This window comes from Natrix helvetica (assembly GCF_964273705.1).
Source record: "Natrix helvetica genome assembly, chromosome: 7".
In the NCBI taxonomy this organism is placed as follows: domain Eukaryota; kingdom Metazoa; phylum Chordata; class Lepidosauria; order Squamata; family Natricidae; genus Natrix; species Natrix helvetica.
This window is the reverse complement of record NC_138558.1, coordinates 8,787,114-8,909,914: the sequence shown is the minus strand read 5'-3', so window position 1 is coordinate 8,909,914 and position 122,801 is coordinate 8,787,114. Positions and strand designations below refer to the sequence as shown.

Sequence of the window (122,801 nt, the reverse complement as noted above, 5' to 3'; positions counted from 1 at the left end):
ACTGTGGGGGTAAGACACCTCTAATACTCCTCGGGGCAGTGATGGGTTGCAGGTGGTACACCCCAGTACAGTTGTACCAGAGCCTGCCTGGAGCACCGGATACTGTTCCCGTACGGTGCTCTGGAGGGCCCGCCCGAGCTGCTTACCGGTCTTTTAAGTCTTTGGCGCTTCTGCACACGTGTACGGCACATATAGCTCCTGTGCAACGCTCCGCTGAGGACATGTGGATGCCGCCGGGCCCACCCACCCACCCATCTGCCCGAGCTCCTTACCAATCTTTTAAGTCTTTGCCGCTTCCGTGCACGGCGCATATAGCACCTTTACCTTTACTTCGATTTTTATACCGCCCCCTCTCCCCAAAGGGACCTGCGTGACACTCTGCCGAGCAGCTGGACTGTCACGGAGGCGCTAAGATGGACACCGATGGACTGTTGACACCGATCCAGAACCCACCACTGCCTCGGGGGGGGGGGTGTTCTGTTAAGATACGGCCTGTTGTGCCTTAAAATGGCCTCTACTGTGCAGCACTGTGGAGTAGCCATGGTAACTGCTTCACAATATTCCACAAGGGGGCTCCCTCTGATAAGGGGAAAATCCAACATTATAAATTGGAAGGAGGGTTGGGATAAATCAATACCTGGGCAGAGCTGGGTTATCAGTTAGTTATTCCTAAATTGCAAACATTACAATGCGCACAAGTCCTTTTGTCTGCTGCTGACTTCAAAGACGCATGCATGAGCACAGACCCATACATAAGCATATATGCATGTATGAGACTTTAATGATTGGCAGACTGTGAGTATGTAGCTTATTTGGGGTTTGTCCTTGCTACTGACATCTACTCAAGAGCCAGAACAGCATTTAGATGTAAAATGTTGTGCACTTTATGGATTCAAACTAACACATTCCCACACACTGGGAGACTAATGGAATTTGCAAATCCCCTATTAACAAATTTTGCAAAATACTGTGTTTCTCCTCTTTTCTTAGAGGCGTAACTTGCAAACTGTATCCCATGTATGCAGTTATTGGAAAAGAGACAAACGAAATCCTTCCTGGAGTTCAAAAGAAAGTTGAGAGAGATTTATCTGGGAAGACAGCTGGACATTATCTGGCAAGCACTGCGGTGTTGTGAGATTTCTGTTGGCTTCAAAACAGGAGTTATATTTCAATATTTTACATTGACGACATTTAACCCCCGTAGGAATTGTACAAAACTCTCCCACCAATTTGGAGGGAGGGAACCAACAGAAGGGATCCTGTCTGTGGAACATGTGAAAATGGGTAATATTTTGGCAAAAAAGGGTTTTGATGAACTGCAGAGTCATCAAAACAAAGATTATAATCTATGCTCAATAGAGAAAATATTGGGATAAATGTCAAGCTTACTTTTTTTTTTCCTTTTTGAAAACTAAATGGCTAGTTGCTGAATGTTAAAAGTGGCCACATTTTTTTTCCTCAAAAAGAGCATTAAGCTTATAGTGTGCTCCTGGGGACTGGGGGGGCAAAATTGAGCAACAAATGGCCTGTTTTTCGCTCATTTCTGCCTTCCCCAGCCGCCAGGAGCTCTCTGAAAGCCTTCTACAGGCTCTGCACGGCCATTTTGGTGAAGGGGCGGAGTTTCAGGAGGCCATAAATGCTGTGTTCAGTGTATAAGACGCACCCAGATTTTCAGCATCTTTTTTGAGAGAAAAAGGTGTGTCTTATACTCCAAAAAATACGGTATATAGTGCAGGAGTCATCAACCTGCGACTCTGGAGCCGCATGTGGCTCTTTCATCCCTCTGCTGCGGCTCCCGATCACCGGTCAGGGAGAGGAAAAAGGACGCCATGCTAGGAGACTTTATGGTGGGAGAAGCGGACTTCCTCTCGGCTTCAGAATTGAACGGGGGGCTTCTGCTTAGGACCTTCGTGGCTCTTTTGAGTGTTTAAGGTTGCCAACCCCTGGCATAGCGCAATATTAATGCAATATCAGGGTTTTTTAATTCAATTGTATAGAATGTGAAGGATGTGTACTTGTGTTTTGTTCTTTATGCATAATGGACACTGAAGACGGCATTTAATTTCGTTGTACGAGGTGCCATAAAGTAAACTAAAGATATAATCAATATTTCTGTGGATTGAGAAACACACAACTAAAACAGAAACCAGAGGGGCACGAGGGCTTCCACGATTAATCAAAACTGCACACAAAGTTTTTCATTTTTAATAAAACGTTCTGCAATTACATCTTTTTTTTTACAAACGGAGAATGGTTTGCACTGAAACATTAGTGTCAGCGCAGGCAGGCTCTCCAGACATGCTGAGCCTGTAATATTACTACCATATTTTTCGGAGTACAAGACGGACCTTTTTCCCTCAAAAAAGAGGATGAAAATCTGGGTGCGTCTTATACACTGAATATAGCATTTTTTTTACCTCCAGAAACGCTGCGCCCTTCACCAAAATGGCCGTGCATAGCCTTTAGGACAGTGTTTTTCAACCTTGGCGACTTTAAGTCCTGTAGACTTCAACTCCCAGAATCCCCCAGCCAGCATAGCTGGCTGGGGAATTCTGGGAGTTGAAGTCCACAGGACTTAAAGTCACCAAGGTTGAAAAACACTGCTTTAGGAGGCTTCCAGAGAGCTCTTGAGGGGCTGGAGAGGGCAAAAATGAGCGAAAAATGAGCAGTTTTTTGCTCATTCCCCTCCCCTCCACCGGAGCACTCTACAAGCCTCCTAAAGGCTATTTATGCCCTTTTTTGAAAAAAAAAGTGACATACGGGCCGTTTTGGGGGGGTCTACAGAGTGCAAAAACTTTTTTTTTAAAGAAAATTGCCTCTTCAAAATCTTGGTGCATCTTATACTCGGGTGTCTTATACTCCAAAAAATACGGTAATTCTTAGATATTTCTAGGCCCCAAATTTTGGGGACTGATGATCTAACAGCACTAAGGAGCTTCATTTTGGGAGACAATTCAGTGATCTCCAGAATTGGCGCAAACTTCCCATTCAGGACCAGAAGTTGAGGGAAACTCTGGATGAAGCTACAAGACCTGCCCTTTACAATTTTTATAACAAGGGAAATGACATTTATGCAGCCTTCTCATCCTCCAGTTCTTGCTTTTCTTCTTCGTTGAGCCTTTCAGCTTCTTCCGAGTTCTGTCCCAAAGGTGCTTCGGGGAGAAATTGTTCAACTTTCACATCTAAGGCTTCGCTGGTTGAACTTCGAATGCTCATACTTGTTACAAAAGAACCTTAAATTAAAAAGAGAGAGAGAGAGAGAGAGAGAGAGAGAGAGAGAGAGAGAGAGAGAGAGAGAGAGAGAGAGAGAGAGAGAGAGAGAGAGAAAGTGCAAGCGAGAGGGAGAAGAAAGAACTTATTTTGATAGAATGATCTAACACGGACAACAATGATTGTGCAGAATCTTTGAAAAGTAGTGCTTAAAATGGCAACTCTAAGTAAGAAAATAGAATAACGGAAGGAACCTTGGAAGTCTAGTCCAACCCCCTGCCTAGGCAGGAAACCCTATACGGTTTCAGACAGATGGCTATCCAACATCTTCTTAAAGACTTCCAGTGTTGGGGCATTCACAACTTCTGGAGGCAACTTCTGTTCCACTGATTAATTGTTCTAACTGTCAGGAAATTTCTCCTTAGTTCTAAGTTGCTTCTCTCCCTGATTAGTTTCCACCCATTGCTTCTTGTTCTACCCTCAGGTGCTTTGGAGAATAGTTTGACTCCCTCTTCTTTGTGGCAACCCCTGAGATATTGGAACACTGCTATCATGTCTCCCCTAGTCCTTCTTTTCATTAAACTAGACATACCCAGTTCCTGCAACCGTTCTTCCTATGTTTTAGTCTCCAGTCCCCTAATCATCTTTGTTGCTCTTCTCTGCACTCTTTCTAGAGTCTCCACATCTTTTCTACATCGTGGTGACCAAAACTGAATACAGGATTCCAAGTGTGGCCTTACCAAGGCATTATAAAGTGGCATTCACCCTTCACGTGATCTTGATTCTATCCCTCTGTTGATGCAGCCTAGAACTGTGTTGGCTTTTTTGGCAGCTGCTGCACACGGCTGGCTCCTATTTAAATGGTTCTCCACTAGGACTCCAAGATCCCTCTCACAGTTACTTACTATTGAGTGAGGTACCACATATACTGTACCTGTGCTTCTCATATGTCAGTGGAAGAGATTTAAGCAGGTGCATACATGGATCTTCCCAGGCTACTTACAATCCAGATTTGTGGCAGTGTCCCCTACCAGTCAAATAATCACATTTTTGAGGCCCAGCAACTGGCCCTCATTTATATTGTCCCACAGCCACGTGACCATGATTTACAACTTAAAGCAACAACAACTAGAAACCAGAATTTACTTCCAGTTTCTGACTAGAAATGCCCATTGGCTAAAATATATTTGCTAAACCACCGCTTTGTTCACTTAACAACCTCCAGTGATTCAATAACAACTGTGACCAGAAAGGTCATTAAATGGGAAGAACTCCCTTAGCAACTGCCTTGGTTAGCAACAGACATCTGAGGCTCAATTGTGATTATAAATCAAGGACTACCTATATGTTTTTTTCCTCCAGACTCTGCAAAAATAATAATAATAATAATAATCGACAAACCATTCTAATCCCTGTGTGTCCCGGGAGTTGTCCTTGGAGGAGAAAAACAGCTTAACTGATACCCTCAAAAGAGCTGGAACACTCGAAGTCCTTGAAAACAGTCACAAATTGTTCTGACGCCAACATAAAAAATGATGCGGTGTGCCCTGACCTTAAAACAAAATTCTCAGAACCCCAAACATTTTACTTGGAGTTCAAAACATATGATAAGGGTTCTACAAGGCCCTTCCAAACATTTCCAAGATAGGAACTTCCTGCACAAATGTTTCCCATCCTGGCAGGGAGAAAACATTTTTTTTTCTAACTGAGTAATTCTGCAGGAAACAAAAATGGGATTTTTCAGCATAAATAATTTGGCCGCTTTAAAGCAGAAGGTTCTTCTCAAAACTCCCAAAACAACTTCTTTAAAAGAATGCAAAGGTTTGGTGGTTTGTTTGTTTTTTTAGAAATTTCCCTCTGAAGGGAGGGAGGAAGGAAGATGGCTTGCAGATGTGAAGCAAAATAATTAGCAATAGCGTTATTAAGCAATTTTGCGCTGACATTTTCCCTGTTACTGTTTTTATTGTTTAGCATGACAACGCATATTATTATTATTATTTTACTGCTTTCTCCTTGCAGCTAGCAAAATGGTACATCCCTCCAACTTATATTCATTTGGGCAATATCACTAGCTATCAGCATCGATTAAGAAATTTTAAACAAGAATAGCTCACCATGTTTCGAAGCTTTGTGGTTGCAAATGTCCTTAATAATACTGTCCAGATTGGCAAGAATCTGATCATTAGGCATGTCCAGCTGAAAAAGGGAGTGCAAAAAAGAAAAGAAAAAGTAAACAATAAATGCTGTCAGCGTTTATAAAAATTGTGGGGAATCAGGTAAATATTTTATCAATGCATTTTCTCATCAATTAAAGGCTGCAAGTGCTATTAATATCATTAGTGTCTTTAGCCCAGTAATACCCTGGGTATGTTCTAATTTTCATTCAAATGCAATCCCTGTAAATTATGTAGAGAGCAGTATTTCTCAATTTTGGAAACTTTTAAGGTGTGTGGGCTTCAACTCCCAGAATTCTCCAACCAAAGGGAAGTTAGACAACTGTCTTGGTTGTTGTTGTGGTTAGTTGCAAAGTCATGTCTGACCCCTATGGACAACGTTCTTCCAGGCCTTCCTGTCCTCTACCATCCTCTGGAGTCCATTGAAGCTCACGCCGATTGCTTCAGTGACTCCATCCAGCCACCTCATTCTCTGTGGTCCCCTTCTTCTTCTGCCCTCCATCTTTCCCAGCATGAGGCTCTTCTCCAGTGAGTCCTTCCTTCTCATTAGGGGGCCAAAGTATTTGAGTTTCCTCTTCAGGATCCAGCCTTCTAAAGAGCAGCCAGGGTTGATCTCCTCTAGGACTGACTGGTTGGATCGCCTTGCAGTCCAAGGGACTCAATGCAGGAGTCTTCTCCACCAACCAAAGGGAAGTTGGACGTCTGTCTTGGTTAGCTATGGAAATTTTGGGCTCAATTAAGTAAGTTGAGGACTACCAGTAAAGATTTATTTAATGGCCAGAACCTTAACCATTTTACCAACCCAGAATAAGAAATGGCAACTTGCTCAGGAGCAAATAATAATAGCAAAAATAAATAAATAACAAAACATCAGGATTTGCAAATTGAAGTTGAGCAACTATGGAGGAAGAAATCAATGGTTGTACCAACAGTAATAGGAGCTTCAAAATACCTGTTTTTTGGACTTTTTCTGGGCCATTTTTAATCCAAAAACAGCCCCCAAGACAGCCTTTTTTCGGCCCGTTTTTAGGTGCTCTGGCGCTGCGAAGACCAGCTGCTCGGCGCACATATGCGCACCAGAAACTAGAGAGCAGCTGGCTACGGTGCACGTGCCCACAGAGAGGGCTCTACGTGCCAACTCTGGCATGCATGCTATAGGTTTGCCATCACGGCACTAGCTACTATGTTCTGCTGAAGGACCCGTTTCAAAAAAGCAAAAATGGAAATGGGAAGAAACAAAATAGTGCGCTGGTGCTTATTTTCGTGTCTGCCTCGAAAAGCGTACCATTGCAAACGGGGTTTGGATGTGGTTGTCGTCGGTCACTGCATATTCATGGCAGACTTTGAAGAAATTAAGCGTCTCGGGGATGTTGTAAGTAATAGTACCTGTTTCAAAAAAAGAAGAAAAGAAAATCCCACAAAGTAGAGTTAAATTCATCTTACATACTGTATTTTTTCGGAGTATAAGACGCACCTTTTTTCCTCAAAGAAGAGGCTGAAAATCTGGGTGTGTTTTATACACCGAATACAGCATTTTTTTTTTCTTCCCAAAGCCCCAACCCTTCACCAAAATGGCTGTGCATATCATTTTGGAAGCTTTCAGAGAGCTCCTGGGGGCAGGGGAGAGCAAGAATGAGGGGAAAACGGGCCATTTTTTGCCCCCCCCAGCCCCCAGCAGCACTCTATAAGCCTCCATAAGGCTGCATGCAATTTTTTTGACAAAAAACGGGCTTGTTTTTGTGCAAAACAAAAATGAGCATTTTTTGCTCGTTTTTGCCCCCCACCCCCACCCGGAGCACACTACAAGCCCCCCCAAGGCTATTCGTGCCTTTTTTTTGGAAAAAAAACGGGTCTGTTTTCGTTTTTGGGAGGTTTGCAGAGTGCAAAAACTTTTATTTCCCTTTGGAAAGCTCTTTAACTGATTGATGAGAATTAGATTGATCAAGTGGTATGCCAGCAGAAACACCTACCTATCTACTGTATTTCTCTCTCTCTATCCCTTCACCTACCTACACTCCCTCCCTCCCTCCCTCCTGTATTTCTCTCTCTCTCTATCCCTTTATCTACCTATCTACTCTCTCTCTCCCTACCTATTTACTGTATTTCTCTCTCTCTCTATCCCTTTATCTACCTACCTAACTATTCTCTCTCCTTACCTATCTACTGTATTTCTCTCTCTTTCTATTTCTCTCTCTATCCCTCTACCTACTTACCTACCTACACTCTCTCTATCTCTATTTCTCTCACTCTCTCTCTATTCCTTTATCTACTTACCTACCTACACACTCTCTCTCTCTACCTACCTACTGTATTTCTCTATCTCTCTATCCCTCTATCTACCTACCTACTTTTTTTAAAAAAAATTGCCTCTTCAAAACCTTGGTGCGTCTTATACTCAGGTGCCTCTTATACAGTATCCGACATCCAGCTTGGGAGCAAACTACCTACCTACCTACCTACCTACCTACCTACCTACCTACCTACCTACCTAACTAGTCTCTCTCTCTCCCTATCTATTTACTGTATTTCTCTCTATATATATTTATATCTCTCTCTATCCCTCTACCTACCAACCTACCTACTCTATTTCTCTCTCTATCTCTCTATTTCTTTCTCTCTCTATCCCTTTATCTACCTACCTACCTAACTACTCTCTCCCTCTCTCTCTACCTACCTACTGTATTTCTCTCTCTTTCTCTCCCCTTCTATCCATCTACCTACCTACCTACTTTTTTTTAAAAAAAATTGCCTCTTCAAAACCTTGGTGCGTCTTACACTCTGGTGCATCTTATACTCCAAAAATACGGTATCTGACATGCAGCTTGAGAGCAAACTAGCTATCCTGCCATTTCCCTTTCCAACTGGGAAAAATGACAGAGGACGATAGGCCAAGCACAATCTAAAAGAATATGAAGAATCCCCTGGACACAACAAAGCTTCACGATCACTGCTTAAAACAGTGAACCTAGGAGGTCTTCTAGTCCAACCCTCTGCTCAAGCTGGAGATCCTATGCCATTCCAGACAAGTGGGTGGCCAGTCTTTTCTTAAAAGCCATCAATGATGGAGCATACACAACTTCTGAAGGTAAGCCCTTCCACTGGTTAATTGTTCTTACTGCTACCCTGTTTCCCCTGAAAATAAGACCTCCCCGGATAATAAGCCCAATCAGGCTTTTGAGCGCATGCGCTGAAATAAGCCCTCCCCCCAAAGTAAGCCCTCCCTGAAAATATTGCAACACAGCAGCAGCCATGAGGTGACCACACTCGCTGCCTCCTGCACCTCAAAAATAATAAGGCCTCCCCGAAAATAAGGCCAAGCACTTATTTGGGGGGGTCAAAAGAAAATAAGACCCTGCCTTATTTTCGGGGAAACACAGTAGGAAAATTGTCTTTCATTCTAGGTTGCTTTGTGGCAGCCCCTCAGATATTGGAAGACTGCGATCATGTCACCCCTAGTCCTTCTTTTCACTAGACTACTCATACCATGTAAGTTTAATATGTTCCTAATATCAATAACAAAAAAACAAGGAAATGTCAAATCATTGTTTACTGATTGGTAGTTGGTATGTATGAACTGTTGAAGTCACTTCTGTAAGGAAGGTATTATGAAAAAAATGTCCTTTATAGTTCAATCCTATATAAACCTGTTTCATCTAATGCAGAGGTGCCCAACCTGTTGGCCGGTACTTCAAGGAACTTTGTTTTTAGATATGACTAGCCGATAACCCGTCGTTGCCTGGGTGTTTATTTGTAAGGGGAGAATTTCTGGACCAAACGTAATTTCTAATGTTGGATTTACCCCCTTACCAGAGAGAGACACCTTGTGGAGTACTGTGAAGCCATTATCATGGCATGGCACTGCGCTGTATAGTAGAAGCCATTTTACGGCAGTACGGTAGAAGCCATTTTAAGGTACAACAGGCTGTATCTTAACAGAACACTCCCCCCCCCGAGGGGTGCTAGGGGTGTCTTACCCCCACAGTATTTGATTCCAGAGAGTAAGTCATCTGTGCATCAAGTTTGGTTGAAATTACTCGAGGCGTTCCAGAGTTATGCTGGAATGTAACACACACTTTTTATATATATAGATAATAGCATCAGGATTTTTTACATGCATAAAAGTAGAAAGATTTGATACCTTTGATTATTTTCTTCTCCCTTCTAACTCAGTTATTAGTTATTATTATTTTTATCTCTCTACTTTAAAAATTTAATTAATAAATATCCTTTTCTTACCATTTTTGATGGAAGGGTACTTTTGTTTCAGAAAATTCCTTAAATGGGTAATTTTTGTTGTTATGTCAGGCACGGCGATATAAAAATCTGCCACAATTTCCTCATTTAAAATCTGAAAGTCCACAAATAAAAAGATTGGTCAAGCTTTACCATTTTGTCACTTATATGTGCAAACAGAAGTGCCTATTAAAAATATGATTTTTTTTTTCAAATCCTCTTTGCGACAAATGAAGCATGAGCAAACAGATAAAATGTACAGTAGTTTAGTTTTTTTTCTTAAATACAACACAATCTCTTTGCAACCCTTAAAATTTGAAGGAACAGAATTATCTGAGCTAAAATTAAAAATAATGATCTTTCGGCTCATTCTCCACATCTGTGGATTGCACACCAGTGTTCACCACCACCTGATATCCTCAAAGGTGCGCCAGGTACAGGCGGGATTTTCGGAAGCTGCAGAAGCCATATGAGAATGGGGTACGCTCTCGTGTGGCCTCAAGAAGTTGTGCGAGAGAGCCAGACTGGAGCCTCCAAAAATAGCGTGAAGGAATTATGTAGCAATTCAGAGACACTAACACAGATACCGTGCTATGGCTTGAGTCAAAATTGTGAGAGGTGCTGCAAAGCCTAAGAATAAAACTGCCCTGTTCAGTGTTAAGACCTTCAAAAACCAGAGGATTACGTTTTGGACACAGAAGTTAAATTCTTAAGTCTCTCAGCAGCTGTTGGCGTTTCTTTTTTTATTTTCCCGAAAGAATAACTTATATTTATGGCTTACCGTATTTTTCAAAGTATAAGATGAACCCTTTTCCCCTCAAAAAAGAGGCTGAAAATCTGGGTGCATCTTATACACTGAATACAGCCTTTTTGGACTCTCAAAACTCTGCCCCTTTCACCAATATGGCCGTGCATAGCCCTTAGGAGGCTTCCAGAGTGCTCTGTGGGCTGGGGAGGGCAAAAATGACTGGAAAATGGGCCGTTTTTGGCTCAATTCCCCCCCCCCCCCAGCCTCCAGGAGCACTCTACAAGCCCCCTAAAGGCTATGCATGCCCTTTTTTTGTCAAAAAACGGGCCCGTTTTTACAAAAAACAGGCCGTTTTTGGGAGGTCTGCAGTGTGCAAAAACTTTTTTTTTTTTTGTAATTTGCCTCTTCAAAATCTTGGTATGTCTTATTCTCGGTTGCATCTTATTCTCTGAAAAATACGGTGCATCCCTTGTCAAATGCATGCAGAATATCAGGGGAATTTCCTAAGAAGCCAAAGGGGAAAAAAATCCAAATAAGATTTCTAAAAGTCAAAACAAATAGATTTTCGGTGATTTATAGGGGTCTTAGATCCCCATCTAGAACTCAATGAAACAAAATCATTCTTGGCTGCAAATAGGGAGAAATAATGTTAATGGCTGAAACCAGCAGCTGTAGAACTCAAACGTTCATTTCAGCAGAATTTAATGCTTTCCAGATGCCAAGCTTTTGACACATCTGCAGTTTTCTGGACAGAGCCCACCCAGGGTCTTGCCTATGGTAGAAGGGATGAGCCAGTCCTAACCTCTGACCCCGGAAAAACTTAGAAAGAACTAACCGAGCTGATTTCAACTGTGATTTTTAAAAAAAGGTATACGTATTTTCAAATACCGGCTTAACTAACTCGGCTCCTCCTACTATGGTCGCTCCATTTTCTGTTGCTAGCTCTGCTTCTTTTGGGTCCTGGAAGGAAAATAAAAATGATTTAGTTAGAAGACGCCGGGAAGGCTCGACTGACAATCGCAACGGAGCGCAAAATTTCTGTCGCTAAGTGAGACAGTTACGTGCGTTTTGTACCATTTTACCACTTTTCTTGCTAAAAGTTGTTCAAGCGGATCCCTGCCATTGTTAAGTTAGCAACAGGGTTGTTTAAGCGCATCTGGCTTCCCCATTGACTTTGCTCGTGGGGTCGCAAAAAGGGGAGTCCCGTGACCCCTGGGACATAAGTACATGCTACTGTATTTATCGGAGTATAAGACACACCTTTTCCCCCCTTAAAAGAGGGTGAAAATTTGGGTGTGTCTTATACACCGAATGTAGCCCCACCCACCAGGGATGGGTTCCTGCCAGTTCTAACCTCTTCTATAGAAGAGGTTCCAGAAATCTACTGTGCCGTTTAGAACCGGTTCCAGCTCCCTCCCACCGCCCGTCCGCACCACACTTGCCCCACCTGCCACTCACTGATTGGCTGCTTCACCAATCGTCCCGCCCGCCTCTTAGAGTCCTATTTAAACCTTAAAGTGTTAAAGCTGTCAAGTTTGAAGACCCCTGGGGTTTTTTTCCTAATGGGCTAGGGGTGCAAGGGTCTTGTAACTTGACAGATTTAAGACTTGCGTGCTTCGAATGCCAGAGTTTCTGAGCCAACATTTTGGTTGCTAAGCAAGAGCGTTGTTAAGTGAGTTTCACCACATTTTACAAGATGGCCACGCCCACCCAGTCACATGACTGCCAGGCCACTCCCACTCAGCCACATGACTGGCAAGCCATCCCACCCAGTCACATAGCCGGCAAGCCACTCCCACAAAGCAGGCCACACCTACATAAGAGGTTCTAAAAAAATTTGAAACCCAACACTGCCACTCACCTACTGTCCCCCACCCTTTGGCCCCTTCTCCCCCAGCAATTTACGGGGAAAATGGGGCTTGCGGAGGCGGCAATAGGCTATGGCAAGCCCTGCAGCCTGAAACAACTGATCATCGGGAGGCCCCTGCTGAAAATGAAAGTGAAAGTGAAACTTGCTCTTTGCTGCAAGGAGGCAAATTGCTGGGAGGGAGAGGCAGATTTTTTCCCCCTTCTAATCAGGCTAAACTGAAACAGGCTGTTTGCTGCAAGGAGGTAAGTCAATAACTATCAATGCCTATAGAATGTTCAAATTATTACTTATTTTTTAAAGGCTGCTTTATTCTTGTTCTAGACAACTTAGCAAAATGAAGAAGCTTTTTAAAATAAATGCTGGATCTGAAGAGGCCCAGTGCTATCGCATCTTCTTTTAAATATTAGAGAATAACATATTCTTCCAGAAAGCCACATCAATTTTAACAGCATCTGTATAGTATAGTCTGAAATGTAACACCACAAACAGTGTATATCGTCTGTACTGTTTGCTGTTTGGTGCAAGGAGGCAAATTGCTGGGAGGCAGAGGCAGGTTTTTCCCCCCTTGTTTTCCTCCCCAAAAGCTAGGTGCGTCTTATACTCCGAAAAATATGGTAGTAGCCAAGCGCCTGAATTTTGATCATGTGACAAGGGGATGCTGCGACAGTTGTTAAGTTGGAAAAACAGTTCTGTCTCTTTTTTTTCAGTACCATTGCAACTTTGAATGTCAGTAAAAGAACTGTTGTAAATCAAGGAATGCCTGTACTAAATATTTCTTTGCCTATTAGCACCCACAAACCCAATGGGGAAATAGGCAGGGAAGGTTGCAAGTTACTCTTTTAACGGTCCCAGCCTTCATACATTTGCATCGGTACCAACCATCGCCTCCTGGCCTCCCTGTACGCTCGCAAGCCCTCCCCCAGTCTCCCCCCACCTCCACCCCTCCACACTCCTTACTTGGGAATCTCTCCACTTCTCACTGAATAACTTGTGTGCCTTGTGGTTACGATAACAACCGGGGGCTGCCGAAATTGCAGCTAAGCACTGCGGCCACGCGACATCATGCCTTACAACCACAGCAATCCCAGTCCCAATTGCTGTCATAACCCGAGGACTACCTTAATTCCATCCTCCCTAGGGATTTCATTTGCTCTAAGGCAGGGGTGTCAAACTCGATTACATTGTGGGACGCATCAGGGTTGTTTGACCTCGGGTGGGGATGGGGGGCGTGTGACCAGCTCCACGTCACTTCTGTGATCAAATGCCACTTTTGCTGGTAGTTTGTTTTGCTAGCACTCTGCCAGCGAAAACGGAGCTCATAACGGCTACTCCATATTTGGCTGCAGCAGCATCTTGCAGCGCTCTGCCAGTGAAAACAGATCCGCCCTGGAGACAGCGAAGGATGGATCCGCGGTGCCTCTGCCAGTGAAAACAGGGCTTGGGAGGGCCACGCACTCTGTTTTCAGGTGCAACGTCCTCCTGCAGCGCTCCGCCGGCGAAAATGGAGGTCACACATGGCTCTTACGGGCTCAGTTTTCACTGTCAGAGCACTGCAGGAGGCCATTGTGCTTGAAAACAGAGTGTGCGGTCCTCCCGAGCTCTGTTTTCACTGGCAGAGGCACTGCGGGTTCATCCTTCGCTGTCTCCAGGGCGGATCCACAGGCCAGATCTAACTACCCAGGGAGCCAGATTTGGCCCGAGGGCCTTGAGTTTGACATCCCTGCTCTAAGAATTTCTATCACCCATATCTAAGGATACATTCAGGCAAACTAGGTATTTCATGGCCCGAGGGCCACATCCTGTCCTTGGGTGGTCCCAGCCCAGCCCATGGCATTGGGGGTAGGGGGTGGGACATCAGCAGCAGTGGGATGGGACATTGGCAGCATGGGGTGAGGCAATAGTACGGTGTCATTGGAGAGAGCGGAGCTGTGTCGGCGGTGGGTGAGTGGGTCAGTAGGCAGTGTTGGCATCGGGGGTGGTAACAACATTAGGGCCAGTGGGACAGCATCAGGGGCATCAGACAGCGGCAGCCCTACATAACAGTCCCAGTTTCTCATCTGACCCCCTCGGGGAAAATTAATTGCCCACCCCTGTATGAAGGGATACCCAAGATCACTTTTCGGTTTTCACTAAAGTGCTTTTCTTGCTGTTCACACATTAAAATCAAATAAATTGAGTCTCTACACATAAAGTACATTTCTGACACCTTAAGCAAACCTCATCCACTATCCCTCATGTCTCGTGGGAACAGAGGGACCTTGTATGGCCAATGTAACATGCATGTGACTGAAGTAGTTTTGGCTCAATGCTCAACAGCTCACCTGTGTGAATAGTAAAATCTTGGGGATGGCATCTGTGAAGCGGTAAGGCAACAAAAGAGTACTAATAAATGGTCCCATAGTTTTCTGGAAGTATAAAAGAAAAAAAAAATCCACATTATCTGATTCAGCAGAACAAATACGTATTTGATACATGAGACATTTTATATACAGTAATACAGCCTTTATTGTCATTGTACAATATGTGTATATGTATTGGTCTTTTTGTTTATACAACTTTTTCTTTTTTAATGTTTTGTTTTGGGGATTTTTTTTTACTCTTTTTGGATTTTTTATTTTATTTTGTATTTTAACTTTGTTTTGAATAAACTATCTCTTATACGTATGTATGTATGTATGTATGTATGTATGTATGTATGTATGTATGTTGCAGAGCAACTCTGGAACACCTCGAGCAATTTCAACCAAACTTGGTACACAGATGACTTACCCTCTGGAAACAAATACTGAGGGGGGGTAAGAGAACCTTTTGTGTGTGTTCCAGCATAACTCTGAAATGCCTGGCCCGTTAAGGAGAGCGAGCATGGAGTCCTAGAGCAGCAATTGTTTGTGATGTCATGGGAGGGAGAAGGGAGAGTCTGGGTCGTTAAGGAGAGCGAGTGCAACATCCTAGAGCAGCAATTGTTTGTGATGTCATGGGAGGGAGAGAGTCTGAGTCGTTAAGGAGAGTGAGTGCGACGTCCTAGAGCGGCAATTATTTGTGATGTCAGTTCTTTCACGGCTGCCTCTGGAAAGCCAGCCCTCCACTGACCAATGGTGAAGCGCCTGATGGATTTGGGGCGAAGTGCCAGAATCGTAGATAGAGCGGGAAAGAGGAGCGCTGTCAGCGTTCCAAATACCATGCAAAAGTAAATCAGAGTCCAAAACAGAATCATCCTTAAAGTTCCAATTTAATAATACAGGCATGTTGGCATTATGCTATGAACTCTGATTTACTTTTGCATGGTATTTGGAACGCTGACATTATTTCAACTCTCACATACATATTTTTTACTTTCATAGGGGTACTGAATCCCAGTTCTGACCCAATCCTGGGCAGGATGAAATTTCAGTGAAGATGGAGGATGGGGAGAAGATCAAATGAATGGAGATCTCAGCCGCTCTCACACAGCCATTCTTTGATGGGCCTTCAAGACCAATTCGGATGCCTAAATGTGAGTGAAATCAAACCCCTCGGCCCCCCAGGACCACCCAGGTGGAGCCTGGCAAAGCCCACATTATCCTTTCCCAGCAGAGAAACTGCTGCGCAGTGGAGTGGAGGCCTTGGTCTCTGATTGATTTCATACATGGCATTTAGAACGCTGACAAGCGCATGGGACGGGGAAGGGAGAGGGATGATGGGCATGGGAGTAGGGGGGAGAAAGGCCCCTCTCAATGGCTCCGTCAGATAAACACTTTGACGTCTATAAATACCCGGGAGACATCAGCTAGTATATATATATATACACTAGCTGATGGAATTATTTTATAGATAGATAGATAGGTTGATAGGTAAAGAGATAGATAGATAGATAGACAGACAGACAGACACACACACACACACACACACACACACAGATATAGATAAAATAATTCCAGCTACCAACAAGGCTGTAAAAAGAGAATGCTACATACAAGCCAATACCTTCTTCTCCGATGCCATATCCAAGGTGATGTGTGCGTACAATTCCTGGGTGGGAGGTGTAAAATCCAGTGTTTGAAATTTCTTCAAAAGCTCCAAAGCTGCTTCTGTGTCATAAACCTGTTTTTGATAACACCAGGTCAAATAAACATCATCCTTTGGTTCAAGTGGTAAAGGCAATTTATAACGGTCTTCCTTTTCCTTAGGCTCCGATGCCTTTTTTTTTTCCTGAGAGGCTCTTCTATATTTTCTAGGTAACCTTGAAGGAAATAAAAATAGATTGTTTTATGCAGCTCGGCCAAATGAATACTCACGGTAATCTTTTTTTTAAAATGGCATATAGACCATCTTAGAGATGAGCATTGCCTTAACGCACACCAAAATTAAGAAGAAAACGCAACATATATTGCTCTAGAAATCTGCTTAATTTGAGAAAACTATTTGCTATGTATCAAAAGAAACACAGGTGACTAGTTATCATTATTTTCAATTATGAGACATAGAGGAAAAAGAGAAGGAAAGACAAGACATTAAATATAAATTAAAAAGATTTTCACATTCGTGGATTAGGAAACTAGAAAACATTAAACAAGGTTCCAGATGAGCTGCTTTCATTTCTAGTTTAATAAGCTCAGCTCTTTTTCATGACAAACCTGGAACTACAGTAGAAATTTAAATTAAATTAACAATTTAATTGTTCCCTAAAAAATATAGATTATGCCTTTAATATGAGTAGAAAATGAATTAAATTATTAAATTTTAAACTTTGATTATCCGTTCTGGATGATCATCAGAATTAATACAATCTGACTCCCTTAATATTTTTAACTATAACTAGTACTCCATGGAGCCAGCTTCTGAATATAATTAAAAGCACATCTACTATGTTTTCAAAGTACACAACATTATATTTATAAATGCTTACATAAGAAGCAAATGTGTTTCACAATTGCCTGTATACTGTAGAAAAACAGTGTCATAATCATTGAATTTGACAAATATTAGATAGTATAGTGGATAGTGTACAGTACTTTATTAACAATAGATTGCATATCTGAACTCAGATACTAATGAGTTTGAAGTTTGTCTGGCCTCGCCATATTTCTATTTATGATACTATGTTAAGGGTAGTGCCCAACTTAACAACCACACGGAATTGGAACATCAGTTGCACCCAATTTTATGACCTTTTAGCTGCGATCATTAAGCAAACCACCATTGTTGTTAACACGATTGTTAAATGAATCTTTCCCCAATAAGTTTGCTTATCAGAAGTCAGGGGAAAATCACAAATGGCAATCATGCGATCCCAGGACTACCTGTTTGTATATGCATGTTTGTTTGTTTGCTTGTGTATAAATATTTATGTTAACTATTCAAATTAATTCCACTTATTTACTTACTTTGCAGCATACTTTCTACTGGGAACCAGTAAGTTGGTAAAACAAGGAACCACTGCACAATACTGAACAATTCTAGAGGGAATATGACTAGGACTCTGAGCAAAAACTGTGGAAAGACAAAAAGAATAACAATCCAAAAATGAACTCTACTGCTAGTCTTGTCACTTAACTGCATAGGTTGGTATGGCTTTTCTACACAAAAAGATCTATAGACAACACAGCTTCGATATTTGCAAGTATTGCAACATGATTTGGCAGAACTAACTAGACTTTCCCGTTCTCAAATGTAAAAATATATTTTGAATAACTGCTGGATGGTGGTTGTTTTTTTAATTAAAAATGACAACGGTTTACCTTTGCTTCATCTGCAGCCAAATGAGACACCGAAGAAATCAGCTTTCAATTTAGAATTGCTCTCAGAACTGGCTGTATTTTATATATGAGCATAACCTAAAATGTCTGTTTCTTCAGAAGTACTCATGGATGTTTTCTTTAGAATTATTCACTCTTAGCCAGACTCTGTAATTTTTGATTGGGGAGAGGGGAGGGGAGGCTAACCAGCTCTGGGTATATCTGGAATTCTTTTTTAAAAAAAACAAACAAACCAGGATTTGGAGAAATTTGCTGTATTTTAGATTTCACACCAATTTCATCAACTTCCTTCCTTCAAAATAGTTTATTTACTTCCATGCTTTTTACCAATAATGGCCCAAAGATACCCCTAAAAAGAGACTCTGTGAACAATTGACACACCTGATTTATAATTAATCCAAAAACAATTTAGCTTCTCATTCAATGAAAGAAAAATCCTTTGTCTGGGGATATTTATTATTTAAACTGTATATTTGTTAATCACCCTTGCCAACAAAAGTGCATATAGTCAAAGCTATGGTTTTCCCAGTTGCAATGGATGGCTGTGAAAGTTGGACCATAAGGAAGGCTGAGTGCCAAAGAATTGAGGCCTTTGAACTATGGTGCTAGAGAAGACTCCTGCGAGTCCCTTGGACTGCAAGGTGATCTAACAGGTCAGTCCTAGAGGAGATCAATCCTGACTGCTCTTTAGAAGGCCAGATCCTGAGGAGGAAACTCAAGTACTTTGGCCACCTAATGAGAAGGAAGATGGACTCACTGGAGAAGAGCCTAATGCTGGGAAAGATGGAGGGCAAAAGAAGAATAGGACAACAGAGAATGAGGTGGCTGGATGGAGTCACCGAAACAGTCGGGCTCAGCTTAAATGGACTCACTCCGGGTGGTAGAGGCCTGGAGGAATGTTGTCCATAGGGTCGTGATGGATCGGACACAACTTCGCAACTAGCAAGCAACCATAATTACGTGTAAGCTGCCCCAAATCATCTTATAGGAAGGTAAAAATTTAATAAATAAATATTATATTGCACATTGTTATATTACAATATATACATTTACATAATTTATAATCATATAAATTATGGTGGTAGGTTCAGCCAGCTATTAATTAGATCCATGAATGTGCTAAAACTTTCAGGGAGATATGTATTTGTAGAATATTTATCATGTAAACCTTATTAACACTATTAGATATTACGATCTTTTTCATGAAAACCCCTATTGTCAGAAAATTAAAAAAATGAAAAGAATGATTTTTGCAAACATCTTTAATATTTGGCAAGTGATTAAGAAATGCTGCTCTACAGCAACAGCCCCATTCTCCCCCCCCCACTAGAATTCAAATATTTTCTTTATTTGAAATACAAAACATTGACAGCACGTAAAAGTACTTAGCTATCCTCCAAGTCATTTATTTATCCTCATATAGTGAGAATAAACCAATGTACCAATAGGCTAACTTTTTTCATTTCATGTCTAAGTTAGAGTTAATTGTATCAGTAATGTAAGGTAGGTTATTTAGTTCATCTTCATAAATAATGTCTTCCACGTTACTCAACTCCTATCCTAAGCCATGTTTAGAAAATGAACATAGAGGAACAGAAGACTCAGGGACTATAAATGGAAACTTCAGTGCATTTAACCATTCTTTTTTTAACTCGGTATCAACCTAGTTACCTGCGGGATCGCATCCTGCCCCATACATCCCTACGACCAATCCGCTCACACAGAGAGGGACTTCTCCGGGTGCCGTCCGCTAAACAGTGTCGGGGGGCGACACCCAGGAGCAGGGCCTTCTCTGTGATGGGCCCAGCCCTGTGGAATGACCTCCCCCTTGACATCAGGACTACTTCCGATCTCCGCTCCTTCCGTGTAAAGCTCAAGACACACCTCTTTCAATTATCTGGCCTGGCTCAACCGTAGTTTACCCTATTCCTCCTGACAGTCCTTTTTAAATTGTAATTTTATTATGGGGTATTTTAAATGGCTAATTTTATTATTATCATCATGATGTATCTAACTGTTACCTCCTCCGTGTATGTATATGTATGTGTATGTGTGCTTGTGCATGTTTATATGTATTATGTTATGTTTTTTATTGTACGCCGCCCCAAATCCCTTGTGGAGAGGGAGCGGCTAACAAATTAAATTATTATTATTATTATTATTATTATTATTATTATTCATGTTGATCCAATTCACATTAACATTATTATCTATCACATTAATCCAATTATATAGTCTTGTTACATTGTTAAAATATACCCTCAAAGAAAAAAAACCTAAGATCTGTCAACTTCTAATCTATTTTTATTCATTCTTTTATGTATTTTAACAATTCCAATGTAAACGGGAGATTTTAAATTTGCAAAGCCATCAGTTGTCCTGTCGTGCAACATACCATAGGAGATGCAAAGAATTAAAGAATTGAAAGTCTAAGTTGCAATTCTTAGTAAACTTCATATCGGATGAATTTTTTTAAAAAAAAAAACCTCTGGGAATTAAATATTGTACATTTTGAGGTACATGCTAGGTACAGTTTATTTAATTTACACAGCCATATCAGCACCAAAACCTGTGATACAATACTTACAGGAATGAAACTACCATAAACAACCATAAGAAAATATCCTGCTTCATTTGAATATCCTGGCAAGAAACCATAGCCCCATGCTAAACCCACCGTTCTGTTGGGAGTCGGGAGGGGAGGAGGCATATCCATATAATACATAATTATTATGAATGTAAAATCCCGAGATGAGACATTTTGGAGAGAAATTAAGCTGGGAATGAGGAAAAGGGGCTTCTGTGGATTTGATCCACCTCGGATCGACACTCTCACCTCTCTGCAAGCAGCATCGTACTACGGGCAGCGCCATCTTGGCCAGCAAAAAAAGCGCAGAGGTGCTTTACCAAAAGCGTTCCGGGCGGCCACGCGGAGTCGGCAAGAAAGGTTCCGCCTCAGGGGGAAGGAAAAAAAAGGAACAGCGAGGTGGACAGCGAATTGTTGCATTAACGGGGCGCGCAAGCAAAGGGTATTCTGGTGCTTGTTTGCTTGGGACTAAAGGCTTATAACAACAGAGTAACAGAGTTGGAAGGGACCTAGAAGGTCTTCTAACCCAACTCCCTGCTCAAGCAGGAAATCATGGCTTATTAGGAAACACACCTTGCAGTCCTGCCAGTTTCAACTCCCTGTGGTTTGTAAACCATTCTTTATGAACCAACAGCAGTTTATTGATTGAACCATGGTTAAATCGTGGTTTAGTGTATGTAAACTCATCGGCTTTTGCAGCGGGTATTGTTTTATAATCGATACATTTGTTAATGCTAATATGCTTTTCCATCTATCCATTATTGTAAAGAACATTATAACATGAAAATATTAAGTTATTGTCCAGGAATTACGTTTCATATTGTTTTCAACATTATTACAGGCATCCTAACGTTTACCAATGGTAATTGGTACTGGAAATTCTGTCAGGAAACAATGTAGTCATAAGGAACAAGGTCATATGACTCTTGAGGCACATCAGCTCTGGCTGGTCTAGTTGCTATTGTTAAATCCCACTATTTTTAAAAATGTTTTTTTTAATCTTGCTTTTTTTTTTTTTTTTTTTACAAATAACTCAAGGTGGCAAGCCTATTCAACACACTTCTTCCTCCTATTGGGTGTGGGAAGAAACAACTATCATTACAGATCATTAACAGGGTCAGCTCTCAGACCCTTCATGCTAGAATGTTGGTTTGGATAGAGAGGTCACCAATGTGAGATCTGCAGAGGCAGCATAAGTAGAAGAGACCTATCATTTTACCGGAGTGGCTTAATGGGATTCTTTCAATGTCTTTTGTCGACAAGGAACACATTGGCCAGGTAATAAAAGACAATCTTAAAGTAGTAATTGCAGAAGTAAATCTTGATCTTTACTCCCTCAAGAGTCATGTATTTGCTTTTTTCCTCAGACGGGCTGGGAGAAGGTATAATACAGCAGGATATTATGTTATCAGAGACAGCCCAATAGATTGAAATCTAGCAAATGGGCCCATGATGCCTGCGGAGGCAGACAGTTGATGATGATTCTGTTGCAGCTTGTAGCAGAAAACCTATGATTTATTAAGAGTTAGGAGTCACCCTGTCTGAAAGCAGCCTTGTCAGGTATCCTGAGATGAAGAAATGAATCACTAAGCTCCTGATTTTGTGAAATATATGGACCACTAGTTTATTCCTAGTCAAGAAGTCGAGAGATCCAATCAGTTCAAATGTCTTCTCTGGCGCTTGACACAACCACATGAGGTTGCACTGGCATGCACACTGTCCAAACTGCCCAAGAAGCTGCTTACACAGTTCTACAAAGGAATTATTGAATCTGTCATCTGCACCTCCATAACTGTCCGGTTTGGCTCTGCAACCCAACAAGACAGACACGGACTTCAGAGGATAATCAGAACTGCAGAAAAAAACAATGGCTACCAACCTGCCTTCCACTGAGGACCTGTACACTGCACGAGTTAAAAAGAGGGCCGTGAAAATATTTACAGACACCCACATCCTGGATATAAATTGTTCCAACTCGTACCCTCAAAACGACTCTATAGAGCACTACACATCAAGACAACTAGACACAAGAAGAGTTTTTTCTTGAACACCTTCACTCTGCTAAACAAATAATTCCCTCAACACCGTCAAACTATTTACTAAGTCTGCATTACTATTACTATTAATCTTCTCATCGGTCCTATCACCCATCTCCTCCCACGTATGACTGTAACTGTTGCTTGTATCCTTACGATTTATACTGATTGTTTCCTAGTACGATTTGATTTCTTATTTGTACCCTATGATTATCATTAAGTATTGTACCTTATAATTTGTGATGAATGTATCTTTTCTTTTATGCACACTGAGAGCATATGCACTCAATGTGCATATTCCTTGTGTGTCCAATCATACTTGGCCAATAAAGAATTCTATTCTATGTGTCATGGATGTTGAATTTCTGGCATGGATTTCCTTAACAACAGCAACCTGAAGTGCTGGAATTTCCATTGCTAAGCAGTGCAGCCATGCGACGCCGCTGAGCTACAGGAATTCTGGTCTCTCGCTGTTAAGTGAGGACTACATGTATTGCAAAATGTGGAACTCTAGGACAAAAAAATAAAATTACACAATTGGAATTCATGACAATTGTTTGACAATACAATAACTGCAATGTTAGTTTTTTTAAAATTATTATTTATGATGACTGCTACGCCATTTCTTTGTATGGGACAAAACACCTTTTATTCTGGTATGGATAGAAGAATGTGGTGACCCAATACAATTTCTCAAACCATTAGCACACCTACTTCCCTTCTTTGACATATAATCTTGCAGATTTCAGATCTGATACAACTTATTGCCACAGGCTTCATTTGTCACCTACAGTATCACTGTGGGCTGCAGAAGTTGTGCACAAAAATAGTCAGACTATAAATAATGACCCAAGATTGAAAAATTAATGCAAGAAAAGGTTTAAATTCATTTTGGAGGAGGAAAAGGGTGATCTGAGCAATATATTATTTGGAAGAAACAAATTACAGTGTGGATCCGATCAGGTTTCACGTAAGCCAAGATTCCCTCAAAATATGCCTGCAGAATCTGGAAGGTCAAAAAGAAATCCAGCCCAGTGTGAGTCATTTCCTGCTTTAATAATTATCTTAATTATAAGTGTTCAGATTTCACAGGTTACAATTATTTAGGACAGTTGCAATGATATCAGAATACAATTGTCAAACTCTGCTTGGTTTTGAATAAATTATCCGGCACTGCTTCAAATCAGGTTCAAGATGATTTTGGAGTAGGTTTTTCCAGTTTTCAGGTATCTTTTGACAGCACCTTATTACCATTTGTTACAATCTGTGAATATTATACATAGAAAACTGCCAGTGTAGCATGAACTACAACAGAACAACAGAATTGGGAGGACCATAGAGGTCTCTTCTTGGAAACCTCAAATCAAGTGGCTGTCCAATCTCTTCTTGGAAACCTCAAGTGTACCCACAACTTCTGAAGGCAAGTCATTCCCCTTATTAATTGTTCTAACTATATTTTATTTAGCCAATTACAAAAAGGCAAAACTATGTCTTAAAAGGCTGACCATCTATATTTCAACAGTAGGACTAAAGAGGGGCATTTAAGTCATGCAGATGTGGTTGAATTAAATAAATAAATCTGTTTCTTTTCTACCAGAGTTGAAGACTAAGAAACAAAGCCAACGGGGTTATTATAGGCATAAAATAGAAGATGGGGATCACCAATGCTTTGACAATTGTTGGATTCCAGACAGAAGAAGCAATTAGAAAAATATGATGGAAATGAAGAGATTACTCCTTGACTTAGCAATCACAATTGTGTCCACAATTTCTGGCATTTAAATGAACTTGGCCCCATTTTAAAATCTTTCTTAACAACCACAGTTAAGTTAATCACTGCAGTTGTTAAGTTAGTGACACGGTTATGAAGTGACAAGTGGCTTGTCTTTGTCAAATTGCAAAAGGGGATCACATGACCCCTGGATACTGCAATGGTCATAAATATGAGTCAGTTGCCCAGCATCTGAATTTTGATCACATGACCACAAGTATGCTGTAACGGTTGAAAGTGTGAAAAATGGTCGTAAGTCATTTTTTTCAATGCCATTGTAACTTTGAACGGTCACTTAATGAACTGTTTTAAGTCGAGGACTACCCGCATCGGATATTGACTGAAAGAATTCAAACTTGCTTGGGATAAACGCGTCTATCATCTGACAAAAATGTAAAAAAATTAAATAAGAAATAAAGATACAACAAAAATAATGAAAAAATAATAAATGAAAAAGAAAACAAAAAATTCTCAAAAGTGCAGAGTTAATGGACCACTCCTTCCTTTTCTGTATCAATTTTGTAAGTTTCTATAATTTTGGGAGTTCTAAAATAGAAATAGGCAAACGTATGGCCCTTGCTCAAATTCCTTCAAAATCCCAGTGTAACTAGGATTATTCTATCTGCCTCTTTCCTGCATTGCATTACTTAGACCAGGGGTGTCCAAACTTGGGAACTTTAAGACTTGTGGGCTTCAACTCCCAGAATTCCCCAGCCAGCCTAAATTCATGCTGGCTGGGGAATTCTGGGAGTTGAAGTCCACAAGTCTTAAAGTTCCCAAGTTTGGACACCCCTGACTTAGACAAAAGGGGGTATCAAAAAACACCCCCAATTACTTTTGGCTCGTCTACATCTTCCAGGCAGCATTCAACAGCTTATCTCTGGAAAGATTCTCCACTTCTGATCCTATAGAAAGGAGTATAATTCAACCAGAAATGTAGAGAGTCATGTAAAAGTTGAGGCCTTAAATAAAATACTTGTAGATGAAAGAAGAGTAAGGAAACACCTAATAAGGCCATCTTTCCCAACCTTGGGAAGTTCCATGAGTCTGGACTTCCAACTCCCAGAATTCTCATCAATGGTCATGCTGGATGAAAAATTCTGGATTTGAGGTCCATGTTTGGAAATTCCTAAGGTTGGAAAACTTTGTAATAAGGCAAGGGAGCTTGGGAAGGGATCTTCTAGGCCTCAATCCAGATGTGGACAACCATGCTTCCACATCAGCCTCGGTCATTTCTCCCTTCTATTTTCCCACCATCTGCAGTCTCATTTCCTTTTAGCAGCTGGTTTTTCATAGAACAGTTGAGAATAGGACAGGTAAGCTTCAGAACCCAAATATATAATTTCGATTCGGTATACAGGTTGTCCTCTGCTTACAACAGTTCATTTAGTGACCGTTTAAATTCACAACCACATTGAAAAAAGTAGACCGTTTTTCACACTTATAACCATTGCTCAATTTGGGCTTAACTGGGGTTGTAAATTGAGGACTACTTGTACTTTGCTCCAATTCTTCCTTCGCGACCTCCTTGCACTGTCCTTACTTATAACCTCCCAACACTCCTTTAGAATACAGGTAGTCCTCAACCTACGACCATAATTGAGCCCAAAATTTATGTTGCTAAGTAAGACATTTGTTCAGTGAGTTTTGCCCCATTTTACGACTTTTCTTGTCCCAGTTGTTAAGTGAATCACTGCAGTTAATAACCCAGTTGTTAAGTGAATCTGGCTTCCCCATTGACTTTGCCGGGGACACAAGATGTGTTCGCTTGGGATTTTACCTCATAAATATGAGTCGGTTGCTAAGCATCCAAATCTTGGTCACGTGACTACGAAGATGCTGCAATTGGTCATTAAGTGTGAAAATTGGTCATAAGTTGCCTTTTCAGTGACGTAACTTCGGTCACTAAATGAACTGTTGTTAAATTGAGGACTACCTCTACAGAATAAGAGTTGGAAGGGACTTCGGAGGTCTTCTAGTCCAACCTCCTTGCTCAAGCAGGAGACCCTGTATCAATGAGGGCGAACCTTTTCAGGATCAAGTGCCCAAACTGGAACGTGCATGCATGCACCGGAAACTCGAAGACCAGCTGGCTGATGCACATGTATGCACCAGGCAGCTGGTCTTCGGGTTTCCGGCATGCGGATGCACACCAACCAGCTGGTCTTCACATGTGCCAGAGCACTGGAAACCAGTTGGCTGGCATATATATGCCTATTTTTTGGCCATTTATGGCTGTTTTTCGGGCAGTTTCACACTATTTTTCAGGGCTGTTTACAATACAATATAATAGCAAAGTTGGAAGGGACCTTGGAGGTCTTCTAGTCCAACCCCCTGCCTAGGCAGGAAACCCTATACCGTTTCAGACAGATGGCTATCCAACATCTTCTTAAAGACTTCCAGTGTTGGAGCATTGGCAACTTCTGCAGGCAAGCTGTTCCACTGATTAATTGTTCTAACTGTCAGGAAATTTCTCCTCTGTTCTAAGTTGCTTCTCTCCTTGATTAGTTTCCACCCATTGCTTCTTGTTCTACCCTTGGCTGCCTTGGAGAATAGTTTGACTCCCTTTTCTTTATCCCCTGAGATATTGGAAGACTGCTATCATGTCTCCCCTAGTCCTTCTTTCTCTTAAGCTAAACATACCCAGTTCTTGCAACCATTCTTCATGTTTTAGTCTCCAGTCTCCTAATCATCTTTGTTGCTCTTCTCTGCGCTCTTTCTAGAGTCTCCGCATCTTTTCTACATCATGGTGACCAAAACTGAATGCAGTATTCCAAGTGTGGCCTTACCAAGGCCTTATAAAGTAGTATTAACTCTTCACGTGATCTTGATTCTATCCCTCTGTTGATGCAGCCTAGGACTGTGTTGGCTTTTTTGGCAGCTGCTGCACACGGCTGGCTCCTATTTAAATGGTTGTCCACTAGGATTCCAAGATCCCTTTCACAGTTACTACTATTGAGCAAGGTACCTATACTGTACCTGTGCATTCCATTTTTGTTGCCTAAATGTAGAACCTTACTCTTTTCACCATTGAATTTCATTTTATTAGATAGTGCCCAATGTTCAAGTTTGTCAAGATCCTTCTATAATAATAATAAATAATAATAAATTTGAATTTATTAGCCGCTCCCTCTCCACACAGGACTCGGGGCGGCGTACAATAAAACAAATAAAACATAAAACATATGTGCAAACACATAAACATCCAAATACACACATATACAAAGACATACATGCACGGAGGAGGTAACAAATTACATCACATGAATGTTAAAAATCAGACATTAAAATACCCCATTAATAATACCACAATTTAAAATTCAAAAGGACTGTCAGGAGGAATAAGAAAAAATTACGGTTGAGCCAGGCCAGATAATTGAAAGAGGTTCTGTATCTTAAGCCTGTCTTCTGGAGTGTTGGCTATTCCTGCCAGCTTGGTGTCATCTGCAAATTTGATGAGTTCCCCATTTATTCCCTCATCCAAATCATTGATGAAGATGTTGAAGAGTACTGGGCCTAAAACAGAGCCTTGGGGTTCTCCACTGCATACTTCCCTCCATGCAGATTTTCAAAAAACGGCCGAAAAGGCCTGTTTTGGGGGGGTTTTCTGGCGCTGCAAAGACCAGCTGGCCAGCGCACTTGTCCACAGAGAGGGCTCTGTGTGCCACCTCAGGCAGGTGTGCCATAGCTTCGCCATCAGCGCCCTATACCATTCAAGCCCAATGGCTCTCCAGTGGCTCTTCTTAAAAACCTCCAGGGATGGAACCCCAACCCCAACATCTGCGGTCCAGCCTTGCCCTTCCCCTCCTGCCCCCTTTTCACCCTCAGCCCCGCCACCCTTAACCCCAGCACTCCTCTCCTCTCTGCTCAGGCTGCCCAACTAGCCCCCCCCCCCACACCCAACCGCGGGGGGCGAAGAAAGCGCGGGAAGGAGGAAGAGGAGGAGGGTGCGCACGAGGGACCCGCCGCGCGCCCCTCGGAACTGGCCGGGCTGAGAATCGCGCACGCGCGCTCCCTCACGAAAGAGAGCGCGGTCTAAGAGGCGCGCACGCCCCTCTGCCCCTCCCCCCTCCCAGTTTGCCCTCGCCTTTCCACCGCGTGCGGGGGGGGGGGGAAGGAGGGAGGAGGAAAGCGCGCGAGGGGGCCTTCGAGAGTGGTGGGGAGGGCGAAGAGGGGAGGGAACGCGCGCGCCATGGCGCGAAATGGGCCTGCGCGAGGCGCGGGAGGAGATGAGGAGGAGGGCGGCGGCGAGGCGGGAAAGAGAGGCGCCGCCGCAGGAGGAGGAGGAGACGGCGGCGTCTGAAGCCCTCCTACTTCTTCACGCCGCGGCGTCGAGGCAGGCCAGGCTCCACCTCCGCCAGTAATCCCCGCGCTGCCGCCGCTGCCGCTACTGCTGCTGCTGGCGAGGCCTGAGGAGAAGAAGGAGGAGGAGGAGGAGGGAAAGACGGGCCGGGAGGGTCTCCGCCTGCCCGCTTCACCGCCAACCTCCCCCCTTCTCCGCCGCCGCGTCAGGCCCGTGGCTTCTTCGAGCCCGCCCTGCGCTCGCCCCGGCCCGGCCGCTGCCTCCTGCATGTCTTTCTCGCCCTCAGCCCCGCCGCCTGAGCAGCCGCCTCAGCCCCGTCGACAGACGCCCCGGGGGCTGGATGCAGGTGAGCGGCAGGCGGGCGACGGGGCCTGGTCTGCGGCGAAGGAGGAGGCCGAACCGGCCTTGCTAAGGCAACCCAGGCGTGAGAAGGGAGATCAGCGCGTGTTAGACACGCCGGGCGTGTGGGGGAACACGCCGCCCGAGCACGCGGGGAGGTTGCGTGTCAGCCGAAGTCTTGCGTGTGCAGGCCTGTGTGTGTGTGTGTGTATTTCGTGCTGGTGTGTATCTTTACAACTTTTCTGCCTTTTCGTGATTGCGTTTTGCTCCGCAACTTTCCCCTTTTCGGTGTTTCCACGCGCGCGTTGGACGTGGAGAGGCGCCTTTCGCTGGGGAGAAAAAACGAGACACTTGGCTTTATCATCTATCTATCTATCTATCTATCTATCTATCTATCTATCTATCTATCTATCTATCTATTACTATTACTATTACTATTACTATTACTATTACTATTACTATTACTATTACTCACCCTTAAAAGTTACTCAGGCTGCACATGCGAACCAGGAATTGCTTTGGAAAGCTCCCTGGTTTCACTAAATTTCACTTTTGCTCCATAATGTGGTTTTGTTTTTTCCCCTTCCCTCCAGTTGCCGTTGCGAGCCTTTCCCTGTAACAGGATGGAAAAAACAAGGTCATAACTTCTTTCGAATAGATAATCTGGGCGAAACTTTAGGTCTTAGGGGGTTGTGAGTGTAGCGGGGTTGTTAAAGGATGTTTCCTTACATGGGATCTGGGTTTCGACGTCTGCTTCATATTGCATGACATTTGTCAACACGTGACTTGTTTTCAACCAAAGCTGTGTAAGATAGAAGGAAACAGTGCTCACCTCTCTTAAGACTTTGTGTAAGTGTGACATGTAAATATATCCACTACAATGTGGTGTTCCTGGTTTTTATTTATATAGGCTTTTATATCTTTAAAGATTCGTAGTTAATGTTTAGAGTGTTTGTATTCAATGGGAAAACAACAACAACTGAATAATGTGGAATATCCTGTTCACTCCAGAGGAAGAATTTTGTGTGGGCACCTGTATTTTCTTCCGTATGCCTGTGGACTGAAACAAGTTGTGTAAAGGGTGACTGTGTGCACACATTTATCTTAAAGTGTTAAGCCAGATGTACAAATCCTGGATGATGGGGCAGCTGTTTTGTGTATATATGTAAACCATTGCTTTTCTGTCCAGGGTAAACAAGTTCTACGTATTCAGTCGGTTTTGTCTGTCCTTGTTTTTGATTGAGTAAGTGTATGTAATGTGTGTATGTGTTATCTCCTTGCCTTTGTAAGAGCAGCATTTCAACTAGTCATTTTTTAAATTTTGCTGACAGTTGCATTCACGTGGCAAATAAATTTAGTAATAAATTTATAAATAATAAATAATCACTCGTGAATAAGTTAGCATGCAAATACAGGTCCTTGACTTACAACCATTTAGGGGGCCATTCAAAGTTACTGAAAGGCACTGAAAAAAGTGACTTTTTTTCACACTTAACGGCTGCTGTAGCAGCCCCATGGGTTATGTTAACAAAATTCAGACACTTGAGAACTGACATGTATTTATGATGGTTGCAGACACCCAAGTTACATGATCACCATTTGCGACCTTCTGACAAGCAAAGTCAGTGGGAAAACCAGATTCACTAAACAACCACGTTAATAACAACTGCAGTGATTCACTTAAGAACTGTGATAAGAAAGGCCATAAAATGGGGCAAAACCCACTTAACAACTGTCTTTCTTAGCAATAGAAATTTTGGGCTCAGTTGTGGTTGTAAGTCAAGGACTACCTGTATTTAGGATGGAGGATAGACTATTAAATAAGAATGTGATTTCTTGACGGGTTTGTCAAAACTAGGAGCTTTTGTCTCCTTAATTGTCTATTGTTACACATTTTTAATGGCAGCAAGTAAAATGAATTTTAACCTTTTGCGTTTGCTTGCACTGAATGGTTTTCTTTCTATTGTTCATTATTGTATTGTCAATTGTCCAATTAGAATGTCAAAACAATCTCAGGTATGTTCTGTGATACTTTCAGAATTGGCCTATTGGGAAATTTCAGTAGTGTTCTTTAGGCTTTCTGGATGAATGGCAATTCAACTGCTTACATTTCAAGTTCAATTCCAATTTCATTTATTTATTTAATAACAACTCAAGCCAAAGAACATATATAATACTTCTTTCTCCCTCTATTTTCTCCACAACCACCCTATGAGCTGAGATGGGCTGAGAGAAAGTGACTGGTCCAAAGACATCCAGCTGGCTTTCATGCCTAAAGCAGGATTAGAACTCGTGCTTTCCCACTTTCTACCTGGTGTCTTAACCACTAAACCAAACTGCAGTTCAGTTTTTAAATTTTCCATAACCCCAGTGAAATTTCCTATGTAAACAAGTAAGAACTTAATAATATAGCAGACACAACTAAATGCACATATTGCTCATAAAAAAACTTAAATAGTTTTCAAGGACTAATCATTTTAACCTGCATTGTGCCTTGCTCTTGACAAATTCAAGTGACACATTTACTTTATAAAAGATTGCTATTTGGAGTTGATTTAGGAAAGGTTTTATTAAAAATAACATTGGGAGAAAAGTAACTGGTCCTCCAATTGAAATCTAACTGTCAAATAAATGAAGAACAATTTGTTTTTCTGAAATCATTAACTATTGATTTCTAAAAGCCCTCTTTGGGGGAACTTTATCCTGTGAAATTAACAATAAAGTATTAATCTTATTTTTTTTTTAAAGTAGAGTAATAATGGCTGAAAGACTTTTAACTATATGTCCAAAATACAGGTGGTCCTTGATTTACAACAGTTCATTTGAAATTACAAAGGCAATGACTGTTTTTCACACTTAACGACTGCTGCAGCATCTCCATAGTTACATGATCAAAATTCAGGCACTTGGCAACTGACTCATATTTATGACGGCTGCAGTGTCCTGGGGTCATGTGACTATCTTTTGCCATTTTCTGATAAGCAAAGTCAATGGGGAAGCCAGATTCACTTAACAACTGTGTTACTAACATAACAACTGCAGTGATTCTCTTAATAACTGTGGCAAGAAAGATCATAAAATGGAGCAAAACTCATTTAATACACTTAGCAGCAGAAAATTTGGGATCAATTATGGTTGTAAGTTGAGGAGTACTTTAACCTAAAATACACTTTACTATTTCTGTATGGGTTGTTTAATTGAGAGACACTGTTTTGGTTGATTAGTTTTATTACAGTAAAACTTTAAAATAATCTGACAATAATAGTGGGATCTTGGCATACATTATACAAGATTTTCTGCTCTCGAATCCTTTGACATACTAAGAATATACAACAGATGTTTTTGAGCAATTGGTGTTTTTCATAGAATAAGGGTTGCAGACATTCAGGCTGCACATTAACTGCATTTCTTATATTAACTTATTTTTTTTCAATTCTTTTATTTGATTTGGAAATAAATAAGCATTTACTAAATAATCGACTTATTTGCGCATGTTAAGTTTCAAAATTAAATCTAATGTTCAGTTTACTCAATTCTCTAGGTTTTTTTTTAGTGCATCATCATTCAAGGTTGCTCTAATCCAGGGGTGTCCAAACTTGGGAACTTTAAGACTTGTGGACTTCAACTCCCAGAATTCCCCAGCCAGAATTCTGGGAGTTGAAGTCCACAAGTCTTAAAGTTCCCAAGTTTGGACACCCCTGCTCTAATCAGTACAGTACATGCATCAACAGAAAATCATAGATTTCAACTTCTTTTGTTTTGTACTCTTGGTGAGTTTTTTTTTTCTCTTAGGCAAAAATGTGTTTAACTTTATGTTTTTAAGATAATGGCTCGATGTCCCACAGTACATCATAACTAACCCTGTGGTATAGATAGTCTGTTTTGTATTCTTCAACTTTAGGGAGAAGTTAGAGATAGGGAATCCTTTGTCCTTGCAGTGTGTATGATAAGCCTGTTTGGCTGACAACTAGAGCTTTTTTTTTAACATACATTTCCATGACAAGGAAAGCTTCATTGACCCATACTTCATTTTAGGTCTTATTTATAATTTTTAATGGCTTTTAAAGATGAATTATATGTCAAACCTGTTCTTTTATATTTGATGTGGCTGACTTGCTGTGCTTAACTTTGTAGCATTAGTACATTATTATCTCTCTATAAAAATTAAATAATGACTTTGAATGGTATCCTTGGTTACTGGAGCAAGAAAAGTGGACACTGTGGTCAGTTTCTCCACAAACATGGCACGGAATAGAGTGTAGTGTAAAATCTATGAAATTATTTAGTCTGTTATTACTTGATTCATTTTCTAACTCATCCTTCCAGAGTAAATCTGTTATAAAAAAATACACTTCTGAGTCACTAGTTTGTTGCATCAGTATTGCATAATGCTCAGTTTTTAGTTTAATTTAGTTTACTTTATTGTCATTGCACCTCATACAATGAAATTAAATGCCCTTTTTAAAGTGCAACCTAAAGACTCTTAGTCTTAGACATATTAGCATTTTAAAGCAATTCTGCAATATTCATTACAAATAGACCTCAACTTACAGCAGTTCGTTTAGTGACCTTTTTGAAATTACAATGGCAATGAAAAAAGTGACTTATGACCATTTTTCACATTTATGACTGTTGCAGCATCCCTATGGTCAGGTGATTGGAATGTAGATGCTTGGTAACTGATTAATATTTATGATGGTTACAGTATCCTGTGGCTATGGGATCACTTTTTGTGAGCTTCTGACAAGCAAAGTCAATGGGGAAGCCAGATTCACTTAACAGCCGTGTTACTAATCAGAACAAAATTCACTTAACTGTTTTGTTTAGTAACAGAAATGTTGGGCTCACTTGTGGGCTATAAGGTTAAAGGTTATAAATCTTTATAATGTTTAGAGCGATTCTTTTTTGTTTCTTTAACTGCTTCATTCAATCTATAGATTACAGTATAAATTCCCAATAGCAGCCAATAAATTATTTGAAGCATTTGGGTGGTAAATATTCCACAATACTTGATGAAAAGGAGTCTGATCTTATCTGGGTTCCTTAGATAACTTGGTTTAAACTAATTGACTTTGCCACGTTTACCTCCTTTAAAATGCTTCTCTAAATTATTTTAAAAAGAGATCCAAGAAGTTTGGTTAGTTTGCTTAATGTCTGTTTTGGGCACATTGGTAGCAGTCATAATAAAAATAAGCACATAGACTTGCTGGCTAGCCTTGATGAAGGATGAAGGACAGTCTGCAATCTTGCTTCACCAATCTAGATTTTTTAAAGGGTGTCAGCAGGCAGATGGATGAAGTTGATTATCAATTTTGGATGTCTGGCTTTTCAAAAAAGCCTTTGACACAATTCCTCATCAAAGACTTTGAGTAAATAACCTCCATTCTTCATATTTGGTATGAGGTCATTACCATAAAATGCAGTGCTCAATTTTTGTCACACTTAAAAGACATACATTTGATCTGGAAAATTCAATTACTTGATTCATTGGGTTCCTTTTTTTCCAGAAGTCTGAAACTCATACAGGGGCTTTTTGGCAAACGTGAGACGATAATCAATGTTCTAGCTGAACATGACTTCCATCTTCCTGTTTGCTCATGAATGCCATTTTTACCCAGTGATTTTCTTATGACAGGCCCATTAATGCTGACTTTGATTGAGGTAAAAGAGGCCCGGAGAGCTCTGAATGTTGTTCTGATATTCTTTGTGACTTACTGAATAATTTTATGCTGCACTCACGTTTGAAAGTTGTCCCCAATCTTCTCCATTTCAAGGCTGTGTCTCTAAATATAAATCAGTGAAGACTCAGGAGTTTTGCAAATGATTTTATAATCTTTTATGGGCTCAAAAGCATGAATTATTTTCTAACAGAGGTGTTCAACCTTTAGAACTGTTATTTCCCAATCTTGGCAAATTTTCTTGGTGTATGGACTTCAATTCTCAGTACTCTCATTAATGCCAATGCTATGGAATTTGGGGGTTTGAAGTTCCTATACCTAAAAATGGCTGAAGTGGGGAAATACTGCTCCATATTAAGAAATTTACAAGAGTAAAAGTTTGAAATTTATAGAGTTCGATTTTTAGGCTAGATATATGAATACTTCATTAAAATAAGTTCCTTCTTTACCATTATTAGAAAAATAATGGTAAAGAAGACTAGAAAAGTTTCAACTGAATAAATATTAACCAAATAGCAAACGCAATTCCGTTTAAATATAACATCAAGCACTTTTTGTGGTGGGTGGGGACCCAATTTACTTCACACACAACATTAAAATGTTGCACTGGCATTGGAGAAATTCAGATTCAACCTGAATTGAAAGCCATGAAAACTCACTGGGTGACTTTGGGCCAATTGCTTTCTATCAGTTCAATGTACTGTATCTCACAGGATTGCTGTTGTGAGTTAAAATAGGAAGAAGGATGCTGTGTCTTCTAACCTGGGCTCCTGAACAAAAGATGTTCCATCATTTACATAAAAAAGATAATACGCTGATTGGGGTCTGAAGATGCCTTTAACCATTGGCGGCATGTCTATATAATTTGCAATCTTGAATATTTAGGCCAGTTAACCCTGGAGAATGCCAAATCAATAGTAAAAAGAGAACCAGGGACATTGATTTGGTGCCTTCTTCACCAAGTCATATAGTTGCACAAAACTTTAATAGATATGTTTTATTATTGTCCTATTTTTTCATTAGCAATAACAAATTATTGTGTCATACTATTTCTTTCTTTTTTACTGCAAAAGCTGGTCAAAGGCAATAATAAAGATTTAATGTAAAAATGATTTGGTTTGATCATTAGGAAAAGGACTGAAAACTATCAACAGTTATGCCTTTGTACAGATTGATTGCCATGCCTTCATCTGGAATATTGTTTATCTAGTTGTGGTAGCAACATTTGAAAAACATTTGTGCTGGAAAAGTACCAAAAAGTTCAACTTAAGTAACCATGGGGCTCAAACACTTTCCATACTAGAAAAGGCTAGAATATTTAAAAGTGTCTAGGTTGAAAAAAAGGGGAAGATCCGACCCAAATGTATAAAATCATGCATGGTACAGAGAAGGTGGACAGACAGCAGTTTTTCTTATTAGGAAACCATTAGGATCAGAAGTAATGAAGCTGAAAGGACCAACAATGTAAAAGCAGGAGATGCCAACCTTGGCAACTTTAAGACTTGTAGACTTCAATCCCCAAAATTCCCCAATGAGCCATGCTCTTCAATTCTGAGAGTTGAGGTCCACAAGTCTTAAATGTTGCCACAGTTGGACACCTGTGCACACTATGAGTACACATAGTCCTCCACTTACGACCACAAGTGAGCCCAAAATCTATATTACTAAGTGAGACATTTGTTGTGTGTTTTGTCCCATTTTACGAGCAGTCTTGCCACATTTGTTAAGTGAATCACTGCAGTTATTAAATTAGTAACACAGCTGTTAAGTGAATTTAGTTTCCTCCCATTGACTTGCTTGTCAGAAGGCCGCAAAAGGGGTTCAGATGATTCTGGGACACTGAAGCTGTCATAAATGTGAGTCCGTTGTCAAGCATCCAAATGTAAATCACATGACCTGCATGCTGCAACAGTCACAACTGTGAAAAATGGTCATAAGTCACTATTTTCAGTTCTGTTGTAACTTTGAATAATCACTAAGGAACCTGTTGTCAGTTGAGGACTACCTGTATCTGATTTTCCACCATAAGACACAAATGCTACACTAGGATGGGTCTTTGCCAGATCTAGAAGAGTTATTCTTACGTTCTTAGCAGGAAATATCTTTAATGGAACAGTCTTGCTATAAATAAAGACATCACGCCACTTCCCACTTCAGATATAGCATAGTTGCATTGCAACATCAGGATTATTACAAAGGAAGCACCTGCTTCTACTACAATACTAAAAGTATAAGAGTGGGAGCGAATTAGAAATGCTTCTTATAAGATATAGGAAATGTTAAATGTGTAAGGTTTTTGTTTCTGTGTATTGTAATCAATTGGCACAAGTGCTATTTGGAGTTAACAAATGACAATTTTGTGGTAAATGAATTTATGTAATTTTCAACCCTCCTGAATAAAATTATTAATAATTTATTTAAGTTAGGTAAAAGAGTGGGAGTAGTTATTTTAATCTATATAGCAAAGAACATAAAGACAGAAGCTTGCAACTTTGTAGAAATCTCGAAAAACGGTAAAATCTTACTTAAAATTGTATTTCTGATGAGCAGAATAAATGTATTCTATTGTATAATATTTGAAATCTGGGTTTTATTTTTATAGTTAAAGGTCACTTCTCATTGATTTTAGATCAGTATTTGTGTTTTATTGAGGCACATTTCATTTTGAGCTCATATGAGTTAAATTGTTTTGAGATAATCGCTTTAAGCTAGAACTAATATGCCATAAAAGAATCAATAAAAAGTCCAATGGTGTTTTTTCAAAAGGCAACTGGATGTTTTATTATTTATTTATTTAATTAGATTTCTAGACCGCCCCCTCTCCCCGAAGGGACTGTTGATTTTCCTGGAAGATGTTTCGCTTCTCATCCAAGAAGCTTCTTCAGTTCTGATTTTTCTTGGATGAGACACAGTTGTTTTTTCCTTAAGTAATACAGGTAGTCCTTGATTTATGACTGGTCGCTTAGCTACCTTTGAAGTTAGAAATAGCCCTCCAGAAGGTACTTACAACCCACTCCTGATGGTCACACACATGATTGCTTTGCATTTACAACCATTTGTAGCGTCTGGGGATCTACTTCAAGAGTAGAGCTGTAGAAAATCATATTGAGTGCTATAAACTGTTACATTGACCTATCATGGCAATAATGTGTTAGTACAGGTAGTCCTCGACTTACAACAGTTCATTTAATCACCGTTCAAAGTTACAACAGCACTGAAAAAAGTGACTTATGACTGTTTTTCACACAACCTTTGCAGCATCCCCGTGGTCACATGATCAAAATTCAGGTGCTTGGCAACTGGTTCATATTATGACCCTTGAACCATCCTTGTGTGTGTGTGTGTGATCCTCTTTTGCAATCTTCTGACAAGCAGAGTCAATGGGGAAACCAGATTGATTTAACTAGATTACTAACTTATCAACTACAGTGATTCACTTAACCGTGGTAAGAAAGTTCGTAAAATGGGGCAAAACTCACTTAACAAATTTCTCACTTAACAACATAAATTTTGGACTCAATTGTGGTTGTAAGTTGTAAGAGGACTACCTGTATATCCCTTTCTTCTTGACTGCCTCTATTGTGACCGAGAAGGATGGTTGGATTTATTACGAAGTATCACTCGAAGATGGATCCAACAATTCCACCTTATTTAGACTAACACGAACGTCCAAGCTTCCCAAAATTTGAGATGGAGGCAATTTCAGAGAAGCATGTTAGATGCTCCTCCCATCAGTTCTACAAGTTGCAAGTTTTAATAGGTCAACTACAATGCAGATTAGTAGGAATCGAAGCGCTTTGGGCTGAAGGGAGGAGTTTGTTTGATAGGACATGAAGAAGCTTTTTAAGGTCCTGCCTTTTCAACTTTCGATTTTACTTTTTCCAGTAGAAGCAATCCTTTCCTGTTGGATCCATCTTCGAGTGAAAAGTACTTTTCAGCTGGGTTGGTATGGCACGGAGGTTAGTTTGGGCAATCATCCTTTACTGTGTAGGGGCATCAAGATAGTGAAAATTATAGGCAAAACAAAAGGAATATTTGAAATCCTTTTGTGGTTTTTGTATGCTGTTTCATCTTTATAAAATACTTACAAAAAATTGAGTTTTACCAATTGGATTAATTTCAGGAACCAGAGTTGATTATGTGACTAGTATGAACTTTTAAAATTTAGACACACATTTCATAATGTTTGAATCCTTTAAAAAAGATGCTTTGTTTATTAAATTTGTTTGCTTTGAGGCATTTTTTTTTGTCATGTACACTTTTAACTTTTCAGTTCATCCGATGAATTTCTTAGTATGAGTTGTTTTTAAGCTAGATGATATTCTATAGTGCAATAAAAAATCTTGCTCTAACTGAAATTGAATGTCAAAAGAAGTTTTGAATTATAAATTTGTGTCTGATCATTGCTGTTACGTATAATTCTAAAGCTGGGTTTCTGAGGTATGGCAGAATTTGGAATGGAGAATATTTTCTCAGAAATACCATTATTCACAGATCACAAAATACCTTCCAATAGCCTGATTAGAAATGACAATAGTTGTTAATGGCAATATTGTAAAAAATGGGTTTTTGATTAAGGAAATGTATTAAGAGTTTGTTGCAATTGGAGCTTTCTGTCTTGTGACTGAAGGTATAAAATACAAGGCTCTTTCCTTATTCAGAAATCGCTTTAAAAGCTTGCTTGAATATAGCATTGCTTTTCTCAACATAGCTGAGATGTTTGGCACTGTGAGATTTTGGGATGTTGGAGAAAGAGTTTTTGCAAAGCAAGCCAAAACCTGTTTATACGGAGGCTACTTGGATCGGGTCCAAGTTCTATGTGGATCTGTGACAGTGTAGAATGAATTATTATTACACACTTGTGTGAAAGTATCATATGATCCTCCCTTAAGTTGCTTTGCCATCTGCTTTAGAGTGTAATAAAATTAAATTTCTTTTTTTTCTTCTTTTTTTGGTTCTATAATCTTTTTAAAGGGGAAGGAAAATTGAAATGGTGCATTTTGCAGATTTTCACTACGGCAGATTAACTGAATGGAGTCTTGTTTGTGTGGACATCATTTTGCTTCTCAGAATAAACTGCGTTTCAAGTGCCCTGTTCATTCCAAGAAATCTGAGTAAATGAAAAACAAATGAAAGAGCCGCTCAATTTTGTTGCTGTATAGATTCAGTAGCTTCTACTTGGGTTAAGTAAAAAGAGGTTATAAAGTCATCAATTGAAGGTATTTGATGAATAAGTTGTTGAGCAATTGTACGTAAGACTTATTATAGGCATCAATTCATGTAGCAACCTAAACCTATCCTTATTTAATTAAGTCAACACAACAGATACATTGTAGAAACTCTATTCTATAGTATATTAAAATAGTCATCTAATCTGTGCTTTTAAAGAACAGTTTGCAGCTGAGAAGCTTTTTTTGACCCAGGAAAAGCCTTGCATCACTTGGTGACCTGACACTGAATTAGCAGAAGTATTTAATGTCTTTGGAACAGAAGGCATCTCATATGTGGGCACAAAACCTTGATTTATAGACCAGCCAACTGCCAGCTAATTACCCCTATTGCTTTTCTGCTCTCCGTCTGATATGTGGATTAACAGTTCACTGTGTGATCTTTTTTGTAATCCCGTCCAGATTTCATGTTGTAAAAATCTGCTTACTGAAGCTGTTAACCTTGAGTAAAGTTGAAGCAATCCTTTCAAAGTACTGAGAGCTTAAAAAGGGGGGGAGGGAGGAAATTTGATGTCTGGGAAAAGTCCCAGGGGGTTTATAAATGCCTTTTCCGCTCACAAACCAAAACAAACAGGATAGAACTAAATGGCCACAACACAGAATTAATGCATGCCAGATTAATAATTGGAATAGCTGAGTGTGGAAGTAGATGACAAGGCAAGTCTTTCCAGTAGTTCATTTATTTAGATTAGTTGCGTTCACCCTGGCTTTTTGGATGTTGTCAAACTCTATTTTCTGCTATGCTTCACCATTTATTATGCTGTTTAGGGTTGCTTGGGGTTCTAGCTCCATAGCAACTGGATAGTCACAATTTCTCCTTCCTACACAGCATATATATTACCATATATAATTATACGTATTTCCCATTCCCCCCCCCCCCCCAAATGTAACTATGCAGTTACTACACTGCATTTCTTATAGGTTTGATGTTTGATCAAGTTGGCCAGGTAGATAATAAGGGAAATTAGTGTTCCCATAGGTAGCCAAGACCTATGCCATGTAGAATTTTATAGGCAATAACCAGGCCTTGATTCTACATGGCACCCAATGCAGCTTGGGAAGCAGAAATGTTACATAGGCAAAGGGAAGGTATGTCCATTGCTGTCTGCGCTCCTTCATTCTGGATCAGTTGAAATTTCTGGGTGGTCTTCAAGGGCAGCCCCATGCAGATAAGAAAGATTGTGGAGTATAAGCCTGATTCTGTCATAATCAAGCTTCTGGGAACATTGTTTTCTCCAAGGAAGTGCAAAAACTTTAAGGAAAATGTCCGTTGATACACAAACGCTATACGTTGACTAGTCCTAAACTCTTATGCATTATAAATGAGATGTGTTTTTCATAGTCTGTCACACTAATGTGCATTATAGCCTAAGCATGAATAACAACGGTTTGTGCCATAGATTTAAAACAATGCTATCCAGAATTTCAAAGTTGGCCTTTTTTGGTGAACGCAAGCAGATGCTGACATTGTACAGATAGAAGAGAATATTTGTAGTTCATGGTTGAACTGTGGGGTCCTTGGTGCTCTCAGCAGAACATCTGCAAGATAACCAAGCTCAGAGCACCAAGGACCCCACACATGCTGATAATAAGGTTGGCTGGAGATTGCATAAAACATAAACAGGATTGTGGGCTGAAGTTCACATCTCTATCTTACTGACCTAAGAGTTGTGCTAGAGGCATCTCAAGGCCAGTACAATGCGTAGCATATTTCCTTAAGATAAATCATTACAGCTAGCTCTAAAATCAGGTAGGTCTCCAAACTGTGGCAGAACGAAGATAAGCTTCTAATACATTTTAGTCTTAGCTGATGTCAAGTTGCTCTTTGATGAAATGTATTCTTCACTGAGAAGTGAATTATAGTATATTTCCTCCCTTCCATTGAGTCCCTGTCTAGTGGTTGAGAAGTTACATACCAGAATAGCTCACATCCACAGTAACTTCTGACTGTTTACTGGAAGGTTACATAACACTGACCCAACAGGCTACATGGGCTTGTTTCTCCCCCCTAAAAAAAAGAACTATTTCTATATTGTTTATTATATTTGCTATAAATTGTTCAAGGTGGGCTTTCCACAAACATTGGGGAAAGAAGAGAAAAAGTGTTTTAGCCACTGGAATATAAGGCTACCTATCTATGATGTAGGAACAGACTGGCTACCCAGCCGGTTTCCCACATATTTTATTAATGTTTTAATTACAAGGTTTTGAACCTCCCTCATTTTCTAATGTAAAATGAAGGATGCAGAGCCTACTTATATTACAAATTCAATCCTTTATGTAAATATCAAATGTATGGCACAGCCTTAGGACTTCTTCATTTATACATACAGTTTGAAATCTACAAATAGAAGCTACTGCACCATAGTTTTATTTGGAAGAGATACCACTGTGTCATTACAATTTTAAAAGTTTACATCAAGAGTAGAGAATAAAAATTAACATGTGGCCTAGCATAAAATTACTTTAAAAGGATATTTCAATACATAGTCAAAGCTTGTTTGAAAAATGCAAGATGAAAACTTAGGAAGAAATTATTTAAGTCTTTAAGAACAGAATTCAATAATTAATTTTTTGGCAGCTTTTTCCATAGCTGAGCCTACTCTCTGGAAAAACCTCTTCCCAGTGGGCTCCAGTTTTCTAATAAGCATTGGAGCTACTCTCTAAAAGATCTCGTCCCTGGAAATATTCAATTCTTTGCTCGCCCATCTCAGTCAATGACTCTGTTGCCTATATAAAGCTAATATAATATGTATTTGCTGTTCGGTTTATATCTTTGTAGTTTCTGGTCTCCATGTCACTTTAGACATCAATCCCTTTCACCCCAGTTGTTAGGATGAGGAAAGTTGTAGTCTAGTAACAACTGGGGATCTAAGGTTGGAATAGTTCCAATGGTTGTGTGCTGTAGCAATTAGAAATTTCCAAGTGGTCTTTAAAGGCAAGATGTCTTTGTGCATTGTAACAAAGTGGCCTTTAAAGACACCTTGCCTTTAAAGATCACTTTCGTAACTGCTGGTTAAGAGCAAGATGAAGAAATCAGGTGGAGCTCTTAAAAACAGTAAAACTCCAGATCCAAATGCTTGTGCATCTGAATTTAGTAGAAATCTGGTTTCACAGAAAACAATTATCCAGGCCATGTGAGGTGGAAAGCCGCCTTAGACCTTCTACCCCAAATCATTTAATTTGAAAATCTTGGATTGACTAATTTTTTTTCTATGCAGAGTGTATGCATTTCACATTGAGATGGTGTCCTTTCTGTAAGCCATCAAAAATCTAATTACAATGGTGCAGCTAGTCCTTGACTTATGACTGTCATTCAGAACTCAATTATGTATGTAAGTTGTTCTGGTCGTTAAGCAGGTCAACACATCATATCTGTAATCACACCCAAGTTTATATCCTTTTTAGTGACAGTCATTAAGTGCCATAGTGTAGCCATTGTCCACAGTGGGTAAATGCTGGTTTCTTGCAAGCAAAAAAAAAAGTTGTAAATTGTGATTACATGACTGCTGTAAATGGTCATAAATACATCGTCTGTTGCCAAGTGCCCTAAATGACCATGTAACCACTTAAGACTAGTCCTCAAACTTTTTAAACAGCGGGGTGATTCACGGTCCCTCAGACTGTTGGGGGGGGGGCGGACCGGCTGGGTGGGCGTGGCTAGACAATCATGTGACTGGGTGAGCGTGGCCAATTTAGCAGTCCATTTTGCCTTTGTCCTTGCTGCACTTGCCCCTTCCCTACTCACCCACCAGCATCCTGAAAGGCTGTTTTTAAAGCATTTTTGAAGACTTTTAAAGCACTACTTTACAAGCTGGAGCAGAGCTGGTTTTCAAGCCACCAGCAGCCCCTCCCCTACTCACCCACCGGCCCTGGATCACGTGGCTGCACTGGCGAGAGCACCCCTCGGTCAGCTGGTCCTTCCCAGCATCCTTTGGCCTTATCTTCGTCAGCGGCAGTGTGATCAGAAGTGCAGCTCAACCAGTGAAATAGCTAACCAGAAGTGCAGCTGGAGTGGATGCTCACTGGAAGATGATTAAGGCCAATGGTGAGGGGTGGGGCTGAATCCCACCACTCCACGGACAGGATACTTCGCATTGGCAGGCCGTATCCGGCCCGTGGGCTGTAGTTTGAGGATCAGTACTTAAGATTGTCACAGCATCCCTATGGTGATGTGATGAAAATTCAGATGCTTGAGAGCTGACTCATATTTATGACGGTTGTAGTGTCCCAGGGTCACGTGATTCTCTTTTGCAACCTTTTGACAAGCATAATCAATGGGGAAACTAGATTCATTTAACAGCCTTGTTCCTAACTTAACAACTGCGGTGATTCGCTTAACAACGGTGGCCAGAAAGGTCATAGGATGAGACAAAACTCACTTCATAACTGCCTGGCTTAGGAACATAATTTTAGGCTCCATTAATCGAGGACTACCTTTAAAATGTTACCAGCTCATGGATTAAAGCGCACAGTGACATTTGTGGCCAAGCGTTAAGGATGGATAGCACAAGATAATTATGCTAGGCTCGGTTGCAGGAATGGTTTTATGTGTTCGTTTGTAAAGTTCACATTTGGGTGTTGTTCCTCTGAAGTTGTATGGAAAAGAGGATTTGACTGTAGTGATTATGGTTAGATCCAGAATGGTGGCTATTTTAAGAAAACAATCCACCCACTCCCTTTGTCCTTGATACAATTTGCTTCATTTGGAAATGCAACTCTTTGGCAGCTTGTGATTTCAAGGATGCCCTTGTAAATCTATAGCCTGGAGTATAGCTTTGTCTTCACTGTGTACAAATGCCAGTTGCTAAGGTACATATTTTGTGCTCATGTAGTTTTGTGTGTCAGCCAAATAGGGCCACTGTGCATAAAATTCTTTGAAAACTTCATGTTGGAATGTAGTAAGCATATATTGTTCACTAAGGCAAAGAGCAATTTACCATTTGAAATATATTTAAAAACAACAACAACAACAACACATAGCAGCAGTATATCCTAATTCTGAATGGAGCCTCACGATGCACAGCTGTTTGGAGCAGAAGAATTTACATGAGCTCAATCCAGCTATTGAGTTATAGAAATTATAGATAAATTTCATTTGCTTAAGGAGATCTATGTCTACAGTCGCATGTGCATGTCTATACAGGTAGTCCTCAAATGGTCATTTAGTGACCATTTGAAGTTACATTGGCACTGAAAACACTTACTTATGACCTGTTTTCACACTAACGACCATTACAGCATTCCCATGGTCACGTGATAAAAATTCAGACTGTTGCCAACTGACTCATATTCATGACGGTTGCAGTGTCCCGGGGTCACGCAATCACCTTTTGCGACCTTCTGACAAGCAAAGTCAAGGTGGAAACCAGATTCATTAAACAATCATGCTGCTAACTTATCAATTGCAGTGATTCACTTAACCACTGTGGCAAAAATGTCATAAAATGGGGCAAAATCCACTTAACAAATGTCTCACTTAGCAACAGAAATGTTGGGCTCAATTGTGGTCGTACGTCAAGGATGATCTGGATCTGATCCAGGATTAGGGCTCTTGAGAAGAACACATTTGTTGGCTGAGACTTCTAGAAGCTGACAATCTCTAGATTTCCTTGCCACAGACAAGTGTTAAATCAAGCAAATGATTCCTGATTTTGAATTTTAAAATTCCAAATTTCAGGTTTATTTCTTTTTCCTAGTTTCTTTTCCAACTTAAATGCAGGGAAAAAATAGAAGTTTCCTCTTCTAAAAGTCCACATTGTTCTAAACATAAATACCAGCTTTTGCCATTGTTATGCTAAGGAACAGTGTAATTAATTATGTGCTATATTTCATAATTGAAAGCCTTAATTTACCCTAAGTATTAATTTAGACCACTTCTGTGTGGCAAAATAAAAATTAAAAGTCTCTAAGGAAAAAGTGGTTAGTATTTCTAGGAAATTAGTGTTTCTATTTTGAGAAAAAAAGCTTAATGACTCTAATTAAATTGCCACAGAATGGCATTTCTATAGAGATGGCAGATTTTTGAGAAAGTAAATTACCCATAAAAGTTACTTGTAATAAATTTATCATTTTTGGTTCACATTACTCATCTTTTTGGCATGAGATAATAGCTTTTAAATTTGTTTGTAGGAGCATGGTTAGATACACAGTACAATAATACATACTTAGAGGAAGGTATTGAGCAAACTTTTCGCTTATTCTATTTTTACTTCAGAAGTACTTACTTAGTTAGATATGATAGTAGTATTTCCATGTGAAGCATAATCAGTGGATAGGTAATATGTATAAAATTATACCCATTCATTATTTATTAAAATGGTTTCTATATCATTTTTCTGTGCACTTAAGCTTCAGAGTGACATACTGTTTTTAAAATGCAGTAACAGTAATATCCTACAGAAGAGCATACACAGTGATATCATAATATAAAGGGAAAATATTTTAAATTAAAAAATCCAGTAGGAGCTACCAGATATAGGACATTCGTTGACACTTAGATTGCAATGGTCTCTCTTCCAAAATACTGTTTTGAACTGGTCACCAATGTCTCCCTTTTTTTAATAAGTCCACCATCACCCTAAATTTATTCTTTGCCATTGGGGTATTTCTAGACACCTTCAGACCTGCCTGCTCCAAAATGAATCTTGTCTTGAACCATAAGATGGTGGCAGCAAATGAATTTGGTAAATAAATAAAATCTGTCTGACAGCGAAAGATAGAAACTATAGCTTGTTGAGGGTCTTACTACCAAAGGAATTTCATCTGCTGGTACCCAGGACAGGACTTCCTCAGTGGTGGCCCTCTCTTTTATAGAACCGTTTGCTTTTACATAAAGATTGCTTCTTCCCTGCTGGGATTCAGAAGAGCCAATAAAAACATGGCTAATCGATAAGACCTTAATGCCATTGTTAGGTTGAGCAGTTCTTTCATTATAGCATAATTTCAGACTTCTGCTTTTGCTCTTTGTTTTTCATGCAGTCTCTTTTTCGCAAGCTTTTCAAAGCCAGTCCAGAATGGATGGCACAGTACAGGTAATCCCCGACTTACTAACACAATTGAGCCCCAAATTTCTGTTGCCAAGTGAGACAGATGTGTAATTGAATTTTGCCACGTTTTACAACCTTTCTTGCCACAGTTGTTAAGAGAATTGCTGCAGTGGTTAAATTAGTAACACAGTTGTTAAGTGAATCTGGCTTCCTCATTGAAGGTTGCCAAAGGTGATCACACGGCTTCATAACACTGCAACTGTCATAAATACGAGTCAGTTGACAAGCGTCCGAATTTTGACCATATGACCTGTTGCTGTAACAGTCATAAATGTAAAAGAAAAAAGATCATAAGTCACTTTTTTCAGTGCTGCTTCAACTTAATGGTCACTCAATGTACTGCTGTAAGTCGAGGGTCACCTGTAGTAATAAATACAACATTTTAAGACTCTAGAGAGTGGCTCCCATTATGGCTAGCTTAATTTTCACTGCAGAATTTTGCAGCAAGCAAGCCTTTCATGACATACTGTATACACACCAGTTATCTTCCATGCTTATGAATCATTAAATGATGAGACGTGTGTTGTTATAACTTACAAGCTGTAGTAACGAGACACTGTTTCTTTCAGACTAACAGGGATGCCAAAGGAAAAATATGATCCTCCAGATCCTCGCAGAATATATACTATCATGTCAGCAGAAGAGGTAGCCAATGGGAAGAAGTCCCACTGGGCAGAGTTGGAAATCTCGGGTAAGGAATCCAATAAATGACCAGATCGAAAGAAAGTAGAACAACGTACTCCCTGTGATCTGGACTCTTATGCTCCTATTAAATCTCTTTATGGGATCGTGTATGTATTTAGCAGATCCTTTTTATACAGGTAGCCCTTGACTTGTGACCATTATTTATTTATTTATTTATTTATTTATTTATTTATTTATTTATTTATTTATTTATTTATTATTTATTTATTTAAACTTATTAGTCGCCCCCTCTCCCCACAGGGACTCGGGGCGACATACACATAATTCAGGAGTGTCAAACTTGATTTCATTGAGGGACGCATCAGGGTTGTGCTTGACCTGTGGGTGGCGTGGCCAGCTCAACATCACTCGTGTCAGAGGCGCCTGTGGTGGCCCGAGCACTCTGCCAGCGAAAACGGGCTCCCGAGCTCTGTTTTCAGCTGCGACAGCCTCCTGCAACCCTCTGCCAGTGAAAACGGAGCTCATGAGGGGCACACGCAGCCCTCCTGAGCTCTGTTTTCACCGGCAGAGGCACCGTGGGCTGGTCCTTCGCTGTTTCCAGGGAAGATCTAAGCACGCCACGAGCCTGATCCAGCTTGCGGGCCTTGAGTTTGACACCCCTGTCATAATTGAATTGGGAGTTACGGTCGAAAATCATGCAGGTCATCCTGTGATTGACCTGATTTTATTACTTTTTTTTGCAGTGGTCATTAAGTGAATTGCCATGGTCATTGAGCAAATCCGCAGTCATTAAAACATGCTGTGGCTGTTAAAAGAACCCATTGTGTATTTTTTTGTTGGAAACTGGAAATAAATACAGTCGTGACTGTGGGATACTGCAGATAGGCATAAAGGTTGGCTGGTAGCCGAGCACCCAAAATGCAAACGTGACTTGGGTGATGGCAGCCACCAGAACTTCAAATCCAGGTCATAAGTACCTTTTCTTTGGTCCATCAGCATTTCAAAGCGACTAGTTGTAAATCTAGGACTGCCTCTATTGACGGCAAGCAGGGTTTCCTTTATCCCGTATTTGTGACTTTCATTTTTTCCTACTCAGGAAATGTATCCTTGTTAAATACTTATTTTAATCCAAATGCACAGAGAAGAATTAAAAAATAATGTGGTTTTTTTTTTTTTTTGTAGAAGAGGCAATTGTTAATATTTAATTCTTTGGTCTTGACATCTATCTTCGCCTGGAAGAAATACAGTTTTTGCCTCTTCTGTTAACTAATAGAAAATTCTGATTCAGAATAATTCTTAATTGTTTATATATATCTTACTGGTTCCCAAACCTGCTGAGACGGATTTTCAACAGATGTTCCAACAAATCTTAAAGGGACAGGAGGACATAAAAAGTGAATTAAAGGAGATGAGAGAGCAGCTTAAACAGAACCAAGACCAGACGAGTAAAAACACACAGAGACTGGATCTTTTGGAGGGAGGGACGGCTGAGATGAGGGGGGAGATAAAAGGGGTGCAGAAGGGGAACCAAGAAATTGAGATCCACCAAATGAAAACAGAATTTGAAAGAATGTCCTTTTTCCTTAGGTTCCAAAATGTAGTTGAGGCAGATGATGAAGATCTAAGGGACATTATGACAAACATTTTGGCTGAATATATCCAAAAAGAAAAACAACAGATGGGGTGGGAATTGGATCTGGTTTATAGAGTAAATTCAGCATATGCTAGAACACATAATGTACCCAGGGAGGTACATATTAAATTTCTCAGAAAGACTACAAGAGATGAGATTCTGAGTGCACAAAGGGGGCAAGTGTTGAAATATCAAGATAGAGAAATAACCATTCTGAAACAGATCCCCAAGAAAGTGAGAGAGAAAAGAAAAAACTATACGCATTTAGCGAAGAAGTTATACCAGAAGGGGGTGTGGTTCAGATGGTTGATGCCTGAAGGTATGTTAATATTCTGGGAGGACACAAGAGTGAGAATTAATACAACCATAGAGGCCCAGGCCTTTTTGGAAAAAAATAAAGCACTCCTAGATAAACCTGATGATCCTACACCAGACATACAAGACACGGGAGGGGCCGGAGCCCTGCTGCCGGGGGGAGAAGGGGCAATACCAAGAAAACTCAGATCACAAAAATGAATAAGGAAATCGGCTTGATATAAATTGATTGAAATTGCTATCTGAATTTATATGCTGACAAATTACCATTATGTAATATTGAATTATTTGTGTAAATGAATACTATGAGTACGGGGGGTGGGGACACCTTTCACACATTGTAACTGCCAAAATTTGTAATCCATTCCAATACCCCTTTCCTTTTTATTTTATTTTTAAAAAAACCAATAAAATTTTGCTTAAAAAAAAAGTATATTCGTTGAGCTTGTAGAAGAAAACTCTTAACTCTCTCTACCTGTTTCTGATTTTAGGTAGAGTGCGCAATTTAAGTCCATCACTTTGGTCACTAACACACTTGACTGCTCTCCACCTCAATGACAACTATTTAACTCGCATTCCACCTGATATTGCCAAGCTTCATAATTTGGTTTATCTGGATCTCTCATCCAACAAACTCCGAAGTTTACCAGCAGAACTAGGAAACATGGTTTCTCTCAGGTGAGGAGTCTCGAATTCTCTTCCTAACTAACTTCAAATCTAAAAGCGTCTTTACTGATGTTGTTTTCGCTACTGTAGTGAAACAAACAAAATGTTAAAAAAATTATGATATTTATGTAGTTATTTACCAAGCACATCTAAATTATATTGAAGTAACCAAAATATCTTTACAATCCCCAAGGCATGTCACAACTTTTGAGCATCCCGAATGTTTGGAGATTGAAAGTTGAAAAATTTGACGCAAGAATTGTTGTACTTTTCTTTTACATACTTTTGGGTGGGGTAGTAATATTTTTAAATTTGTGCTCTGGCATAAGATGGGCAAGAGCATTGGAGGATTCAAATTTTGGATAAGTGTCGTTACATATGGTAGAAAACTCAACATGGGACTCTTATTTTGGATAATAGTTTCTCTTCTAATGTGCCATTCTGGCATTTTTATGTACTTTGGGATGAGCCTAATAACTGCAAAACTAATTGTTCAAAATCTTTAAGAATTTCTAAGCGTCCAAGTCAGGATGTTTATGATCTTGAAAAACAAGCTCGGCTACTGTTCTAGAGTCAGAGGTATTTTTTACATTCTAAAAAACTGGACAATAATTCAAAACTAATGTTTTGTCCTACTTTATCTGATCCTTTATTTCAGATTGTTTAGTCAGAAGCCCATAGCCTTGGTTACATTTGTGGGCTTCCTTCAGCTTTTGATTGATCCATTGTGATAGCAACTCGTAAATAGAAGTTGTTATTTTGTTTGTACACCTTACGATCCAGCACTCACTATACACCTTTTTCCTCAGAAATGGTTGGTTTAGAGGTAGGCTGAATATACTAACACAGATGCTCTGATATGTTTTCCACCTCACTACTTAGAAAAGTATCCCAATGAATGCAAATGTGTAAAACCTCTTTTAAATTGTCTTTATTAAATAATTTGCTCTGGTTTTAGGGAATTGCTTTTAAACAACAATTTGTTACGAGTTTTGCCTTATGAACTTGGACGGCTCTTCCAGCTACAAAACCTAGGTCTGAAAGGTAAGGGGTAGTAAGAAATATATTTTTGTGTGCTTAAGTGGACACTTCATCACTGGAGGTTTTAAAGAAGGGACTAGAAAGTCAGTTGTCTGAAATAGTATAGGTTCTCCTGCTTCAGCAGGGGGCTGGACTAGAAGACCTCCAAGGTCCCATTCTGTTCTATTCTATTCTACTCTATTCCCCTTTTGTCTGACCTTTCTCCATAGTGAAAGGAGGAATATCCAGGATGGGTTAACTCCGTCCTCGTTGATTGGACTGAGTCCAATAAGCTCTTTAGACCACGCCCTAGTCACCAGGTAATACCCAGTTATCGACTCAGTCCCCAACTGGACAGCTGTTTTCCTTGAAACATTGCTAGAAAAAAAGAAAGACTGATTTAAAGTGCAACTTGCTATTCCTCAGAAGTGTGAGTACTTTGGCGGCCAGCAAAATCCTCGGCGGGGGTAGCGCCTATCGCTATTAGCCTGCGAAGGCGGCGGATAGATTTGGCCACTAGGAATAATCCTGCAGCCAATTAAAAGGCATTTTAAAAACTCGTGAGAAAGAGAAAGAAGCCTCACGAGGCGCTGGCTCGCCGCTCCTTGAAACAGCGGCAAGGGAAAACCCCCGAAACAGCGCTGGAGCTCTCCGTCGCTCCCCTCAAGGGTTGAGCGATGAACTGCGGTACGTGATCATCACAGAGCGCCCACGTTTATCCTAAAATAACGGAGGGGGCCGGTGGAGGCGGAGAACGAGCACTGAAGGCAGGGGGAGAAAGAGAGATATTTCCACCTGCAGAGAGGCGCACGGCAGCCCACGGGCACAAGCCACTGTTCAAGCATGCCGGAGGAACGGAGCTTTGAATTTTGGTGTGAACTGCCATTTTGAACACGTGATCCAAGATGGCAGCCACCATGAACACAGGACACCGGCAGGAGCCAGGTCCTCATGCCTACAGCCAGCCTCACCGGAGGAGTGGAGGAGCCCTCACCAGCTCCAGCTAGCGAAGGTACTGCTAAGGGAGGGGGCGGCAAGGCAAAAAGAAAAAAAAGGCACCTTGCCCCCAAGGCGCCTAAGAAGCTGAGCTGTCCCAAACTTACCAAACCAGGCTCCAAATATGAGAAGCAGAGGCATAAAGCTTTAGAACAAATATGCCACAAGGCCAACAGCAGAAAGGCCCCGCAGGGGCTGGGGTCGGATGTGAGGCTACTGGAGCATTCCTCCCCCAGCAGAGCTATGGAAGAGGATCCCTCCCTTCAAGTGAGGATTCCCTTTGACATCTCGGGGATCTGGGGCGCCCCGCAGGGATGGCAATCCCCTCTACTCACCACGGGCCCTTCGCCACAACCTCTCCCTCCTCCACTTGCGGGTATGGGAGCCGGACAGGTACCCATCTCAGGGGTACCTAATTTTCAGGACATGATGATGAGGACGTTTCAGCAGTGTATGGCCGCCGCTTTACAACAGCCCCAAATGCAGCCTCACGTAGCACCCTTACCCGTGGTTCCTGAGGGGCTGGAGGCCCAGGGGGGGCAGACCCCGGTGACTCCCCATTTTCGTCTCAGGAGGACAGTGATTCAGAATCTGAGGAAGGGGAGCTCAGAGAGGATAGACTCTGAGGACGAGGGCTTGCCTCCCTCGAAGCCCTCCTGCTCTGGACTGTTCCAGCCCTCCCTATACAAATCCTTGCCGTTCAAGGCAAAGACAGCTGCTAAGCTTGACAACAGACCTTCAGAACCGCCAGCTCAAAGCTTCTCGGCTGAGACCATATTTGAGGAGCAGATTGTGGAGGCCGACACGGTACCCACACCCAAGTCTTTCCTTGATCTGATAAGAAGGCAATGGGCTTCTCCTACCTCAGGGCTGATGCCAACCTCCACAGACAAAGCCTTTTTCAACGTGGACAAAGACATGGCTCAGGTGCTGTCCCAGCCCACCATCGACGCACCAGTCACAGCGCTGCATACACCTATGAACTTGCCCGGAGAACCAGAGGACGCTCTGAAACCGGAGGATAAGAAGGCAGACTTCACCTTGCAGAGGAGCCATCAGGCTGCAGCCTGGCCAGTGAAGGCAGCCACCACCGCTTCCTTTTTCAATCGGTCTTCACTATTGTGGCTACAGGATCTCCAACAGCGGATCCCGATAGCGGATGTCAGGGCCCACCAAGACATCAACAAACTGGTGGCAGCCATCCAATTCTCTTTGGACGCGACCCTGGCAGCAGCCAGATTTGCATCCAGGGCGATCACCGCCTCTGTAGCATCCCGCAGGTTGCTTTGGCTTCGGCAGTGGCAAGCGGACATACGTCACAAGTGGCGCCAGGCGTCAGCGCCCTTCACGGGGGGACCCCTCTTTGGCGCAGCTCTGGACCCCTTCTTGATAGAGAACAAGGACAAGCGGAAGGTGCTTCCCACCGTGCAGAGAAAGAACGGCTTCAGAGCAACTCCCTACTCCAGACGCACCACCGTCAGTGGTTAGGACTATGGGTCTTCTTTCCGAGGCCAGGACTCATTCAGGAGGTCAGATTTTGGGTATTCAGGGTTTTGCCAGTACCGGGGAGGCTACCCCTCCCCCCAGGCAGAGATACCCAGCAGAGGGGCAGGCAGCAGAAGCGGCCCTTTGGAGAGGGCGGCAGCGGGTGCTCCTTCCGCAAGAACTAACCCTAGGCCCAGCTCACCTCTGATCGGGGACCGCTTGTCGTATTTCGCCGACGCTGGGACCGGTCTACCTCCGATGTGTGGGTTCAGTCCACCATCCGTTCTGGTCTCTCTCAGGTTTCTCTCCAACCCCCCAAGTTTCTTCCGGACACTACCACGATAGGCAGGTGGTTGCGAACCTGCATCACAACCGCGTGCCAGGCACGAGGGCTACAAACTCCGCGGGCCATTACGGCGCATTCTACGCAAAGCATGGCCACATCAGCAGCCTGGGCCTCGCAGGCCTCATTGACCAAGATCTGTAGGGCGGCCACATGGTCTTCTCCCTCACCATTCATGAGGAACTACAAATTGGACTCCTTCGCTTCGGCGGAGGCAGCCTTCGGACGTAGGGTACGGCAGGCAGTACACAGAGTGAGAGAGGCATCTCACCAGGCATAGGGTTGAGCATAGGTTGGATTTCAAGGTATACTCCAAGTGTTAACCCTCCCTAGGGACGTGTGGGCTTTGGTACGTCCCACCCTGGATACTCCTCCCCTCACTATGGAGAAAGGGCGTTGGTACTTACCTGATACGCCTCTTCTCATAGTGGGGGAGGAGTATCCAGCCCCTCCCTGAGTACGACGGTCTTGGAAACGTTTTCTTTTTGTTGTACATCTGGAGTGAAAGAAATACATGAGTAAATAAAGGTTTGAAACTACATCATTGTCTTAAGAGTGGATGACATATCGAATCTGATAGAGTTCTTCGTCGAAACTGGGTATTACCTGGTGACTTGGGCGTGGTCTAAAGAGCTTATTGGACTCAGCCCAATCAACGAGGACGAAGTTAACCCATCCTGGATACTCCTCCCCTCACTATGAGAAGAGGCGTATCATGTAAGTACCAACGTCCTTTTTCCTCCTACGTTAACCTCTTGGAGGCAATATGGGTTGTCCTCGACTTAACAACTGCAATTGAGCCCAAAATTCCCATTTGCTAAGCAAGAGAGTTGTTAAGTGAGTTTTGCCCCATTTTATGACCTTTCTCTCCATAGTTGTTAAGTGGATCCTTGCAGTTGTTAAATCAGTAACAGAGTTGTTAATTGAATCTGACTTTGTTTGTCAGAAGGTGGCAAAAGGTGATCCCCCTGGTAAATACATACCAGTGCCATTGTTACTTTGAACGTTTGCTGAACGGATGCTTGTAATAAGTCGAGGACTACCTTTATATATTGTATATATACTACATATCCTTAGCCTGATTCTTTATTTCTAACCTTTCTATATTTCTAACATCATCTCCCATCCTGCCTAGCCAAATCTGGGGAATTATGTCAGTTGAAATCAAATTAGAAGGGCTTCCTTTAGCAGTCAATTAATAAACTTGATATCAGTCTTGAGGTGTTTTTGGGTTGTTTGGAGCCTTTTATTTCGATATGATTTACTTCTGCTGTTTTTCCGTATAGAATTTTTGCACTAACCGCTACAAATCTATATTGTTGCCCAAACCTCAACATGTATCCATACAGTTTCCAGTAATCAAGGTTAACTCTAGAAACACTTGTGTTAATCACATTTAGAGAGAGTTAGCAGAGCAGGCAGTTATTCTCCTGTTAGAAACAAGATCAGCCAGGTAGATTTTCCTTAAAAGAGCAAATCCTGTTGGCAAATTGAATGCCTCTTCGAAGCCCACAAGCATTCTTTGCTTTTGTTTCCAAGTTACATGTTTTATTGTACCGATAAAGTTTTTGACCTGTTTATCAGCCCTAAAAAAAGAGTCTAAGCCAAGAGGAATGTCTTCAAGGACAGAGCTGCCTTTGAATTATACTTTGAAAACTCCAGTTGCAGATAAAGATAGGAAAACATTGAACTCTGTGGTTTTTCATTAATCTAGGTAAGGTGACTTCTGCCCATATTATTTTAGTTTCAGCCCTGTGATTTTTTAAAAAAGTTCCAAATACTTCGGCCAAATATTAAGAAAATAAATTTCATGAAGGACAAAAAGCAGAAAGGCTCTGTTTTGGAAGACAGAGCCAGATAAATAGAGTTTGAGATAAACTCTTCATTTAACGGGGCGATGGCAAAATATTTTTCCAACTGTCCTTCTGATTGTGTACCAAAACTGATTTCACAATAACTCCTGCTTTCCTCCCAGTACTACTTTATAATGCCTTATTAAGACCATACTTGCATCCAGTTTTGGTCACCACAATATAAAAAAGATGTTGAAACTCTGGAAAGAGTGCAGAGAAGAACAACAAAGATGAATAGGGGCCTGAAGCCTAAAACATATGAAGAACGGTTTCAGGAATTGGGTATGTCTAGTCTGATGAAAAGAAAGACTAGGGGTGACATGATAACAGTGTTTCAATATTTGAGGGGCTGCCACAAAGAGGAGGGGGGCAACCTATTCTCCGAAGCACCTGAAGGCAGGACAAAAAGCCATGGATGGAAACTAATCAAGGAGAGAAGCAACCTAGAACTGAGGAGAAATTTCCTGACAGAACAATTAATCAGTGGAACAGCTTGCCTCCAGAAGTTGTGAATGCTCCAACACTGGAAGTTTTAAAGAAGAGACTGGACAACCATTTGTCTGAAATAGGTCAGGGTTTCCTGCCTTAGCAGGGGGTGGACTAGAAGACCTCTAAAGTACCTTCCGAATCTGTTATTCTGTTGGTTTACTTGTGTCTTTATGAAGCATTTCCCCTGGGAATGAAAATGTTACCATTTTACAGTAGATGTTACAGGATTGTTATAGTAATGTTATTTCATTCAAACAGAGAATATTGTGGAAGCCGTTTTTTTAAAAAAAATCTTGCTTTGATTCCAGGCAATCCTTTATCGCAAGATATTCTCAGCCTCTACCAGGACCCAGATGGGACACGTAAATTGTTGAACTACATGCTTGACAATCTAGCAGGTAACAATTCTTTTTTAAAGGATGATATCAGCAATCTTTCCTATTTGCGATATATAAGCTTTGTTAGGGGAATAATTTTATATTCAGAGTCCTCCTGAAAGGATATGCATGCTCTCTGAACACACTATTTTATACTGAATGCTCTTGCTAAGAAGAACTGGCTACTTGGTACATGATTATGACATTAAATTCCAGTTCTTCAAGGGATTTGGCTTGTAAACCTCATTAACATTCAGTCTCTCATCATTGTTTCAGTTCATCCAGAGCAGCTGCCTCCAAGGCCATGGATTACATTAAAAGAGCGAGACCAAATTCTGCCCTCAGGTATTACTTCAGCCATCTTTGATTGGCAAGCTGTATTCTCTCTCTGCTCCAACTAAGGCATTGTTGTGCTTACAGAAGAGCCCTTATACTTTTTTTTTAAGTATCTTAAGTTGCAGAAGGTACCTTGAACCTCTTAAAATAAGGATCGAGGAGTGAAAATAAGAATGTCCTTAGACCACGCTCCATTTAAGCGTTAATGTTAAAAGCTAAACAGAGAAATAATATTTAAATGCGTAGCCCCACTCCGGGAGTGCTTAAGCTTAATGGGACCCCCAAGAAACCCAGACCTGAGTTTGTGCTACGGCAGAACAAGAAGATAAAAGGAGAGAAGCTTCATCCATAGCATAGTAAGGCCACACTTGGAATCCTGCATTCAGTTCTGGTCGCCACGATGTAGAAAAAATGTGGAGACTCTAGAAAGAGTGCAGAGAAGAGCAACAAAGAGGATTAGGGGACTGGAGACTAAAACATTTGAAGAACGGTTGCAGGAACTGGGTATGTCTAGTTTAATGGAAAGAAGGACTAGGGGAGACATGATAGCAGTGTTCCAATATCTCAGGGGCTGCCACAAAGAAGAGGGAGTCATACTATTCTCCAAGGCACCTGAGGGTAGAACAAGAAGCAATGGGTGGAAACTAATCAAGGAGAGAAGCAACTTAGAACTGAGGAGAAACTTCCTGACAGTTAGAACAATTAATCAGTGGAACAGCTTGCCTCCAGAAGTTGTGAATGCCCCAACACTGGAAGTCTTTAAGAAGATGTTGGATAGCCATTTGTCTGAAATGGTATAGGGTTTCCTGCCTAGGCAGGGGGTTGGACTAGAAGACCTCCAAGGTCCCTTCCAACTCTACTATTGTATTGAATTGTATGTTTCGGTAGTCCTCAGTGAATGATCGTTCATTCAGCAACTGCTTGAAGTTATAAGATGAATAATTGCTGTTTACAACCTCAAAGTTACGGCCATTGCAGCATCTCCACAGTCAAAAAGGTGGGTGCTTGGTAGTCTCCCCACATTTGTGATTGCAGTGTGTACTTCTCTACCTGCCTTTTCTCCCCTCTATCTCTGCCCTTCTGGAAACCCTGCAATCTGATGCCATGGGCTTTACCACCCCAGCTGACCATTGCCATTTTCCTGCCACTGCTGATGAGGCCTGCTTAACAGGGCTGTGGACCTGAATGCAGGACAGCAAGGGCAGCTGAGCACAGGATGGCCAAACATTAGAGATGAGGAACAGATAGGCGGGGTGGGGCAGTGTGTTGAAGCAGAAGCAAGCACGGCAAGGCAGGAAAAGCATGAAGTCCTTGCCCTAACGACCGCAGCCAGGACTACCTAGACATCACCGGCAAGTGGTGTTGCATGATTTTCCATCACATCACTTAGCAATAGAGATTTCATTCCCAATTAGAGTCGTTAAACCATGACTACCTCACTGCTATAACTTGGGGAAGGCTAGATGCATCAGCCTTCATTTTATCTGGTTGGTTTTGTGCATTGCACCGAGCCCTAATGTGATCTGCTTCATTTTAGAATGGCGTAAAGACAAGGACTGCTTATTTAAGACACCAAAGTTAACCCAGGTGACAGCGAGGCTGCTAAAGAGTGCCTAATAGCTGTGGATTCAGAAATTATAGAGATTTATCCGTTGGCCCCAGCCTGTAATGCATTTCAGCAATCAACCTTTGGTTCCTAGTGCAGCATTTAATTAATACTCTAGAACAGGGGTTGGCAACCTTAAACACTCAAAGAGCCACAAAGGTCCTAACTGGAAGCCCCCTGTTCAATTCTGGAGCCACCCAGAAGTCTGGTTCCGCCACCATAGAGTTTCCTCCTAACACGGCGCCCTTTTTCCTCTACCTGTTCTAACCGAAAACCCTTATCAATTGTGGAGCTGACGGGAAAACCAGTGTCTCCTCCTGGCACGCTGTGCTTTCCCCCCTCCCAACCGGAAGCTTCTCTCGAAATTGTGGTGACAACAAAGAGCCACAGCAGAGGGATGAAAGAGCCCTATGCAGCTCCAGAGCCGTGGATTGCTGACCCCCTACTCTAGAACAGTGATGGCTAACCTTCTTGCCATCACATGCCAAAAGTGGGGGGAGTGTGGGGGGCACACTCATAATTCTATGCGCCCTCCCCCGTGCATGCGCGTGCGAGCCCCCACCCTCCCCCTACGTTTGGCGCTCGATGGCACGGTGGACCCGTTTTTCATCCTCCAGAGGCTTTCTAGGAGCCTGGAGAGGGCGAAAACGGCCTCCCCCGTCCTCCGGAGGCCAGAAACCGGAAACAGCCTCCGTTTTTCCAGGGGAAAATAGCCAAACATGAAGGCCAAAATCAGCTGGCCAGCGCACGCATATGCACTGGAGCTGACAGGGCAATGCCTCGTGTGCCCTGTGAAATGGCTCTGCGTGCCACCTGGGGCACGTTTGCCATAGATTCGCCATCATGGCTCTAGAAAGCCCTGCAATACAAAAGAAAAAAGGATTCATCATGCTTACATCTATTTGCATTTTATTATTTATTTTCCTTTTATTTATTTTTATAAATAACTCAAGGAGGCTAACACACCTAATACTCCTTTCTCCTCTTATTTTCCCCACAACAACAACAACAACCCTGTGAGGTGGGTTGGGCTGACCGAGAGAGTATGACGTCACCCAGCCGGCTTTCAGGCCTAAGGCGGGACTGGAAGTCGCCATATCCTAGTTTCCAGCCTGGTGCTTTAACCACCACGCCGAACTAACATGTAAAATGTTGTTTTATTTTAAAGAATGTTGTACTCTTGCTTTCTTTGAAAATTGGCAGCTCTCGGTCCCTGTGCTGATATCCGTAGTGCTGAATATGGTGGTCCTTCTGTCAAAATAAATCCTTGACCCAGGTCATCGTTCATCATTGTTCTTAATCATTGGCTTTCTTTTCTCCAGCTTCGTTTACTGTCATGTGCTACAATGTATTGTGTGATAAATACGCTACCCGACAGCTCTACGGCTACTGTCCTTCCTGGGCTTTAAACTGGGAATATAGAAAAAAGGGAATCATGGAAGAAATTGTGAACTGGGATGCAGATATCATTAGTCTTCAGGTAATTGTAACTAAAATAAGTCTATTCTAATGTAGTGTTTGACTCTCAAATACCTGTTTACAGATATAAAATTGTTTCTCAGAGGAAAGGGACAACACTCCTTTGTGAGGGGAGGTTGGACCGAGAGAGGAGAAGGGCATCTTCACCCAGTGGACTGCTATGATTAAAGATGGATTTGAACCTGGGTGTCCTCAGCCATTTGTCTGAAATGGTATAGGGCAGTGATGGCAAACCTTTTTTGGCTCGCGTGCCACAAGTGGGGGGGAGGGCAGGGGGGTCGAGTACGGGCATGCCGCACCCATAATGGAACGTGTGACCCCCCCCAGTGCGCATGCGCGCACAACGCGCGACACCCCCCCATTTTTACATGCTTTTTTCGCGCTCCCCAGGCTCCAGAGGCTTTATAGGAGCCTGGAGAGGGTGAAAAGAGCCTCCCCCGACCCCCCGGAGGCCCTCCGGAGGCTTCAGGGACCGTCCGGAGGCTTCCCTGGAGCCTTCGGAGCGCTTAAAACCACCCTCCGAGCAAACTGGAAGTCACTTCCGGTTTGCTCGGAGGGTGGTTTTAAGCGTTCCGAAGGCTTCGGGGACGGTCCGTGAAGCCTCAGGGGGGCGGGGGAGGCTCTTTTCGCCCTCCCCAGGCTCCTATAAAGCCTCTGGAGCCTGGGGAAGGTGAAAAATAGCTTTTAAAAAGGTGAACTCAGCTGGCCAGCGCGCGCATGTGCGCTGGCCAGCTGACAGGGCAGTGCCTCGTGTGTCCTGACAAATGGCTCCGCGTGCCACTTGTGGCACGCGTGCCATAGGTTCGCCATCACGGGTATAGGGTCTCCTGCTTGAGCCTGTTGGACTAGAAGACCTCCAAGGTCCCTTCCAACTTCGTTATTCTGTTCTGTTCTGTTCAGTTGTTCTCTATCGCCTTAAGTATTACAATACACTGACTTTTGGTGGGTCTAGACCAGGGTGTCAAGCTGGATTTCTTCGAGAGCCAGATCAACATTGTAGTTCTCTTCCGTGGGCCAGCCAGGGAGGCTTGGGGTGGGGGGGAGATGTGAGATGGAGGTTTGACCGGCAGTGCTGCAGGACGCCGTCCAGGCAAAAAACTGGGCATTGGGATAGTTCCCCACCCCTCCGGCTTCCCGTTTTGGCTGCCAGAAGGACCACAGACTATCCTTTGCTATTTCCAGGCCAGCCCCGTGGGTCAGATTTAAGCACCCCGTGGGCTGGATCCGGCCCGTGCGCCTTGAATTTGACACCCCTGGCCTAGACGGTTTCCTTGGATGCTTTTCAAACTTTTAAGATGTGTGGACATGCTGGCTGAAAATTCTGGGAGGTGATGCTTATCCACCTTGCCTAAGAGCACATGTGTACGTGCTTGCCCACTTCTCGGTCAAGAGGGAGTGCATGTCCACGCTCGCCTGCCTGGTTCGAATTGGCTCAAGGTCCGGTAGTGGGCTGCAGCCTGGGGGTTGGGGACCCCTGCGCCGGTCGTTGCCAACTGTAGGGGGCGATACATATCTCCACTTCACGGGCCATTGAGCAAGGGCTGTAAGAGCATGACCTCCCAGAGTGCCCTTACCTTGCCTAAGGTGGAACTAGAACTCACCGTCTCCTGGCATCTTAACCACTTGTGAGCATCTTTGGAGCATCATGGTGGCCATTTGTTGGGTTCCTTCTTCTATTGAGGTTTTTGGAAATATCGTTGAAGGACAGGAGGGAAAATAGCTACCGAGGCATCAATCAGATAAGTGTCAGAGATTATCTCACACGAGAACGCACAGGAAGTGAGGGAGGCGCATTCACACTTGTAAGATTCTGTTACAGGTAGTGCTCGACTACAGAGGGAACCAGAACTTAAGTGAGTCACCACATGACCAGACTTTATTTTATGACCGTGGTGGTTAATTCATTCAGTGGCTCTGCCTTCAAAGGTTCTTTGTGTCGTTGCTATGAGTAACAAGAGGTTGTCCTTTCTGTAGTCCCAAAGGTGCTTTTTTTTTCCCAAGAGGCAACTGGACTTCCTTGTTTTGCTTTGAAGATGTTTCGCTTCTCATCCAAGAAGCTTCTTCATCTTTGACTGGATGGTAGGGAAATGCTGAAGAAGCTTCTTGGATGAGAAGCGAAATGTCTTCAGAGTAAAAACAGAAAGTCCAGCTGCCTCTTTAAAAAAAGCCCCTTGGGGACAACCATGACCTGGGATGACTGGGAATCTCCATAGACCAGGGGTGTCCAAACTTGGGAACTTTAAGACTTGTGGACTTCAACTCCCAGAATTCTGGGGAATTCTGGGAGTTGAAGTCCACAAGTCTTAAAGTTCCCAAGTTTGGACACCCCTGCCATATACATTCCTTTCTGTAGATTCTCTGCATTCCAGCGTAAAGGTTTGAGAAACAAGTAGAAGCCAAAAGTCGTTGCTTTTTTTTTTTTTTTGCACTGTTTTCTCTTGGGCACTAGTAACCCTGCCGTATTCACTTCCAGGAAGTAGAAACTGAGCAATACTTCACCCTCTTTCTGCCAGCATTAAAAGAGCGTGGATATGACGGATTTTTTTCTCCAAAGTCACGTGCCAAAATCATGTCTGAGCATGAGCGGAAACATGTGGACGGTTGTGCAATATTCTTCAAAACCGAAAAGTAAGAGATTCATTTCTTCGTGTTGTGGCTCGAGTGTGCAAACATCCCTGTTCGTTCCCAAATCGGCATGTGTTCTGGCCACACAGGCTGCAGTTCTGAAATCACCACATCCATATAAAAAACATGCAGAAGGAACGCTTAGAATTCTTGCTAGTCGTTTTTATTTATTTTTTTATTTCTTACAAATAACAGCACTTTTTCCAGACTTTCATCAAAATGTAAAATACAGGAATACAAAGGAAAATGAAAAACAATGGAAAAATAGAAGAGGATTTGGTTTGTTCTTAGGTTTGGTCTTATAGAAATCTATATATATATAAAAGTATGCGTGTTCCAGCATAACTCTGGAACGCCTGGAGCAATTTCAACCAAACTTGGTACACAGATTACTTACTCTCTGGAAACAAATATTGTGGGGGTAAGACACCCCTAACGCCCCTCAGGGTGTGTGTTCTGTTAAGATGCAGCCTGTTGTGCCTTAAAATGGCTTCTACTGTACTCCCATAAAATGGCTTCTATTGTACAGCACACTGGAGTTGCCATAGTAACAGCTTCACAGTACTCCACAAGGGGGTTCTCTCTGGTAAGGGGGAAAATCCAATATTAGAAATTACATTTGGTCTGGACATTTCCCCCCTATAAATAAATACCCGGGCAACGCAGGGTTATCGGCTAGTATTATATAAAAAGTAAAAAGTTGTGGTTGTGTATTATTACCTTATTCTACTGCACCAAAAAGAGTTGGAAGTGAATGTTTTTTTTTTCTTTTCCGCTTTTCAAACAACAGTCGTTATAGATTTGCTTCTTTCTCTCTTTTTCTTTTCAATTGGTGATTTATGCATGGATGTTGGGTTTTGGTTCACCAGGTTCACACTGGTGCAGAAGCACACGGTCGAGTTCAACCAGGTGGCGATGGCCAACTCAGAAGGGTCCGAAGCTATGCTGAACCGAGTTATGACAAAGGACAACATCGGAGTTGCGGTTGTGTTAGAGGTGCACAAGGAGCAGTTTGGGGCAGGTTGGTGTTTTTGTGTTTTCATCCAAATGAGAGGACGGTTGCGGGCTGGAATTTTATTTGTTACATTTATAGCTGAGCTTGTCTCTTTAAGAGTTTGAGTTGGCTTCATGTGGGTCTCCATTCCCCCCCCCCTCAACATTCCTGCCACCCCCATAACAGCAACTCAGGGGGGACTGAAAGAGAATGACTAGCCCAAAGTCATTCTAGGCTTCTGTATCTTGAGGCTAGTCTAGAATCTGGAAATTACACAACCAGCTGTAGTAATTTGGAGACAGGAGGGGCCCTGCCTGTGAGTCACTCTTGATTCACAATGAGTGCCTGGACAAGTCCCTGCAACTTTCATAGCAAGATTGTAGAAGTGCTAGAAAATGTAGAAAAGATGTGGAGACTCTAGAAAGAGTGCAGAGAAGAGCAACAAAGACGATTAGGGGACTGGAGGCTCAAAACATATGAAGAACGGTTGCAGGAACTGGGTAGGTCTAGTTTAATGAAAAGAAGGACTAGGGGAGACATGATAGCAGTCTTCCAACATCTCAGGGGTTGCCACAAAGAAGAGGGAGTCAAACTATTCTCCAAGGCACCTGAGGGTAGAACAAGAAGCAATGGGTGGAAACTAACCAAGGAGAGAAGCAACTTAGAACTGAGGAGAAACTTCCTGACAGTGAGAACAATGAATCAGTGGAACAGCTTCCCTCCAGAAGTTGTGAATACCCCAACGCTGGAAGTCTTTAAGAAGATGTTGGATAGCCATTTGTCTGAAACGGTGTAGGGCAGCGATGGCGAACCTTTTTTTGGCTTGCGTGCCATAAGGGGGGTCGTGCACGGGCGTGCCTCACCCGTAATGCAATGTGCGACCCCCCCCAATGCACATGTGTGCATGAGAGACGCGCCCCCCCCCCCATTTTTTGTATGCTTTTTTCGCCCTCCCCAGGCTCCAGAGGCTTTATAGGAGCCTGGGGAGGGCGAAAGCATCCCCCGCCCCCCGGAAGGCCCTCTGGAGGCTTCAGGGGACCTTCAGGAGGCTTCCCTGAAGCCTACGGAGGACTAAAAAGGACCTTACGAGCAAACCGGAAGTCACTTCTGGTTTGCTCGTAGGTTTAAGCTCGCTGGTGCGCTGGCCAGCTGACACGGCAACACCTCGCGTGCCCTGACAAATGGCTCCGCGTGCCACAGGTGCGCCATCCCGGGTATAGGGTTTTCTGCCTAAGGCAAGGGGTTGGATTAGAAGACCTCCAAGGTCCCTTCCAACTCTGTTATTGTATTGTATTGCTTTGTGACTGCCTCCTCCTCCTAGGGCTGAGAAGGGGGGACGACTGGTCCATTCACCCAGATAACGTCACATCTAAGGCAGAACTGGACATCGTGGTCTCTTGGTTTCCAATCTAGTACCTTAAATACCATATTTTTCAGAGTATAAGACGCACCCTTTCTCCCCCCTAAAAGTGTGGAAATGTTGGTGCATCTTATACACCAAATATAGCCATTTTTGGCCTCCTGAAACTCTGCCCCTGTATCCCATATTTGCGGAAAATGGGCCGTTTTTGCTTTCCCCTAGCCCCCAGAAGCACTCTGCAGGTTTCAGCAGGGCTGGGGGACAGCAAAAACGCAGAAAATTTGCGGAAAATGGGCCGTTTTTGCTTTCCCCCAGCCCCCAGAAGCACTCTGCAGGTTTCAGCAGGGCTGGGGGACAGCAAAAATGCCCCCCGTTTTTGCAAAAAATGGCCTGTTTTCCACCCGTTTTTTTGCAAGAGCAGCATTTTTGCTTTCCCCAAGCCCTGCTGAAGCCTGCAGAGTACTCCTGGGGGCCGGGGAAGACAAAACCTTTTTTTTTTCCTTACTTACCTCTTCGAAATCCTGGTGCGTCTTATACACCGGTGCATCTTATAGTCCGAAAAATATGGTAACTACATCAAACTGGCTCTTTTTGTAGCAATGCCACTACTTAGCTTAAGTGAAGCTGGCAAAGCATGAGATTGGAGGATGCTGCTTGGGGGAGAAAGGAACTGTGCCACCTTGGCAAGCTGCTCCAAGGCCATAGAACTGGAAGGAGGAGGGAGCCGCATACCAACCTGGGCTCAGACTGTTGACTGTTATGGAAACATCTTGCAGGACCTTTGATTGGTGGGCAGCGAGCGGCAGACAGAGAGAATTTCGTGATTTTGGAGGCGAATTTTCAGTTCTCGGTTTGGCTTATTGCTCTACACTTGACCTCTCATAAAATTATACCATTCTCAACAAATGCAGCCAAAGATCTTTTTTTTTACTTAGAAGTTTAAGCCGCCCACAGGTTGGACATTGACTTTACACAGGGCTTTGCTGGAACAGAGCTTCCAGGGGAGAAGATCTGCTCATCACAGCCAAGAAGGAGAAATCATTATCCATATCTTTTCAGAATTCTTTGGGTGGGTTAAATTAGGCCTGGAAGAAAGAAGAGGGGTTGATATCCTGTGTAACATTTATGTGGAATGGCAGGAGAATTCAGATGGGAAAGCATTTATTTACCTTCCTGGTAATCTAGGCCGGCCCGTGATTATTGTTAATTGGAGAGGTAGGACAGGCTCTTGCTAGGGAGAATTAAAGCAGGAATTTGCAACCATCTGTACTGGGCCCAGAGCAGTGGTGGGTTGCAGGCAGTACGCCCTGGTACGGGCATACCAGTGCCTGCCGGGAGCACCGGGTACCGTTCTGGTACAGTGCTCCAGAGGACTCAACCGCCCGCCCGAGCTCCTTATCTCTATTTGAGCTCTTCGGCGCACAGAGCATACGACACCCGCGCGATGCTGTGCCGAGCAGCTGGAGCGTCATGGAGGTAAAGACGCATGTGTGTGCTACGCGCCTGCATGTGGGGGATGGTGGGCCCCATTGCACCCTACCGGTTGCAACAGCATCCTGAACCCATCACTGGCCCAGAGTCACCATTTCCTCCTCCTTCTCCTCCTGCGCCTCACAGCTTGGTCTCATCCTCACCAGCACTAAGCAGAGGACTTATTTCTCTGCACCTGTCAAGACACCTGGTGAATCCGTTGCAAAAATGGCCATCTGAGAAGCCGGGGAGCTCTTACGAAACAGGCCAAATGGATGGCCCCCTCTCTGCTTCTGGCCAGGTGGATATATTTCTTTTGGGGACCTGATGATTTGGGGTGATGGGCCATATGCTGCCAAGTGAAGGAAGGCAGGTCCCGTTGAGGTCCCTCTGCATCGTACCCTGCCTGTAACCACTTTGTGTTCCTGGAGGTATGTGTGTTATGTCAAAATAGGCAGTAGGGGAGAAATACGTGTTACAAATTCCACCCCGTTTATAAGTGCCTCGTCTGGCTACGATGCACAAAAGACACACAAATGCGATTCCATATCTCAGGATGAATTTGTTTTAATTTTGACAACGATGCCTTGATCTTAGGTATGAAACCACTTCATGCAATGGACAGCCAGCTGCTTATAATAGCAAATGCCCATATGCATTGGGACCCTGAATATTCGGATGTAAAGCTTGTCCAGACGATGATGTTTGTCTCCGAACTTAAAAATATCCTCGAGAAAGCCTCCGGTCGGCCTGGAAGCCCAACAACAGACACAAATTCCATCCCTCTGGTGCTGTGTGCAGATCTCAACTCACTGCCTGATTCAGGTGATTCGGAAGCAATTGCCTTGACTTTGGAGTCGATCCACGCCTTTTATTTTTTTAAGAATAATTTTTATCTTTGTGCAAAACTTTAAAATATTCTTAGAAGAATCACTGTCAACGTTTAAGACGCTGTGTTAATTATGATTGTTACTTGAGTGAGAGGGAATTAGAAGATCAGATATTTTATGCCTACTGTATTTTTTCCAGAAGCTGTTCTTTAGGTAATGAAGAACAAAATAGATCAAGCAGTAATGGCATCTACTTTTCTTTACGCACCTCAGAGTTTTAAAAAAGGTGTCTCTCTATGATTAAATTTGAAAAAGGGGGTTTATTAGGGAATGCAATCGTTTTGAGTAGAAGAAGTGGATCTAAGCATTGGTTTCGAGATTAAAATTAATATCTAGAGAATATCTGAACAATTAACAAGCTTGTTGCAATATTTTTATTAAGAAAATGCTTAGAATAGGGAAAGGTGACTTTTACGTGTATATAAGAGTGTCTGAATTTTCTTGGAGAGAGGAACATGGTAGAAAATGCATTTCTACCAAAATAATTGCAGCCTGGATTGCATGATTATTAGCCACTCCAGTTTTTGCCAAAGTAGAAAAATGAGGTTTCAATTGGATAAATAAAAAAAGCAATTGGAAAAAGGCAGCCTGTAATTGGATCAGGTCAGCTGTGGAGAAAATGTTGAAATGTTCCGAGTATGGAGATGCACACCCAAATTTTGTACTTATTTCTTTGGAAGTTTATTCTCTCCTAAGCAGTGAACACAGGATTGCTGCTTCACAATTAAATTCTGATCTGTGTTCTTAAATCAGCGTGGCTTCACTTCTCAAAGCTAAGCTTTCTCTGACATATTTCTCAGATTGTATAGATTAGTATTTTAATATCGGCAGAGATTTTTGAAGTAGGCTGTCCTGCGTGAATATGCACAAGTCGTTGGTCAAACTAGCAATTTCTCATTTATTGTACCAGTTATTTTTATCCATAAACAAGAATGTGGCAGGACGTTAAGCAACTTTCTAATTCCAGTGCAGTAAATCCAGTTAGCGGGTCTTCAATAACAATTGTAGCTCTAACTACTGAATAATATTTTTTTTTTTGTAAACGTTCATAATTGTCTAAGGAAAAAGAAATTGTTCACTTGCTGTTGCACAATAAACATTGAAGGGTTACAGTGCAATTCAGTCTTTCAACTGTTGGTTATTCAAATCAGGTGTTGTGGAATACTTAAGCAATGGAATAGTGGCCGACAACCACAAAGACTTCAAGGAGCTACGTTACAACGAGTGTCTCATGAACTTCAGTGGCAATGGAAAGAATGGGGCTTCTGAAGGAAGAATCACCCATGGTTTTCAACTCAAGAGCGCCTATGAAAACAACTTGATGCCTTATACTAATTACACTTTTGATTTCAAGGTAAGTGTGGTTTGATTTTTTTTTTTTAAAAAATAGTCCCAAAAGAACTGTAAAACCCTCACCATCCAAGGTAGTTTGTGAACTCCCAGGTGGAAAAAGGATGACTGTCCATTAATCTGTACAGGTAGGCCCCATTTGCCACCGTGTTTAAAAGGAGATGTAAATTTTGGATCAGGACATGTTCAGTCTGATGTTTTTGTAAGTTAGTGCTCCACAGTGGAATCTACCCATTTTTAACAGTTGAAAGGTTGCTTCATTGTTTTTTCACATTAAGCTAAATTTAAATCTCCAATGACCGAATGCTGCAGGATTCTGATTGGCTTGCTGTCTAATTCAGGGATCTCCAAATGTGGTAACTTTAAGACGCGTGGACTTCAGCTCCCAGAATTCCCCATCAGCATGGCTGACTGGGGAATTCTGGGAGTTGAAGTTCACACGTCTTAAAGTTGCCATGTTTGGAGACGCCTGGTCTAATTTAACTGAAGGAGACCATCGTATGTCTCCTCACTTAATGAACAGTTGCTTAACAGCTATTCAAAGATACGACAGATCTTCCCAGAGCAACTTACAATCCAGTTCCAGAATTCCATTGGCCGCACAAACACACCATGGTCACGTGATCACATGACTGGCTTTAATTTACAGCATCCCGCGATCCACATGACTGCGTTTTTTGGCGTTTTTCTGCCCGTTTCCAGCATTTACTTCCAGATTCTTACAAAAATGCCCATTGAAGGAAACAGGTTCAGTCAACAACTGTTGCAAAAAAAAAAACCCACACAAAAAAGGTCATAAAATGGGGTTCATTCACATGCCCTTAGCCTCCATGACTAATTCTAAGCTCAGTTACAATCATCAGTTGAAGACTAACTGTACATACGCCAATGTGACCTTCGTGTTTCATGCAGTTAGCATTTCCTACCGCTTGTAACAACAAACCATCATTTCATTGCCTCGGGGAATTAAATCAAGCCAGTGGGGGCTTTATATCCCTCCCTGATAAGTGGATCAAAGCACATGCAAGTCTTCAATCTGAAACCACCCATTTCGCGTGCCTTAATATTTAAGGGCTGAAAAGAAACATTTCTTTCTTTAAAGGGGAACATAACCTAATCCAGTGATGGACGAAACCTTTATCGCCTCGGGTGCCAAAAGCACATGCGTGCGGGCTATCATGCCCGCGCCCATAATTGAATTCCCCCCTGCGCATGTGTGTGTGAACCCTCCCTTCCGCTGCTTCACGTATGTGCGCGTGGCTTTCTTGGAGCCTGGGGAGGGTGAAAACAGCCCCCCCCCCCCCCCGGAGGCTGAAAACGCCCTCCCAGAGCCTTTGCGCAAGTCCTGTACTTACCTGGCATTGCGTGTGGATTCCTGGGAAGGGAAGGGCAGCGTGGGCATGCATGGGCGCTGGAGCCCAACTAGGGCAACAGCTCGCATGCCAGCTGATATGGCTCCACAGGTGGCTCGTGTGCCATTGGTTCGCCATCACGGACCTAATCTATTGGCAGGTTTGTATTTTCTGTCTGTATTTATACTTTCTCTTCCTCTCCCCCCTCTCTCTCTCCCTCTCTCTCCCTCTCTAGGGTGTAATTGACTATATTTTTTATTCCAACACTCACATGAATGTGCTTGGTGTCCTGGGGCCTTTGGATCCTCACTGGCTGGTTGAGAACAACATCACGGGGTGCCCCCACCCTCACATCCCTTCCGACCACTTCTCACTGTTGACTCAGCTTGAGCTCCACCCTCCATTCCTGCCTCCGGTCAACGGCATCCATTTGCCAAACAGGAGATAGTGCTGCTCTTCCTGGAGGGCAGGGACCCCCGTCCCTTTGTTTATGGACTTGTACAGTTGTAAATCAAAGTCTGTCGGAGTGAAGTATGGCCAACCTTTTAATAGCTGCTGCTTCATGCTCCTTTCCGTTTTTTGTGTGCGTTGACAGTACAATTTTGCACATTTCTTTCGGTGCATATTGGTACCACTTGGCACTAGGGCTGGAACCAAAGTTATTGTTCGTTCCCTTTTTCAATGGGCTTTTTTTTTCCTTTTTGGTTTTGTTCTGAAGGTACAGACACAAAGTATACACAGAGAAAAGGTGGTGGGCTTTACGTGTCTTAACAAAAAGCTGCCTTAATCAACGGTTCAAATCAAAAAGGAGGGATTTGCTTACATGTATACATCCATAGCTAAAGGTTTTGTATCCTCCCCCCCCCATTTTTTTAATCAGTCGTAGCCAGATGAGACTTTCCCCCTGCTCCCAAAGCACTCATTTTTTTAAAAAAAATAAAATTCCCCTGCACTAGATTAGACAACATATATTGGCCCCGTAAGGCAGCTGTTTCTCAACCTTGGGAATTTAAGATTCTCCCAAAATGGCTTCAGAGCTGACTATATGGACTTCAATTCCCAGACCACCTTAGAATTCCCAAGGTTGAGAAACATTGCTGTAGGGAATTTGTGTATCATTGGAAATAGCACTTAACTGTTTTTGATGTTGATTCTGAGTTCAAATTTGTTCACTTCCCATTTGAGCTAACAAAGTGGCGAGATGTTAGTCTTCCCACCATTTAAAAAAAAATAAAAATTGCTTTACGCAGGAGAGAGCTTCTCCATAAATATCTGATTGCATCTGGCACTAAAGTTTCCAGGGTGCTCTGCCCTGCTGCACCACCTCCGTTTCTGAAGCTATAAAAACTTGCATGCTCTGATCTGAAATTCACCGAATCACCTCCGTTTGCACTAAGGGGCAGGGATGAGTCTCAACCTCTGGCTTGAAGCCATGTTCTCTACCAGGAGAGTAAGATAGCACCTGTCTTTCGCTTGAAGGGAATGGCAAACTGGATCACTTCAGAGAAACACAGGTAGCGAGACAGATGACCCAGAGGGAACCACAATAAATTCAGGACATCCAATTAAACGTTGAATCCTGCATTTTAAATCAGCGATGAGAATTCTTCTGCTAAAATGTCCACCGTATACAAAGGGATTCCAACCGAAACGCGACCCTTCTTTTAATTTTTTTGTAAGTTATAAACCCCTTCCCCGTTCCCCTTTTAAGGTATTTTGTAAAGAAAGGTTAGTAGAAGTGAAGTGGGAGATAAATGTTTAGTTCCACCGGATTTTTTTTTTCTCGGTGCGATTTTTTGTTTCAAGACAAAAAGCGAGAATAATGTTAACCTAACCATTGCCTTCGCTTTTTTTTGTGAACCCTTGTCGCCAAATAGCCATGTCATGCTTTTAATTCTTTTTGTTGTCGTTGTTTCTCTTCTTTTCTTTTTCTTCTATCAAGTTAGGTTGTTTTTTTTTTTTTTAAAGGGAACCTGCTTGTTTGTTCCCAGCTGTTAATTTTCTTATTTTAAGAAATCTTTAAGCATCCTCTCGCGTGCATGTGTGTGCTTCTGGTGGCCATTTTAAAAACCTTTTCTTTTTCTTTTTCTTTTTTTTTCTGGAGGGTGGGGAAAAATATATATATTATTTTAATGCCATCTCTTTTAAGAGAGAGAGATGAGGTTTTTATCCACTCAGGGCAACTGCTATTGTGATGGGTTTGAGCAGAATATTAGGGCTTGGCTCTTTCAGGACAGGAGAAGAGATACTAAGCAAGCAAGATGGGGGGTGCCTGCCCCTTGGAAAAGGGGTGCATCTTCCATCTTGCCTGCTTTGATCCCTTGCACCTGTCACTGCTGCCTAGCCATATCAGTGAAAGAAAAACATTTAGCAGTAAGCCCCTAAATGCAGGGGTGGGGAAATGATGCCCCTTTTAGGACTTGTGGACTTCAGCTCCCAGAATCTGGGAGCTGAAGTCCACAAGTCGTAAAAGGAGCATGTTTCCCTACCCCCCCCCCACCTTAGTGGGTAGAGTTACACTTCATTTTTCAACAGCAGCAACAAAAGCAAAATCTGTTTTTATGTTTGGGGGTATTTTCTGCTTGCTGCTATACGAGATTCCTTGAGCTTATATTTTAAACTTTTCATGCACTTTACTATTTCTAATCTGGAAAAACAAATGTGATATTTTTAATAAATGAGGTTTCCATTATGTGAATGAAAATTTTTAAAGGAGCTACATTTGTCTCATGAATATGCTAAAAAAAAAGGGGGAAAACAAAAAGAGTCAAGTAGTTAATCTTAAATCCTAAGGAACCGTTCGCCAAGGTAGCCTTTAAGATATCTCCTTCCCCTTTCTCCTTTCTGTTTGGCTAACTGTGTCCGAAATAACAAAAGGGAAAAGAGAACCGGACTCCGAATTGTTCCCTCTTGCTTGTTAAGGGGGGATGGCGGCGGAGCGGGATGAATGACTGAAGAATGCAATCCACTTTCAAAAGGAATTTGTCTCCATCCATTGCAACTTGCTGCATTACATAGTAGAAGAAAAATATTAAGCAGAGCAATAATCCTTCAATAGTCCCAATCATTTTGTGGCTTAAGCACTAACTTTCTTGGTTTGGCTGTCCTTGCAAGTCGGTGCAGCTAACAAAACTTCAAGCCGCATGCTCTGTGGTTTGTTTAACGTGGTATGTGAACCAGGAATTCTTGTTATTTTTGAGTTTCTTTTTGTGGCTGGGTTCCAAGGGAAACAAGCTAAGAGTTTCGGATTCACACAATGCATTAAACACATCCCCAGAGGTGCAGGTCGATTCATTTCCGGCGCGGCCTTGTTAAAACTGAACAACACTCGTGTAAGAAAACTCAAAATGACAGCTGCACTTCAGAGCAGGACTTCGGTAGATCCATCTGGCCTTTCAATGTGTTCCTTTTACACCCCTCACTGTTGGCTCCCTTTGGTGGAGGGAGGGAGGCATCTCACTCACTGCACACGAGCTAACCGTTTGCAACAGCACCTCTGTTTTAACCTGGTTCCACCCCCTCAAAAGGCTAAAATCGAATTACGAAGCATGAGAAGGTTTCTCTCCTTTCAAAGATCACATTTCCCCACCCTCAACATTGGTGCAGGTATTTCCTCTTACATACCTCAAAAAAAAAAGGGTTCTATATAAAAATGCCCATGTATATAGATACATTATATGTATATATAAATGGACAAGCCAATTACGATACAGTACTGGGAAGTCAACTAGCATGACAGAACTTAATTTTGTGGACATTAACCCCTTTCGGTTTTGGTTTTTGCAAGGACGCAGCCTTTTGAGAATTGGTCTTTCTCATTTGTGAATGCAAATATATTCCCCCAACTCCTGTTTGCTTCTGTAGGGCTGGAACGAGAAAATTCCCAGTCGAGGTTGTGCTCCTGAGTCAAATGTCTGTATCATTTTGGAGGCATATATTTTATTTTATTTTAACTTTTCTTCTGTGCTCTGGAGGTATGCACTAATACATTTCCCTCCTCCTCCTCCTCCTCATACCTGCATGTTAACTAGCAGAGTGAGCAATAGTTCCCACCATACTTCACTCCCAAACTATTTTTGGAGATGTTTGTATAAAATGGAGTTTAAAACAAAAAAAAATATCGCCTGTGATTGTATATGAACTGCAAAGGAGCCGGTTTATTAAATAATACCAAAAAAAAAAAAAAAATCACGCCATGTTTTGTAATGTTGTTGGGAGGGTAGGAAGCAGGAGAAAGAATTTAAAAAAAAAAAACTGGGAACATTTGTATACCTCTTAAATTCCTTTTGGGGTTTGGTTTTAGTTTAGGTAATCGACGTGGTCTGGAACAGCCCTGATTTCTTGGTGCCTTTTTAGAAATTTCACAAGGCTTTGGCTTTACGTATTCATAAAGCAATCATTGCGTTCGTCTCAGTCCAGGAAAACACAAGGAAAATAGTCCTGTTCCCAAGGAGAAACAAATGAAGCTTTTTAGACAAGTGATGTTGAAGCGCATCATAAGACAGGATGCCCCAAAATTACTATTTAGCACAGGCAAAACAGCCTTCGTTGCTTCTTTTGCTGCTCGCGTGTGAATAAAATGGAACTGAAGCTGCTGAAGCTGCATCGGAGCCCATGACTTTTCTTTCTAAAATAAGGATTTGTAAGAGTATCGGATTACCTTTCTTTCTGCTGGGCAGCCATAAATGGTGCTATCTGGATGTTGAAATGTTGGATTTGCAATGCTTCTAGAGCCTCAGTTGCGAGGGTGATTGGATAGAAGCTAATTTAAACATAAGAGTGTTACTGAATTTTATCTATTTGTAACTGCTGTGGCCCGCCAACATCCAGTAGAGCTGGCAGCCGATTCGGAGAGTGAGGAGGTTGGGGCGGAACATGGGCCAGTCCTGGAGTCTGGGGAAGGCTCTGATGAGGGCTCTGCGTCGGAGGCAGAGATGGGGCCCTTTGACAGTTATCAGCTGTCTTCAGAGGCAGATAACCATGAGGCAGACAAACGGCTGGAGCCTGTTCCCAGTGTGCGCATGTGCAGAGCTGCCAGACAAAGGGAACAGCTAAGGAACAAGGGTCGACTTGGGAGGAAGGCCACAGGTGGATGATGGATGGTCCCTCCCATAGGAAATAAAAGAGGAGCAAAAAGGGTGTGGAGTTTGCAGGAGACAATTAGTTCATTTCTGCATTCTTGCCAAGTATTGTGGCGTCTAAAAGATCTCGGCCTGGTCGCTCTCCAAGCCTGATAAAGGTCGGTAATTGTGAACTATCTCGAAAGACTGCGGGGAGAGGAAAAACTTTGCTGGAGAGGAATTCATTGTAAGCTAAATAAAAGGACGAGGACTTGGCTTCGTACTGCCGGGGAAGCCTAGGTCAGAACATGGTTACGGAAATGACATGATAGCTGACGTGCACTCCTCACAGGTGCCACTGCCACACTGAGGCTCCCCAGATGTTGCACTAGACATTCCTTTCACGATCCTCACGCCACACCTGGACCTAAGATTCTTTGCAAGCAAAGCAAAACCAGTATCTACTGTGTGCTGACGTAATATATCTTTAGTAGAAAACTAGATTGGTCAAAATCAACATGGGGAAAAGTCTGCTCCGACACAGATGGAATTCATGGCATCACAGCATCATCCTAATGCCCCCTTTTTGCATTATTTCCTTCGGAAGTGTTGGATGTACTCGCTGAGGATGATGGGTTTTGAAGGGCTGTTCAAAACAGGCACCTGGGCATCTGTAGCCAAAATGAATCCATGAAAACTTTGCCGTTGGTAACAATGGTCAGAAAGCTTGTTTATTTTTTTTCCTGCCTGTTCTTAGTTCTTAATAAAGAACATAATTCATCTCAGTAATCGATATATCGTCTGGAAATAAGCCATTTATTCTCTTCCCCTGTGTTTATTTGAATAAATTCTTTGCAGCTCATTGTTACCCCATAACCATCTAGCCGCCTCTTTTCAGAAGGTGACTTAATGGATGGGATCCAAATTTAGTTAGGGTGGACCCATTAAAACCTATGCATCTCGAGATTCTCATTGGTTTCATTGGGTGTGCCTTTTAACTACAGCCAAATCTGGATGCAAACAATTGCTTCAACGGTGCAATCAACAGGATAATTGCTATTATTGGGGGGGGGGGGGGTGTTCACTACTTTCCATTTAGAGGGGTTTATGTTGGAGAATGTAAGCTCTCTCAGTTGGCAAGGCCCCCTTCATTATAGTCAATGGAAAAGAGTATATTTGGACTAACCAAATGGCTAGTTTAAACGCCCACCCAATTCACAAGTATAAAAACACCTGGAGGGCTGCTGTGCCTATTCAGTCTGTGCCCCCTGCCCCGAGATACTGAAAATTGTCACCTAAAGAAGGTAAAGATTCCCCTTGCACATATGTACTAGTCGTTCCTGACTCTAGGGGGCGGTGCTTATCTCCATTTTCAAAGCTGAAGAGCCAGTGTTGTCCGAAGACGTCTCCGTGGTTATGTGGCCAGCATTACTAAACGCCTAAGGTGCATGAAACACTGTTACCTTCCCACCAAAGGTGGTTCCTATTTTTCTACTTGCATTTTTACATGCTTTCGAACTGCTAGGTTGGCAGAAGCTGGGATAAGTAACGGGAGCTCACTCTGTTATGCGGCACTAGGGATTCGAACCGCCGAACTGCCAACCTTTCTGATCAACAAGCTCGGCGTCTTTGCCACTGAGCCACCGCGAGGGTATTTTTTTTAGAAAAAGCATTGTTTTAATTCCTTCAAGATCAGCCTTCTCACAAAAATGGGGAAATTCAGCTTTTTACTTGGTACTTTTTTTGGCTTTTGATGAATAAGAAACAAGAGAATGTCTTTCTTCAGTCCATTATAGGTACTAGGTCCCTGTGGACCACATTCAACCCACCTGTGGTCTCTTGCGTGGACAAAAAGTTCAGATCTATTTTTAACATACTCTCATTATTTCCGTGCGCAAGCCACAAGGACCAAGAAATTGAAGTGTATGAGCCACAAGGGCCAAGAAATTGAGGTGCTTATCAGAAGCATTTTACTGCCATAAAGTTAAAATCCACTCAGAGAAGTCAAGTTTAATGACGTTTTAAATCTGAGGGCATTACATTGCTGGGCTCCTACTATTCCTTGTGTTGGTTAAAAAAAAACAAAGATTCAGTTGACAGGAACCAATCTTCACCGTGTCGATGAATATATACTTTAATTTTATGAATACAAACATTTTATAATTGCATTCTATTAAAATAGTAATTATATCGATGTACAAATAATTTACAGCAATTCCGTTAATGTGGAAGACAAAACATGGGAAGAGATTACAAAATCTCTTTGAGATTTGCAAAGAAAAGAAAAATTGCAGAAATGTAAAAAGTCCACAATGGAACAATTTTTACTGAGTGAGCATCAGATGCAACATCCTGAGGACTAAGAACGAATTTAGATTTAGAATTTAGATTTCCTAAATTTGAAACAACTGTTGCCAAGCATCTAAATTTTGATTGTATGACCATGGGAATGCTGCAATGGTCATAAGTGTGAAAAACAGGGATGGGTCACTTTTTTCAGTGCTCTTGTAACTTTGAATGGGTTCTTAAGTGTGCAAAACTCATTTTAATCCCTTTTAAACCCTCCAATGTGCAAAATGGGGTTTAGAAATACGAGTGGGTGTAAGCCACTAGCCTACTGTGATGGGAGTTCTGGGCAGCATGGACAAACTTTTATCCCTGTTTGCTAATGTAGGAAGTTAAAACCCACCCCTCTCCTAGAATAATGAAATAGCCTGGAGAATATTGAAAAGGCAGAATATATTTCCCTGGATCAGAAATGGTGAAACATGTTTTAGGCAGGAAACAGACTCACTCTTAATAGCCCCCCACCTTTGTCAATGGGCCATTAAAATGCCTGAGTCAGTCTATTCTACATAACAAAGATATCCACGTTCAGCTCCAGGGTGTTGGGATTAAGGCATGATAGTATTAGCCCTGTACCCATCTCACCACAGGGCACCTGGGAAGAAGCAAAGCTCAACCAAACTTGGACTCAAAGCACAGCCTAGAGAGTTGCCCCTGCATGGCCCCCATGGGAGTCTGACAACCAATCAGAATACAAGCTCAAGATCAAAGCCCAGAGAGGGCATAAAACCAGAGACTTTCAGCATCTCTCTCTCTCTTTTCTTCTTCACCCAACATCTGGAAGCCTGGGATCCCCCTTTTCTGTTCAGGAGCTCAAGCCCTGTGATCTTGTCCACCATTAAACCATCTTTCCAAGCAGCCTCCAGGTTTCCAGCCTCTTTTTTCCCCACTTGGAAAAAACCCAGAAAGACATTTCTTCCAAAAACTAATTTGCTCAAAAAAAAAATGTTTTCGAACAGTGAAAGAAGAAAAGATGAAGAACTGTATCATCTCCAAATGTTGGTGGCTGCATGGCTTTTGCACGGAATTCATGCCTTTTAATAAATTCAGTTAGTTGGAAAAGGTGGGGTTTTTTTTTTGGGTTTTTTTTAATGGACACAGGGGCTCCTGTTTGTAAATTAAGTAATCCTCTTTCCAGGCTCCATTATAAAGGTCTGTTTTACAACGGCTCCTAAGAGTTGTTTCGAAACTCCAAATGTAGGCCAAAAAAACACTGGTGGCATTTTTTTGCAAAAGGAATACATTTTCATCACAAAGCCAACACAACATTAGGCATCGTTACACTTTGTGGCAAATATCCAAAACATAATACATTGTGGATACGTCCCACGAACGGAGCAACGCACAGTGGTTGAAAGTTTTAAGCCAGAAAGTGTAGACAAGGCTTGGCTACTCATCAGCCACAGCCTGAAAGGTGAATTTCATTCACATGAAATTAAACCTTTATTTTTTTTTATCAACTGCCCCCTTTCTGAATGGTTTGTGAATTTCCCTTTCTTTTCAGCAAAACGGCTCAGACCTTCTTGCGGAATACAAAATAGAAAGAAAATATTTGAGGGACTCTTGGGATATGAGCAGGATTATGACTATGAGAAGTTCTGAGGGGAGAGTACATCATAATTATTCCAAACTAACTAGAAGCAAAACTGCTGTGAAATCGTAGCTCTGGGTGGAAACGGCAGAGTAGCTGCATAGTATAATTATTCAATAGTAGCTTTGCTAGAATTGTTAAGTTTCCCTTAAGCAAACACACAGTATCTTGCATTTTATTCTAAAACTTTTTCTAAGGAATGATGAAATTGCCACTTGGAACGGATGCCATTAAATCTATACATATGGAAAGATAAACCTGTTGCTTGCAGGACGGGCTGTTTTTTTCTCAAGACATCTGAAGGATGTGTTCACCCCCAGAAAAATCCATTTGCAAATTACCTGGAATCAAAGCAAATGTGTTGTTATTACATAACCTACAGTTTCTGATGATTTTAAATGTTAAAAACAGCCATAAATATCTTGCAAGGAAAGGTACCAAACTTTAAAAGCACCTACAGTATATCACAGAAGTGAGTACCCCCCTCAAATTTTGGAAATATTTAAGTATACCATAACTCCTTATAGGAGCTGCATCCTATGTCATTTTTGATATGGTTCTCCAAGAAATAACAACTACATTGTTGGAAACGTTCAAACCACTCCCTTTTATATTGCTAATCCTTACAGTAACCAACATGATAGGCCAATAATATGATTCTCCTATTTTGTAGAGGGCTAGACAAGAGGATAAGGATGATAAAATATTGGGGGGGGGGGGGGAATTCAGGACATCGTTCTGTGGATTGAACAGTTTCACAAAATAAGATGTACACTTGCACAGGATAATGTACGGGGACTCCTCACTTAGTGACTGGTTGCTCTGTCTATGACCAGCTGAAATTAAAACAGACTTCCCCAGAGCTACCTTACAACCTAGTTATGATAATGGCCACATCCCTTTCCCCCTGTCATCACATGATCCCATTTTGGGTACTTGGCAATCAGCTCGTGTTTATGGCTACTTGCAGCATCCTGTGGTCACGTGACTGATTTTTGGCAGATTTTACCAGTTTCTCTCATTTACTTGCTTTCAAAAGGATATAACTCTGGGCAGGGGTAGGATTCCAAAATTTTAGCAACCGGTTCTCTGCCCATTTGCTGGGTGGACGCGACCATGGTGGGCATGGCCTACTCGGCCTCCTGCACCATGGCGGGGGGGGGCGTTTTCGCTCTCCCCAGGCTTCAGAGGCTTCCCTCGAGCTTCCGGGAACGCAAAGACGGTCTCCCCCAGGCTCCGGAGGCTGGAAACGGGCCGTTTTCAGACTTCAGGAACTTCTGGGAGGCCCATTTTTTGCCCTTTGAGAGTCTCCACATGGGCCCTGCACTTAGCTGGCATCGAAAATGGGCTGCGTGGAGACTCCTGGGAGGGGAGGGGTGGGCGGGGCCAGACAGTCCTTGCAACTACTGGTTCGACAAACCAGATGTAAAATTAGTATCCGGTTCGCTCGAACCGGTACGAACCAGCTGAATCCCTCCCCCGACTGTGAGCCAGTTGCAATCATGTGACTACAGGGAGTAGAGGAGCTGGCTGTCAGAACTTCGAACCCAAGTCATAAATATCCCTGGGAAGGTCCTAAAAATTAAGTGACCAGTCATAAGTCAAGGACTATGTGAAGATTACGTGAAATCCTCTGCTTTGTTCCCTTTCTTAATCTTTGCCTCAGAATCCCCTTGTCTTGTACTGTACAGTAGTGGCCAAAATTGTGGAAATGTACAGTATTTTTGAGGTTTGATGGCTAATAACACCCCTTTTTTCCCTTTTTGGAGTAGCACCATAAAATTATATATCAATGTAAAGATAATTTAACCAAGAAGGTAATACAATAATGTTTATGAAGGATCTGCTATTAGAATAGCAGTTAAAAGAAGAAAAGTGAAACACGCAGAAAAAACGAGATATACAAAAATTGTCACCATAGAATAAACAAGATATACAAAAATTAGCACCATGTCAGTTAATACTTGGCTGGGTAACCCTTAGCATGAATTACATCCTTACAACGTCTTCCTCTGGAGGGAACCAAGTCTTTTAGTTCTGCAGCTGTTATAATGTGAAACCAAGATTGAATGATTGCTTCTATTAACTGGCTTTTATTGCTGGGTATATTCGGCTGTAACTTTTCATAGAATACAGATACTTGAACAAACTTTGTTGCATTACATTCTTGATTAAATTATCTTTGCATTGATATATAATTTTATGGTACTACTCCCTCGCAAAAAAAGTGGTGTTATTAGTCATCAAACCTCAAAAATACACTTTTCTCAAAAGGTTTCCACAATTTTGGCCACTATGTCTAATTTTCACCATGAAGCCACCAATATACATAATGCAAAAAAAGAGTTTTGGACTATGGCCACTTCTCACATACACTGAAACTAATCATGTTGAGAGGGGGTGACTGGCCCAAGTTCCCCCAATATCTAAGGGAGACGGTCTCCCTGCTCCTAAGCCAGCCCCTTCATCACCACACAAGGCTGGCTCTCGGAAACCTTGGTTTGGTGGTTAAGGCACCAAGCTAGAAAGCAGGAGACTGTGAGTTCAAATCCCATCATAGCCATGAAATCCAGATTGGGTGACTTTGGGGCCAATCACCAGAGATTCTGAGTTTTAGTCCTGCCTTAGGCATGAAAGTCATTTGGATGACTTTGGACCAATCAACAGCAGACAATGAGTTCTAGTCCCGCCTTAGCCACGAAAGCCAGCCAGTCACACTCACTCTCACTCTCTCTCTCTCTCTCTCTCTCTCTCCAACCCACCTCACAGGGTTGTCATTGTGGGGAAAATAGGAGGAGGAAGGTGGGTTGGATAGGTTTGCCGCCTTATTTGCAAAAATAAAGGCAGAGTAAATAAATGAAAATAGGCAAGACTGTACCTCTGGGTCAACTTTTGAAGCAATGAAATCACCCAAGGAGTGTCAGGATGGACACAATATTTCCATCCGTTGATCAGAGTAAATCTGAAAGAGAAAAGAGGCTGTTAGTCTTCCCAGTTCAGCGGCCCCTCAATCTTTTGGCACCAGGGACCAGTTCGGTGGCTAGAGAGGTTTTCCCGCAGATGGTGCTTCGCTTGTTTGCGTGGCCCAGTTTCTCGTGTGCCACAGCCCAATATCAGTTCACAGTCCCGGGGGTTGTCAAACTGGATTTCTCCGAGGGCCAAATTGGCATTGTGGTTCTTCTCTGTGGGTCGGGGGGCCCGGGACGGGAGGAGAGACAGGATGGATACCAGAGGTGGTATTCAGCAGGTTCTGAACAGAGGTGGGTTCCTATCAGTTTGGACTGGTTCGTCCGAATAGGTATTAACTTGCCAGCCTGGGTCACTGGAACCGGCAGTGACCCAGGCTGGCCACACCCACCATCTTGTTTTTGGCTTCTGCACATGTGCAAAAGGATTTCTTTAGTACTGCGCATGCGTGCGGCGCGGTCCTGAGCAAACCGGCAGGAGCAGCAGCAGAATCCACCCCTGGTTCTGACCAGTTCTGGAGAACTGGTAATGGAACCTTTGAGTAGTTCAGAGAACTGGTAAATACCACCTCTGGCTGGCCTCGCCCCATCAATTCTCTGCCTCCTGAGTCCCAGCTGATCGGGAGGAAATGGGGATTTTGCAGTATCCTTCCCCTGGAGCGGGGAGAGAATGGGGATTTTGCAGTATCCTTCCCCTGCCACACCCACCAAGCCATGCCACGCCCACCAACCCATGTTACGCTCACCAACCCATGCCTACAGAACCAGTAGTAAAAAGAATTGAATCCCACCACTGACAGACACCTCCTGTAGCACCCTGCCGGTCAAAAATGGACTGGGGGGGGGCACATGCCCTGTATTTGGCCTTCACGCGAGGGCGTAAAGCACGCCGTTTTGGCCTGCAGCGGCACCGTAGGCTGCTTCTTTGATATTTCCAGGCTGGCCCCTGTGGGCCAGATCTAAGCAACCCGTGGGCCGGATGTGGCTCACGGACCTTGAGTTTGACATACCAGCTCTTAGAGTGTTCTAATCCAGATTGAAGCTCACTTACATGACCTCAGTTCTTCGGCAGTGTATTCCTCTGGGGATGACTTGAATGCGTTTCACTTGTTTGGGACTAAAACCCCCCGAAACGAGCCTTAAGCACTTGCATCTTCCCAAGTGGGCGACATGCCCTTCCATTGCCAGACCTGTTTGCAAACCAATGCACAACGTTTTATCAAACAGCCATATATTCTTAGTGTATTCTTGACCTCTTGATCTTACGTTTTTCCTCCAAAGTGCTTTGAATATCACACAGTATAACTATTTCGCTTCTTTGGATCATCGCCCTCAAGTCATTAAGTGCTACAGGCCAGGGGTGGATTCTGGATTCTTTTACTGCCAGTTCGCTCAGGAATGCGCTTCGGGGCACATGCGCAGAAGTAAAAAAGCAAGATGATGCTGCCATGGGCGCCGCTGATAGAACCAGTTCAGGTATGTGCACAGCTGAGTTACTACCTACTTAGCTGAATTGGGCCGAACCTGTAGGAACTCACCTCTGCTACAGGCTGAAAGAATAGCTGTGAGCTATTGTTTTAATTACAGTTTAATGGATAAACCACCATTAACACAATAGACAATTTCGTGATGTGTTTTTTGTTTCGTTGCTTAGCATCATGGATAAGTCCCAAGGTTGGGTTCTGGAACCCGTGATTTATGACTGAAGCATGTAATAAGCCACCCACGATTCTTTACCAGGCATACATGTAACAAACAATGGGTTAGCATAATATATAGGATCTTAGCCGTTATGACTGCATAAACCCCAAATCTGTGTTAATTCATCTCTTTAGATGAGAGCCCAATCTCTCTATATAAAAACGACTGTGTTTTTATGTATGTTCCAACATAACTCTGGAACGCCTTGAGCAATTTCATCCAAACTTGGTACACAGATGACTTACTCTCTGGAAACAAATATTGTGGGGGTAAGACACTCCTAACACCCCTCGGGTGTGTGTTTGTGTGTGTGTTCTGTTAAGATGCAGCCTGTTGTGCTTTAAAATGGCTTCTACTCTACAGTGCAGTGGAATTGCCATGGTAACGGCTTCACAGTGCTCCAAAAGGGGGCTCCCTCTGGTAAGGGGGGAAATCCAACATTAGAAATTACATTTCCCTCCTGTAAATAAATCCCCCCCTGGGCAACACCTGGTTAACACCTAGTTGTTGTTGTTGTTTTAATTTAAAAAAAACTCTTCTTTGATCTTTCCTTTTCTATAGTCCCCCCCCCCCAGGGTATTTTGATGGCTTCCCTTGCTGTAATGCATTTTAATAGATTCTTTTTAACCAGCTACTTTTGTGCCTTGGGGTGCGGTGTATTATCAAGAACAGGGGTTCCCTGATCCCTGGGCATTTGTAGGATCTACTGTAGGTCTGGGGTGTCAAACAGCCTGCAGGGTGCTTAGATCCAGCCCGTGGGACCAGCCTGGAAATAGCAAAGGACCGTCCCGTGGTGCTTCTGCTAGCGAAAACGTGGTATTGGGACGCATGGGAGGCTCCTGTGCACCCCATTTTAGCCTGGATAACCTCCTGCAGCACCCTGCCAGCCAAAATGGGGAGTGCCCCATTTTGGCAGGCAGGGTGCTGTAGGAGGCTGCCTGTCCCATTTCCCCAACCCATCCTCACTGGCCCAGCCCGCGGAGGACAACTGCAATTGCTGATCAGGCCCTCCAAGAAATCCAGTTTGACACCCCTGATCCAGGTAGCACGTCCGTCCGTCCGTCCGTCCCTATTCAATGGAAAAAATTGTCTTCCACAAACGGGTCCCTGGGGCCAAAGCATTTGGGCAACCCTGATCTAGAATGGTGCAAAAAAACACGGCTGAACTTCTCCAATCCTTGTCTAAGGGTGCCACCATGTGCCTCGAATGGCATCTTCCTTCTTTTTAGCGTTGTTCCTTTAAGCCACATTTCAGGGTGGAACAGAAGTCATGGTAACGAATTCACCCACAGAGTGGAGGGGGGGGGTCAAGCTATTTTTCCAAGGCACTTGAAAGCCAGAGGAGGAATAACGGATGGAAACGGGTCAAGGAGAGATTCAACCTGGAGATAAGGAGGAATTTCCTGACAGTGAGAACAATCAAGCAATGGAACAGAAGTTGCCTTCAGAGGTTGTGGGAGCTTCATCACTGGAAGCTTTCAAGAAGCAACTGGACTTTCCTCTTCAGAAATGGTGTGGGGTCTCCTGCTTGAGCTGGGGATTGGACTAGATGACCTATAAGGTTGTCCCAAAGGCGCTTTTTTCAAGGGGCAACTGAACTTTCTGGGTTTTCTTTGAAGACGTTTCACTTCTCATCCAAGGAGCTTCTTCAGCTCTGACTGGATGGTGGAGGGAAATGGAAGGATTTCAACAGTTCCAAGAAGGCTCCGCACCCAATTGCACCACTCAGGCGACCCTGAGGACACAGATAAATCTCCAGGTGGCCGTAACAACTCGCTAAAAGAATGCAAATGTCCAGCTGTCTGCAAGGAATATAAATCCTTCCGTTCCCCACTATCCAGTCAGAGCTGAAGAAGCTTCTTGAATGCGAAGCGAAACGTCTTCAAAGAAAAAAAACCCCAGAAAGTTCAGTTGCCCCTTGAAAAAGCACCAGAGGAATGATTTGCCCTCAGAAGTTGTGGGTGCTCCCAACACTGGAGGCTTTTAAGAAGAGATTGTACAACCACGTGCCTGGAATGATACAGGGTGTCTCCTGCTTAAGCAGAAGGTTGGACTAGAAGATCTCTTAAGGTCCCTTCCAACTCTGTTATTCTGTATCAGGAAATGGGCTCTGCAGTTAAGCCCAAGGAGGTCAAGCTGAAATGAAAGAAAAGAGACTTACCATAGATTGGATTGATGTGGTTGGCTGTTAAGGCCAGCATTAGTATCAAAGCCAGGCACTTCATCACTGCCGGATGGTAGGATTCCCAAGAAGGATGATTTGAAGAAGTGTTTTCGCCTTATAAACCTTCCCTTCATTAAGGGAACTTGCAGATACAGCCTTGAAATACTGGTTGAAGGAGGGGGGAAAAATCCCCTTGTGAGTATATGTGTCTATCTGTGTAAACTTCCGCACACACTTATTTTTCCTGGTCTTCTCTGAAGCAGAAGTAATTGTACCATTTTACCTGTTGACTAGGGGGGAAATTTAAAAGGGGGAAGTTTTCTGTACAGGCCCAGAGACTTTCCTTCATTGTATCTGGGCAGCTGAGAAGGACAGTAGCAACTGTGAGAGGGATCTTGGAATCCTAGTGGACAACCATTTAAATAGGAGCCAGCAGTGTGCAGCAGCTGCCAAAAAAGCCAACACAGTTCTAGGCTGCATCAACAGAGGGATAGAATCAAGATCACATGAAGTGTTAATACCACTTTATAATGCCTTGGTAAGGCCACACTTGGAATCCTGCATTCAGTTTTGGTCACCACGATGTAGAAAAGATGTGGAGACTCTAGAAAGAGTGCAGAGAAGAGCAACAAAGATGATTAGGGGACTGGAGACTAAAACATATGAAGAACGGTTGCAGGAACTAGGTATGTCTAGCTTAAGGAAAAGAAGGACTAGGGGAGACATGATAGCAGTCTTCCAATATCTCAGGGGCTGCCCCAAAGAAGAGGGAGTCAAGCTATTCTCCAAAGCACCTGAGGGCAGGAACAAGAAGCAATGGGTGGAAACTAATCAAGGAGAGAAGCAACCTAGAACTAAGAAGAAATTTCCTGACAGTGAAAACAATTAATCAATGGAACAAATTACCTCCAGAAGTTGTGAATGCTCCAACACTGGAGGTTTTAAAGAAGATGTTGGATAACCATTTGTCTGAAGTGGTGTAGGGTTTCCTGCCTAAGCAGGGGGTTGGACTAGAAGATCTCCAAGGTCCCTTCCAACTCTGTTATTCTATTCCATTCCATTCCATTCCATTCTATTCAACAACTATGGCAATAAAAATCACAAAATGGAGCAAAACTCCTTTAACCACTGTCTGTTTACCTTCTCAATCAAATTGACACTCTTTGTATGAAGGCAAAGTCTCCTTCAAGTAGTAACTTGGTGGACACCTCCTGCGTTGTGATCTTGGAAAAAGTATTGATTCCCTGCCATTTATGTTGGGTTGTTGTTGTTTTTTAAGTTCCCCCATCTAGTCTCCAATCCTGGAGATTGCCATTGAAGGACACATTGTCTTCTCTTCAGAATAGAGAAGAATTGGCAAATCTATTTCTCAATAACATCCATGATCATCCACGGTCAACCGCTTAAAACACGTATGGGGAATTTCTGGCCCAAAGGTCACTCCAGGCTAGTAAAACTCTCCTGTGTGTAGCCCATTATGACCAACTTCTTTTTTTTTTTTTGAAGCCCTAAAGGATAATAATCCACCCAACACTGAATTAAAACAGTTGAGCAGGCTGTTCTGACCCAGGCTTCCCGAGAGCATGAAGCAAACTTCGACAAAAACCCCTTTTATTAATTGACTGTGAATTCTGCTCATTCCCATCCAGCAAAGTCTTTCAAGGGAGGATTTACAGTCACAGACCTAATCTGGCTTGGAGAGCTGCCAGGCCGATGTCTGCAAAACTTAGAAACTCTGCAATCAGACATTTTGCTCGTGAAGCTACTTTGCAGAGATAAGGTATCGGCAGTTTCACAACCGGAATTCTCCTCTCACCCCCCAACATCTATAAGACACCCCTCCATTTTTGGGTAAATGGAGGTATCGTCTCATACATGGAAAAAATGGTATTTTCTGCATTCATGTTTCACAGGGGATCATAAACGAATCAAACCATCTGGGGTGGGTTCCTGCCAGTTCTAACCTCTTCTATAGAAGAGGTTCCCCAAATCTACAGTGCCGTTTAGAACCAGTTCCAGCTCCCTCCCCCCATCCGCACATCATCAAGATGAAGAGCGAGAGGAGGAATTCTGGGAGTTGAAGTCCACAAGTCTTAAAACTGTCAAGTTTGAACACCCTGGGTTTTTTTTTCCTAAAGGGTTGGGGGTGCAAGGGTCTTGTAACTTGACAGCTTTAAGACTTGCGTGCTTCAAATGCCAGAGTTTCTGAGCCAACATTTTGGTTGCTAAGCAAGAGCGTTGTTAAGTGAGTTTCAATACATTTTACAAGTTGGCCACTCCCACCCCGGTCACATGGCCAGCAAGCCACTCCCACAAAGCAGGCCACACCTACAGAAGAGGTTCTAAAAAAATTTGAAACCCACCACTGGTGTACACAATGTCACCAACATCCCCCCCCATGTGAAGTCTAAAAAAGCTTTGCTTCTGTCTCTACAGACAGAATATAAACCCCTATTGCAATGATGGCGAACCTATGGCACGCATTCCATAGGTGGCATGCAAAGCCATCTCTGCGGGCACGTGGCCAGCTCCACTGCGCATGCATGCGCGCCTCCCACCGGCCAGCTGATTTTGGGGTCTCTGCCGTGCATGTGCAAGAGGTAGAGGGAAAAGCGCTGGGGGGGTGCAGTGTTTTTGATCCCAGGAGGCTTCAGGGAAGTCTTCTAGACACAAAATGGGGTGTGGGAGTGAGGAACATCCCCCCCCCCCCGGCAGCCCATTTTTGGTCCCAGGAGGCTGCAGGGAGGCCTGCTAGAAGTGGTGGGATATGGCCGGTACACCCCGGTATGAGCGTACCGGTTCCTGCTGGGAGCATCAGGTACCGTTTCGGTACGGTGCTCCGGAGGGCTCACCTGCCCACCTGCCTGCTCTCCTTACCTGTATTTGAGCCGATCGGGGCTTCCGTGCACGCACACACAGAGTGTACGATGCCTGTGCGATGCTCCGCCAAGCAACTGGAGCATTGCGGAGCCATCGCGGGCGGTAAGTATGCATGCACTTGTTGCATGCGTGCATGTGGTGGATGCCCGGCCCCATTGCTCCGTACTGGTTGCAATGGGATCTGGAACCCACCACTGCCTGCTAGGCCCAAAATGGGGGATGGGGGGGATCACACGGACAGGTGAGGGAAGAGCACGGGGAGGTCACGCATGCATGCGCAGGGGGGCAGGTTGAGCGGGCGGGGGAGGTCACACACGCATTGCATTGTGGGTGTGGGCATGCGCATGCGTGTGCCTGCTTTCAGCATGCGAGGACAAAAAGGTTAGCCATCTCTGCCCTATTGGCTTTCTGTGTGGGTCACCCTTCACACACACCACGTACCCCCCTTACATTGTTCTGCTTCCCAAAATTAAAACGGGAGGAAGTCTGGGACCAGAGAAACGAAGCGAAACCGTTTTGACTTTCTATTCCAGGGAGAAAGCACGGAGGGGGAACTTGAACTGTTTACAGTTCCCATCTTTAGAGGCTGCAGTTAAATCTCGTGCCTCGCGCCACAGTTTTGAAACCTTTGGCCAGGGCAGAGCAGACATTGCAATGCCCGTTCGGTGGGGGAAGTTCCCCACATGTGAAGTTCCAGGAAAGAGCAATTGGACCCGACTTCTGCAAGAAGGGAAGCAGGGAGAAACAGAAGTTTGGCCATCATCACTCCCATAAAGGTACACAGAGAAAGGAAATCATTTTGTTGGGGGCTGGGATTTTCTCCCTCCTGTTGGAAAGGAGAAGCCGAGGAGAATGATTAATTCATTTTGATTCATTTTTATTATCTATATTTACTTTAACTCCAGGCAATTAATATGCCTAATACTCCTTCCTCCTCTTATTTTCCCCACAACTGCAATCCTGTGAGGTGAGTTGGACTGAGAGAGAGGGACTGGCTCAAAGTCACCCAGCTGGCTTTCGTGCCTAAGGCAGGACTAGAACTCACAGTCTCTGGCCCAAAGTCACCCAGCTGGCTTTCATGCCTAAGGCAGGACTAGAACTCACAGTCTCCTGGTGATTGGCCCAAAGTCACCCAGTTGGCTTTCATGCCTAAGGCAGGAATAGAACTCACAGTCTCCTGGTGATTGGCCCAAAGTCACCCAGCTGGCTTTCATGCCTAAGGCAGGACTAGAACTCACAATCTCCTGGTGATTGGCCCAAAGTCACCCAGTTGGCTTTCATGCCTATGGCAGGACTAGAACTCACAGTCTCCTGGTGATTGGCCCAAAGTCACCCAGTTGGCTTTCATGCCTATGGCAGGACTAGAACTCACAGTCTCCTGGTGATTGGCCCAAAGTCACCCAGTTGGCTTTCATGCCTATGGCAGGACTAGAACTCACAGTCTCCTGGTGATTGACCCAAAGTCACCCAGTTGGCTTTCATGCCTATGGCAGGACTAGAACTCACAGTCTCCTGGTGATTGGCCCAAAGTCACCCAGTTGGCTTTCATGCCTATGGCAGGACTAGAACTCACAGTCTCCTGGTGATTGACCGAAAGTCACCCAGTTGGCTTTCATGCCTATGGCAGGACTAGAACTCACAGTCTCCTGGTGATTGGCCCAAAGTCACCCAGCTGGCTTTCATGCCTAAGGCAGGACTAGAACTCACAGTCTCCTGGTGATTGACCCAAAGTCACCCAGTTGGCTTTCATGCCTATGGCAGGACTAGAACTCACAGTCTCCTGGTGATTGGCCCAAAGTCACCCAGCTGGCTTTCATGCCTAAGGCAGGACTAGAACTCACAGTCTCCTGGTGATTGGCCCAAAGTCACCCAGTTGGCTTTCATGCCTAAGGCAGGACTAGAACTCACAGTCTCCTGGTGATTGGCCCAAAGTCACCCAGCTGGCTTTCATGCCTAAGGCAGGACTAGAACTCCCGGTCTCCTGGTGATTGGCCCAAATTCAGCCAGTTGGCTTTCATGGCTAAAGCAGGACTAGAACTCCCGGTCTCCTGGTGATTGGCCCAAATTCACCCAGTTGGCTTTCATGGCTAAAGCAGGACTAGAACTCCCAATCTCCTGGTGATTGGCCCAAAGTCACCCAGCTGGCTTTCATGCCTAAGGCAGGACTAGAACTCACAGTCTCCTGGTGATTGGCCCAAAGTCACCCAGCTGGCTTTCATGCCTAAGGCAGGACTAGAACTCCCGGTCTCCTGGTGATTGGCCCAAATTCAGCCAGTTGGCTTTCATGCCTAAGGCGGGACTAGAACTCCCGGTCTCCTGGTGATTGGCCCAAATTCACCCAGTTGGCTTTCATGGCTAAAGCAGGACTAGAACTCCCAATCTCCTGGTGATTGGCCCAAAGTCACTCAGATGGCTTTCATGCCTAAGGTGGGACTAGAACTCACCGTCTCCTGGTGATTAGCCCAAAGTCACCCAGTTGGCTTTCATGCCTAAGGCAGGACTAGAACTCACAGTCTCCTGGTGATTAGCCCAAAGTCACCCGGTTGGCTTTCATGCCTAAGGCAGGACTAGAACTCACAGTCTCCTGGTGATTGGCCCAAAGTCACCCAGTTGGCTTTCATGCCTAAGGCAGAACTAGAACTCACAGTCTCCTGGTGATTAGCCCAAAGTCACCCAGTTGGCTTTCATGCCTAAGGCAGGACTAGAACTCACAGTCTCCTGGTGATTGACCCAAAGTCACCCAGCTGGCTTTCATGCCTAAGGCAGGACTAGAACTCACAGTCTCCTGGTGATTGACCCAAAGTCACCCAGTTGGCTTTCATGCCTAAGGCAGGACTAGAACTCACAGTCTCCTGGTGATTGACCCAAAGTCACCCAGCTGGCTTTCATGCCTAAGGCAGGACTAGAACTCACAGTCTCCTGGTGATTGGCCCAAAGTCACCCAGCAGGCTTTCATGCCTAAGGCAGGACTAGAACTCCCGGTCTCCTGGTGATTGGCCCAAATTCAGCCAGTTGGCTTTCATGGCTAAAGCAGGACTAGAACTCCCGGTCTCCTGGTGATTGGCCCAAATTCACCCAGTTGGCTTTCATGGCTAAAGCAGGACTAGAACTCCCAATCTCCTGGTGATTGGCCCAAAGTCACCCAGCTGGCTTTCATGCCTAAGGCAGGACTAGAACTCACAGTCTCCTGGTGATTGGCCCAAAGTCACCCAGCTGGCTTTCATGCCTAAGGCAGGACTAGAACTCCCGGTCTCCTGGTGATTGGCCCAAATTCACCCAGTTGGCTTTCATGGCTAAAGCAGGACTAGAACTCCCAATCTCCTGGTGATTGGCCCAAAGTCACCCAGTTGGCTTTCATGCCTAAGGCAGGACTAGAACTCCCGGTCTCCTGGTGATTGGCCCAAATTCACCCAGTTGGCTTTCATGGCTAAAGCAGGACTAGAACTCCCAATCTCCTGGTGATTGGCTCAGAGTCACCCAGTAGGCTTTCATGCCTAAGGCAGGACTAGAACTCACAGTCTCCTGGTGATTGGCTCAGAGTCACCCAGTAGGCTTTCATGCCTATGGCAGGACTAGAACTCACAGTCTCCTGGTGATTGGCTCAGAGTCACCCAGTAGGCTTTCATGCCTATGGCAGGACTAGAACTCACAATCTCCTGGTGATTGGCTCAGAGTCACCCAGCTGGCTTTCATGCCTAAGGCAGGACTAGAACTCACAGTCTCCTGGTGATTGGCTCAGAGTCACCCAGTAGGCTTTCGTGCCTAAGGCAGGACTAGAACTCACAGTCTCCTGGTGATAGGCCCAAAGTCACCCAGCTGGTTTTCATGCCTATGGCAGGACTAGAACTCACATGCTCCTGGTGATTGGCCCAGAGTCACCCAGTTGGCTTTCATGGCTAAAGCAGGACTAGAACTCCCAATCTCCTGGTGATTGGCTCAGAGTCACCCAGTTGGCTTTCATGCCTAAGGCAGGACTAGAACTCACTATCTTCTGCTTTCTAGTGTGTTATCTTGACCACTAAACCTGGTTTGGGCTAGAATGAGTTAAAATACTGGCATTGGTGCCAGTTCTCTGATCTCTAATCTTGTTCCTCTGTGGGATTGGAGAATTGAGAGTAGAAGACTTTTTTTTCCTGTCTTTTTCCCTCCCTTAAAGTTGTCCTTCATTATCATGAATCAGAACAGAGCTGGAAGGGACCTTGGAGGTCTTCTAGTCCAGCCCCCTGCTTAAGCAGGAGACCCTGACCGATACCATTTCGGACAAGTCACTGTTCAGTCTCTTCTTAAAAACCTCCAGGGATGAAGCACCCACAACTTCTGAAGGCAACTTCTGTTCCACTGGTGAATTGCCCTCACTGTTAGGAAGTTTCTCCTTAATTGCTTTTCTCCTGGATTAGTTTCCATCCATTGTTTCTTGTTTTGCCTGCTGGTGCTTTGGGGGAAAAAAGTTGACCTTCTTCTTTGTGGCAGCCCCTCAAATATTGGAACACTGCTCTCATGTCACCCCTGGTCTTTCTTTTCTCTAGACTAGCCAAACCCAAATCCTGCAACTGTCCTTCATATGTTTTAATCAGTGTGGTATTTAGCTGGTTCAGACTGGTCCAGGCGAACTGGTAATAGCAACCTGTGAGTGCGCCCTCCCACCCACCCGGGCTCTTCGTCGTCCTGTTTAGCCACATTTTCTAAGCCATGTGCATGCCTTAATATAACATGAAGGATTAGGTATTGTATTTCTGTACTATAATTTTTGGTATAGTTATACCCAATAGAAATAGTTCCGCTTTCCAATCTATTAACTATCCAGTTATTTCTTTGAGCCATTTTTAAAAATTTTAGTCCAGTATTTTTTCGCCATCTCGCACATCCACCATGTATGATGATAGGTCCCATATTATTATTTTTTACACTTCCAACAAGTTGGGGATCAATTTGGGAACATCTTTGCAAGCCTCGCTGGAGGGAGTTGCCGTCTATAAAACGTATTTACTGGTTTTGTTTGTATGCCACAGACAGGGTCAGCTTTAGGTTTATTTACAAGAGTTTCCCCCATTTTTCCATCCAAGCACATGCGTGGGAGGTTGCACGCATGCGTGGAAGGTGCTCGTGCTCACAGTTTTGGTGTGCCGCAAACCGGTGGTAAAATCATGTGAAACCCACCTCTGGTTTTGATCTCCTTTCATCATCTTAGTTGCTCTTCTTCGCACTTTCAGTGTCAATAAATATCTGCACCAGTCCTTTGGATCTGGCTATGCCGGGCGATTGGCTAAAGGGCATTTTCCCCTCACTTTCCACGCCAGGACAATAAATATACCAGTCTTTGGGACAGAAGAACCAGTCAAACAGCTGCTTCCCCCCCCCCCAATCCACAAGCCCAGGGATATCAGTCACCAGTGTGACCACAACTCTGCAATCAATACAATACAATACAATAGTAGAGTTGGAAGGGACCTTGGAGGTCTTCTAGTCCAACCCCCTGCCTAGGCAGGAAACCCTATACCGTTTCAGACAAATAGCTATCCAACATCTTCTTAAAGACTTCCATGTTGGGGCATTCACAACTTCTGGAGGCAACCTCTGTTCCACTGATTAATTGTTCTAACTGTCAGGAAATTTCTCCTCAGTTCTAAGATGCTTCTCTCCTTGATTAGTTTCCACCCATTGCTTCTTGTCCTGCCCTCAGGTGCCTTGGAGAATAGTTTGACTCCCTCTTCTTTGTGGCAACCCCTGAGATATTGGAAGACTGCTATCATGTCTCCCCTAGTCCTCCTTTCTCTTAAGCTAAACATACCCAGTTCCTGCAACTGTTCTTCATATGTTTTGGCCTCCAGTCCCCTAATCATCTTTTTTGCTCTTCTCTGCACTCTTTCTAGAGTCTCAGCATCTTTTTTACATCGTGGTGACCAAAACTGGACACCGTATTCCAAGTGTGGCCTTACCAAGGCATTATAAAGTGGTATTAACACTTCACGTGATCTTGATTCTATCCCTCTGTTGATGCAGCCTAGGACTGTGTTGGCTTTTTTGGCAGCTGCTGCACACGGCTGGCTCCTAAATTATATGTTACCTCCTCCAGCCACACCGATATCTATTTTATATTTATATTATGTATATTTATTGTGTTTTTTAATATGACTGTACACCGCCCTGAGTCCCTTCTGGGAGAGGGTGCGGTTTAGAAATCAAATAAAAGTTAAAGTTAAAAAGTTAAAAGAACGACCCTGTGATGATGTGTGAGGACCAGTCGTAACTCACTTTTTTCAGTGCTATTGCAACTTCAAAAGGTCACCAAAGGATTGATTGTAAGTCAAGAATTACCTGTATTTATCTTTTTTAAGATTGTAGGCAAGAGAGAGAAAGAGAGCGGTGATGTAGGCTTGCAATGGCCGTGTTTCTATTTAGTTCAAAGCAGGAACTTGGACCTTTTAATTTCAATAATAGCAGAATTTCCACAGAATTTGAAAAGGAGAAGTTTTTGCATTTAACAGCAGAGCGATTTCTTCCTTGTTTTCGATTATCAGAGAACTAAAAAGGAAACTTCAGTGCTTCTTTTTTTTAACATTTTATTGATGCATTTTTCTTTAGCATACATGAGTATGTAAGCAGCGTATTATCTGGGTCCATTTATTTATAAATAACAATAGTAATAATAATATTATTTACTTCTACATAGTGGTATTCTTCCAACTTCTAATTTCTATCTCTATTGTCTAACCCTGGCGTCAGCAACCTGTGGCTCTGGAGCCGCTTGTGGCTCTTTTATCCCTCTGTTGCAGCTCCCTGTTACCGTTCGGCTCCACAATTGATAGGGCTTTCGGTTAGGACAGGTAGAGGGGAAAAGATGCCACACTAGGAGGAGAATCTATGGTGGGGGAACCGGACTTCCGGTCAGCTTCAGAATTGAATGGGAGGGGCTTCCAGTTAGGACCTTTGTGGGTCTTTGAGTGTTTAAGGTTGCCGACCCCTGGTCTAACCATTGGTAAAACAAATCCCATGTTAAAAAATATTCTGCATCTTCTTTATCCTTTATCTTTAATGTTAACCTATCCATTTCCACACAGTCTAATTTTTTTTTAAAAAAATCTATTTTCATCTATAGGAATTTCCTCATTTTTCCAGTGTTGTGCAAATACAATTCTCCCCCCCCCCCCATCAAATCATGTAATATTAAATATATGTTCCCTTTGTCATAGTTTTTTGGTAGTATACCTAATAAAAATATTTCCGTCTTTAAAGCTTTAAAAACTTTAAAGATTGAACAACCGTTTTGTCTGAAATGGTATAATTTCCTGCCTGAGCAGGGGGTTGGACTAGAAGACCTCCAAGGTCCCTTCCAACTCTGTTATTCTATTCTATTCCATTCCATTCTAATATCCTATTCTATTCTATTCCATTCCATTCCATTCTAATATTCTATTCTATTCTATTACATTCTAATATTCCATTCCTATCCTATCCTATCCAACAATTATGTCAATAAAAATCACAAAATGCAGCAAAACTCATTTAACCACTGCCTCGCTTAGTAACAAAAATTTGGAGCTCAGTTATGATCATACGTGGAGACAAAAATAGTACTATGCCACAGATATATATATATACCTGTGGCATAGTACTATTTTTTAATAGTTATAATTAGATCTATTTAATATTTAATTGATCTCACTCAGACAGAAATACAAACTTTGTCATCCTCACACACAACTCATATTCAGATTCCAGCTTGCCTGTTCACATTGCTTCCGGATTTCCAAAAGTTCAAAACACTCTTAAACAATCATTTCAGGAAAAATTAGGCACAATCAGCCTCACACACAGCACAAAAGCAAGAAGATTCACATTGGGGATTGATGGGGCACAGCTGCATTGGATTTTCAAGGACCTTCCAAACTTCATTTCAAGAGGAACGTTGACGTCCATTCCTGTAGGAGAGAGAGAGAAGAGTATTAAAGTGGTTTGCTGTGAAAATTGAGCATCAATGTACTGGGTTGACAAAGCCCTCGGCTTATGACCACAATTGTGCCCAAAGTTTCTGTTGCTAAGCGAGACAGTTGTTAAGTGAATTTTGCCTTTCTTTCTCCCCTCCCCACCCAAGTTTTTTATTTTTTTATTTTATTTTTTATAAATGTATCCAATCAATGCGTGAACATTATGGCACCTGGGTGTCATACATTCTAATTCAAATAAAACTAATAAAGTTAATCATAACTGTTACATTCAATCCACGTATGTATTTCTAATAATAATACGCATTTATATTAGGTTGCAATCTATCATTGTTCAGTTGTTCCACATTTTATCTTATTATTACTTTCATTTTATTATATAAAATAATGTACACACTAATGTATACACTGGTATTCCCCCTTCTCTTATTTCTATCGCTTATTCTAGCTTTTAATCATGTCACCCTTTCTAAAAGACTTTTCCTTTCTTTCCTATCTAACTCCTAATCATGTCATCTACCTAACAAAAAAAGCGATAAGCAAAGAGAGAGAGAAAAAAAGAGAAGCAGATCAGAACAACACAAAAGAGAAATCATCCATCCATCATCTCTTGCCCGCTTCAATACTTTTAATTGCTATGCTTTTGAAAGGAAAAAGCAAATCAAAACAATGATTTTAAAAAATCATCTATCCATCGTCTCTTTGCCTTTTGTGACACTGCTGTCAAGAATCAGTGTTCTGGTTAGTGAATCACTGTAGTTCTGAAGTTAGCAACACGATTGTTAACTGAATTTGACCTCCCCATTGACTCTGCTTGTCAGAAGGTTGGCATAAGGAGATCACAGAATTAAATAATTTACTCAAATACAGGGGATCTTTGACTTACAATCACAATTGAGCTCAACATTTCTGCTGTTAAGAGAGACATTTATGAAGTGAGTTTTGCCCCATGTTATGACCGTTCTTGCCACAGTTGTTAAGCGAATCGCTACAGTTAAGTCAATAACATGGCTGTTATGTGAATTTGGCTTCCCTATTGACTTTGTTTGTCAGAAGTCACAAAAAGAGATCACATGACACCCCCCCCCCCCCAGGACAATGCAACTGTCATAAATATCATATTTTTTGGAGTATAAAACACACCTTCCCCCCCCCCAAAGGGTAAACATTTGGGTGTGTCTTACACACTGAATACAGCATTTTTGGCCTCCCGAAACCCCGCCCCCTTTGCAAAAATGGCCATGCATAGCCTTTAGGAGGCTTATAGAGTGCTCCTGGGGGCTGGGGAGGGCAAAACGAGTGAAAAACGGGCCATTTTTTGCTCATTTTTGCCCCCCCCCCAGTCCCCAGAAGCACTCTATAAGCCTCCTAAAGGCTATGCATGGCCATTTTTTTTTGACAAAAAATGGGCCCATTTCACAAAAAACAGGCCATTTTTTGCTTGTTTTTTGGGGGGGCCTCCCAGCCGCTAGGAGCACTCTATAAGTCTGCAGAGTGCAAAAACTTTTTTTTTTAATTTGCCTTTTCAAAATCTTGGTGCGTCTTATACTCCGGTGCGTCTTATACTCGGAAAAATACGGTATGAGTCAGTTGCCAAGTGTCTGAATTTGGATCACGTGATCATGGGGAATGCTGCAATGGTCATAAGTGTGAAAAACAGTCATAAGTCACTTAAGTGCAGCTGTAACTTCAACCGGTCACTAAATAAACTGTTGTAGTTTGAGGACTCCCTATACCTGGGAATTCCAGGGCTATGGGCTAATCTGTGAAGCTGAAAATATTCTCCAAAACCAATCTTTTCCAGAAAAATAAAAGACACTGCATGGATGCCTTTAGCATCAGAACTCAAGTCAAAATTTGAAGCATTTTGATTTGACTTACACTTTTTCCATCATGTTCAATAAATTGTTGACCCATTTGGCTTTGGAATCAACGCAGATTTTCTGATTGTTCTTCAGGGTAATACTGTAAAGCAAGAAAATTGGGTGAGGTGAAGTTTTACCATAAAATAATAAATCTACCTGCGGGAAGGCGTTAACGGGAGCTATAAAAATGAAGAAATCCATCCAGCACGTTTGCAACAAATCAGAGAAATTCCTGATTTAGCTGTGCGGACAATTTAATTTAAATCTGAAGGGAGCCAAGGAAGAAAACTTACAGACCTACTAAAAAAAATACATCTGTATCACTTTTATAATAGAAAAGGGGAAATTTGATAAGGTGGCTATGAGGTTGGATTTTTGGCTCTTAAGTGTCCCAGTCAGGGTATCCAAAGGAATGGGTGTAAAAAAAAAAAGTCACAACGATTGCAACGGCACAATTGAAACTTTGATCCTTTGATGCATTGCAACACACACACACACACACACACACACACACACGTACACAAACTTTGATGCATTGCAACACACACACACAATTTAACTATGTTTAAAGCAGCGGTCACCAACTGGTCGTCCGTGGTCCACAAGAAAATTTTGGTGGTTCACAGAAAAATTATTTGTATTTTTTATATTGCACTAAATCAGGGGTCCTCAAACTATGCCCCCTGGTCTGGATACGTGCAATGGACGTTTGTGCTGCTGCAGAGAGTCTCCCTTTTTAATATCTCCTTTGAAGCAGTGGGTTTACTACTTGTTCCTTCTTTGAGGATATTTTCATCTTAGTTCCCAGTCTGTCTACTGCCTGAGACTTCTTGCTGGGCTACCCTCCAACTTCCAACTACTAATCATATCTGACCTGGGCTTAGCCTTTACAAGATCAACCAAGGTTAACTAAATGGGTTATATGCCTTCCATAGATGCTTCCATGGATTGCATGGAGCTGATTTTCGAATAAAGCTTGCAAACTTAGCTCCTTATCATGGCAAACTTTCATCTGGTTAAACTGCACTTAGTTATCCATCATTTTGCTTGGGAAGAGCTAATATAGCCATAGCAATAGAACAGAAACTCAGACTTATATACCACTTTACAGTGCTTCACAGCCCTCTCTGAGCAGTTTACAGAGTCAGCCTCTTACCCCCAACAATCTGGGTCCTCATTTTACCCACCTCGGAAGGATGGAAGGCTGAGTCAACCTTGAGCCTGGTGAGATTTGAACTGACAAATTGCAGGCAGCCGGCAGGCAGCAGAAGTAGCCTGCAGTACTGCACTCTAACCACTGCGCCACCATGGCTCATGTATGACTTAAAAGAGCACTGCCTGGGGGATGCTGGGAGTTGATCCACATATCTTCAAGATGTCAAGACTTTGAAACTCCGATTTAAGTGGGAGATAGACAAGGACTAGCTGTACGTTGGACAGGGAGAAAGGGCCCAGGATAAAAATTTCAGCTTCTAAATTTTGCATAAACCCAAATAAACTTACATGATTTCCAATTTTTTGCAGGCAATCCCAGCTGGAAACATCTCGACTCTTGCGTATCGTGCCGGACGAATGAAGGTGCTGGTAACCTTGGCACATTTGCAGCTTAAATTCAGGGGGTCAAAGATAGCTGTAACATTTCAGAAAATACTATAATTAATTTTAGGTGCACAACGGAGTATTCAAAATGATTAGGGGATTGGAGGCTAAAACATATGAAGAACGGTTGCAGGAACTGGGTAAGTCTAGTTTAATGAAAAGAAGGACTAGGGGAGACATGATAGCAGTCTTCCAATATCTCAGGGGCTGCCCCAAAGAAGAGGGAGTCAAGCTATTCTCCAAAGCACCTGAGTGTAGAACAAGAAGCAATGGGTGGAAACTAATTAAGGAGAGCAGCAGCTTAGAACTAAGGAGAAATTTCCCAACATTAGAACAGTTAAACACTTCTATTGCTATCAGAAGGGTTAACTCCAAATGTGACTGCATCTTTGTGCAATTAAGTTGGTAGAAGCCCACCAAAAATGGGGAAGCCAGATTCATTTTACAACCGTGTTACTAACTTAACAATTGAGTGATTCACTTAACAACCATGTCACAAAAGGTCATAAAATGGGGCAAAAGTAACTGAATAAATGTTTCACTTAGCAACCAAAATTTTGGGCTCAACAGTGGTGATGTCAAAAACTATCTGCCCTTTAAAAGTTCATTCAATGCCTGTGTTCTTCAGCTTGCAGGACCATCTCTCTAATGTGGCTCAAAACCTAAACTTTGTTTTTTGCAACATTTTAGTAAAGTGGGTGAGTAAATCACAAATCACAACAAAATGTGGCGCCAAGCTTTCCAAATAGATTACCAAGGTGCATATAAATTAATATATAAACTCCTCAACCTATTTAAAATTCTAAAACCATCAATGCTATTATCAGGATGAAGGGTTTATTTATGTTATTAAGTCCATGGCACAAACGCTAAAAAGCACATCACCGCTACGTCCTCAATGAGCAATTATAAAACCATGCTATTTACACATTCAAAGGCGGACTATTTATACAGTCGGTGCATGATGGAGAGTGAAGCCAAAGAAGAGGAAGAGAAAAGCTCAGGAGGATACTACTTACTTGCACCAGTGAGGTGGCAGGCAATAAGCAAAACAGAAAGCCCAAGGAAGACACGAAAACTCATTCTGGCTGCAGAAGAAAGACTCACACTGCTGTCTGAAAGTTCACCCAGATGGATTTGTGTGGTCCAGCCGCCTCCAATTTATTTTCTAGCTCCCTCTCTACACGTCACCAGCAAAGGGCTATTTTGGGAAAACATGCAAAATTGCATCACACCCCATTTCCCACACATTTCCCTCAGAATTTGCAGTGCTGAGGTTTGCACTTTGATAAACGAACCAATTCTTAAATTTAGGAATTGAAGAAGCAGCGCCGAAAGAATAAAGAAACTATTCTTCAATGTGAAAGGTAACTATAACGTCTGTTAGAAAAGAAAGTCAACAACTCAGAATTGAAACTGTAGCATCCTCAAGGTCCATCAAGGTCACGTGATCGAAATTCGGACTCTTGGCCACTTGGGAGAGGTCGTCCTCGATTTAACAACCTTCCGTTTAGTGACCACTCAAAGTTGCAACAGCCCTGGGGAAAAGAAGTGACTTACGACCATTTTTCACGCTTACGACCGTTGTAGCATCCTCAAGGTCACGTGATCGAAATTCGGACTCTTGGCCACTTGGAGGAGGTCGTCCTCGACTTACAACCTTCCGTTTAGTGGCCACTCAAAGTTACAACGGCACTGAAAAACTAGACTTACAACTGTTCTTCACACTTACGCTGTTGTTCCACTGGTCGTTAAGCGAATCTGGATTTCCCATTTGACCTTGTTTTGTCAGAAGGTCGCAAAAGGAGATCACGTGACACTGGGACACTGTGACTGTCATAAACAGGAGTCAGTTGCCAAGCATCCAAATTTTGTCCGCGTGACCATGGAGATGTTTCAATGGTCATATGTGCGAAAACCGGTTCTAAGCCGTTGTAACTTTGAATGTTCACTAAATGAACTGTTGTATGTTGAGGATTAGTTGCACGAAGTGGCAGAAATAGAACTAAAGTGGGGACATGGAGTGTAAAAAGAAAGTGGGAAGCTAGCAAGCAATGAAATAAATCAGCTACACAGTGACATCTTACCATATTTTTTGGCGTATAAGACGCACCAAGGTTTTGAAGAGGCAAATTAAAAAAAAGTTTTTGCACTTTTCAAACCTCCCAAAAATGGCCTGTTTTTCGCGAAAACGGGCCTGTTTTTTATATATATAAAAAAAGGAACCTTATAAAGTGCTCCTGAGGGCTAGGGGGCCAAAATTGAGCAACAAACGGCCCATTTTTTGCTCATTTCTGCCCTTCCCGGGCCCCAGGTGCTCTCTGAAAGCCTCCTAAAGGCTATGCACAGCCATTGTGTTGAAGGGGGCGGGGTTTCAGGAGGCAAAAACATATGTGCTATATTCAGCGTATAAGACGCACCCAGATTTTCAGCCTCTTTTTTGAGGGAAAAAAAGGTACCTCTTATACTCCGAAAAATACGGTAGCTTCCGCAAAACGGGCTTGGAATTGGACCTCTTCACCCAGAGGACAATGTTTGGGTTAATGCAATCACTGACCGACTTTGAGGACGTTCCTTAAGGTGACGATTCAAACAATCAGATTACCCGAGTTTACACTTCAACCACCGAGGCAGAAGGAGAGGAGGTGGACAAGTCAAATGGTCAAGTTTAATCTGGAATTGACCGTTCACGCTAAGGACACCGCAAGGGCTCTGAAAGTGGAGAATGCCAACAGTTTGAGATCTCAAGAGCAAGGAAGTCTGTCTGTAGGACCACGATCGATGATCAAAAGATGGTCAGGAGGTCTGGAGGTCCAGTCCCTGGGTGGACATATAAAGGGAACTGGGTATCTTTAGTTTAGCCCAGGGGGGTGTCAAACTCGATTTCATTGAGGGCCGCATCAGGGTTGTGTTTGACCTTGAGGAGCCAGGGTGGTGGTGGACAGAGTGGGCGTGGCCCATTCAATGTCACTCACGTTGGGGGCACCTGTGGCAGCCCAAGTGCTCTGCCAGTGAAAACAGGCTCCCGAGCTCCGTTTCCAGCTGCAATTGTCTCCTGCAACCCCCTCTACACGTCACCAGCAAAGGGCTACTTTGGGAAAACATGCAAAATCCCCTCACGTTTCCCTCAGAATTTGCGGTGCTGAGGTTTGCACTTTGATAACCGAACCAATTCTTAAATTTAGGAATTGAAGAAGCAGCGCCGAAAGAATAAAGAAACTATTCTTCAATGCGAAAGGTAACTCTGACGTCTGTTAGAAAAGAAACTCAACAACTCAGAATTGAAACTTAATATTACCTACAGCACGGCTGGTTATGCTGAATTTGCAACCTTTCCTTTAGGGACCGTTTCAAAGTTACAACAGCCCTGGGGGGGAAAAAGTGACTTACAATCGTTTTTCACCCTTACGACCATTGTAGCATCCTCAAGGTCACGTGATCGAAATTCGGACTCTTGGCCACTTGGGAGAGGTCGTCCTCGACTTACAACCTTCCGTTTAGTGACCACTCAAGGTTACAACGGCACTGAAAAACTAGACTTACAACTGTTCTTCACACTTACGCTGTTGTTCGGTTAGTAGCCCGGTCGTTAAGCGAATCTGGATTTCCCATTGACCTTGTTTTGTCAGAAGGTCGCAAAAGGAGATCACATGACACAGGGACACTGGGATGGCCGGGGGGGGGGTTAGACTAGAAGACCTCCAAGCTCCCTTCCAGCCCCTGTGATTCTGTATAGTTTCCTCCGTTTTGAATAACAGCACAAAGGAAAATATCCTCACAAATCCCCACTGATTTGATTTGAATTGAGATGAAGTGGAAAGGCCCTGATGCCAGTAAGGTCAGTAAACTGAGCAAGCATTTTTTTGCCTCTGTTTCCCCTTCTGTTGTTCTGTTTGCACAGGGGAGCGATTCTTATCCATCTGGCTTCAATAAGAGAGACGGCCATCGACTTCCTCTTTGGATAAAAGCTGGTGTAGGAAGGTCCCTCTTCTCATAGCTGTTGCATTTAAAGAGTGTAATTCCTTTTCTAGTAGTAGGGGATTTACAGCTACCGCTGAAGGAAGAAAAGATCAGCAGAAATGCCTTAACGGTAAAAATGTGATGAGGGTATGGGAAAAAGGCAAATTTAAGTCCCATAAGATGACCTCGAGGAGCGATAATCAAGATTCGGAGAAAATACAGCACCCACCGTGGAAGAACAGATGGAGAAATTGACGGAGCTGGCCAAGAAGGCCAAATTAATGGCTTTCCTCAAAGAATACCATATTTTTTCAGAGTGTAAGACCTTCCTTCTCCCCCCCAAAAAGAGGGTGAAAATCTGGGTGCATCTTATACACTGAATACAGCATTTTTGGCCTCCTAAAACCCTGCCCACTTTGCAAAAATGGCCATGCATAGCCTTTAGGGGGCTTCCAGAATGGTCCTGGGAGCTGGGGAGGGCAAAAATGAGGAAAGAAATTGGGGTTTTTTGCTCATTTTTGCCCCCCCAGCCCCCAGGAACACTCTATAAGTCTCCTAAAGGCTATGCATGGCCCCTTTTTTGACAAAAAAAGGACCTGTTTTTGTGAAAAACGGGCTGTTTTGGGGAGGTCTGCAGAGTGCAAAATTTTTTTTTTAAATTTGCCTCTTCAAAATATTGGTGCGTCTTATACTCCGGTCCGTCTTATACTCCGAAAAATACGGTACATCCAATTTTGTTTCCACTTGGAAAAGGATTCTAGCTTTTGCACTCGGGACAGAAAAATAATATGGAAATTCTGACTTTGGGATTTGCCAGATGAGGAATGTTTGTTGCATTGGTGAGTTCCTACCTGTTCGGACCGGTTCAGCTGAACAGGGAGTGGTTTGGCGGCCTGGGTCGCTGGAACCAACAGCGACCCAGGCCTGCCACGTCCCCGAACCGGTTCTCCTGGCAGCGCCATAGGTGCCGCCATCTTGATCTTGGCTTCTCCGCATGCGCAGAAGCATTTTTATAGCACTGCGCAAGCCCACACAGCGTGCATCAAGCGTGCGCACTGCACAACCACGAGCGAACCGGCAGTAGCAGCTGCTGGAACCTACCCCTGGTTTGTTGCTATCAAAAGAGCTAGTATTTATTCAAAAGTAAAAAGTTGAGGCTGTAATTTGATTATCTTTATTCTACTGAGGTGAAAGAGTAGGGGGGTCGATGGCCTAGGGCAGGCGTCCCCAATCCCCCCTGGACCACAGCCCACTGCCAAGTTGTGGCCTGATCGAAACCCGGCCATGGGAGAGATGGGCAGGTCTGTGCAAAGCTGCATTTGCGTGAATGGAGCTTCGCGTGTGAGCAAATGTGCCCCCACCCGCTCACGCGAATGGAGCTTCATGCACAAGGGCACGTTCCTGCCGCTCTCATGAGTGGAGCTTTGCACATGGGCACAAGCACCCTCCACTCATGTGCAAAGCTCCCTTCACACGAGGGGGTGCACGCGCCCAGCACTCGCACAAATGGAGCTCTGCGCACGTGTGCCTGCCACTCACATGCCCCCCCTCCCGCCGCTGGGTAGGGCCAGCAAGCTGGAAAGGTTGGGGACCACCAGCCTAGTGGGCTTGCCTCCTACTCGGAAGGTTGAGAGTTTGATCTAGAGGTAGAGGTTTCTGTTTCTGTTTCTGTTTATTTGGATTTATATGCCGCCCTTCTCCAAAAGGACTCAGGGCAGCGTACAACATTAAAAAAACACACATCCCAAAAGTTAAAAAAATTATATACATATCCAAAAAAACAACCGAATTTAAAAGACAATACATTTAAAATAAGTTAAAATTAACAGGCCAGGCCGGCTTGCTGGAAAAGCCAACTTTTTAGGGCGCGTCGGAAGGACCGGAGGTCAGGGATTATGCGAAGCTCCGGGGGCAGCTCATTCCAGAGGGAAGGCGCTCCCACAGAGAAGGCTCTCCCCCTGGGGGTCACCAGCTGACACTGTCTGGCCGACGGCACCCTGAGAAGGCCAACTCTGTGGGATCGTACTGGACGGTGGGAGGCTACTGGTGGCAGTAGGTGGTCTCGCAGGTACCCTGGGCCTAAGCCATGGAGCGCTTTAAAGGTCATAATACCTTGAATCGCACCTGGAAAACAACCGGCAACCAGTGCAGGCCGCCTAAAAGGGGTGTAACATGGGAGCACCTAGGTACCCCATGACAACCCGCGCGGCCGCATTCTGGACCAGCTGAAGCCTCCGGGTGCTCTTCAAGGATATCCCCATGTAGAGAGAGTTGCAGTAGTCCAGGCGAGAAAGGACGAGGGCATGAGTGACTGTGCACAGAGCACCCCGATCTAGGAAGGGGCGCAACTGACGTACCAGGCGAACCTGGTAAAAGCCCCCCTGGTAGGTTTTTTCCTGTCTGGGTACAATGAGAAAATATCTGCTTTGAACTCCGATAAGTAGCAGGAAGGGCATCCGGTCAGTAAATGCTCAGGTCCATCCAATCGCCCCAACTCTACCCCCGAAATAAAGGATTACTACGGGGTCATAAAAAGGGAGGGTTTTTTTCCCCCCATTTAGCTGAAAATAGTTGAAAAAAGCCAATGCATTGTTCTCCTTTTCTTCCACTTCATAGTTCTCCCTCACTTTTCCCCCCCATTCCCCACTATTTTTATTTTCCCTTGTATTTTATATTTGGACAACCTAACAAGAATTATACATTTGGAGAAAATACAGTTTATTGTCTCAATTAGATTAATTTTTTTTAAAAATCACTTAGTATCTTCGGAGTTGGTTCAGATTTAAGTGAAGTAGACATTTATCAATCTCCCGCAGGATAGGAAGATGTCACTTCTAAGTCCTTAAATCAACGATCACTTTCAGAACCTCTTAATTAATTAATCAACGGTGATTAATTAATCATCGTTCCCTTCTGCGTTTCCTAAATGCATGTCCCGAAAACCTCTCTGTGTCACCGCCTTTAGCCTTTTCACTTTCTTCCGTGTTATTATTGCGTCACCGCTTCTATATCAGTTCTGGACAATTGCTACTATTGCATTACTACTTCGTCATTGGTTCTTTCCAATGTGTATTGGAAATGTGTATTGTTCTTTTCTTGTGTATTTGGAGAAAGGGGGCGGTGGAATTATTTTAGATGTGATTCAGAAAATGTGATTCAGGACGTGGGAAAGTGAATACAACAGGAATGCAGGCCTGTGACTCATTAAAGCAGAGGTGTCAAACTTAAGGCCCGGGGGCCAGATTTGGCCCGTGGGCAGGGGATGGAATTCAGCCGGTTCGGACTGGTTCGGATGAACTGGATGCTTAATTTTACATCTGGTTCACCGAATCAGTAGTTGCAAGGACTGGCTGGCCCTGCTTTTGTTAAGTGAGTCTTCCCCCACCACCACCCCACCACCACGTTTTACAACCTTTCTTGATGTGTTAAATAAATCACTGCAGTTGTTAAGTTAATAACATAGTGGTTAAGTGAATCTCGCTTCCCCCATTGTCAGAAGGTCGCAAAAGGGGATCACATGACGCCGGGATACTGCGACCGTCATAAATGTGAATCAGTTGCCAAGTGTCTGAATTATGATCACTTCACCTTGGGGATGCTGCAACGGTCGCTAAGTGGGGGTCATAAGCCACTTTTTCCAGTGCCGTTGTAGCTTTGAATGGGTCACTAAATGAACTTGTGTGAGTTGAGGACTACCTGGATGAGATTCAGAGAAGCTACGCTGAGACATTTGACTCTGGTGAGACTTGACTAATGCTGTTTTATCATAAAGGTAAAGGTTCCCCTTGCACATATGTGCTAGTCGTTCCTGACGCTAGGGGGCGGTGCTCATCTCCGTTCCTAAGCCAAAGAGCCAGCACTGTCCGAAGACGTCTCCGTGGTCATGTGGCCGGCATGACTCAATGCCGAAGGCCCACGGAACGCTGTTACCTTCCCACCAAAGGTGGTTCCTATTTTTTCTACTTTCATTTTTTACGTGCTTTTGAACAGCTAGGTTGGCAGAAGCTGGGACAAGTAGTGGGAGCTCACTCTGTTACGCGGCACTAGGGATTTGAACCGCCGAACTGCCAACCTTTCTGATCAACAAGCTCATCATCTTAGCCACTGAGCCACCGTGTCCCACTGTTTTCATCATATGGTACTATAAAGTTCCACTTTTTGGGAAGACCATGTATTAAGTCAAACTTGAAAAAAAGGTTCAGCGTTCTGAGATGCTTATTGTCTTTTGAACTATTTTGGGTATTTGATAGACACCCCCCTCCACCTCTCTCCAATTATCTCCTCCCAGCCCACGAGGTGATGGCATTTTGCAGGTTCCCCCTCTATTAAAGAAATGCACCTGTTGGGATGAATTTAAGACGTGTGACAGTTGATAAAGTTGAAGAACAAATGTTTAGCAAGTGCTTGAAGCGCGTAAGTGCACATGAATGAATGAACTCTAGAGGGCGTCTGTGGTTGGCTTCAAGAGGAAGTTGGCCAGATAAGTTGGAACTGGGTAAAGCTGTGGTTTACAACGTATACGTTGCCGATGAAATGCAACAGAAGTTTCCCCCTTGCAAATTTTCCTCTAACATTGCTAAACTAACTTCCGTGAATGGTGCGGGGGGGGGGAGGAAGGGGGGGGGAGGCTCGGGTTTGATTAATTCTCCCCCACGGCTGGGAAACTCAGCTTAGGGGAGATGGGTGGTGGGGAAAGTTCAAAATGTTCCTCTTGCAGCATTTTGTGCCTGAATTTACCCGTTTGTTGTTTTCGCCCTTTTTCAGGTTCTCAAAAGGAGACCTTTGGAGGTCCCCCTTTCCACAATCCCAAATTGTGAGCCCAATCCTTTGACAATCCCTACCCCTTCCATGCACACCTGAAGATCTGTCTTTTCTCAGCTGGTAGAGTTAAGGCGTGTAGAACGATGCCCCTTCCTTATCCAACATTTCAGGAACCGGTAGCAGGTAGAGCCAGTTTAACAGAATAACAGAGTTGGAAGGGACCTTGGTGGTCTTCTAGTCCAGCGGTCCCCAACTGGTGGTCCGTGGACCGCTGGTTCTCCGCGAGAAAATGTTGGTGGTCTGCAGAAAAATTATTTCCATTTTTTATCTTGCACTAAACCAGGGGTCCTCAAACTACAGCCCCTGGGCCAGATACGTGCAATGAAGATTTGTGTTGCTGCAGAGAGTCGTCTTCTTTTTGCGTGGGCCGTATGGGGGGCAGAAATTCCGACTTGGGGTCTGCTTCAGCCTCCTGGCGTGGGGCTTTGGGCGAAGGCTGGAGGGAAGGGCCGCTGGTTGCGAAGAGCCAGAGGGCCTCGTTCCAGTGAGACTGTATCATGGCCTGGAACTGGCTGACCATCTCAGCCCGCTGAGCCACAGGCGCCGGTACCTGTCCTTGCACTCCCGCAAATCTTCCCTCTGCTTGGAAAGCCTATGCTCGTAGTCCTCCAGTGATGGAGCACCCACAATTTCTGGTGGCAAGCTGTTCCATTGGTTAATTGTCCTCACTGTTAGGAAGTTTCTCCTTAATTCCAGGTTGATTCTCTCCTGGATTAGTTTCCATCCATTGTTTCTTGTCCTGCCCTTTGGTGCTTTGGAGAATAGCTTGACTCCCTCTTCTTTGTGGCAACCCCTTAAATACTGGAATACTGTTATCATGTCACCCCTAATTTTTTCTTTTCTTTAGACAAGCAAACCTAAATCCTGCAGCCGGTCTTCATATGTTTAAGTCTCAGCCTACGATCATCTTCGTTGCTCTTCTTGGCACTTTTTCCAAAGTCACAACATCTTGTTTGTAAGATGGTGACCGAAATATTAATTTTCAATAGCCACGCAGCTGAAATCTGAGTTCTCATGGATTTGTAAATGATAAATTATTGCTCCTCCCAAAGCTGGACTACCTGGTGCATGAGGAAATATGCATGGACACTTGAACATTGGGCACTGTCTAATAAAATGAAATCCAATGGTGAAAAGAGTAAGGTTCTACATTTAGGCAAGAAAAACGAAATGCACAGGTACAGTATAGATGATACCTTGCTCAATAGTAGTAACTGTGAGAGGGATCTTGGAGTCCTAGTGGACAACCATTTAAATAGGAGCCAGCCGTGTGCAGCAGCTGCCAAAAAAGCCAACACAGTCCTAGGCTGCATCAACAGAGGGATAGAATCAAGATCACGTGAAGTGTTAATACCACTTTATAATGCCTTGGTAAGGCCACACTTGGAATACGGTGTCCAGTTTTGGTCACCACGATGTAAAAAAGATGCTGAGACTCTAGAAAGAGTGCAGAGAAGAGCAAAAAAGATGATTAGGGGACTGGAGGCCAAAACATATGAAGAACAGTTGCAGGAACTGGGTATGTTTAGCTTAAGAGAAAGGAGGACTAGGGGAGACATGATAGCAGTCTTCCAATATCTCAGGGGTTGCCACAAAGAAGAGGGAGTCAAACTATTCTCCAAGGCACCTGTGGACAGAACAAGAAGCAATGGGTGGAAACTAATGAAGGAGAGAAGCAACTTAGAACTGAGGAGAAATTTCCTGACAGTTAGAACAATTAACCAGTGGAACAGAAGTTGCCTCCAGAAGTTGTGAATGCCCCAACGCTGGAAGTCTTTAAGAAGATGTTGGATAGCCATTTGTCTGAAACGGTATAGGGTTTCCTGCCTAGGCAGGGGGTTGGACTAGAAGACCTCCAAGGTCCCTTCCAACTCTACTATTGTGTAATTGATGGACACAATACTTTGATGGGATGAAATGCAAATAGAAGTTACAACTAATACAGGAAGTCCTCGGTTACTGACCATTCAATGTTACAATGGCTCTGAAAAAAGCGAGATTTGACACAACTCTTCCAGCATCCCCAGGGTCACGTGATCAAAATTCAGACACTCGGCAACTGGCTCATATTTATGACGGTTGTAGCGTCCAGGAGTCACATGATCCACTTGTGCGACCTTCGGACAAGCAAAGTCAATAGAGGAAAGCCAGATTCACTTCACAATCAAGTTACTAACTTAACAAGTGCAATGATTCACTTAGCAACTGTGGCAAGAAAGGTTGTAAAATGGGGCAAAACTGACTTAACAACTGTCTCGCTAAACAACATACATTTTCGGCTCAATTGTGGTCGTAAATTGACCTGTTCTGAGAGCCTGATAATGTATTATGTGCTAGTCGTTCCTGACGCTAGGGGGCGGTGCTCATCTCCCTTTCAAAGCCCAAGAGCCAGCGCTGTCCGAAGACGTCTCTGTGGTCATGTGGCCGGCATGACTAACCACCGAAGGCGCACGGAACGCCCTTACCTTCCCACCAAAGGTGGTTCCTATTTTTTCTACTTGCATTTTTTACATGCTTTCGAATTGCTAGGTTGGCAGAAGCTGGGACAAGTAACAGGAGATCACTCCATTACACGGCACTAGGGATTCAAACCGCCGAACTGCCGACCTTTCTGATTGACAAGCTCAACGTCTTAGTCACTTAACCACCGCTTTCCTTAAGGAGATAATAGGAGAGTAAATTATTGCAATAATAAAAAGAAAGGACAATAACAAACTATCATAAATTCTGAAGAAGTTTCCAACACAGTTCATGAGAAATCAAAAGGGGAAGAAGTTTTCATAACAATAAATTTTGGAGTAAAATAGAAGTCTTTCTCATATCACGCTTGCTGAGTGTGGTGGGGGGAAATACCCCACTGTTGTGGGTCTGCACTCTCAGTGTTATGTTCGTCATGTGACTAGCCCATTGCTGATACAGCCAAAATCTTTTCCGATGTACAAGTGGTGTTTTCTCTCATCCCTAAAGTGGCATAAAGGAGCCATGGTGGCACAGTGGTTAGAATGTAGCATTGCAGACTGACTCTGCCGACTGCCAGCAGTTCAAATCTCACTGGCTCAAGGTTGACTCAGCCTTCCCTCCTTCCGAGGTGGGTAAAATGAGGGGAAGAAGGAAGGAAGAAAGATGAGAAGGAATGAATGGAAATGAGAAGGAAGGAAGCTGTGGTGGCACAGTGGTTAGAAGGCAGTATTGGAGGCAGACTCTGCCGACTGCCAGCAGTTCAAATCTCACTGGCTCAAGGTTGACTCAGCCTTCCCTCCTTCCGAGGTGGGTAAAATGAGGGGAAGAAGGAAGGAAGAAAGATGAGAAGGAATGAATGGAAATGAGAAGGAAGGAAGCTGTGGTGGCACAGTGGTTAGAAGGCAGTATTGGAGGCAGACTCTGCCGACTGCCAGCAGTTCAAATCTCACTGGCTCAAGGTTGACTCAGCCTTCCCTCCTTCCGAGGTGGGTAAAATGAGGGGAAGAAGGAAGGAAGAAAGATGAGAAGGAATGAATGGAAATGAGAAGGAAGGAAGCTGTGGTGGCACAGTGGTTAGAAGGCAGTATTGGAGGCAGACTCTGCCGACTGCCAGCAGTTCAAATCTCACTGGTTCAAGGTTGACTCAGCCTTCCATCCTTCCGAGGTCGGTAAAATGAGGACTCAGATTGTTGAGGGCAATAGGCTAACTCTGTAAACTGCTTAGAGAGGGCTGTAAAAACACTGTGAAGCGGTATATAAGTCTAACTGCTATTGCTTGGGAAGGAAGGAAGGAAGGAAGGAAGGAAGGAAGGAAGGAAGGAAGGAAGGAAGGAAGAAATGGAAATGAGAAGGAGCTGTGGTGGTGCAGTGGTTAGAATGCAATATTGCAGACTTCCCCATTGACTTCGCTTGTGAGGTCGCAAAAGGGGATCACATGACCCCCAGGTCACAAATATGAATCAGTTGCCAAGCATCCGAATTTTGATCACGTGACCAGGGGGGGAATGCTGCAATGGTCGTAAGTGTGAAAAATAAGTCACTTTTTCCAGTGCCGATGTAGCTTTGAAGAGTCACTAAATGTACTGTTGTAAGTCGAGGACGATCTACATTAAGCATCAACAGTTCGTAATCGTTCCAGGGCTTTTGAGGCAGGTTAGTCCAAATATTTTCCGGTCTTCTATCCAAGACAGAAAGAATTGTTAACTCTATATTTGCACTGCCTTCTGCTGACATGACTGTAAAATATGGGAGGTTCATATTGCTTACAATAGTACTGCTACGATGCATGCATTGAAAATTTGTCCCACTGCCAGAACTGAAAAGTGCTTAAAAATGAGTTTAACATATCTCATAACACGCAAGTGCCATAATTTCCAAGCTTGTTCTTGACCCGTGATGGCGAACCTATGGCATGTGTGCCACAGGTTTTAGATCCATGATGGCAAATCTATGGCATGTATGCTACAGGTGGCACACGGAGCCCTCTCTGGGCACCAATGGTGGGTTCTGGATTACGGCGCACACGTGCGTCGTACTTGCCTGCGATGCTTTCGCAAGCCTCCGTAACGCTCCAGCTGCCATGCACATGCGTGGAAGTGCCAAAGGCTTAAAGCACAGGCAAGGAGTTCTGGTGGGTGGGTGGGCCCTCCAGAGCACCCTACCGGAACAGTATCCAGTGCTCCGGGCAGGCTCCGGTAAGCCCGTACCGGGGCGTACCGCCTGCAACCCACCACTGCTGGGCATGCAAGCTGTCACTCCAGCTCAGCTCTACCATGCATGTGCGCGCACCTCCCTTTGGCCAGCTGATTTTCAGATGTCTGCTGCACATGAGCAGGAGTCGTGCGCCCCCCACAGCCCATTTTTGGTCCCAGGAGGCTTCAGGAAGACCTGCTAGAGCCAAAACGGGGCATGGGGTGGGGGAGCGCAGGGAGGTGTCACACTCGCATTGCATTATGGGTGTAGGCATGTGCGCAGGCGCTTTCGGCACACGACAACAAAATTAGCCATCGGTGTTCTAGATGTTTCTAGTTGTCGTTATTTTTGATTGTTGCAGAAAAAAATATTGCAGCACGGCTGTTTGGTGAAATTTGTGACTTGTGCCATTCTCGTCATTCTAATTCATGTCTATTCTTGAAGCTTCACTGCATTCCAAGTGATTGTGTCTTTGTAAGAATCGCAAGTTCATTTTCTTAAAAAGTAATAGAAACGGGCGAAAAAAGAGAAAGGGGAACTGGGCGGGAGAAAGTGATCAGAACGTGCCTGATATACCATACAATCTCTGTTTAAAATATTCAGAGACCTGGGTGAGATCTTGAAGCGTGCTTGTGTTTCATTGCAGATTATTTTGAGCGAGCTTATTATCGAATTAGAATGTAGAGCCTTCTCTGTGGGAGCTCCTTCCCTCTGGAATGAGCTGCCCCCGGAGCTTCGCATAATCCCTGACCTCCGGTCCTTCCGACACGTCCTAAAAAGTTGGCTTTTCCAGCAAACCGGCCTGGCCTGTTAATTTTAACTTATTTTAAATGTATTGTCTTTTAAATTCGGTTTGTTTTTTTGGATATGTATTTAATTTTTTTTTAACTTTTGGAATGTGTATTTTTTTAATGTTGTACGCCGCCCTGAGTCTTTTTGGAGAAGGGCGGCATATAAATCCAAACAAACAAACAAACAATCTTGTCTCAGACTGACTGACTGAAGGGATTTTCTCTGTGTTTGCTTGAAGACATTTTGCTTCTCACCCACGAAGCTTCTTCAGTTCTAAATGAATGGTGGAAAATGGAAGGATTTCTATTCCTTGCAATCACCTGGTCGTTAGTACTCCCTCTGAGAGTCATTGAGGCCACTTGGAAGTTTATCTATGCCCTCAAATAAACACAGCAGTTCCACATCCTTCTTCTCAGTTTTAGAGCAGTTCCGAGAATGGGAGGAATGGGTGTGAACAGGAGATAGGAGGTGCATATCCCTCCCCCCCTCTGTTGAGTGAGGGCTGTTGAGTACATTGTTAATGTACATGGCGCTCTTCGACCCCACTTTCAAACCAGCGGTCCTCTCTGTCCAGAATTTGGACTGATTGATTGATCCTGTGCCATCAAATCATACAGGAGTGGGTTTTGGCAAGCACTACTGCCAATTCGCTTGTGGGCGCACTGTGTGTGCGTGTGTGCTTGATGCGCTGTGCGATAAAAATTGTTCTGCGCATGCGCAGAAGCGAAAAACAAGATGGCAGTGCTTGCGGCGCCACCCAGAGAACTGGTTTGGGGGCGTGGCAAGTTTGGGTTGCTGCCGGTTCCAGCAACCCAGGCCACCAAACCACTACCGGTTCGCCTGAACCGGTCCAAACCGGTAGGATCTCACCACTAAAGTCATAGCTGACTCTTAATGACCATATACCGTATTTTTCGGACTATAAGATGCACCGGAGTATAAGACGCACTACGATTTTGAAGAGGTAAATTAAAAAAAAAGGTTTTTGCACTCTGCAGGCTTCCCAAACCTTCTGCACGCCATGTTTTTTGCAAAAAAAAAGGGGGGGGGCATGCAGAGCTTTGGGAGACTTGTAGAGTGACCCCGGGGGCTGGGGGGGGGACAGAAACGAGCAAAAACCAGCCTGTTTTTCACAAAAACGGTTTGTTTTTGCAAAAAAAGAAAAAAGGGCATGCAGAGCTTTGGGAGGTTTGTAGAATGCTTCTAGGGGCACGGGGGGCAAAAAAAAGCCAGTTTGTTGCTCATTTTTGCCCTACTCAGCCCCCAGGAGTATTTTGCAAGCTTCCCAAACCGTCTGCACGTCCATTTTTGCAAAGGGGGTGGGGTTTTGGGAGGCCAAAAATGCTGTATTCAGTGTATAAGACGCACCCAGATGTTCACCCTCTCTTTTTTGGGGGGGAAAAGTGCATCTTATACTCCAAAAAATACAGTAGATAGATTTTTTTCCATGATGGTCTGTTCCTAACATGATCTTCCAATTGTGCACCTGTGCCATTGCCACTGTAGCTGAGGCCATCAATCTTGCTGGTTGACATCTTTTCCTCCTCTTTCCTTCTGCCTTTCCCAGCATCAGAGTCTTCTCCAGAGAGCTAGGTCTTTGGGTAATAGGTCCAAATTTTGGACTCCAAAATAACATCATTTGAACCTGGTCATTTCTGCTTCAAGTGACAACTTTTGACTGCAGGAATTAGATGTGGATAGTTTAATGGAAAAGAAGGACTAGGGGAGACATGATAGCAGTCTTCCGATATCTCAGGGGTTGCCACAAAGAAGAGGGAGTCAAACTATTCTCCAAGGCACCTGTGGACAGAACAAGAAGCAATGGGTGGAAACTAATTAAGGAGAGAAGCATCTTAGAACTGAGGAGAAATTTCCTGACAGTTAGAACAATTAATCAGTGGAACAGAAGTTGCCTCCAGAAGTTGTGAATGCCCCAACACTGGAAGTCTTTAAGAAGATGTTGGATAACCATTTGTCTGAAGTGGTGTAGGGTTTCCTGCTTAAGCAGGGGGTTGGACTAGAAGACCTCCAAGGTCTCTTCCAATTCTATTATTCTGTAATTCTGATTTCTTTGATGACTCATATGTTTCTTTGTCTCTCCACAGATTTCTTAGGAGTCTTCCCCAACACCAAAGTTCAAACGTATCAACATCCTTCCTAGCCTTAATTATATGATAATTTATTTTGTGTGTTGGTCAGTTTATTAACCCTGAATTTGTCAGAAGTCAACCGAGCATTTTAAGAACAACAAAAAATGTTAAGTGCTTTCTTTACTATTGATGAGTGGGTCTCAACTGTGAACAAATACCTGTGGACTTCAACTCCCAGAATTAATACAAGATTGTTAATAAGACCCGAAATAGTGTTTGACTTATTACGCCTATACTTAATTCAGTGAAGAGCCTTTCAGCGGAAGATCAATATTTAGACTAGTTATGATGATGGCCAGCATATCAGTCCAGATTCTTGGCAACTGGTTCATATTTATGACGATTGCAGTATCCCGGGGTCATATGATCACATTTTCTAGCCTTCTGACAAGCAAAGTCAACAGGGAGATCAGGTTCACATAACGATGGTATAACTAACTTAACAACTGCAGTGATTCACTTAACAACTGTGGCATACAAGGTGGTAAAATGGGTCACAACTCACTTAACAATTGTCTTGCTTGGCAACGTACATTTTGGGCCCAATTGTGGTTGTAAGTCACGGACTACCTGTATACGAAGATTGAGAACAAACAACTAATAATCTGTTGCTGCAAATCAACATGAGGAGGATATCTGAAAAGATTGCACCAATTCTGGAAAGAACAACATCCAGAATCAGAAATAAGAAAACAGAAGCTAGCAGATCGACATTGATTTATAATCTCTCTCTATATGTAAAAACATGTGTCTGTGTTCCAGCATAACTCTGGAACGCCTTGAGCAATTTCAACCAAACTTGGTACACAGATGACTTACCCTCTGGAAAAAAAATATTGTGGGGGTAAGACATCCCTAAAATATTCGGGGTGTGTGTTCTGTTAAGATACAGCCTGTTGTGCCTTAAAATGGCTTCTACTGTACTGCCATAAAATGGCTTCTACTGTGCAGCACAGCGGAGTTGCTATGGTAATGGCTTCACAATATTCCAGCAGGGGGGCTCCCTCTGGTAAGGGGAAAAATCCAACATTAGAAATTATGTTTGGTCCAGATATTTCCCCCCTATAAATAAATACCCGGGCAACGCCGTGTAATCGGCTTGTAGTACAAAATAAAATATTCACAGAAGGGAATTGGAAGAGCTGCCAAAGTTTACCCAAGGAGAATAAATTGAAACCTTAGCAAAGGTAGTTCAGAGTGTAGAGGGAAACACAGGGAGTTGACAGTAGAGCAAGCCAGCATAATTATTGAATTGTTTTAATTTTTAAACCAGGCACCCACTCTTTGGCCTTTTTTTCTCAGAAAGTACGAAGCTATCTAACCAGAAAAGAAGAGGAACTGAAACAAAGAATAACTCCGTATCTAGAATTCCACAAAACAACATAATAAGGTGACCTGCCTTGAAGTTAGTTCCAAAGAAACAGCTAGCACAACTGTTAAAAGATGCTAATGCTATAATATCAAATATCAGCACCAGCTTATGGCAAGAAACAAGCCAGCTCACACACAGCATGGCTACAGTTATACCTAATTATTAAATACCTTGGATGCAAAATCATCCAACAAGGAAAAAAAACCAAACAGCGCACTACCAAAATGGAAGATCGGGCTGAAAATTCTGTTCAGCATACTAAGATCAAATGCAAGCACAACTTGGTGAAAAAAAAAAAGGTGAACAAGAAGGCCAACAAATACCTTATCGGGATGTATCACCTAGAAACAAGGAAGATCAAGGAAGCACCAAAAATAATAAAACAGCAAATACAGCCAAGAAGATCAACAGATATAAAGCTCAGATTAAACTATAGGCAGAATCTCTAATTTCAGTCGAATGAGAAACATCTCCACCAAGCCATCAAGGGAGAGACTGCCGTGAATCAGCCAGCACCTGACAATGAAGAAGCAAAGTAGTTCCAGACCAGGGGTGTCAAACTCAATTTCATTGAGGACCGCTTCAGAGCTGCTGTTGACCTCTTGGGGGGGGGGAATGCCAGAGGTGGCCTAGAGGGCGTGCCAGAGATGGCCAATTTGGGTAGGTGGGTGGATGGGGGGGGCATGCCAGAGGTGGCAAATAGAGCCCTCTCTGTCGGCATGCGCACCATCGCCAGCTGCTGTTTGTGGGCTCTGGAGTGCCGGAAAATGGCCCAAAAGACAGCCTGAAAATGCTCCGCAAAATGACTTGAAAACAGCCCAAAATGGCCTAAATACGGCCTCCAAAACAGCCTGAAAACAGCCCCCAAAATGGGAAAAAAATTGGCATGCGTGTGCCAGGCAGCTGGTCTTTGGGTTTCTAGCACACACATGCACGCCAGCCAGCTGGTCTTCGCAAAACCTAAAGACCAGCTGACTGGTGTGCGCATGTCAATTTTTTGGCCATTTTCGGGGCCATTTTCAGGGCGTTTTTCAGGTCTTTTTGAGGAGTTGGGGGGGGGCTTTTTTTCAGGTTGTTTTCCGGTGCTCCGGCACCCACGAAGAGCAGCTGGCAATGGCACACATGCCCACAGAGAGGGCTCTATGTGCCACCTCTGCCACGCGTGCCATAGGTTCGCCATCACGGTTCTACACCGTTTCTGACAGATAGCAGTCCAGTCTCTTCTTGAAAGCCTCCAGTGATGAAGCTCCCACAATGTCCGAAGGCAACTTCTATTCCATGGGTTGATTGCTCTCACTGTCAGGAAGTTCCTCCTTATTTCCAGGTTGAATCTCTCCTTGGTCAGTTTCCATCTGTTATTCCTTGTATGGCCTTCAGGTGCTTTGGAAAATAGGCTGTTCCCCCTCCTCTCTTTGACCTTTGACTTTGGTCTAGTGGAGGGGTCGGTTCCTGCCAGTTCTAACTTCTTCTATAGAAGAAGGTTCCACAAATCTACGGTGCCATTTAGAACCGGTTCCAGCTCCCTCTCCCCACCCGTCTGCACATTATCAAGATGAAGAGCGAGAGGAGGAATTCTGAGAGTTGAAGTCCACAAGTCTTAAAGCTGTCAAGTTTGAACACCCCTGGGGTTTTTTTTTTCTAAAGGGTTAGGGGTACAAGGGTCTTGTAACTTGGCAGCTTTAAGACTTGCGTGCTTCAAATGCCAGAGTTTCTGAGCCAACATTTTGGTTGCTAAGCAAGACGTTGTTAAGTGAGTTTCACCACATTTTACAAGTTGCCCACCCAGTCACATGACTGCCAAGCCACTCCCACTCAGTCATATGGCTGGCAAGCCACTCCCACCTGGTCACATAGCCAGCAAGCCACTCCCACAAAGCAGACCACACCTACAGAAGAGGTTCTAATTTTGAAACCCACCACTGGTCTAGTGGTTAAGGAATGAGACTAGAAAATGGGAGACCGTGAGTTGCAGTCCTATCTTAGGCATGAAAGCCAGCTGGGTGACTTTAGGACAATCACCAGGCGACGGTGAGTTCTAGTCTCACCTTAGACATGAAAACCAGCTTGGTGACTCTGAGACAGTCGTTCTCTCTCAGTTCAACCCACCCTCACAGGGTTGTCGTCATAGGGAATATAGGAGGAGGAAAGTGTGTTGGATATGTTCAGCCCCTCGAGGTATTTTTCAAAATAATAAATGTATAAATAAATAAGCAAATAATTCACAAATACCTAAATAAGCCTCACATTGAAAAAATATACATTAACCCTCTTCTAGAGTAATGGACCATGGTGGCATCTTCAGAATAATGCCAGGGAATGCTGAACAAAACCCCCAAGTGCCAGGCAGTTGATGGATGTAGGCCTACTTTCAACGCACATCTGGAAAACCAACAGCTACTAAGACTGTACATCAGAGGTCCCCAAACTTGGCAACTTTAAGACTTGTGGACTTCAACTCCCAGAATTCTCCAGCCGCAAGTCTTAAAGTTGCCAAGTTTGAAGACCTCTGTTGTACATGTTGTTTATGGGGCATAATACTATATGTCCTGTTTAGGAAGATAGCGCCATCTAGGGGTCTTCAAGTGCAACTGGTGTTTAAGCCAGTTAGTTTAAGTCCCAAAGATGCTTTTTTTCAAGAGATAACTGGACTTTCTGTTTTTTTCTTTGAAGGCATTTCGCTTCTCATCCCAGAAGTTTCTTCACCTCTGACTGGATGGTGTGGAATTCCAGTCAGAGCTGAAGAAGCTTCTTGGATGAGAAGAGAAACGTCTTCAAAGAAAACACCAGAAATCCAGTTGCCTCTTGAAAAAAAAAAAAAAAAAGTCTTTGGGACAATCTGGATGACTGAGAATCTCCATAAGATGTTTGGTTTAAGGTTTAAGCCATCCTTCCCACCTGGTGTACTTCAAATGTATTTGGATCAACGTTAGTCAACAGATTGTAATTATCTGTACGTATCTGTTAGGGTAGTAGGAGTGGAGTAGTCAGTGGCCTAGAGGTGGAGGTCTCGCCTCACAATCAGGAGGCTGGGAGTTTGATCCTAGGTAGGGGCAGATATTTCTCTCTCTGGGGACACCGAGAATATATCTGGTGAACATTACAGTTCAAAAGCACGTAAAAAATGCAATGGGAACCATTTTGGTAGGAAGGTAACAGAGTTCCGTGCGTATTTATTTATTTATTTATTTATTTATTTTATTAAATTTGTTAGCAGCTCCCTCTCCACAAAGGGACTCGGGGCGGCGTACAATAAATAAAAACACATATTATAAAATTACACATTGTACGGAGGAGGTATAAAACACAATACAATATTATAATAAAATAGAAATATTAAAATAAGTTAAATTAAAACCCCAATGGAAATTACAAGTTTAAAAATTGCCAGGAGGAATAAAATGGAGCTATGGTTGAGCCAGGCCTGCTAGTTGAAAAAGGTGGGTCTTGAGTTTTGAACGGAAGGAGCGGAGGTCGGTGGTAATCCTAATATCCAGGGGGAGGTCATTCCAGAGGGCTGGGCCCATCACAGAGAAGGCCCTACTCCTGGGTGTCGCCCTCTGGCACTGCTTAGTGGACGGCACCTGGAGAAGTCCCTCTCTGTGAGAGCGGATTGGTCGTAGGGATGTATGGGGCAGGATGCGATCCCGCATGTAGCTAGGTCCTGTGCCATGCCTTTGGCATTTAGTCATGCCGGCCACCTGACCACGGAGACGTCTTCGGACAGCGCTGGCTCTTTGGCTTTGAAACGGAGATGAGCATTGCCCCCTAGAGTCGGGAATGACTAGCACATATGTACAAGGGGAACCTTTACCTTTATTGCTTGCTTCTGGTTTCCAACAAAGCCCATTGGGAAAACTGGGGGTTGCTTAATGACTGCGACAGTCATTTCAACACCACCAGCAACAAAAGATCATGTTGGGTGTCTTCAGGTGGTAACCTGTTTAATGACCGCCATGACTTAACTGCAATTCTGTTTTCAATTAGAGTTGTAGACCGAGGACTCAAAATTATTTTGTACTTGAGTCACCAAGAGGTGATGCTGTGGGGTGATATATGTATGGTGTAAAATAATTGAGGGTAAATACGGCCAAGCTTGATTTTGGAGGTACACCTGCAATTATTTACATTTGTGTGTGAATTGTTGGGACGTGGTGGCTCGGTGGCTAAGATGCTGAGCTTGTCGATCAGAAAGGTCGGCAGTTTGGCGGTTCGAATCCCTAGCGCCGCGTAACGGAGTGAGCTCCCGTTCCTTGTCCCAGCTTCTGCCTACCTAGCAGTTTGAAAGCACATAAAAATGCAAATAGAAAAATAGGAACCACCTTTGGTGGGAAGGTAACAGCGTGTTTAGTCATGCCAGCCACATGACCACAGAGACGTCTTCGGACAGCGCTGGCTCTTTGGCTTTGAAACGGAGATGAGCACTGCCCCCTAGAGTCAGGAACGACTCGCACATATATGCAATAAGATCCTTTACCTTTGAATTGTTAAGAGATATAGGATAGCATTCCGACGTATGTCAAAATGCCAGCATCCTATCAGGCTAAGGTAGTTTCATGACCAGAGCCTGAGCTTCTCCAGAACTTCAACAGGGAGTCCTCTACTTACAACTCTTCATTTAGTGACCCTTCAAAGTTACAACACTGAAAAAGCGATTTAACAAGTTTTTTGCACTTACGATGATTGCAGCATCTGT

General features: G+C 43.1%; 4 protein-coding genes across 6 annotated transcripts; 1 reads left to right on the top strand and 3 right to left on the bottom strand.

Annotated features, from left to right (window-relative positions):
• Window positions 1-2,189: 2,189 nt before the first annotated feature.
• On the bottom strand, window positions 2,190-20,991 carry MRPL1 (mitochondrial ribosomal protein L1). The gene is made up of 10 exons (XM_081960429.1): window positions 20,807-20,991; window positions 17,599-17,704; window positions 16,199-16,454; window positions 14,557-14,640; window positions 11,254-11,325; window positions 9,621-9,732; window positions 6,670-6,770; window positions 5,325-5,406; window positions 2,602-3,233; window positions 2,190-2,460 (listed from the first exon to the last, which is right to left on the bottom strand). The coding sequence occupies exons 1-9, from the start codon at window positions 20,841-20,843 to the stop codon at window positions 3,070-3,072; spliced, it is 1,014 nt and encodes a 337-aa protein (XP_081816555.1). The 5' UTR covers window positions 20,844-20,991; the 3' UTR covers window positions 2,190-2,460; window positions 2,602-3,069.
• Window positions 20,992-28,654: 7,663 nt separating this feature from the next.
• CNOT6L (CCR4-NOT transcription complex subunit 6 like) lies at window positions 28,655-74,848 on the top strand. 3 transcript variants are annotated; one of them, XM_081960395.1, is made up of 12 exons: window positions 28,655-29,013; window positions 47,531-47,652; window positions 50,046-50,232; window positions 51,179-51,264; window positions 56,715-56,804; window positions 57,060-57,128; window positions 60,048-60,205; window positions 62,678-62,832; window positions 63,699-63,850; window positions 67,251-67,478; window positions 68,695-68,897; window positions 70,481-74,848. In XM_081960395.1, the coding sequence occupies exons 2-12, from the start codon at window positions 47,541-47,543 to the stop codon at window positions 70,691-70,693; spliced, it is 1,653 nt and encodes a 550-aa protein (XP_081816521.1). In that variant the 5' UTR covers window positions 28,655-29,013; window positions 47,531-47,540; the 3' UTR covers window positions 70,694-74,848. The 3 variants fall into 3 exon arrangements, with proteins under 3 accessions (XP_081816521.1, XP_081816522.1, XP_081816520.1); XM_081960396.1 differs by lacking the exon at window positions 28,655-29,013 and adding an exon at window positions 38,514-38,643 and having other exon boundaries at window positions 71,725-74,848; XM_081960394.1 differs by lacking the exon at window positions 28,655-29,013 and adding an exon at window positions 38,514-38,643.
• Window positions 74,849-79,441: 4,593 nt separating this feature from the next.
• LOC309395699 (alveolar macrophage chemotactic factor-like) lies at window positions 79,442-86,155 on the bottom strand. The gene is made up of 4 exons (XM_081960166.1): window positions 86,071-86,155; window positions 83,260-83,398; window positions 82,121-82,204; window positions 79,442-79,583 (listed from the first exon to the last, which is right to left on the bottom strand). Exons 1-4 carry the CDS (start codon window positions 86,132-86,134, stop codon window positions 79,580-79,582), a joined length of 291 nt encoding a protein of 96 aa, XP_081816292.1. The 5' UTR covers window positions 86,135-86,155; the 3' UTR covers window positions 79,442-79,579.
• Window positions 86,156-96,580: 10,425 nt separating this feature from the next.
• On the bottom strand, window positions 96,581-101,476 carry LOC309395694 (interleukin-8-like). The gene is made up of 4 exons (XM_081960163.1): window positions 101,380-101,476; window positions 100,265-100,391; window positions 98,778-98,861; window positions 96,581-96,872 (listed from the first exon to the last, which is right to left on the bottom strand). The coding sequence occupies exons 1-4, from the start codon at window positions 101,441-101,443 to the stop codon at window positions 96,848-96,850; spliced, it is 300 nt and encodes a 99-aa protein (XP_081816289.1). The 5' UTR covers window positions 101,444-101,476; the 3' UTR covers window positions 96,581-96,847.
• Window positions 101,477-122,801: the final 21,325 nt, after the last annotated feature.

What these genes read in the sequence shown, in the direction of transcription:
- LOC309395699 (XM_081960166.1), bottom strand. Translation starts at nt 86,134, where the DNA reads ATGAAGTGCCTGGCTTTGATACTAATGCTGGCCTTAACAGCCAACCAC. An exon ending in CCACATCAATCCAATCTATG is followed by an intron (nt 83,399 to 86,070) that starts GTAAGTCTCTTT and finishes GTTTGCAAACAG; the next exon opens with GTCTGGCAATGGAAGGGCAT. An exon ending in TGCCGAAGAACTGAGGTCAT is followed by an intron (nt 82,205 to 83,259) that starts GTAAGTGAGCTT and finishes TTTCTCTTTCAG; the next exon opens with ATTTACTCTGATCAACGGAT.
- CNOT6L (XM_081960394.1), top strand. An exon ending in GGCAGAGTTGGAAATCTCGG is followed by an intron (nt 47,653 to 50,045) that starts GTAAGGAATCCA and finishes TTCTGATTTTAG; the next exon opens with GTAGAGTGCGCAATTTAAGT. An exon ending in CATGCTTGACAATCTAGCAG is followed by an intron (nt 56,805 to 57,059) that starts GTAACAATTCTT and finishes TCATTGTTTCAG; the next exon opens with TTCATCCAGAGCAGCTGCCT.
- MRPL1 (XM_081960429.1), bottom strand. Translation starts at nt 20,843, where the DNA reads ATGGCGCTGCCCGTAGTACGATGCTGCTTGCAGAGAG. An exon ending in ACGATGCTGCTTGCAGAGAG is followed by an intron (nt 17,705 to 20,806) that starts GTGAGAGTGTCG and finishes GTCTTTCCACAG; the next exon opens with TTTTTGCTCAGAGTCCTAGT. An exon ending in AGATTTTACTATTCACACAG is followed by an intron (nt 11,326 to 14,556) that starts GTGAGCTGTTGA and finishes TTTTCCTTCCAG; the next exon opens with GACCCAAAAGAAGCAGAGCT.
- LOC309395694 (XM_081960163.1), bottom strand. Translation starts at nt 101,443, where the DNA reads ATGAGTTTTCGTGTCTTCCTTGGGCTTTCTGTTTTGCTTATTGCCTGC. An exon ending in CTGCCACCTCACTGGTGCAA is followed by an intron (nt 100,392 to 101,379) that starts GTAAGTAGTATC and finishes GAAATGTTACAG; the next exon opens with CTATCTTTGACCCCCTGAAT. An exon ending in TGCAAAAAATTGGAAATCAT is followed by an intron (nt 98,862 to 100,264) that starts GTAAGTTTATTT and finishes CTTGCTTTACAG; the next exon opens with TATTACCCTGAAGAACAATC.